The sequence below is a fragment of the Fundulus heteroclitus genome, chromosome 6, assembly GCF_011125445.2.
Source record: "Fundulus heteroclitus isolate FHET01 chromosome 6, MU-UCD_Fhet_4.1, whole genome shotgun sequence".
Taxonomy (NCBI): Eukaryota; Metazoa; Chordata; class Actinopteri; order Cyprinodontiformes; family Fundulidae; genus Fundulus; species Fundulus heteroclitus.
This window is the reverse complement of record NC_046366.1, coordinates 20,803,638-20,947,816: the sequence shown is the minus strand read 5'-3', so window position 1 is coordinate 20,947,816 and position 144,179 is coordinate 20,803,638. Positions and strand designations below refer to the sequence as shown.

Genomic DNA, 144,179 nt, shown 5'->3' with positions numbered 1-144,179 from the left:
TGTCCTGGTGGCACAAATGCAGCTGATAACATCACGAGTGCTGCAGAAAAACTAACCAAAAACAAATATTATAACCTCACAACCTCTAAAAACCTTTTTTTTTCATGTTCTATTTTCTATCTACATTTTAATCCTAATTGCTTTTATTCTGTTTTATTTTTGCTATATTTTAATCATGTAAAGCACTTTGCATTGTCTTTGTACTGAATTGTGCTATATAAATAAATTTGCCTTGCCTTGCCTAAAATGCATAGTGTATATTTTTAAATACCGGTACTCAAAAAAGTTACATAATCTGAGAATAATTTGAGACTGCATTGTGTTCATCAATATCTGGGTTATTTGGCTCAAGAGCACCGAAAAAGATGTATTCTGTATGTAAAATCTATGAAATCTATGAAAGACAATCTTTTTCATATCTTCAACAAAAGCAGGTAAAAATATGATCCTCCTCTTCAGCATGTTAATCTGGCCCATGGTTCAGATTAGGGAAAGGTTGATCATTTTGTCCAAAGCTAGTTTGATTGCCATAGAGAGGCCAGCATGTTCAGCTGCTGTCAGATGATGAAAAACATGGCATATTCTGAAGGTTTTGTCATCCTGGTACACCCATAATGTTGTTAAACTCAGATAATGTAGTGACATTTCTTTAGATCGTCTTGTATTTGTTGAGGCCCTAATAGTCGCTTTCCACCAAACCTTCTGAAGCATATCTATTTTACAATATAGTTTTTGTTTTGTTCAGAATAATTTCATGTCTATCAATGTAGTTTTATTTTCAGCACACCATAACTGGGCTCTTAAATGCAGCTTTTTTTTTCTTTTTTCTTTTTTTTACAAAGAAAGGTTTAAGAAATGTAGCGTGCATTTAATGTGATACCCGTAAATAAAATTCTGGGTTGCCTTCAGAAGTCATCTAATAAATGAACAAAGTTCCTCAGTGTTTAATTTAATCTAAGTATACATCTAGGTGTTCTGTGAAGGCCTCTGAGGATTGTTAGAGAACATTAGTAAGCAGACTCATGAAAACCAGGGGACATCGCAGATAGGTCAGGGATGAAGGTGTGGAGAGGTTTAAAGAAGAATCAGGTTTTTAAACAATATTCCAAGTTGTTCAATACATCAACTGAAAACAGAAAGAGTATAAGCAACGGTTGCAAACCTACCTACCGAGACAGGGCCATCCACCAAAAGTGAATAAATCAGAGAAGCAGTAAAGAGACGTGTAATATCGCAGGAGGAGCTGTAGAGTTCAAAGCCCGTTCCCATGTTATAACGGCCTAGTCAAAGTCCAGACCTAAACTCAATTTAGATGATTTGGAAAGACTTGAAAACTGTTGCTCACAGACTCGCTCCTTCCAGTCGGACAGTTTGAACTGTTTTCCCAAAAAACAAAAAGCCACACATGTCCGTGTCCAGGAGTGCTAAGACGCATACTTCAAAAGACTTGCATCTGTAACTGCAGCTAAAGATGGTTCTTAAAAGTATTGGCTCAAGGGCTCCTGGATACACATGCACACCACACTTTGGAGATTTTTATAGGAAAAAAAACGGACTGCTTCTGCTCAATAAAGTAAAGCCAAGGGTTACAGCATGGGGAAAAAAAAGGTTCTACGGGTCTGAAATCTTCTGCAAAGCACTGTATTAATTACAGAATTAGTCAAGTTATCTGTTTACCCCTTTTTAATATGTGATTTTTTAAATATATATATATTTAAAAATGCACCTTTATGAAATGGTAGATTTAAAAAAAAAAATTTTTACAGGATTTTATTTTGAGCATCCTACATTTTGTGGAAATAATTTTAAACCATTTTTGGCTTTAGATCACATAGTTCCACTCACTGTCAGAAGATGAGTTTCTTAATGAGCTAAAGTACATCCGAGCACACGAGCAACCGCACTGCCATCTAGTGATACTACATGTAATTAAACTAAAAACGCAAGAAGAGAGCCTACAGTGATCATCCAGTAAGCATTAATTGGGCCATTAAGAGTCTAATCATTACTTCAAACATAATGTGTACACGTTGAGGTAAGTTGTTACTTAATTTCTAATTACTGTAAATGAGCACATTAGGACTGTTCTGTTTATTTTCTTTCCATTACATGTAAATGAGAGCCGCGGGGCGATGAATAAACTCACAGAGGACCAAACCGTTTTTCTGGCCTGAGGAAAGTTCACAGATCCCTCGTACACTGATTGCTAACTTTAACCTCTGCGTTCACAGCTGCACTGTTTACTTTAGCTTCTGGATGCAGTCAATGGTCTGCAGGAAGCATTGGTCCAGAACGAGGGAATACCTCTGAGGAGAACGATGGAGAAAGGAGTCATTCAAAGCTGGAATGACAAATAGCCGAGGCTGTTTACGCACGCTGTGTTTACATAAGTTTGTGTTTGGTTTGGTGGCTTATTGGGCATTTTGGAATAAATCTACACCTTTCTGCGTAATACAGCTACATAAAACAAGAATAAAATTGTTTGCCGAGGTGTAATTTATTTGAAGGTGATGACACTCCGAAATAACTGAAGTCAACAAGAGCAGACGCATTAAGCTGTGAAATTAGCTTACCTGAAATTACACAGTAACCTCAGTGGGAGACAGTAGGAAGCTTTATATAAAAGCTTGCTAAAATATTTGAAGTACTTCACTTGTTCCTACCCTCCTCGTTAGTATCCACAATTACATATCATGTGCTCACAAACATTTCACTGTAGCCAAGGCAGTGTTGTGGCAGAAGTAGAAAAAAAAAGATTAAGATGAAACATCTTCCAGTGGAACAAGGGAGTAAAACCACAATTTGCTCCATGATTTACATCATGTTATGTAATTTATGTCAAATCCCTTCAGACCTCATTGTGCCTAATCTGCTCATCCACTGCCACCAACTCACTGTCACTTAAAAAGGTTTCCCGCCTTCCATCCAGGAGGTGCTCAACACAAGATGTTTTTTGTTACTCTGAGCATAAAGGCTGTCTTCATCGTGTCCAAACTCTGATATTTTTGTCTTGTGGCTCTTTCTCACCAGGTCCAAATGGGACCTGCCAATCTCCCACAGGGCGCTGGAAGACAGTGCGGTATTTGAATCAGCACACTAAGTCAGCCATGGTTTTAAATTAAGCGTGATGTGGAGAGGGCAGAGACGACGGGTGGGGAGGAAGTTTTTTTTTTTTTTTTTCTGCTAAAACACCTTTAGATACATGAAAATAACTCAGATGTTAGTATGTAGGCAAACGCTACTCCCATCAGCAGCATTCAGACAACCTTTGGACTGAGAGTCTAGTCTGGTTTCTGCAGATTTTCCACGTCTAAACTAATGCACATATTTTTCCAGACACAAATTAGCAGTTTTCACTTCACTTTTGGGTATTTTTTTTAAAGTATGACTACAAAAGTTAAAAGGAAAACAGAAGGTATGAATAAAGAAAAGAAATGACAAATGAATTAAAGGAGGGATGCGGGTAGCAAAGGAGAGAGGGGGAAGGGCGTATAAAGGAAATGAGAAACTAAGGAAAGAGGAAGGGAAAAGTCAAAGAATGGGGGAGGAAAACAGAAAAAGACAGAAAGGGATGAATGAAGGAAGGCAAGGAAGAAAAATGGAAGGGTAGAATAAAAAAATAAAAAAGTAAAATGAGGCAATGGAGTATGGAAACCAATAAGGAACAAGCAACAGGAAATAATGTAGGAGTAATGGATTTATGAAGGAAAAAGGAATCTTGAACAGAGAAGAAAAAGGAAGGAAGGTGACAGGAAGGAGAAATGATGAATAGAAAGAATGAAGGCTGAACTTCAAAAAAAAAAAACATATAAGTAGGATAAGCAAGAGGTAAGAAAAGCAAAAGTATAAAGACATTTAACGTTGCTGGAAACAAAGTTTGAGAAAACACATTTTTCCACATACTGTATTGTCGCCTTCAAAATCCATCCAGACCAAGGAAACCCTTAAACGAAATTCCCAACTTTTTCCTAACTTTGTCAGGATGTTGTGGAACACTCTCTCTGAGATTTCATACTGTACATGAAATCCCTGCTGTGGAAATAGGAACTGCAGTCGGCCCCGTGTAAGCTTTAGTTCCCCATTCACTTTCAACCGCCATTCCCACACATCTGGTTTCAAGTCAGAAATGATTGGTGTGGATATTCACCAGGAATATCAAACATCAGGAGGAACTTAAGAGGGGTAATTGCATCCTTGACTGGAATTCTGCAACTCTATACACAGCCATCCACTACCAAAAATAACTTCAAAAAGGATGAGGTAAATGCAAAAAAAAAGCCTTAAAGATTTAAAGTAAGGATGGTAATAAAAGACATTTGGTGAAAACTTGCTTTGTTTCAACTAATGAAATAAGACATTTGTTGTGTTTGACAAAAATAAAAAGGTTACAAGCAAATAAAACTTTTTTTTTTTCTTCACAAAATAAAAAAGTGACAATCTATATTCACCGAACAACTAGCAGAGATGAAATATGAAAGCAGAGCGGGAACAGATTGTGTGCCAAGCCTGTCCCTAATCAGCAGGAACAACTGTCTGCTGCCATCAGGGCTGAGCAGGAAGCTGCTCCGCAAAAGTTCCTCCGTAGTCCTTAACCTGAAGTTACCAGGCCTGCCGTTACAAATCACTCCCAACTGAAGTGAGAGAAAGATATCCACATTATTTTTTTTCCTGTGTGTGTGTGTGTGGCTAAGGAGGACAACTTGCTTCCTGCAGGCTGTGGTTTGTCACATGTGACAGGAGACGGTAGGGCTCAGCAGCAAGAGAGAGCCAGAGCAGGGAACAGCCAGTTCCCCTGGTTAGTCTCTTGTCGGTGCTGTCACAGAGCCTCCAGGACACACACACACACACACACACACACACACACACACACACACGCATGACTTGTTTCATCATGTCACTATAAACCTGCACGCCGTGATGGAGAGTGCTCTTTCGGGATGCCCTCAAAAGCTGTGTTTCCTCCAGCTGAATAACCAGCCAGGAGACAGCGAACAAGTGCAACACAAACAACCAAAAGATGATGGGCAGAAGCGGACGCTGTCCATGGGAGCCCGGGGTCTGTTGCTGCACATCATTACATTCGTTGCGACAAAAAAAAAAACAGCAACAACAAAAGAAAACGTCAAATTTAAACTCTGGAGAAGCTCAAAAGAGACAAAAAAATAATATTTCTAAGTTAATATTTATTGGCAGATTGTAGAGTTCGTTCAGTTTGTCTGTCCACACGGCCTCAGAGCTCCTGCCCCGCTGCTCCTGCCCAACAGAGTCATGACAGCCATGAGTGAGACAGGTGGGGTTTGCGCTGATGAGTTAAAGGATTAGAGAAGAGCCTTTTCCCAGCAGGGACCCGTGCCGGGTCACACTGGTTCTTACCAAGCTGGATGTCCTTTACTTGGAAACAATTTTTGTCCTTTCTAACTGCTGCTCCAGCATCACGGTCTTGCGGCGCTCCTCGTGGTACTTTGTCTCTGCCTCCAAACACATCTGCTTCATGTCTTTCTCCCTGGAAGAGAAACATTTTGAGTCTTAGAAAAACAGGATTCAATCATTCCTAAAGATGCCCGTTTCGTCTGTTTTTCCCTGGACATCCCAGGCAAGAATAAAATCCTTGATACGATCTGTGGAAATGATCTGAAGCACTTAAATGCAATATATGTAATGCATAGTGATTCTGTATAAGTTCTAATATATTAAACCTGGACTACAGCTTTACTGTTATAGCCTGATAGACGCTCTCTCTAAAGGCAAGGCAAGGCAAATTTATTTATATAGCACAATTCAGTACAAAGACAATGCAAAGTGCTTTACATGATTAAAATATAGCAAAATAAAACAGAATAAAAGCAAGTAGGAATAAAACATAGATAGAAAATAGAACAAAAAAGTGGTGATTCAGTTAACTAGAACAGTTGAAGGCAATTTTAAACAAATGTGTTTTTAATCTTGATTTAAAAGAACTCAGGCTTTCCGCACTTTTACAGTTTTCTGGAAGTTTGTTCCAGATAAGTGGAGCATAGGAACTAAATGCTGCTTCTCCATGTTTGGTTCTGGTTCTAGGTATGCAGAGCAGGCTGGAGTCAGAAGAACTGAGTGGTCTGGATGGTTTATACGCTGATAATAAGTCTGTGATGTATTTAGGTGCTAAGCCATTTAAGGATTTATAGACTAACAGAAGTATTTTAAAGTCTATTCTCTGAGATACAGGGAGCCAGTGTAAGGACTTTAGAGGTTGAACGCACCCCTCAGCCACAATTTGGATTAAAACAAAGAGTCTATATTCACGAAGTAATCACATACAGCAGAACTAAAGCACGTTTTTAATATAATGGTAGCGAATCTATAACCGTGGCTTGTAGCAACACGTCCTGTCAGTGACAAAGGAGAACTGGGGGTATTTAACTGGGAAGCAGATGCAAGCAGAAAAACTATGTAGAGTGTGTATTACTTGATCTGTAGGACGTTAACCAGCTCCAGGAGCCTGTCCTTCTCCACGCTGAGGACTTTATACGCGCTGCTCTGGGGGATCAGAGCGCTCACGTCGGCAGAACACTGCGGACATTTTGAAGGACTTCTAAGAAAATCAGACAAAATGATGAGATCTTTTTTTTTTTAGTTTTGATGACATTAACATTGATTGAATACCATCTAATGTTTAAAGATGATGAGGCAAATCTAAGAAAGGAAAATACTATACTATATCACTTACTTTATTTCCATCCCGCCTCCCACAGGAGCAAGCACTAATTTATGGCCTAATTTAGAGACTGATCTGAAAAACGAGATGAAAAAAATGAGGAATCAGAGAAATCTCCTCCCTTCTTACAGACTGTCCCTCATTAACCTCAGTTAGTTATCAGTCAGCGTTTGTAAAACAACTTAAAACTTGTCCTCTGTACTGCAATACATACTTTATTTTGCAAAGTATCAGAGGATAATTTGCTTAATAAACGAAGAAAAGGATAATATTTGGAATCTAATAATCAGGTATAGTTTTTCTAGAAACATACTCCGTTGGCGTAATTCTATTGATGATGTCTCCCTCTTCTGGCCAAAGTCTTGAATTGCAGCTTTTTATCTTCGGGCTTGATTGTCTGGCCACACTCTCCTCCTTCACCTGCTGTAAAAACACATTTTTTATTGCCGGTAGAGAGATTGCTTTTCACAGCCACTGTTACATCAGTCTCTGTGACTGTCACTTCTCTACCTTGCTGGAAAGTTCCTGCGTTTCCCGCAGTTCCCTTATCACGGCGTCTTTCTCTGCAACCATGAGCTTCAGCTTCTGGATGAGACTGTTGTGCTCTGGGGCCTCGCTGCCCAGCTGCTGTCTCGGGTTATGTCTGTGCTCCTTGCTCTGTGCGCTCTGCTGCCGGCTGAGACGCTTCAGCACCGTCTGCATTTCGCTTTGCTGTTTCTGCCGGAGGTTAACACAACAAGGTTGTGGGAAAGGAAGGGCTCCGGATATTCCTTTCTTTCCCACCGCTCTCTTCTCTAAGGACTTACCAGCAGGGCGTCCACGAGCCCATCATCATGTTTCCCCTTCTCCAACAAGGAGGAGATCTGCACGTTCAGCCTTTTGATTTCCTCAGACTGGGTTCTGCTCCTGGCTTTAGCGGCTTCTAGCTTTTTCTTCACATCCTCGTGTTCTTTCAAGAGAGCTTCATAATCTGCAGAGATCCTCTGTGCATTTGCCCAAAGAAAAGAAAAAAAAAAAAAAGCAGAACATTTGTACCTTGAATTTTTATTCTGTGTTTGTGCAGAGTTATCGCTTAAGCACCTCAAAGGCCTCCCTTTTCTCTTTCTCGATGGTCCGGATGTAGTTGATGTTCCTATTTTGGGGAGGGGTTTTATGATGGACCCCTGTAGCAGGAAACTCCTGCTCCACACTTAGAACGCCTGACTGTCTTTGCTGCCACAGCTGCTGCTCAAGCTCCCGCACCTGTTCGGATTAAATCAGTCATTTATTTGACATGATTAGCAGTTTCAGTAAAAACAAAAAAACAAAAATAGAAAAAAAAACAATAAATGGATATAGACTATCAACCATTTTAAATCTTATTATATCAGCAACTCAATTCAAAAGGAAACTCTCATTTAGATTTCTTATACTCTATCTCTAGTGTTTAATTCTATTAGTGATCATATTTATTTATTTATTTATAAACATTTATTAGAGGATCAGCCCCATGAGATGAAGCATCTCGTTTTCATGGGGGTCCTCAGTAACATATCCAAACAATGTAGAAAGGAAAACAACAAAGTAGATACAATATACAAGATACAAGAAAAAGACCACACCGCACTCGCGCACACACACACACACACACACAAGCTCTCACATTATGTATATCCTTATACATAATGAAAGCTCAAAATTCAGTTTATCAGAAAATAAATAGATAGATATAAATAGATATAAAATAGAAGCAAAGAATATTTTAACACAGACATTGTACTTTACAACCATGTTATGACCTACGCAGTCATGGGGAAGGTTGCTAAACTGACAGCTGCACCGCAGACGGTCACCGACCCCCGCCAACGGCTCACCTTTCACAGGTGAGACGCAAAATGCAATTGCTAAAGAGGCTGACTGTTCACAGAGTGCTAGATCTAAGTATTTTAATGGAAAGTTATGTGGAAGGAAAAACTGTGACAGGAAAAAAAAAAGGTTTCATCCATTCAATTGTGAAGCAAAGCCCATTCAAGACTGTGATGGAGGTGCACAAGGAGTCAGAGCTGCAAGAGTCACTACACAGAGACGTACTCAGGACATGGGGTACAAAATGACGCATTTCTTATTTTAAGTCACACCTGCTCATTGCCAGGGTCACCTGGCAATGTGTAATTTATTTGTAATATCTCGTAGCCTAAGGAGAAAAATGTCTGGACTCAAAGAGTGCAAAGACCTCTTATCAGATAAAAAATAGTGTGTCCTCAGATTTGTAGATATTTGGCTGTTTATATACATGGAAATGAACATAAACTAAATGACCTTTTCAGTGATGTTCTGATTCATTCACAGTACATTCACCTGTACAATCCTGACAGCTCCCCTTTCTTGAAATACGTTTTTCATAAAGAATAATGAACTTTTAAAAAAGCACACACATTAAGTCACCATCTAATGTTTCCAGCTTACCCTTGTTTGGAGAGCAAGAATCTGCTGTGAGCGGCCTCTAAAACTCCCAGGGCCGGTAAGCACTTGCTGAAGGCTGACCTCCTCGCCAACTTCGCTCAGTAAAACCTGCAATAGTTTATTGACTTTAGAATAAATCAACCGGACATTAAACATGCATCATGTCCCGGGCTGTAAAACAAGTTACAAAGAATGCACATCATGCTTCATGTTTTGTGTTTTGGTTTTTTTCAATTTTTTTTTTTTTTAGGAAGGTAAGAGGTGTATGTCTTTAAAAGGCCAACTAAGCAAGGAACCCTGACCATGGAAATGTCTGAAACACTTAAAATCCCTAATTTGCCTTAAGATGTTGGTTTTATTGATGTGCGGTAAGTACATGTTGCCATTTAAGCTACTAGAGAAACCCTCCTCCTATTCTGGCACCATGGCAAACACTTGTAAAAGACCTAAAAATAAATTCCTCATTTATTGCAGTTGCATGATCTCACACTAGACAATTTGCTGCAGTTCTCAACCTGGGGAGCTTTGTATTTTTTCTATTTTACTTATTATCCTTCTTACTGATTAATTACTATGTATTTCTTTTGTTTATATATATATATATATATATATATATATATATATATATATATATATATATATATATATATATATATATATATATATATATATATATATTTTTTTTTTTTTTTTTTTTTTTTTTTTTTTTTTTTTTCAGCGAGAGATTATCCCATTGGATTCAAAATAATCTTTACCATTGATGTCACGACATATGAAGACCGCTGTGCTTGGGCATGATTTACAGTCAATCGTTTTTATCTCAAAAATATAATTTAAAGGTGTTAAAAATAATTCTTATGAACCTCACTTTTCAAACGTATCTTCAAATTGCAGCTTGTATGGTGAGAAAGCCCCATTTTTAGCTAGTGCACACTGGGCCTTCAGTTGAATAGCTCTAAAATCCAATTAAGAAGCATAATTAGAGCTCTGTCAGGTGGTGGTGGTGGTGGGGGAAGGGGGGGGGGGGTCATTGAATTACCTTCTGAGCAACTTTCAGCTCCTGCTTTGCAGACTGAACCTGGTTTCGATATTCTGTCACTTTCAGCTGGGCGGCTGCTAATTTCTCCTGCAGAGACTTGACCACGGGACTTTCCTGTAGCTCGGTGGAAAAATGTATGAGATTTAAAATGAACTGCTATGGTTTAAGGTTTCAAATCGGTGCGTTAGAATACTATTACTCGGTTTCTGTCCACCTCGCGGTCTCCAGACGAGCTTTTATCCTGTATTTTTTGCACGCTTTTCTGTCCAGTTACCGAGTTCTCCAAAGCACCCTGCAGCTATACAAAATGTTGCTTTTTAAGAGTTTCATCCTGTAATAACTGTTCATGCAACAAATCAAATTAAGTAGCGGTTTACCTCTTTCTCGAGCTCTTGGATCCTATTTCTGCTTTGCTTGGATCTAATCTTCTCTTGCTCAATTTCCGCCGTTAGCTCTCTATTCTTCTTGGAAAGCTCAACAATCTTGGTGGCAGCTACAGCTCCCGCCAAGCCCGATGTGCCTAAAGGAGTAGTTCAAAAGATTATTGTGAACCCTTCACTCTCACGTTTAAAGTAAATCCGAATTGTCCGCTTCTACCAGCTAAGGCCAGTCTTTCTTCTTCTCTTTTCTTCTTTAGATGTTTGATCTCAAAGTCTTTTTCACTCAGAAGTTTGAAGAGTCGACCATTTTCATCTCTGAGCTCTCGCAGTTGGTCCAATAGAGTCTGACTTTCCTGCTGTAACAGACTTTGGACAACACACCATGATTATTATTTTAAGGCTATTTATATGGTTTATATTATAACGTATATGCTTTAAGTTAAACAATACAGTGATGGATTAATTTAAATCCGGATGAGGTAAAATTCCCTTACCTATCCTGAGGATTGTCGTCCTGAAAGACTTGCTTGGACAGATCCAAATCATCCTGAGTACCGGTCACGTTGAAATTGACGAGTTCTTTTTTCTTCTTCCTATCCAGTTTTCTTTTTTCCTGCTGTTTTTCCAGCGTTTGGAACTGAAGCTGTAGGTCATGCAAATGTCCACCATTATCCATCGTCAACAATTAGAGATGCTGCGAGGAAATATGGAACTACTAAAGGAAGAACACAAAAATACTGTGTCGAGATTAAAGGCATTTGCATTCAGAAATACATTTCAAATACATGTCACTGAAACACAGCTTTCTGTAATTAAAGTGCTTCTTAAACTGTCTTAATAAGAGACATTGGTTTAAAGGCCAGTATCCTTTTATCCAACCCAACAACAGATGCTGTGAAGAGGGACAGGCAGATGGAAACTAGCCTTGGGATAAAATATGGAATATTACAAATATTGTGCATTTTTTCCCTAATCCACGCTCTCCCTGTTTTAAATAAATAAACCAGAAATCTGATTCTGGGAAGAAAATCACTGCTATTCATTATTAGTGATCATAATACAATACACCATTGACAGAGCTAAATTATTTCAATAAAATACATTTAATTTCTATAATACAGCTTCATATTGCAATAAAACATTGAATAAAAGCTTCCCTCCCCTCTCTTTTGGTGACATTTTCTTTCTTTAGCATGACAAATCCCTAACCACCCTCCATGAGGGTCAGGTCTGTTCTTAAAGAGATTACAAAGTCAAATTTACAAAGCAAATCTCCAAAAGCCATGAAGGTCAAACATTGCAAGCAACGCAATCCTCTCGGAAGAAGTTATAAAGAAATTACCCGTGCCGTGGTTTAAGAGTTTTGCATAAGCCTTAAATAAAATGTTATCACATTCCCTGTTATGCAGATAACTTATCAAAATATAATTCAGGAGCTAATGTTGTGCTAATCCACAACGGGATATGACAGCTTTATGGTAATCAGCTATTCAGAATTGTATCTTTTAAAAATCGAACCAAAATCTTAAAAGTCACAAAAACTGTATAACAGAGGCTATAACCTACCTGGAATTTATACAAGAGTTAACCGAATTATTTGGCTTTAACTGCTTGTTTGATAAATAAACTGCATGTTTGAAAATGAACCCGTAACTAAACTTCCTGAAGGCGACGCTCTTGTCGCTATAACAACGGCAGCGCTGTCGCTTTAAATGCAATCTCGCGGGAACGGTAAGGCGCGTGCTCTTGCTAAAATGCACCACTACAGCGGCCATCTTGCTCAGGGTTTCTGACGTTTATGCTTATTTATTTTTTCTAAGGAAAATGATAAACAACCGTCGCAGAAATGCGATCGGCTGATCTGCAAGACCATTTTTTTTAAAGCTAGCAAACAACTAAAAGGTTGTCTCAAAACAAGAGTTTGCTAACTTAAAAAAACTATTTAATTTTAGAATAAAGCTCATTCGAGAAATGCTGACATTTGTATTTGTTTGGAAAAAAAAAAAACTATTATGCAATACCTATACAAACAATACCTAAAAAAAAACATGTGTCTCTAGTTATGTTGTACCTTTAATATCTATGACTACAAAAAGTTCTACAGTAAATTTGATCTGCTAGTAGTAATTGGCTTTTTACCACCATGATGGTGAAAAATAATCCCTAAAAATATTTTGTCTGTCAAAAGAAACACAACAATTAGGTTAATCAATAAAAATCGAATGACAATTTAATAAAGATCAACTACATCTTTGGAATCGTTTATAGACATCAGGGGATTTTGAAAGTCTGAGAGAAAAGTTTCAATGAGGGACGTTTTCCTTTTCATTGCTGCCACATGAATGCTCAGTAGGAAGGATTACAGCAAACGTCAAGGAAACAAGGACTGTCCACTGTAGCTACATGCTCATCCAGGAGGAGTAAATGCTACATTTACTTGATGCAATCAGCTGGGTTTCCTTAGATAGAATACTTTTGAGCTAATTTTAGTGTCAAACTGAACTTGACTACACTGTTTTATTTGGAATGTGTGTGATTGACCATATACATTATAAAGTTATTTTTAAGGGTCTTAAGCTCCAGCCCTAGTTGCAAGCTGGGTAGTGTAAGACACTGGAATGACCTGGAAATTTAAAAGAACACTTCCCCAGTCCTTTAAAAATCTGTGTATGCATGTGTTTATGCACAGCACGCAAAAATATGAAAAAATGATTGTTGGTGTGTAGAGAAGGCTCTGAATTGTACATGTGAAAGAGTGAAATAAATTTAAATATACAATCCAACTTGTTTCTTTATTAAAATGTATAATATATTAATTTGTACATTTATCAATATGTACCACACATCTCTTTGTTTAAGAGCGTAAAACTGCATTTCAGCATGAAGCACATATTAATTTACATATTTAATAATGTGCCATAACACATGTCTCTCTGTGCTAAATAGCATAAAACAAAGTATTTTAGTATGAAATCCCATATTTATACATTAATATGCCATATGTCTGTAAATTAAAGACCATGTTTTATTATGTGTAACAGTGTCCTGAATCATAACCACATATCAGCTGTTTGTAACAAACCAAACCGTGTGAAAATCTGGTAAAAAATCAGGGAGTTATGATTTATTTTAGTTGGGCAAACAGCTTCCTCAGTACAAATAATTGCACTGGGGTCTCGTGAGAGACCCGTCCAAAATGGTGGCTGGACTGAAAGGTCAATTCAAATAGGCAGTGCCAGTCCATGGGGCTATATAATGTCTATGGTGCTTGACTAGGAATCTGTATTGATAGAATTGACTTTTTTCTAAACTACCTTGAGACGACATGTTTTGTGAACTGATGGCATAAACTATATAAAACGTTGGGCAAGGTATGTATAGAAGAACATTAAAAACAGAATAAACACACAAAAATACATATTACAGTATCCAATAAAGTCCCTGCTCAATTGAATTCAAAACTAATAGTAAACTAATAATGCAAGGTTGTTTCTGGTTAAAACAATGTATTTGACTCAGTCATAGTAAAAAAAAAAGGATCAGGAGGCTGACATGGTGGATTGCATGCAGCCAGGATCAGTTTTGTGTATGTGTGCATATCTGTAGTTTTTTTCTTTATGTTCTGAAATGTATTCTTAGTTAAATATCAAAATTATGCATGAAGTAGTGACGGAAGATCTTAAATGTGCGCAGTCATGGTGACTATCTTCTCCTGGGCGGTATTGTTATGAATACAAGTAGCAACGTGACATCCGTGCTGCAGCTGGTGAAACTTGATACATGATCGGTACATGTTGCTCTCCTTCCTCCACTAAAATCTCACAGGTGCTGTGGAAAGGCACAGTAGCACAACATATGGAGTATGGACAATCTAAAATCATATCGGTACATGAGGAGTTTGTCTCTCAACGTTTATAGCAATTTATAGATTAGATACAAAGAGCAGAGACATTTACTTTTACTGGATTATTAAAGTATAGATAGGGAAGACTAACAATTATTTTAGGTTAACAGGAAAATGACTGAGGCACCAAAACCACAAAAGTAAGTCAACAATAATTCTGCAGCAGTTACTTTCTTTATTAGACAGAATTTTCAGTTCTGCTTTAAGAAACATAGTTGAAAACATTTAATATATTTCCACCTTCTTCAAATACACGGGCTATGATAGTAGATAAAACAAAAGCAGGTTTCGTCAACAAGTTGGAGCAAGTAACCGAATGTCAGAGTGACTATGGACTTCTGAATGAACGCACGCAACGGGGGCGGGGCTACACTTCCCCAAGCCACACCCACAATGCATGACCCTGGTGGTGTTTCCCCAAGTCTCAACTGTGAGTAGAAACAGTGACATGTAAATACTCCAGGTTTCATTTTACTGTGTTGCTTGTGATGAGCAGGGATGAATGACATATAAGGCAGCAATCATCAAGCTGTGTTCGAGCCATTGTTGTTTTGTATTAAATACAGAACAAATAGCACAAACGTCATATAAAGTAGATAGTTATTTAGGAAATACAGCTATATTTTTAAAGTATATTTGTTTCTCATTGCGACAGATTCAGAAGGCTTCCGTTATGGCTAGAATCAAAAGAAAATGACATTCAAGGTACAAACCAGATATTTCTGTTAAACCAACCAAACTCTTCCTAGGTATGGGTTGTCCCCTTTAGGACAGCATGTCGTGGCCATTTATTTTATAGTTTTTATAGCATGTTGTATATTATTATGCAACAAAGACAAACCTCCAAACGTGCATACCTCTTGTGACATCACACGAGGAAACATCAACTGATTGAAATTCCTTTGAACGTATTTGCATTTTTTTAGCTATTTTCTTCAAACAATTTTATCAAAATAACCTATGTTTGTTTTCTAGTACACATATTTTGAAGGAATACAACAAATGCAATAAAAATCCAGACTTCAGCTGCTCTCAGTAAATTAGCATATCATCAGAAATGTGTAATTCAGTTAAAAAAATACAAAATAGCTCACAGACTACTATAGTTCAAGCATTTATTTTTGGTATTTGTTTTATTATGAGAGCTTAGGTAACAAAAAATGCAGTTTGAAAAATTTTACGTAAGGCTACAAAAGAAAAATATTTTTTATTAAAAGTTATTACCCATACTCCCAAGATTGCAACCTGTCTGTTCAGCAAACAAAAGCTGTCATCCACCACAAGGTCCACTTTCAGTCCTCTTCTCAGATTAAGAGTGAAGGCCAAGTTTTCAGTCAGTGGTGACTGGGAAATAGTGGAACAATTTTAACTTCCCAGTAATATTCATATGAGATACACACCACTGGATAGTATATTTTGCATTAGTCACAAGAATAAATGGGATGCAATACTGACTTGGTAGCTTTAACCGATCAAATTTTCAAGAACATGCCCGAACTCACTTTCACTTGTCCACAATGCAAAAATCGCCCACATTCCACATTCCATGTATTGCACTGATACAAATGTATCATGTTTAATAAGATCTGAAATCTAGTTTCATTGATTTTAAAAATGTGTTTTACAGAATTCATCATCTGGGCACCCTTATTGAAGCTGATTTTAGAGGTACTGCCTGTACATTCAACAAAGAAAGCTCCAAGATGTGCAGAGTCATGCTGACAAACACACCCCAGAGGTATTTTACATTGCAACGCTATGCACGCTCCTAAATGATGCAGCCAGTATAGTTTCACAATCCTTACTGGATGTCAGGTAGACAGTTCATCTTAAAATAAAATGCAGTTTCTAACACACAGCGTTTCTCAGAGGCATACTCTACTGTAAGCAAAGTAGTTCTCTGAGTTGTGTCCGTTTCAAAGAATACCAAACATTTTCTTAGTTAGGGAGGATGAATTTATTTAATGAAAAAAGAAGGGTGACAATTCTGAAACATTAACTCCATCCTGTAGCTGCCAGAAGCGCATTTAACAACTGTCTGTGTATGTTATAGTATATAGCTTAAAACTAAGAATAAATAATTTTCATTAAAAGCACACTACAGAGGTGTGTACACACAGATTTAGATATTTCAGGAAATGAAAGTGACTTTCACAAACAGCCTGCTATGTAGTTGCTACATATTAATAATCAGCTATGTAAATACTTTAATTAAGGGTTATTATTAAACAGATTCAACTGCATTCAAAATGAATAGAAGCCAAAAAATATGAGAAAAAATACTGAGAAACTAACAACCTTGGTAGGATACATTACAGAACAGAAATGAAAAACAATTCTGCAAACCACTTGATGTACTGTAAAAATAAATTTATATACATTATATTAAGTTTTTTTCCTATGTCAGTGTGTAGAAATCGGTTAAAGATTGCCTTAGGGATGGAAAAAAAAGGCGGGCAAAATTGCTAATGTTTTTAATTTGGCATTTCAATACAAACAAATCACAAAAATATCTGCTACTGAATTCTATTGAAACAACAGGAAAATATATCAGTATTGTCATCTTCCACACAAGCATCCCCCCAGCTATGTTTGCAGTGGCAAACACAGAGTGAAGCACAGAATATTACACCTAGAAGCTCATTGGTTGGTTTTTAGTCATTGATTAGCTTCTGAAGACACATCTACAAATGATAAAGTATTAAAGACACAGAAATCTGTAAGAGTCCTAGTTCACTTGTGTTGCTCAGAGACGTGGTCGTCTTTGGGGTGCCTAATGTACTGATTGTACATTGAATAAAGGACTCCTAAAAAAGAAAAAGAAAAAAGAAAGAACAATTGAGTTAAACGGAAACTTGTAAGAGTTGTGATGAATGAAATTCTAAATTATATCGCTGTTTGATAAAACAACAACAAACGCAGATATCACCTCTACATGCCCAAGGACATCAAAGGAAATTCACAATAAATCAAACCTACTCGTTATCACAATATGAATGTTTGCAATACAAGCTATTGTGAAACACTGCGTAAGTGCAATATTTAGGAAATATAATAATTAGAGCATTCAAATTCTGCTTTCTAATAATTTATTTGGCCAGTTTACCAGGCTTTCAGTGTCCTTCATCACACCTACATCTGATCTAGACCTTAGAGCATGGAACATGGTAGGAACACTGATGATGGAAAAGTAAAAAAAAAAAAAAAAAAAAGTGGTGTTGAAATAATGGATTAATCACAATAATCATCACAGCAGGTTTCCCCCAGCGTATTAAGCCTGGCGAGTTAGCCGCTAGGCTAAGTGTCGTTTGTTTATTTTAAACGAACGTTTCTTTAAATGCGTCCATTTTCTGGGGGAAACCCTGATGGTCATCAAAATATTCAACAATAATATCACAAGATTGGGTTTTTTTTCCCCTAAAGTCTTAAAACAATTCAGACTGATTAGTTCAACTGAACAGCAAATTTTGTAAAAAAAAAAAAAAAAAAAAAAAAAAAAACAACCAGCAACTTTAGACATCATCTAGGAGCAGTAAGCTAAGCTTATGGACGTTAACATGAACTTGTTGCAAGAGGAGAAAATGGATGACACAACCTGCTTGTCATGTCATTGAATGTTGTTTAGAAGGTCTTCCAGCTCTCCACTTTTGTAATTACTCGTCGATCAATATTGACATATATCGTGTTTTAAATGTTTTTTTTTTTTTTTACTACTTAGATTTTTAGTGCCTACAGTTTAAAGTTATTTCAATGAGATGCCAAAAAAAGACCTGCAGTGACAAGAGTTTTTCAAGCTCTTTGAAGCATTGAGTCCCCATCAAAGCAACCCTGCCCCCCATCACAGCCAATGCCTAGACCCATCCCCCTTACTGGGCACTATCAGGACATCTAGCTGCAAGATGGCTACTACACTTTTCACTGACTTGCAAAAAAGACTAATTTAGATATTTGAAAATATTGTATTTATAATAGATAAATTATATATTTCTCTGAGAATGTCTAATAACTGGACAATCTGAATGGTAGGTGTGCTGGTAGGGCTTCAGAACATCACTATTGTGAATAAATGTCTAGTGTTTTATGCATCTGGTTAGGTTAGCAGTTAGCCGTTCACCCGATCCCCTGAGGAGCGGTAAGCCGGTAAGAGTAGGTAAGCCGGTTTTGCGCATGCGTGCGCAGTTATTCAAAAAGGGACTTGGGAAACATCCAAAGGGAGAAAAAAACAAAATATCCCCGGCCCTAGCTGTAAAAGTACTGCTAATAGCTCATAGAGTAGCTATAGAGCTATGCATGCTTCATGAGGCCTAAAAAAATAAAATAAAAATGCAGCACTTGAACACAGTGGCTGAAAGAACTGTAGAGGTGGAGCCAAGTTTAAGTTTGTGTTCACAAGCAGTCATGGAAAAATTGCGGCACACATTTAAGTCTGTTAAGTCTTAAAAACATACACAAGCTCTGGCGAGGGTCTGCTATGTCACTGTGAGTTTGATCTTTGCATCATTTGTGCCGAGGCGAAGGCTTGAAGAATCCCAGGCTAATGTAATCTCGCCTGTCACCAGTGTAAAAATCAGCCATCAAGGCCAATAAGACCAAACACGTCCTCTTTCTCACAATCATTTTATGTTTTGACATTTGTCATAGACATGTAAAAACGTTCTAATGTAAATGAAAGGAGACTGCTGATGAAAAAAGCGACCACAATAAGAAACAGATTAATCAAGGATACATACCTACTGTGATGGCTCCAACCACAAAGCCTTGTGCAGCTACACGCATGTGGATCAGGTGCACTGACATTTTTGTGTCCCCTCGACTCTTCATTTTATACAGCTGGTGTCCAACAATGGCAACGAATCCAGCCATCCCTGCAAAAATGTAACACAAACACACACACATGCAGCAACATAGATTTATTAACAGTAACAAAATGAAAGCAAATGCTATTAAATTCAAAACTGTAGTGTACATCATGACTTGCATTAATTTGCAGTTAGGCCATCAGGTAAACCAGGTACAAAATACACTCACCTATTGGGACAAAGGGATTTTCCTTCACCTTCCGCACAAACTTTGAGTCATTCCCTTCTTCATAAGACATTGTGACTATAAAGTACACAGAGCAACAGCAATTATATAGCAGGTATAATAACTCATATCTCTGGATATAATTTCAACCGAACACAATCCATAAACCAATAAAATAAGTCATAACCAAAGTTCGAAGTTGCAGCCAAAGTGCGTGTATAATTATATATAAATTATATATATGCACACACATACTCATCATAAAAACCTGCTGGAAGGTGACATGAAGGGCAGATATTATGTCTTCTTTTAAAAGATTACAACATTTTATCCACATATATGTTATCGTAGACAGTTTTTATCGTCGCAGTTCTGCTAAAAAAAAGACTTGTTTTGCCCTTTTGAAGCAGGTTTAATTCCATTTGAAGGCCTAAACAGCCGCGGAAGCATGACGCAATGAACGCAAAACATTGATAGTCAGGCGTTTTAACCAAAAAACATTCCCGTTTTGACGTGCAGTACGTAAAACATCTTACCTGCGTTGCTTTAGGAGAGATTCGTACAAAAAAGAAAAAGTCGAACAAGCTTCGTGAGAACTAGCGACAACAGTTCGCACTGAACGGAAGTACTAACCGGCAAGGCTGTGATATAAATGTCTCTGACGTACGCTGACGTCGCGCTCACCGTGTGGTGAGTTTAAGGTCAGTAAGGAAAAAAAATGGAGAACCGACCATCGCAGTTCGAGTTTGTCACTTTTTGAAAAAGCAAACGCTATTTCTACAAAATGTAAGAAATAATAATTGTTACAATGAAATACTAATAGCGTCCACATGAACACACTTTAAGGTTTTGTTAATTTCCTCGTATCTTGTTTTGATTGTTGTGATTTATAGCCTAAATTAGATTAGGATGATAATATTAATTCATGTCTTACCAGATGCTAAAACAAAACATTTTAGGCTAATCGGTTACAACAGGCTATTGTAGCGGAAAGCCAGAAAGCATGCAGATCCGCTATGAGTTTAGTTTTTACGTGATTTACTAAAGGCAACACCAGTTTACGTGCGAGTTCAGTCAATGGCTCCGCCCCCAGGCAAAACTTTAGTACAGAACAAGAATGCGAGGCACCAGACAGATCCCAGCCGCCCCATTTCGGACATAAAGCTGACTGGCAAAGGCAAAGCAAAAATAACACAGCTCTTTCTCATGACCTGCACCGTTCCCCTCTAACCCTAGTTGTATGTTAAGTGTCCCACCCCTTTTTTTTCTCATTCTCAGGTGGTGTCTTCTTTTAGGATGTTTGTTCACTTGTGTATTTTTGAGGCTTCAAACATGTTCCCCCACGTTGCACGTGCTATTTTAAACCAATCAGCTGTAATATGGTTGCAATAAATATGTTTCGGCAGCATTGTTTTTTTCCTGGACTGCGTTGTGCCCATGTAGTACATGTTGTTCCCAATCTTATTGTTGTCACCTTGAGGTTATGGATTTCTAGCACAGACTCTTATCCAAAATCCCAAACCTTGAATGTTTGACTCTTAAACAACTAAATTGGAAGATACCCTATGCACCCCAAGCCCAGGTCACTTTATTAGATACACCTTGCTACCTTTTCCTCCTCTTTTTGCTAATCGAACTAACTTTGTTCATGGCATGCAGTCAACAAGGTGGCATAGACTCTATTTATACTCTATTGAGATGATAGCGTTGAGAAGTTGGTGCAGTGAGTTGCACATCCATGGTGCAAATTTCCTGCTCCACCCCCGAGCTGCTCTATGGATTGAACACTGTGGGCATAAACAGACAGACACTGTGTGAGACACGGCAGAGTTTTTATGCCGGATGCCATCTGGACATTACTGGGATTTGATCCCTGGTCATCAAAGACTTAGCCCGCTACACCACAGAGGGACTGATGGGATAGATATGGTCAGCAAAAATACTCAGGCATGCTGCATGATGCTAAGTTGGTCATGAAAGGAATGAGGGGTCCCACTCCGTTCTAACACTAGCCTTAGTTTTTGGCTCTCAGCTGACAAGAGATGTCCTCTGGCACTGAGCCGATTGTACGTGTGTTGTGCATTCCGAGATGGTATTCTGCGTACTTTGACTTTAAGAGGTGGTTGTTTACGGTGTTGTTGCTTCTTATCATCTGGGATCAGCCTGCCTATTCTCCTCTGACGTCTCCTCTGACCTCAGCAAGGAATTTTCATCTATACAGCGACCACTCAAGGGAGTTGTTCCTTTTTACAGGTGTATGTTCAAAATCACATTAGACCCATTTTCTGCCCCCTTCTGATTCAAAGTTGGAACTTTAGCAAGCTAAGTTCACCAGTTATCACGTTAAAACCATAAAGTTTCATGTATGATATTCGGATTTTGTATTGTAAATCAACACATTTTGTGTTGTAAATCAACACAAAATACTGCATTACTGTGAGGTGCAAAAATATGTCATTTTAAAGATCTGAAAAAAGGGTGAAAGTTCAACCACTATTACTATGAGACTCCTAAATAAAATCCTGTCAGAGCAATGACCTCCGGAATTCATGTAATTTAATCTCACTAAGTGCGAGTTTTCCGTGAAAGACTCAAAAATACACAAGTGAACAAACATCCTAAAAGAAGACACCACCTGAAAATGGGGGAAAAAAGGGGGAAAAAAGCGGGTGGGACACTTAACATACAACTAGGAAACGGTTTGAATCAAAACATCAAAATGTCTTATAATGTGCAAGAGGCCATATTTGGCAACATTTGAAAACTGAAGCTCACAGACATTTTGACTGAACCCCCCCTCTCTCTCTCTGTCTCTCTCGCCTGCTGTGTGTCATGAAACAAATAGGTAGTCTTGAGATGACCTCAAAAAACAAAGCAAATCTGGAAAACATGCTTCTAGTTTATTGTGTTAAATTAGGTACAAATAGTATTGGTAATACTCAGGTAGGCTGAGTTTCAACTTTTAAATGCAAAACGGAATTGAAATGCATCAAGCATCAATGGCTTGATGCGTTCTGCTGGGTTTCCTTAAGTCGAAAACTTCCTAACCAATCTATCTGTATGATTCAATAAACTTTAATAAAACTGAACATGTAATTAGCATGGGCACATTTAATTGGTCTATCCAATGTTTTTACATTTCAACCTGATGAATAATTTACTTTAGTTACTGCAGATGATTGCTCATATTTAACACAGTCAAACAGAATTAATTGAAACTCCCTTTCGTCTCAATCAAATAAGTTTTTGTAGAGTGTAAAGAATTACTCTTCAAGCTACTTGGTAGTTTTCCTTGAAGGGTTATAATCATGATATGAAAGGTTCTGTATTGTGTTCACCCTTGTTGAGAATGGACATCAAAAAACAGCTCTGAAGCCCTAATGAGCCTGTGGCATTTCCTTTATGTAATTACGGGCTCAGATCTGACTGATCAAGAACCAGACCTATACACAGCAGAATGCAGATTAAAGCAGAGAAGTAACAGAGTCCTTTTAACCTTTACAAAAAACAGTTAAACAGATATTTTTCTTTTCTTTTTTCCTTCTTTATGTAAAACAGTGTTACACCATGTATGTTTTATTTGTGTCACATAATAATAATAATAATAATAATAATAATAATAATAATAATAATAATAATAATAATAGCATTAATGCTTTTTATCAGATGAGATTGAATAGCAAGTATCAAGCTTAAGTTTTCAGTTTCTTGTTAAAAGGGAGAAATGCAGTACCTCAGAGCCTAATCTTGCTCTACAGAAAAGCAATGCAGCCGCACTATGAAAAACGTTGAGATGACATTCCAAAAAAAGGAGTATAGCCCCACTTGGTGGCTAGTTACTGAATGTGCACTAAAGCGAAAGCAGGGTAAGATGACTTGAAAGGTACATTAAAAACAATGCTCTGCAATGGTACTGAGACTGAACATTTTCACACACTGTCTCACTACATCAACAAACTCCAGTGATTTTATTGAAATTGCATTTGATATAACTTAAAAAGTAGTGAATAAATGTGAAATGTAAGGGAAACGACACACGATTTTCAACATTTTTAGCAAATACAAATGTTAGGTGTAGGGACATTAAGGATCCCTTTTTGATAATATCCAGTACTAACGACTGTGATCAGAAAACCTTCAGGGAGAACCGAGTGTCTTTGTAAAATTTATGCAGTTGTTCTCCAGACTTCAGAGGTTTGTTTAAAAATGTCAGTGAGCAGACATCATCAAGACCAAGGAACACACAAGTGAGCCCAGCGATAACCAAACTTCCAGATACAAACAGACTCAATGGTAATGGGCAACCAACTGGATGTTGTCATCATTAATAAGCAGCAGAGTACAGTCGTTGTGATCGATGTGGCCATCCTGAGTGATGGAAACATCAGGAAGAAAGAGCATGAGAAACTGGAGAAACACCAAGGGTTTAGGGGAGAACTAGAAAGAGCCTGGAAGGTAAAGACAACAGCAGTGCCGATGGTCATTGCACTCGGAGCAGTAACCCCCACTGTGGTGAAGTGTCTCCAACAGATACCCGGAAAAACGTCAGACGTCTCAGTCCAGAAGAGCCCGATCTTAGGAACAGATAGGATCCTAAGAAGAACCCATATGATCCCAGGCCTCTGGTAGAGGACCCTAGCTTGAGAAATAGAGAGCCACCCACCCTACTCAAGAGTATGAGGGATGAGTGAGAGAGCAGTTGTTTACAAATAGATATATGTGTATAACAGAGTAGACATAAACCATACATCCCAAGATTTAATCATCCCACAGCACACTGCTGAGTTCATCGTCTGAACTTGCCCAGATTATGGGACAACTGCAAACCTACCAGGACAAGGAAATCCAACTAAAGCCCAGAGACCCATTATACCCTCAGTGGAGTTGCAGGGATTTACATCTCAGGTGGGAGAATCTGTTGACGGAGCTTCTATCACTGGCGCCCTCCACAAATCCCACAATTATGGAAAAAAACAAAGTCATTGTTAAAAATAAGCCGTGAAAACTTTGTAGAAGAAACAGCAAGCAGGCGCTCTGGCCAGATGACACCAACATTTTACTTTTTGGCCAAGTTATAAAACTCAATGTGCGGTGGAAAACTAATGTTGCATATTGTCTTGAAAACACTATGTCACTTGTTGATGATGCCATCATGAAAAACAATTCTGAAAGAGCATCTGCAAGAGCTAGTAAAATATTTTGACATATTAATCTGTTAGAATGGCCAAATCAAAGTCCAGACTTAAATCAAATGGAGAATCTTTAGAAATACTTGAAGAGTCACAAACCAGACTCAATGACGTTAAACACTTTTACAGAGAATGACCAAAAGTTCTCTATATGTGCAAAGCTGTTGGATGGAGGTTTACAAGTACAGAGCAAAGTTTTCTGCATTTTCAAAAAGAATTTAACATTTTACTTCCCTCTCACAATTATGTCTCACTTTCTGTTGGTCTCTGTCACATAAAATCCCAATATAATGCATTGCAGTTTGTGGTTGTAATGTGACAATGTATGCGGCATAAAAGCACAAATACCTAATTATTTATTTATTTTTTTTATTTTTTATTATTATTTTTTAAATATAAATAGGACTTTCTCAGAGAGCCCTTTATACAAAACCTTTGAAGTGAAAGAGACTGTTGTTGTGCCAGAATATCAAAGCCACGATGAGAGAATGAATTAAGTCAGACTGAATTCTGAACATGTACTATGGGGGAGGGACCAGAAGGAATTTCCTACTTCCAGAGAGATGGCCTTCTCCACAGGGTGCGATCAGTGCAAAAACTTTGCCCCCACATCTCCCTTCTGTCTTCTTCACTTCTTCCTGGAGCCCTCGAGCAGAGGGGGCTGTGGCTAACCACCCACCCCTGCATGCCTCCCCAGTCTGCCTACATCCCTCTGCCTGGGACATCTGCAGGAGTGTGGCTACGCCTGACCACGCCTGACCCAGAGTCCGCACCTGGACCAGCAACAATGTGGGGCTCAAGGCCTACAAAGCCCACAAGCTGCACAGAATGGGCCTTCTGTGAAGGTCATCTGCCCTCGCTTCAATGAAGCGAAAAAGGGGGAAATTATCATCCTCTGCTGAGCGGAGGACCCGACTGAATCCGAAGATTCATCGACCAGATCAAAGCTAAGTTGCACTATGACTTCTGCGCAAACCAGCTGCGAAGTACAGAATGCGAAACAGCTTTGTTTATTTTTTTCAGCTGTTGCAGGAAAGCGAACTCGAGACGATGCAGATCGGTCACCTTCCCTCACCAGACAAGCTGAGAAATCAGAGAACGCTACATGGAGGACGCCGGCCCAAGCTGCCTGCCCATACCACGCTTTCAGTTAGCTCATAGCCGCAGAGCTGCATGTCTGCTGCTGGAAAGACCAACTATTTTCCCTGAATCACTGCTTTCTTCCTTGGATAGCCAAAGTGGACCGAACTTGCACGAGACACCGACAGGTCTGGCAGAATTGAGGCAGGGAGATGTTACCTGGTGTTAATTTAAATGTACTGGCCTAATTCTGCTTAGTTTTGAAGGCCCATTATTACCCCCGGTTTAAGATTTGACAATAAATGAGAACTCATTGATCAGAGGTAAACATTGTAATATGCATATTTAATTCATTAGGAATTCCCAACGGAGACAGAAGTTTACATTACCATTTCGTTGTATTCATTACAAGCTGACCTGCTACCTCATGGCGATGCAAAAGATCTCTGTCTAACTTTTTCTAGTCTGAACACATCTTATAAAAGTCTGACTCTCTCCCATCTTGGGAAGAGGGGTGATCTGTCCTTAAAACAAAGATGCTGTTCTACTGTGCCAAGGGTCAAGCCAAATGACCTATCCCCTGCCATAAAACCCAACTGCATGTTTTCTCTCCATGAAAGAGGGAGACAGTCAACAACCCTGCATTGCTTTAGCTCTTCCATATGAATACAACTAAGATATTTATTTTCCTAAACACTGGTTATTGGGAAATGTTTGTGTAATGCGTGTACATGGTGTTTTAAACACAAAGAGCTAACGGTTGTAGCCCATTGCTAGCATTTGGTACCATGTCATTGCCGATGTGATTCAAGTGTGTTTTTATGGTTATAACAAACGTTATGTCCACAGGGGTTTCATACACGGATGGTATATTAATGTTTATGTTAACCGGCTCACTCATTAAGGCTAAAAATGAAGCTGAAGTATTTAAAGTTAGCGCCAAAAGTGCGCTAGCCAAACGGCTATTAGCTTCTGGTAACTTCCCGTTTTGGACATTCAAAAAAGGCTTATTTTAAAGCATAAGGCTTGTTCGTTTCGCTCCACCATTATTCGATAGTGCTATGAGCCTTATTCCCGCATTAATATTGAATAGTAATGTCGATTTAAAGAAGTTTTGTTTAACTTTAGGAGTAACCGATTTTAGCGACTGATCGCTGCAGCGACCCCTAGCTGAATCACATTAATAAAATTGAGCGTTCATGAAGTTTCTAGATTCTTACCAAGAAAATAATTCTTTAAAATGCTTATTCCTCAAATATGTTTTGTGTAACTCGGGATTTGCATTGTGAATGGGTTAAAACACATACCAAATGTTGTTCTGAATTAGTGAAGCTAATTTAAGCTCATTCCATGTTCTTTGAATCAGATCTCTAGTGAACCAGGACTCACTGAATTATTCTGATGATGATCAACCACTTTTGTTTTGTCTTGTTTCTTTTGCATGTAAATAGTTTCTTAGCTTAGTTTCTTTCATCTTAATTTTGCTGAGTAGTTTAATTAAGTTTCATAAGCCTAGTAGAGAGGATTTATTGACTGAAATATAGTGTTAATTCAGATAAACAGCATTCCATAGTATTGTTCTGTTGATGTTCATTCTATTTCTGTTATAAAATTCTTGAACTTGAACAGAAGTTGTCACTCCTTTATTCTGTGTGTGCAGAGTTTGCTGTTAGTAGATCGCTAGTGCTCAAATTCATCCCTTTCAACTATTTCCTGATGTCAGCTTTAGAGCTGATATCCTCCAGACAATACTTAACAGAGAGTTATTAATTAAACATTAAATAACTTTAAACAGTGTATGATTGCACAACACTGTACTTAGTGTAAAAAAAAAACATCTCAATTTATATAAATAGCTTTTTGAAAAATAAATGCACTCTAATGATGAGATAATGAAAGTGAACCTGGAAAAATTATTCGTCTCTAAAAATTAGAGAACAGTAAAAACAAGATATACTGATTATATTGTACCATTATAATGGCACGAGAAAAGGAACTAATTGTATGACCTCCATGGAGGTCACAAACAGCCAATTGCCCCAGCAAAAATCAAAATAATGCTTTTGCTTTCTCCTCTGATCCAAAAGGTGGTGGTATATGTCTGCTGATGAAACACAAAAGCAACCGGGTCCTTGTCCTTAGGGCAGACTTTGCAAATGTCCTTGACTGTTCATGGCATTTTATCTAATTTTCAAAAGATAAACATGAAACTAATGGCCTATTTAGAATGCACATTGTATTTACACAAGTGCCTCATGCAGACATTATTCTAGGGTAAATATTCTGGATGAAAAACAACCCTCACCCAGGTAACCTCCCCACCACATTTCAGAACATTCTGCCTGCCGTTTTGGACTGCATTGCCAACAAACAAAGACTGAATGACACATGTCACTGCTACAGGCTAAGGTGCAATTTTCTTTCTCAAACAATAAAGTTTGCATCACTGTCGCAATTAAGTTCATGGCCATCGTGATAGCATAAAACGCATTTCTCTCATGCACCTGGTGTCAAACAAGACCAGTGTGATTGTTTGACTATGCATAATAAAGTAATATTTAATGATGATAGAGTCCAGAGCAGAGTCCAGAGCAGAATTAAGGTCAGTTTAATCAACAGTTCAAGGTCTGGCTTTGTCAAGGTTTTCCTTGTCATACTGAGCTTACCTTTCCTCCAGAGCATACACAGTGATTACAGTGTGCTAATACAAGAATAAGGACAATTGATCACTGGTTATTTAATATACACATGCTACCCAGGCTGACCATAAATATATATATATATATATATATATATATATATATATATATATAAGTAGCTTTAAACTTTGGTCTGATTTCATTCCTCGTGGCATGATTGCACAACAAGACCATTTATTGTATTATTTTCAAAAAAGTGAAAAAAGATCCTTGTGTCAAAACGTCCTAGATGTACATCTGTGTGCATATATGGAGGAGGGAGCATGTTCTAAACCAAAATTTAATTGCTTAGTTTGCATTTGTTTATCTGCCAGCCGGTGTTTTTTTTTTTTTTTTCCATCAGCCAATGGTGGCTGTGGGGTGAAGCTAACTAAAAATTAATATGCAGATTTTTTAAATAGTTAAACCTAATCAAAATGTTTCCAAAAAGAGGGAAAATGAAGCAAAACGTTGTTGCTTCACCTCCTCTTCTGGATATCACAGACCAACCAACTCGACAAAGAGACAAACACAGGCATCTGGTTACATTCACACGTTCCCACCCGAATGCCCACACATGCAAACGCTCAGTTAGAGGCTTCAGTTAGTCAACCGGATATTTCAGTTATAAACACACCTTTTTTTTGCATTTGACAGCATTTAGAAATGAAATAAACTTACGGGTAATGACAACGTTGTTGTCGCAACCTTGCGTGTTTGTACAGAAGTAGTTTTTTTAATCTGTATGTTCGAAAACCACAACTTGAATTCCTCCACAGGAATCAGTCTTCAGTGAAGTCCCCATAAATAAACTTTAGCCACTCTTCTGTGATTCTCTCCTCCTTCGGGAGTGCGTGGAACCTTCATGCATTTTAGATCATTCTCTGACATATCAGCTCCTCTTTTTAGTAACCAATGTGAAGTTAGTTTGAGGTTAAATAAGGCATATTCACACTCCATGGCCTCTATGGTGACTGCCTCCTGTTTGAGCCGATACAGGGAGTCTGATCTGGGGCTACCGTCTGCTTGCTGCTCAACCTTCCTCTCCAGTGGAGCAGCCCGACATGCTAGCACACCTGGTGCATCAGCTGGAGGGAGGAGGGGAGGCTTTTTGCTTGAAGATGTGCTTTGATTGGAGAATTTGAAGGTTTTACATAGACCAGCTCAGAGACGTTGAAGAAATTTCAAAATATATTTTTAATTTATTACAATAAAATCCAAAAATTATAAATTGGTGCCCAAAACTGAGGTTAACATAACAAACTACAACTCAGGAAGTAACACAAAGAACTCAAGCACAAAACTGACCAAACAAACAAGACACGAGGGGAACTTAAATAGTGGCTCACACAAGGGGGTAATAAACACACAAGAACTTAAACAAATACTGGTCAGCACATTACTAAATCTTTAAATTAAATAAATATTAGAATTCAACTAACTTCCAAAAAGAAGAAACATTTAAAGAAATGGTAAAATTAAACCAAAGACCGAATTTTCCCTTCCCCTGGCAAACAAATGGAACGACCCGCCGAGGAAGTTTGACAGCCATATAAGGACATCAGTTGGAGCGCATCTGTATAATTTCAACAGCAGGTCCAGAGGTAACTGGTAACTCAAAAGAAGAAATTAATTTGTTGCATTTAACAAAGAAATACAAAGAACTGACAAATAAAGTTAACTAAATGTGTACACAGCAAATAGTTAACTAAAGAGTCAGACTAATGAAAACAATTTTAAAGATAAAAATCTAAACTACTTACTAATCAATATGTAAAGTAATATTAAGGAAGAACAGAAAACCATTACCATTCCTGTCTCTGTGTGACAGTAGGGACATCTGTCACAGAGAATATGAATTACGTTGAAAGACAACCTATATTGAATGACAACTAATTTTCTAATCGTTCTGACTATTTTTGAACACAGCAACACAACTGACCGTCCCTGAGGAGGTCCTTTGGTATTCAGTTTTGACATTGTTGTGCTTTCAGCCAAGTGGAATAAAAAATCACACTGTAAATTGTTTTCCAAAAAGAAATATGAGACTTTCACAGGCACCAAGGAACTGCCCCTCACAGCGGGTGGCACCGCAACATAGCTAAGCTCTCCCTCCTTGTTTATCTGTTTCGTACGCTTTTACTCAACAGCATTGGAGGTATGAGCTACCAGTGTCCGAATGGAGTTCAGAGACCCGCCACATATGCAGGCTGATCCATCTAAGGCAGCCTGCCCTTTCGACATCAGAAGTTAAACAGCGGACTACTATGAAATAGGCTGTTTGTAACCTTTCTCAGCCGTTGCAGGAAAGCTAAGTCAAGATGGCACGGAGCGGTCTCCCACGGCTAGGACGAGCTAAGAGAAAAGCTGATCTGAAGTCGCCCGCTTCAACCTGTGCAAGCCCACACAGGAAACCAGCAAATACGGTGACGTAATTGTTTAAATAACCTGGAGAACAGACAAAACTGAACAACTCGAAAAATATGATATGAAGAATATGAAGAATATGAAAGATAAATACCTGGAGAGTACTGGAGAGAATAAATTAAAATGGGGGTTGCGTGCAGTAACAAAAACTGCCACAAGGGTGGAGTAAGGAGCAGTAAAAGGATGAGTTTACAAACCTATCGATTCCATAGCCTTAATTTATCACAAAAAGTTGTTTTAAGATGATTTTAGGTGAGAAAACACACTTCCAAACTTCATGTGTTTGGTCAGTATATCAGGATTTTGAGCCAATTTTAATCTCACCTGGGATACCAGCCCCACTGCTGCTGTCTGTTGTCAGCCAGACCGTCAGTCATTTCCCGCAGACTAGATCATGTTCATTGCGCTGAAAAGTCACTATATAAAGCCTTTTGTAAGTTAATGGGGGATATCTCTGTAATGAATAATGCTGGTGAATCTGATATTCAGCCAAACACAGAGTTACGTTTTAAAAGGTTTATTGAAAGGGATGAATAGTGGCGGGTGAAGCAGGCAAGCAGGACCAAATTTGACAGATGAGTAATGGCTGAAGGTGCAGGCAGGCGGGAGATGCAGGTAGTGACAGACCAGAACAGGCGATGCGGACCCAGGAACCACCAGAATGGGCAGAGCACGCAGCTGGAACTCACAAGGAAACAGGCAAACTTGTGCAGCACTTAGACACAGGCAACTTTATCGGAAGAGTCCAGCTGGCTGAGCACACAGGAACGGGTAGAGGAAGGGCAAAATCACAAAAGACGAGATAAGATGATACGTTCTGGCAGGGATGAGCTGGCTGAGGCAGATACATGTAGACTGATGACAGGTGAGCTGAGTTGACTGTAATTAGTAGCAACAGGTAGAGGTGATCTAGAGAGGAGTGGTGGCTGGAGGGAGACTGAGGTGATTGGATGATGGCTTAGAGGTAAAGACTGATTAAGACAAGTCCAGAAAAGTCCAAAATAAACAAACAACAACCTAAATCATGACAAGCTGAGCATAACAGATGTCAAATGTGAAAATATTGGCTGGATGTTTTCTGCGTTTTGAGGTAAACTGTTTAACCACTGTCTGTGTGTGCGTGTGTGTGTGTGTGTGTATGTGTGTGTGTGTGTGCGTGTGCGTGCGTGTGCGTGCGCGTGTGCGCGGAGCAGGCTCGCTTTTCGTGACAGAGAAAGAGGAGGGGGAAACCTACTTAGCGCATATAGCCTTTAACCTACATATAGATTATTTTGCTGTGATCAAAAGTCTGTGATACTGTACTTAAAAACTGTGCTTTATTTTGATTTACAGATGTAGAATAGAGTGGAGCCAATGGTGACAAATAGGGTTGGGGCGGTGTAAAAGGGGGCTAAGGAGATTTAACGTCATCAGTTGCGCATTTCTCCAGGGTCCGGATGACTGGCAGGCAGTTTGAGTGCCAAACCTTTTTTTGCACCATTATCTTTGCACTATAAACATGGTTGAACATTCTTCTGCACACTTTTTTAAAAACTGATTTTCTCCTGCACTGTTACACTTTTATCACTGCTGCACTCTATATCATAATGTTATTTTATTTCAATTGCAATCTGATTGCATTGTCTTAAGCTGTATGCAATGAAATTTCGTTTTGTATGCACTCTGTGCTTACAAAATGACAATAAAGTATGTCCAAGTCTAAGTGTGTGACAGGATCTCTGAATTTGTCTGTGTGACTGCTGTCTTCTTGCCGCCACCGCTGTACATGAGTGGTGCTGCAGTGTTTCGTCACAACGTCCCATACATCATTGGGCTGTTTTACATAAATGGGCCCTAGCTAATGGAGACAGCCCCAGGCTTTTGTTACCGAGGTCAACAAAACCCTGGGGTTTTAAATCATTGGGCTTATAATGGGAAAGGGGCTCTAGATATCAAGTACACAATATTTAAGTGCTAAAAAAGTGGATTTTGTATTATATGTTTAAATTAATTAAATATTGAGGAAAATACATAAAACAGGAAGTTAAAGCATAGGTAAAATAGCTCTTCTAAATGGATAATGGCCCTAAGCATAAAGATAGATAGTTAGTAGAACCATATATGGTTAATCGTGCCTTTAATGTATTTATCTGACATGATCAAAATATGTATAGTTTGTGAGATTGGGTATTTGTTATTATAGGTGAACTACCTGCATCTATTTTCTTTACTAAATTACTTGATGTCAAATTCATGGCTGTGACTTTTAACATTTTTCAGTGAAACTAAAATCTCTGCTTTCCCAAAACCTATTGATTTCCTCAAGAAGCATTTAATTTTTTTCACACTCCATGTAAAATCTACTTCCATTTTTTCCCGTGTCACATAGATAAAAGTAACACTTCTTTACTTTCAGAAATATGTGAAAATATACTTTTCAGATGACACATGAACTAAGTATGGTACAGCTGAAGCAGGGAATCTGATTTTCCTGGAAGTAAGTAACTCATTGCCAAGTAGGAGGAGCAACAGTCTCCTTATCAGTCTGAACCTGGGCTATATCTGACAATCACTCTGTGGCTTCCAGCTGAATCAGTCATGGGGCTGCCGGTGCTTATCCTCCTCAGCTGTTTGGTTGCTCTGCTCGGAGGGCTGTATGTTCTCGGGGTTTTCCGAAAGCAGCGGCCAGGAGAGCCCCCTCTTGACAAAGGTCTAATTCCTTGGCTGGGCCATGTCCTGGAATTTCGCAGGGACACTTTCAAGTTCCTCGAGAGGATGAGGCAAAAGCATGGGGATGTTTTCACAGTGCAGCTTGGAGGATTTTATTTCACGTTCCTGCAGGACCCGTTCTCCTTCGGGGCTTTTGTCAAGGAGAGTCGAGAGAAGCTGGACTTCAATAGTTTTGCAGAGCAGCTAGTTTACAGGGTCTTTGGTTACAAAGCTGTCGAGAATGATCACCATGTCCTGCACAATGCCAGCAACAAGCACTTGAAGGGGGAGGGACTGGAGGTAATGACACAAGCCATGATGAGTAACTTGCAGAATCTGATGTTGCACAGTGTGGGCTCGGCCACAGATCAGAGCCCCTGGAAGGAAGATGGACTGTTCATGTACAGCTACAACATTGTTTTCAGAGCTGGTTTTTTGGCTTTATTTGGAAATGTGCCGCATAAGTCCGAGGGAGGCGAGGAGAAAGCTAAAGAGAAGGACCGAACGCATTCAGAAACTCTGTTTTATGAATTTCGTAAATACGACCAACTCTTCCCCAACCTGGCATATGGAGTCCTTCCGCCGAAGCAGAAGTGGGAAGCTGACAGACTGCAGTCCTACTTCTGGGATGCTGTGTCTGTGCAGAACATGAAGGCCAAGGACAACATCAGTCGCTGGGTTTGGGACATGCAACAGGCCAAAGAAGAGGTGGGCATGGATGAGTCAATGATCAACAAGTACATGTTTGTGCTTCTCTGGGCCTCTCAGGGAAACACTGGGCCCTCTTCGTTCTGGCTTCTCCTCTTCCTCCTGAAACACCCCGAGGCCATGAAAGCAGTGAGGGAAGAAGTTGACAAAGTTTTAAAGGAGACAGGGCAGACAGTCACACGTGGTGGCCCCTTGGTAGACCTAACTCGTGAAATGCTCATGAAAACTCCTGTCCTGGACAGCGCCGTGGAGGAGACCCTCCGGCTCACAGCTGCACCCCTCCTCACCAGGGCTGTGCTCCAGGATATGACTCTCAAGATGGCCGATGGACGTCAATACTTCATCCGCAAAGGTGACAGGATGTCGATATTCCCCTATAGTGCGGTTCACCTTGACCCAGAGATCCATCCTGACCCGCACGCATTCAAATACGATCGATTTCTGAACCCAGATGGAAGCAGGAAAACTGAGTTCTACAAAGGCGGGAAGAAAGTAAAGTATTATAACATGCCATGGGGTGCAGGTGTCTCCATGTGTCCTGGGAGATTCTTTGCCACCAATGAGCTGAAACAGTTTGTGTTCCTCATGCTAGTGTATTTTGAGTTTGAGCTGAAGAATCCCAATGAGGAGATCCCTGAAATTGACTTCAGACGTTGGGGCTTCGGATCGATGCAGCCCATCAGAGATGTTCAGTTTAGATACAGACTCAGATTTTAAAGAGCTCTTATAAAGCATGTAATTATTCTGGGAATTCTGATTTGACTATTGCATGAATTAACAACCCTAGGCTAATGGTATTGGTACTCTGAAAAAGGTTGCATGAGATTGTAATGAAAACACAACATCTTTTGCTGTAATATCAAATCCATAAATGTATTCAAACAATAGCTTAATTTCCTGTTTTGTTCATTTCTGTGCATTTCAATTTTTTTTAAAAGTATAACTACATCTATTTCCCTAGAAACAGAACAGCAAAACAGAACATTTTCTTCCATAAACTAAATTCCTTTAGTCTATTTTCTATCTAAATGCAGTATTGCAGTGATAATGGTAAAGTCTTTTGTTTTTGTTTTTTTTTGTTTTTCAACATGTTGCTCTACGCTGCCACTTCTAAAATGCCACATTGTGAAATGTAAGGATTGAGCAACTTAAGCAGTATACAACAGTTTTAATGTAATTTCATCATTTACCATTATTGAAAAGGAAAATCTGTTTTAGGATTTTTTTTAATTCAGTATTATATTTCTTTCACATGATCTACTGGACTGAAAATGTGATTTTCCTACTCCTGAAATGAGATGTATTAAAGGAAACATTTCACGCTTTTATGTTCTTCATTTTCCCATTAAAATCATTCATTTGTGGTCTATATACAGTAAAATTGCAATGCTTTGGTCTGAATTCCATGTTATTGTAGCTCCACCAGCTCCTTTTTTTTACCCCTGTCCTGATGTGCGTGTCAGAGTTGCATGTATTGCGTGGTTGCATACAAATGAGGCTCTTAACACCCTGCCCCCCTCTGGGTCAAAGATTATTCCACTCCTCCCCGTTCGGCCATTTTTGTAGTATGTTGGTGCAGGGGTTCCCAGCCTTTTCCATGACATGGCCTCCTAAACAGCATTAGCTTCTGGCCGGGGACCCACTTTTAAAACCCACAAACAATGATGCTTAAAGTATATAAAGAGAAATCTACTTTTTAATTTTTTTTTGCTTTTATTCACTATTCCATATTTATTTTAATTGTTTAGCATCAGAATGTTAACCAATATGTTTTCAACTCTGTATTATATTCCCACTGAACAATAAACTTTTCAACATTCTGTTGATGATTAGAACAGAACAAAAGAAATCAAACCTCTCTCAAATGTATATGTAGTGGGAGGGCGGGGCTTACTGTATGCCAGTGCCAAGAGTAAATGTGATCTATGTTTTGTTTTGAGTATCTTTAAAGTTAAAAAGCCAGACCCACAAAAGTAGGTTATTGCAAAAGGGAGAATGTATTTCAGGGCCCTGTTTCCAATGTGGGATAGTGTGTTCTTTCACAGTTAGACAGGGGTAGAGCCTCAAAGTTTTATTTTAAATCTCTAGATGTTCTCATCTCAATATGATATATGAATACAAGTTTATTTCATAACAACAATTTAAAAATAAATTAATTGTATTTTACAATGATAAAAAAATATATTCTATTTTTTACATTTGCATTATTTTATTATTTTAGCTCAATCAATTGTCTGTGGTCCCTCTAGCGCTCTCCTGGCAGCCCCCACTTTGAAAAACACTGTGCTGGCGGGTGGTGTAATGAATTATGTGGGTTAATACAACCAACAACCAAACATTTTCACTTATCCACTTGTAACTTCAGCATCCATGAGCTTGGACAATAAAATCCCTTTGAGAAACAAAAATGGCGGATGCGCAAACTTAGTCAGCTGGAAGTCCGTGACTTTGTTTAGCAGCTCCGCAGCAAATACTCTGACGTAATTGTTAAAAAAATGTAATAGGCAATAGAGAAACTTTTTTGTGAGTGTCCTGTCTGGCAATGTGGTAATAAGAATTGTTGTCATAATGGCAAAAAGAGCTCAATAGAATATACTTTCACATATGGAGCCTTACTGCTTTCGCCATAGTGCTCCGCTTGATTAATATATGCAAAAAGCTTTATTAGATTTTATACTGGGACTATTTCATGTTCAATGAACACAGAAACGGAAAGGTAAAAGAGGAAAAAAAGTAGAAAAACAGACGATACAAAAAGCTGAAAGGGAGAAAAGGTGTAAGAGAAATAGGAGAGGAAAGGTGAGATAGCAATATAACATCCTCTGAGTCTGCTTCTACACCTGCAAAGAGAGATATAAAAAGAACAGCAAAACCAACCGATAAAGTATTACAGGTACAAACAATCAACGCCTTGATACCATCACTGAAGTATATACAGTATTATTTTATACGAAATGTATAAATTGACAGCTAAAGATAATAATAAGGATTTTCTGTATACAAGGGAATTTGTAAGTACCTGAATCCAAGCACCTGTAGGTGTTTTTGAGAATGTGCTTGTGTATGTAAGGTTTATCCATAAGGAAAATGCTCAATAGTGGATGTGAGGAGCCAAAGACCCGCACCCCAGAGCACCGAGGCAGACACCGGGGAAACCAGAACCCCAGACACCTGAAAGGAACCATCCGAGCATAGGTGTCCAAGAAGGGCCAACACATGCCTCCCCCATCTGAGGGAAGAGGAGAGACGGGCACCAGGAAACCCCCTGACAGCCACCACACCAAAGACCTTGGGAGCCATGGGGATGAGCCCGTGGGCTCTACCGGCAGCTAGGTATGCCTGAGCGGATCTAGCCATGGGCCCATAGACCAGAGGCCCAGGGGTGCCCCGCCCCCCGGCAGAGCCCCTGACAGATCCACAGGGGCCTGGACCCCGCAAAGCAACCACCGGGAGCAAACTGGTGCCCGCCTGAGCACCCAGCCCCAAATACAAAGGACCACCAATGCACCAGCGGACCAAGGTGTCAGCCATTGGAGGAGAGCAGGATGAGAGGTTGGGCTCAACACTTAGTGGACACCTGAGATGTCCCAGGAGAGGGGGCAGTTCAAACCCAACCTGACAAAAAGACAAACATAAAACCACTTACACAGTCATATTCACAAGTTCCCACCCTAGTGGCCCCATACGCGAACACACCTACAAAAAAAGGGGGACACTGTACACACACTCGCACTCACCACACATGTCCTATACTCCCAGGTCCAGGCACCGGCACCCCAGAAGGGAATCCAGCCCCCGGACCTGTGAAGTGAACCCCAACTTTAAGATGGGAGTGGGGCGAGAGTGGGGAACCACCACAACCTAACCTACCTGGTCCATAGAGAAAACCTAATGGTTAAAATCAAAAAGACCCTAAAAAATATAGATATCGGCGCAGTGCCAGGAGAGACTAAATTTGAACTTTTCTGCATTCCCACAGACTCCAAGTACACAACAAAATATATTTATGAGCTAAAGCAGTGAATTTTACATGATGTAACATAAGATAAGATAGTCTTTTTTGATCTCACAATGGAGAAATTCACTCGTCACATCAGCTCAAGAAGTTGCAGAGTGGGGAAGGTGCATTCAGTTATATACAGTGAATCTTCATATATACAATATGTCCCCTTTAATGCCTTACATCCAAGTACGACGCAAAGTTTTGGATATTGGTAGGAAAGCATGCTGTCACCATATTCTAGAGTTGTGGAGATGTGTTCCCTTTAGGGACAAACCATGCCCCTCTCTCTTTGGTGATCTATCAGATGAGTCTACTTTAACACAACAGAAGAAGATTTCTTGGACAATTTCATGCTCTCAGTTTTGTTGGAACAGTTTGGGGAAATAAGTTACCTGACTGGCACAGAGTCCAGACTTCAAACAGAGAAGACCTGTGATGTGGATCAGAGCAGAGACTCCGGGGAAGGCCGTCTCAGCCAACATCAGTGTTTGACCTCACAAATGCACTTTTGGAAGAGCTGTCAAATAGCCCTTTGAACGCACTTCTAAACCTTGTGTGAATCCTTCAAAGACTGGGTTAAAATCACATTAAACCCTGTTGATAAAGAATTGGATGACATTCAAGTTCATATGTGTGTGAAAGCAAGCCAGTGGATACTTTTAGCAATATAGTGTTGATGGCATCATGATCAAAACAAAATTAATCAAAAAAACTAAAGCAGCATCAACATACAAATCAGGAAGTTGAATCCTGAGCACAAGGAGTACACCAAATTGACAATTCCCCAAAGAATACATAGTTAGTTAGAAGAACCAGATGTGGTCTATCTTACCCTTTTTTTAGTTATCTGCTAAGCTGTCAAATACAGGACATGAAAAAAAATATTTACAGTCTAGGGGTTGGCGTATTTCCTAATATGGGTAAACTACCAGAAACTATTTTCTTGAATTTATTATTTGAAGTCAAATTCATTAATGTGACTTTAAACACTTTTTAGTGAAAGGCAAATATGTGCTTTCCTAAAACGTATCAAATTTCTCAAGGGACATTTCGTTCTTTTCACACTCTCTCTATAGAAATAGAGAATCCCCTTCAATTATTCCTGTGTCGCATAGTTTAAATGAACACTTCTTTATTTTCAGAAATGCATGAAAGTGAACTTTCATTCCAACAAAATATTTTCCACTTAGATTGGTGCTCTGCTTCTGTGAAGAACACTGCTTTTACTGGAAGTCTGTTTTCATGAATGGGAGGAGCAACAGTCGTTTACCAAGCTGAACGTAGCTAAATTTTCGCAATCACTCTGTGGCTTCCAACTGAATCAGTCATGGGGCTGCTGGTGCTTATCCTCCTCAGCTGTTTGGTTGCTCTGCTCGGAGGGCTGTACGTTCTCGGGGTTTTCCGAAAGCAGCGGCCAGGAGAGCCCCCTCTTGACAAAGGTCTAATTCCTTGGCTGGGCCATGTCCTGGAATTTCGCAGGGACACTTTCAAGTTCCTTGAGAGGATGAGGCAAAAGCATGGGGATGTTTTCACAGTGCAGCTTGGAGGATTTTATTTCACTTTCCTGCAGGACCCGTTCTCCTTCGGGGCCTTTGTCAAAGAGAGCCGAGAGAAGCTGGACTTCAATAGTTTTGCCAGGCAGCTTGTTAATAGGGTTTTTGGTTACAAAGCTATCCAGAATGATCATCATATCCTGCACAATGCCAGCAACAAGCACTTGAAGGGGGAAGGACTGGAGGTAATGACACAAGCCATGATGAGTAACTTGCAGAATCTGATGTTGCACAGTGTGGGCTCGGCCACAGATCAGAGCCCCTGGAAGGAAGATGGTCTGTTCATGTACAGCTACAACATTGTTTTCAGAGCTGGTTTTTTGGCTTTATTTGGAAATGTGCCACACACGTCTGAGGGAGGTGAGGAGAAAGCTAAAGAGAAGGACCGAACGCATTCAGAAACTCTTTTTTATGAATTTCGTAAATACGACCAACTCTTCCCCAACCTGGCATATGGAGTCCTTCCGCCGAAGCAGAAGTGGGAAGCTGACAGACTGCAGTCCTACTTCTGGGATGCTGTGTCTGTGCAGAACATGAAGGCCAAGGACAACATCAGTCGCTGGGTTTGGGACATGCAGCAGGCCAAAGAAGAGGTGGGCATGGATGAGTCAATGATCAACAAGTACATGTTTGTGCTTCTCTGGGCCTCTCAGGGAAACACTGGGCCCTCTTCGTTCTGGCTTCTCCTCTTCCTCCTGAAACACCCCGAGGCCATGAAAGCAGTGAGGGAAGAAGTTGACAAAGTTTTAAAGGAGACAGGGCAGACAGTCACACGTGGTGGCCCCTTGGTAGACCTAAGTCGTGAAATGCTCATGAAAACTCCTGTCCTGGACAGCGCCGTGGAGGAGACCCTCCGGCTCACAGCTGCACCCCTCCTCACCAGGGCTGTGCTCCAGGATATGACTCTCAAGATGGCCGATGGACGTCAATACTTCATCCGCAAAGGTGACAGGATGTCGATATTCCCCTATAGTGCGGTTCACATTGACCCAGAGATCCATCCTGACCCGCATGCATTCAAATACGATCGCTTTCTGAACCCAGATGGAAGCAGGAAAACTGAGTTCTACAAAGGCGGGAAGAAAGTAAAGTATTATAACATGCCATGGGGTGCAGGTGTCTCCATGTGTCCTGGGCGATTCTTTGCCACCAATGAGCTGAAACAGTTTGTGTTCCTCATGCTAGTGTATTTTGAGTTTGAGCTGAAGAATCCCAATGAGGAGATCCCTGAAATTGACTTCAGACGTTGGGGCTTCGGATCGATGCAGCCCATCAGAGATGTTCAGTTTAGATACAGACTCAGATTTTAAAGAGCTCTCATAAAACACGTAAGATAATTGTACTATCAGCATTATATTGCATCATCATATGGTCCGTTCATTCTTGCAATAGATCCTGCTACTACAAAATACTTGCACTATTAAAATTATGTAAAACATAACTTTTCCATACATATAACAGATTGGGTTTCTCACTACATTCCTTACAACGAAACTTTGCTCAGATAAACATTTTGAATGTGCAGTTGAATGACAAAAAGGTCTGTCTAAGTCTAATTCTACTTACTCTCTTTCTTAGCATAACTCTTTCTATTTCCCTAGAGACAATGGCAAACTGAGCATTTTGTTCTATCAACTAAATTTATTTGGCCTACTTTATATTTAAATGCACTCAACTTTAACTCAAATCTTTTGTTTGTCTTTTTACTGCTGGGGGTATAAATCTCCTGTGTTTTGGTTCCTTTAGCAGGAAATGAGTTGTAAAACAAATAAATAATTCTGGTGACCTAAATAATGTTTTTTTTCCTTCCTTTCATAAAAAAAACAACAACAGAAAAAAACATGGCTCAGCTCATAAAATACAAGTATGAAAACTGAAAAAAACAACAACACTAAAGTCTTTTTTGTTAATGGTTACAACAACAACACAGTATATGAGTAATTGTATTACAAAAAGTGTACTTTCTTATTTGAAGCTCAATTCAAACTTCATCAAGCATAAATATCATATTGACCAGATACAGTCATTGTTTACTGTACCTGCTTGGTGACTTAGTTTGGATTGGTTTAACAATTTTAATGTGAATTTATCCAACCTAAAGTCAATTGTTAAACTTTACAAAAGAGAAAAAAGAAAAGAAAAAAAAGTGTAGGTCCTCTGGGCGGGTTCTTCTTAGTTGAGGCATTCCCTCTCTTCTACAGAGACTTCTTCAGTCTGAAGAGTTACTGATAAACTCAGCCTTTTAAGCAGTACCTTTGCACAGTGGCTCAGCCCAGCAAAAACTCTAAAGCAGAATAATGTCTTGCACATGTGTGCCTCACAGTGTCTGTGTTTTCCCACAGGACCGTGATTTTCCAAAGACAGTGAAGTCTTCCTATCTAGTTTATTATATAATCAAAGGAGCTTCGCAAATACTCATACAGAAGCAGTCTAACAACTGTTTTTTTGGTCTGTGCCAAGACTCCCTGTTACCCAAAGGAGCAGAGCTTGGGATTACCTGTAACTTTATGTAAACTTCAGCAATACACACATACAATAGGCCTACAGTCTAAAAATCAGGTCTGTTGCATAAGAATTGGGCTTTGGTAACCATAAGGTCTATAGGAGACAAGATATTAGACACATAAACAAAATTGTAATGCAATTAAAAAATAACTATATATATCATGGATCTTTTTCTTTATAAATGCAAGATCTGTGTTTATTTTGGCACAAAGCAGAAAAGAAAAAAAAGAGGCAACCTTGTTTACAGGGTAAAAAAACTGCAAGTGCTTCATTGACAACATCTGGAAAAAATTTTAAGCCAGCTGCTCAGGAATGAACGCCAGGAGTGAAGTCACCCTATGCACGTTAGATTCAACCTTACTTATCTTGCTAAGAAACCATAACCAAAAATAAGCATTGATTTTTGAAGGCATTTTAAGAAGAAAAGCCTATTTTCTCTTTAAAGACATGCCAGCAGTTCTTTCCAAATAAGCCAATGCTCGGAATTGTGAGCAGTAACCAAGGCCAAAGTGAAGATATTTGGCCATGAGCCACGGAGTTACACTGGGTGAACAGAGCGAGAGAGAGAACAAGAGAGAGAGAGAGAGAGAGAGAGAGAGAGAGAGAGAGAGACAGACAGACAGACAGAGAGAGAGACAAAGAGAGAGTCACAGGATAATAATTTACAACATAATGAGATCTTTTGTCTCGTCCCTGGTGGGAGTAAAAATAAATGAAAAAAAATTTAACCGCAGTAAAATTATTTTTATATGTTTCGATTCACACAGGCTCTCAAGGGAGCAAGCTTCAAACCTTTGCCCAGTATGAGCCTCCGTTCATTGACTGCCACTGGCAAAGGAAAGCACTCCCTTGCCCGGGGGTTAGATCTTTTGTATCAGCCATGGCGGGAGCAAGGAAAACACGTGAATAGCTTAAAATATTTTAAAACCAGCAATTTTATATTTTTTTTAGAATTTTTTTTCAGTTTGATAACGGTCAAGCTGACGCTGGAGGAATGGATACACTGGCCGGAGGAGGCTAAAGAACCTTTTATAGTGACCACAAGAACTTGAGGTGCCTTAGAATAGCCAAGAGACTGAATCTTCGTCAGGCCAAGTGGGCCCTATTCCTCAGTCGCCTTAACTTCATCCTGTCCTGTAGACCTGGGACCAAGAACGTTAAAACTGACCCATGTCAAGGATGAATGAACCTGCTGTTGGCTCTCAGGCCTCTTGTGCTAATGGTTTCATCTTACCCGAGAGTACTTGCCTGGCTGTTACCATGTTGAAGAGTGAAGTCAGAAACGGCCACCAGAGTCATCCGTACCGGGACTCATGCCCCAAGGATCGCCTGTTAGTTCCTGGCTCCTAAGGTTCTGGAGGTCTGCCGCAAGTCTCGCCTGTAACCTCATCCTGGTCAAAAGCAGACTTTGGAGGTCATCTCATCTCTATTCTGGTGGGGTTCTCTGACCAGGAGATGTCAAAAGATGTGTCTATCTGTCTGGAACATCTCCGAGCTGTCACAACCTCCACCTATTGGGCTTCTATGATCATTACCTATAGGCTCCAAAGGAGCGAACTCGTTGGCTGTCTATCTTCAACTCCCTCGTTAAATGAGAATTCATCCTACATTCCATGTGTCCTGGTCCTCGGTGAAACCCTTTGTTCAGTCCCACTCCAGACCTCAACTTGAATTAAAAATCTGTGCTGGGAGCTTTAATGAGTGATTAAAAAAAAAGTAAAAAACAAAACAACTGGACTTTAATGAGCGATATATTAACAAAACTCTATAAAGTCTGTTGAAATAACTGATTGTTGTAAGGGACTTTCCAAACTTTATCCACCACATTGTGAGAGATTCGTGATCATACAATACACAGTTACTTTGTGTCAGAGATGGTAAAATAGAATATCGAATCATATTATGTACAGTGAGGGAAATAATTATTGCTTGATCAGTAAGATTAGCCCCTTACACAGAAGTGAACAGTCCGTGTATTTATGGTAAAATGATTTAGAAAAACAAAATAGAAACAAATAATCCAGAAAACATGAAATAAAGTCATAGATTTGTTTTGTATTTGTAGAATTTCATGGAGTGAAACAAATTTTTGATCCCTCAAGCAAAAACGATTGTTGGCAAGCACATATGTCGGATGCTTCTGGTAATCACTGTGGGATCAAATATTTATTTTATTTGAATTAAAATTTAATATACAACCCTTATTTGTTTCCATTTTTTAATTTCTGGTAACATGTTCTCAGTTATTGTAACTACACTATGCATACACATAGGTTAAAAAGTACAAGTCAAATTACCCAACTGTATAAGGAAGATCTATATCTGTACATGTTGCACAATTAGGGTGTTGCACATTGAATCATTTACTCAACTAGTGCGCTTAGGGTGACATTATATACCTAATAGTGGGTTGGAGGTAAATGGGTAGTAGAAGGTGCTGAGAGAGCACATAGCAAGCACCTTGATCTGTCTGTTACAGTGAGGTTTTTGAAAATGTTAATTTTATGATTGGGAAAGGTATCTCTATTTTAAAATGTAAATATTAAGTCAATGTTCTAAAATCATGAACAGTATGCACCAAATCAGTTATTTAAACCCCGGCCCCTTCCAATCATATAAATGAGTTCAATGAAAACAATCTCCATTTAAATGTGTTTTAAACGTGTGTTTTAAACATGACTGGACTTCACCCAGCTCAGATCAGTCCAAAGTATCTCCAGGAACTAAACTGCCAACTGTAGATATTACAGAGAAGACTGATACAAATATCTTAGTAGAAACAAAATGGAGAGTAAATCACATTTTCAAAAATGTATTTAACAAATTTCAATAGATTTGGATTTGAAATTGTTACAGTAGGGCAAATTCAAGAAATATGAGACACTTTTTTGAGGTTTTAAAGTTTAATATGCATGTTTAAAACTTGTAGCTCAACTGTTTTGCTACAACCTAGAAGGAAATGTAACACAGCGTTTCGCCTATCCTGGTCAATGTCGGTAGTTGGGAGTTGGCCCCAAATAAACCGGTTCAAATATCAATATATCACATTAAATATGTAATAATGACAATTCATTTTACATGGTTGACACCTCAATAATCCTCCTTTAGGGTAAAGAAAAGACAGTATGCCCAGGCTGTACTAAGCGGTTTGTCAGTCACAGTCATGTATCCGGATGAGCTGCAGAACAATGGGTCTTTTGGTGGCTCACTGGTCTTCTGAGAGGTCTGCCTGTACTTGGTGGAGAGGGGGTTTTGATGAAAAATAACCCATTGTCACTCTCATCCTGCAACTGAGCCAGTGCACTGGAATGAGTTGGATGTCAGCAAGGATACTCTACCATAAAGCATAAAAAGACGTCCCTTTTTTGCCACATGGACAGGTAGGTGTGGCCTTTTGTTGTTCCCACCGCACCGCCCACACTCTGTAAAGATGCAGAATACTTCACTTGCTGTAATGATTTAATCCAAAAGTCTGATTTGTTTAAATTTGTTTTTACCAGCATTTGTTTTTAACTGCATACACAAGTCGTTGAAATAAGTTTAAATGACAGAAAGCTATTGCCATCTTATAAGCCAAAGTTTGATGTTACCTGAGGGCTTTTCCACTCAAAATGTACTTCTCAGAACCTCGTGTTTTTTTCTCTAGTCCCTGGCTATTCACATCTCCTTCATAGAATCAAATGGGACGTTTGCAAAATTATATTCTGTCTCTAAGAGGGTTCTTCTGCAGGATTGTTGGTGCTTCGGCAAACATTGATCTTGGGAAACAAATCACTGTAACAACAAAATCTGTAATGAAATTAGAAAAATGTAACATTTGATCGCTGCAGTATTGTTTTCATCTGTTTCTGGAACAAATGTTAAATTAACAGCGTCTATCCCGATTTCCGTGTATGTGCAGGGTCGAGAAAAAAAGTGGGATTTATGAGACTAACTAGGGCGTACTATTCAGGATAAAACTATAATACCCTTCACAATTTATGTAGCGTCACTCCACACCTTGAGTAAACATGCAACTTCTCTCTTTCTTACCAAAGAGCTTAACAATACTCAATCTAAAAACTCAATTATTTTTAATAGGTATCTTGGAACATCATTTGCAATTTTTTTATTGGATTAACAGACTCAAAATGTCCTTCAGGGTTGGCTGATTGTAATGTATATAAAAAGAAAGAACCGCAAAACAATGCGAGACTCAAAAGAGTAACTAGGCTTAAGTGCCTTGTTTATTAAACAATATATAATAGTGCTGTAGTGTAATTTAAAGAAAACAGAAAATATGAACTGCAGAAAAAGATAAAACTGGGATATGAAAAATCGTGAGAATATTCCAACGTTATGAAATGTTTAGCTCCCTCTCATTACAAAATTCCTCCTACATTGCGGACTCCATTCAAAAAGCACTTCCTTTTTACAAGGCTTGTTTTCTGGGCAAGCTTTCCCTTTTTCCCTTTTTCCCTGGCAATCTGATAGGGCCTGGTTCCAGTCATTGAAACAACATGGGTAAAAAAAAACTTAAAACTGACAGAAAGCCACCCTGGTTCCAGTAAAAAGATGACTTCAGTTCATGTTTGTGGATTTGTGTCAGACGGTTAAATGTGGAAACAATTTATCACACATAATACATGACCCATGATGCTGGTAAAATCGTAAAACAGTTTCACAATAATTGACTAATCACCCTAAAATAACAAATCACAATATGTGTCAAACCACGAAATTCCAATAGGTGTAACAAGTAGGGCTAATTCAAGCTCTTTTTTTAAAAAACACTCCCCTGCCAACAACTCATTTTGACTTATTCTAAAAGGCTTTTTGGAGGGACCTGAAGAAAACCAGTTAAACTGAGCTAAAGTCACAACCTGAGGAAGGCAATTCTTACAACACGGGTCACTATCTGCCCTAAGATAAGAAGTTCAAGTATCAGGATCAGAGATGTATTGATAGATTAGGGCCGTAATATGGGTCCTACTTTGGTCTGCTGTGAGACTGTCTACGATTAAATTGTGACCTCATATCACGATGGAATTAAAGAGATCCTAAATACAACTTGCTGAAATTAGCCCCCTTCTTATTGTGGCTGGGCTCGATCTTAGAGGTATGCTGATAAGGTCCATCATCAAAAGCAATTAGTTCAGGGGGTTTGGACATCTAAAAAGACTTCCTCTGAGGAACAAACCTTCAAAGTTTTACTTGGCATGTTCGCCTGGGGGAAAACTTTGTAGCAGACTCAGAATTAGATGTATTCACCATATCTCCTTTCTGATCATGAACCACCCAGAATGAAGCAGGAAGTGATTTTTCATAGTTTATTATCATAGTGGGCGACCTTAAACTGAAAGGTCCAGCAGGGCAACGAGCCTGAGCCTACCACCAAGTCCACCTCTGATAAAAAAACAAAATGAGGCACTTGATGGCAGGTGTTTCTCAAAGTTATTAGTTTTGAGGGTCAATTACTTTTTCACATGGGTGTTTATTTACCTAATAAATCATTTGAAAACTTTATTTGTGTTATCTTTGTTTTATATTAAAACAATACACAAGTTGTGTTGTAATCGAATGGTTTTGAATTTATCTGGAATTTATGTTTTTGAGCGTCGGTCCTGTTTTCTGTCTAGTTTCCGGAAACGACTTTCGTTGTAAATGGATGCAGTATAAATGATTGGATTGAGCTTGATCATGACAAACTGTAAATTATTTACTGTACATCCAGTCGACCCTTATTCCATTGCCCAAACGAAATGAACTGAATGTTTAAAAATGCCTCAACCTTGAACTCCAACTGTTTACTGATATTTACTTTGATGCACACGGCAACGAGGCCGTTATCATTTCGCCTTGTCAGTGACAGAGTCTGGAGGGGTCATTCACCTGTTTACAACAGGGCTTTTGAAACTCAAACATTTCAAAATGAATGGAAAAAGAGCCCGGGAACAACAAACACATGACTGTCATCTAGTGGACAAACGTTTAAGATTAAACTAATACAAGGACTCCACTTTTTAGATTTGCCAGTTTTTTTGTGTTTGTTTTGGGAAGTATGGGGAATGATTGCTGCTGACAAAGGGAATTTTGGAGCAGCACTTTAAGCTATACAATCATTCAGGTGGAGCAGCAAAACAGCAGCGAAAGGCATCCGTGAGAAATGAGGATGTTCAGTAACGCATCACTGTTGTTCCTGTAGCTTTTTCTTTGTAATGGAATGATTGTTCAGAGGGAATCCTGTAAAAAACTTGTTGTGACGTGACCAAAGGCTTGTTATTTTCTTTGTTTAGATGCATGTATATTGGACGGGAAACCTCAATAGCCAAAACTGTAATTATTTACTTTAAGCTAAGGTCTGCGATTTTCCCAGAATTTTCCCAGAATGCCTTTTTGAATAACTGCGCATGCTCATGTGCATCGTACCTCACTCTTCTGCTCTTCAGGGGTGAAAAAAAATCTCCCAAATCCACTCTGGCCTTATTTCTTTCTACTGAGGCCTTCCTCTTCTTCTCATAAACATGAACACTGCTCTTCGGTGATTGGTTAGATTTTCTTACAGGCCTGCAGCTCCCACAGAGATTTATTTTTTTAACCTCCTTTTTGTGAATACATAATGTATTGACTACTTTCAGGATGAAAGGATGATTTTACCCAGTATAGTATCCTGTTTCTGAACAGCATTACCAACTATAGCTTGAAGGACCGTCACTGTTAGCGAAAATGAATGAATACTTGCTCATTGCAGAAACAGATACTTTTTAGCAGTACAGCAATTTGCAAAAGTATTAAGCAGCTTAAACTGAAAGTGAACCTTGTCACACATAAACATATTTGTTGTGCATTTGCAATGGGCCCTACTGACTCAGTACCTTGTAAAAAACAAAAAAACGATGGAGGAATATTTCCCCTTTCTTCTTTGGAAAATACCTCAAGTTCAGTCAAATTGGATGAAGAATGATTCCGAACACCCATTTTAAAGTGTTGCCACATATTCCTGCCTGGATTTAGCTTTTTACTGTCTCAAGGTTAGATTTTCAAAACCTAAATTTCCAAATGTTTTCTACATGTGACTAAATGGCCATCCTAGTCCTAAAAAAGAAGGTAACAGCACTTTGCTGCAAAAAAGTAAGTTAACAGAGATATTCTGAATTTGTTGGGTAAAACATTGTCATCTGGTGGCTAGAGATGTCTATTAGGAAACAAAAGACATATATATATATATAAAAAGTGCAACAGAACTCCGTGGGTTGAAGTCATTTACATTATTACCTCACAGCATGTTCTCTCCTATGCATGACTGGATTTTTCTCCAAGTTATTCTGGTTTGTTTCCACTGTCCAAAAACCTGCATGTTGAGATTATTGGAGGTTTTAAAGTGGTTACTCTGCATGTCAAACATTAAGTGGCGGGCTAAAAATAGGCAGCGGTCAGCATTAACCTGAATAATAATCTTTTATTGTATGGCAATCACAAAGCAGGAGATTACCTTCTCTTATCATCTTATTTATAAACATCAAATGCATTAACTAATGCGCAACACAGCATTTAGTGTATGCTGAGTTTTGATCTGAGTTTTTTTTTTTTTTTGCACCAGAGTGCACCAAATAAAGAAGCTGTGTTGCTGCAATCGGAGGGAATCCTGCAGCGTTGCCAGCAGTGTTATCAGTGTCTGGAGTTCACTGAGTGATAGAGGAAGGCAACAGCACTGAGGAGGAGCTACAATAATGCACCGCTGATGGTTTGAATGACCCTGACTGGGTCTGCCGTGCCTTTGGCCTTGCCTCAACTCCATCACTGGCATGGTCAGTTAAGACAAGACGATGTCAAAGACTAAAGCGCTGCAATTCTGCAAACAAAGCGTTGATGTTTTGCACACTCAGATCACATTTTAGAAGGTGGACTGTGACGCCTTGAAGGAAAACCTCAGCAGCATGTATACAAATTACATGAAACTGCTAAATTAATGCATTAAAAAAAGTATCTATAAACAACAAAATTGTGCATTATAACAAGTCATTTCTAAGTAATATGATTTAGTCTTCATTTTGTTAATGATTTCTCCTAAGATGCCATTAGATTTTCTCCTGCCTTCTGACCACTCTGTAGTCTCCACTCACAGCGAGCTGCCTCATTGAAATGTGGGAGGCCCAGGCTGAGGAAAGTTGTTGACATCCTCCTCAAGGCTTTTCATCTTAGTTGCTTCAGCGTTGTCCAGCCTTAGCTAAACTGGCACGGGACGCACTCGGCCTCAGGGTAGGAGAGGCTCGGCTGAGAAACTGGGAGGGAAAAAAAAAATAAATAAAAGTGAACAAATGCGATGGGACTGCCACCACTCACAGGCTGCCTGTGGGATACTCCCTCACAGCCTGGTGAGGGTGCTTTAATGATAGCATTGGGAGAGGATGAGAGAGGAGGAGTCCAAGCACTAAGTTGATTTTTTTTTCTTCCTTTCTTTCTTTTTGCTTTGGTGTCTTATGTCACTCTTTACTGTGAGGGGTAGAGGAACGGAGGGTGAAGGGGGGGGGCAACCAAATCACAGGCTGGAGCTTGATTTGTTACATAAACATGGACCTCCACAGCCCCCAGTCTGCTCACATCAAATTTGTTCTGTAAATACATGTGGATGAAACTCTTGGGATGACATTGGTGGTGGCCAAGGAGAGTTGTCGAGATGTTCACTCTGCAGTGCTGCATCCCTTCACCTCGCAGCTCACAGAAACCTCTCAGGGCAAGGCTGTATGGAAATACAGCCATTACAAAAAGAATTGCATGCTCTGTCTCATAACATTTAGCTATGTCATCTACCCAAAAACAATGAAAAATAAAATCTGTGTACATTTAATGTTAAAAGGAAATATATTGTAATGTATTATTAAAAGCAACACTAACCTTATGAATATTAACCATCATTTTTGGCTATCACGTGACGACAGTCCTTGTAACAGGAGCAATGTCAAATGATGTCTTGCAGGGGAACACTGTTATATTTTCCTGGCTACAGGCTGGCCAATCAATATTTATCAGCACCAACAACAGTTTCCCAAAGCTAAAGCAGCCTGACTCGTCCGAGGACAAAGGGACATATCTATTTTTTTTTTAAGTTAAACATTTGCTGGGGCGGTGTGATGCGCTATGACATATGTGTAAAATATTTTTGTACTATTACCAGACATATATGAATTTCTTTCAGGAAAACAAACTTTTTTTTTTTTCTTATTACCAAATTTCAGAGTGTTCTCAAGCCCCACTTTATTATAACATGTGGCTACAGAACAGATTTTCACAGGCACTCAAAGTATTAAACAATTTTGACCCTAAAAAACAACAATGAATGAATGTTAAAGAATACACCCAGAAATATGCATAGTTTGTTGGAAAAAATACAACATGTTATATTTTAGATAAATCACCAATGCCACATCTCTGCTTGCTTTAGTAAAGCCACCCAATAACCTAAGAAAAGGTAGTTTATCTTAAATGAAGCACAATAATAAGCCCTGAGAGGCAGCTGTTCACATTGACATACATGCATGTTCTCCCAGTTCTCCATTGTATAAAAGACACTGGAGAACAACACAGATACTAAATGTTGTGTGACATCATACCAGATTCCATCTATAAAGATGCCTGTAGTTCTTCACATCACTATTTTTTTTAGTTATTTCTATGAAAAATAATGAATTCTTTTACTCAAATCATCATTGCACAAAAGCGCCCTTACTACCTCATTATTTATCTGTGACTCATGAAGGACAACTAGTTCATACAAACTTTTAAATGTTCATTCTTTTTAATCTTTTGAACGCTATAATGAAGAAAAAAAAGAAAGAAAAAGAAAGCTGTAACCCTTGCTCACTGTTTGGTTGTCTTTACTATGTGTACTCTTAACCGGAGTGGCCAACAAGAAATTTCGCCACACTACCACACGGTTACAATAAAGAATCTTTGAATCTTATTGCTCATTTATAGCAGTCTCAAAGTTTCATAATAATAACAACACTTAAAGCTATAGTTGTTAATACTGTTCAGAAACACTTTTTGTTGTACTGGGTGAAATGGTCCTTCCATCTTGACAGTAGTGAATACATTATGTATTCACAAAAAGGAGGTTCAAAAATTAGATTTCTTTGAGAGCTACATGTCTGTAAAACGTCTGACCAATCTTGTCATTCGGTCCAAATGGCAGGGATTTGAACAGAGTTTTGGTCCAGCTCTCACCTTCCTCTGTCCCTCAAGTTCTGGAGGTACCACCTTATCTATTGGTTGTCCTATATGCCAATCATTCTGATGTGCTCATGATATACCTGTGTAGGTGCACGTTCCTGGTTAGTTTCCGTTTGCTGGCTGCACATGTGCACTTCAAGGCAAGGCAAGGCAAATATATTTATATAGCACAATTCAGTACAGGGACAATGCAAAGTGCTTTACATGATTAAAATATAGCAAATTAAAACAGAATAAAAGCAAGTAGGAATAAAATGTAGATAAAAATTAGAACAAAGAAGTGGTGATTCAGGTAACTAGAACAGTTGAAGGCAATCCTAAACAAATGTGTTTTTAATCTTGATTTCAAGGAACTCAGGCTTTCTGCACCTTTACAGATAAGTGGAGCATAGGAACTAAATGCTGCTTCTCCACGTTTAGTTCTGGTTCTAGGTATGCAGAGTAGGCTGGAGCCAGAAGACCTTAGTGGTCTGGATGGTTGATACACCGATAACAAGTCTGTTATGTATTTAGGTGCTAAGCCATTCAGGGATTTATAGACTAACAGAAGTATTTTAAAGTCTATTCTCTGAGATACAGAGAGCCAGTGTAAGGACTTTAGAACTGGGGTTAAGTGCTCTACTTTCTTAGTCTTAGTGAGGACGAAGGCAGCAGCGTTCTAGATCAACTGCAGCTGTCAGATCCACTTTTTAGGCAGACCTGTGAAAACACCGTTGCAGTAATCTATTCGACTAAAAATAAACGCATGGATTAGTTTTTCCAGATCCTGCTGAGACATTAGTCCTTTAATCCTGGAAATGTTCCTCAGGTGATAGAAAGCCGACCTTGTAATTGTCTTTAGATGCTTTTGGAGGTTCAGGTCTGAGTCCATCACTACACCCAGATTTCGGGCCTGATTAGTGGTTTTTAGCTGAAGCAGCTGAAGCTGTGTGCTAACTTTTGATCTCTCCTCTATTGGTCCAAATGTTATTACTTGTGTTTTGTTTTTATTTTCAAGCGTTTATGTATCCGGTTAGCTTTAGTTAGCTTTGTGTTAGCTGTTCATTGTACCCCGCTGCTCTCAATGTATAGTGTGAAATTAGCAGAGAGTCGAAACAAGCAAACCTCGTATAAGTAAATGAGAAGAAGAGGAAGTCCTCCATAGAAAGAAATAAGACCTGAGTGAATTTGGGAGATTTTTTCATGCAATCCCCCTGAAGAGCGGAAGAGCAGGTGAGACGGTCTTGTGCATGCACGGCTGTTCAAAAAGGGACTTGGGGAAACTTCCAGAAAAATTGCTGAAAACCTTAAATGGATGACATATAGTAAACCTAAAGGAAATACATATAAAAAGTCTACACACCATTGTTAAAATGTCAGAATTTTGCAACATGAAAAATAAGCTCAAGCCTAATCTTTAACTTTTCCGCCTTCAGCATGACACATAACCTGCTCAATTCAGTTGCAAAATCAAACAAATGTGTTAAAAAGAAAAAGCACAAAATCTGCAATGGCTTGTTTAATGTGCTGTCTTGATTTCAGCATTTAGTCTTTTATGGTAGGAATCCATCCAAACTTGGCAATATGCAGCTTCTCTGCCTCGCCAAACTTCTCCAAATCTGTCTGACAGTGAGAACATCCCTCGTTCCGATCCTCTTCAGGAGAGCTTTACAGATTTCCCATCAGATTTAATTCAGAATTCTGGCAAATCTTTGCCAGAAGCTTATTTTTCTTTTGATAAAGTGACCCTTGTTGCTTTGCATGCATGCTTGGTCTTACTATAATAAGGAAAAAGAAAATCCCTCTTTATATGCTGCTTTCTCAGAAAAAATTGACTAGTACTTGGAACTGTTTGTGATTTCCTCCACCTTTCCTAAAACTCAGTTCTACGTGAATAAAAGTGAACCCAGAGTGTGATGCTGCCACCTCTCTTATTCACTGTATGCTGTTCCCTTGGTGATGTGCAGTGACTTATTTGTGCTTAACTTATCTTTTAGAAATTGTGGCTTAGACTTTGGTTTTATCAGACTAGGACATATCCTGTGGGAGATTTTAGCCAGGCCTGGATGTTTTCTTTTCACATTTCTTATTTAGACAAAAGACAGCATCGACTCTTTATATCAAGTCATGGAAACTTTGCTTGAGGGGCAGGCATGAAGCATAAATTCTTGAAAAGTGGTTTCTGTATCCTGCAGGTGTTTAAAGACAGCTTTAACCTCTTTGATGTGCTATCAATATCAGTGTGCTTAAAAAAGTGGAACAGGCCTGATCCTTTTAAGGCTCATATATCCATGTCTACTGTATTAAGATGTTCTTTTGACATTTTATTTTATGTGGTAACAAAGCAAAAATAACCAGCACATGGTTCCAGTCAGATTCTGTACTTGTCCATCACTGCATGCTGTGAAATGACTTAAATTGTGACGAAACGTGATTTATCTTGGCATGTCGATGTGCTAACTGAGATTCACAAATGCGAAGAGCAAGTTTTATAGCTGTCAAGGATTATAAACTCAAAATTGTCTAGAAAAACATAAATCTCCACTTCCTAAATATCCTCACAAAGCCATTTTCATCTTTTGTATCATTGGGATTAAAAAAAAAAAAAAAACACGTGCTTGTTGTTGGTCCCTCGGGGTTATCACATGTCAAAACTCCAAAGGCTGTGGTCACTCCAGCATTATTCCCTTTCTCCATTTCTTGCTGCATCTCTTCTCTCAGACGAAGAGGCTAGCCTTGGGGGTGAGGCCCCTGGTCAAAGGGTTCTGCAGGCCCAGATGAATAGCTCTAGGGACTCTATTTAGTTCAAAATCCACTCAAACAGAAGAAGATTTCAATGCAAAGACTTATAGTAATAATATTCGCTGTCAAATGCAGCTTCCTCTCTGTATTTGTAGTCTATAGACATGCAGTGCCTTGTAAAAATATTCACACCAGTTAAACTTTTTCACATTAGAAATAGACACTTCAATACATTTTACTTGTATTTTATGTGATACATCTAAACAAGGCATATAACTGTAAAGTGGAAGCAAAATTATACATGGTTTTAACTTTATTAAGCAGGAATGGTAACTACAATCGACCTCAGTGGAATTTAATCACAGTATAAACGCCACTGTTCTTCGAAGGCTTCTGCGGCAAGGCATATAAATCCTGGAAGAAGCTAAGATCATCGTGGTAACTCTGGAGGAGTTGAAGGAGTTGCAGACATCAACATCCAAGCTGTTGATGCCAATTAGCTTATTTGCTGCATGCAGTCAAGTTCTGAGTTATTCTAATGACCAATTCTATTTTCATTCAGGATGTGTTCAAACAGATACTCATCTTAAAGTTGCAGAACTCTGGCCTATGAGGGACTGGTGTTTAAGATTCCTGCTTCAGGGACTTCAAAAGACTTTATGGTGGAGTGGAGGTTAACGTTGCAGGAAGATATCGGCCCTAAACATTCAACCAGTTACAAAGTAATGGATCGAATGAGCGCACATGTCTGTGCAGCAATGACCCAGGCCATGTCCCGACCCGTATCCAATTAAGAATTTGTGGTAAAACTTAAAAGTCATTAACAGAAACTCTCTCTCCAATTCGACTGAGCTTAAGCTATTTTGCAAAGAAGAATAGAAACGTTTCAGTCTTAAGATGTGTGAAGCTGATAGAGACAGACCCCAAATAATAGGTGGTTCTGCAAAATACTGGCCAAAGGGTGCAGAAATATGTTCCTTTAATCATTAACTTTCACAACCCTATGGTGGTCCTCTTCATATTGACTTATAAAATAACATCCCAATAACACTAAAGGAAAGTAGGTGGTGTAATGTGACAAAATATGAAAGGGCTCAAGGGCCACGACTACATACTTCTACAAGGCACCGTAACACATTTTGTAACTGTTTGAGTTACAGTCTTATTGATGGAAAGTAGATGCAAAGCAGAATTGTTGAGCATTATTCTTTTGCTTTATAACCACATAAATATCAGAGTAAAAAGCTCACCAAGAGGCCACGTGAAAGCAACATTGTAAAACAATCACGGTGACAATGACCAGGCTTGTGTCATTAATGCAAACCAGACACGAAGCCATCTATCTGTCCTGTGTTCAAAAATAATTTCACTTTCCAAAATCTGACAGTGAGTTTTGGCTCAAAGAATAAAGTCATGGGGGAATTACCTTCCAGTTTTAATTTCCCATCAATCATTCCCCCCTCTTCTGCCCTTTGGTGTGCTGTTACTGACTAAAATAAAAACTCACTCTGTGTGTGTCTGAGCGCTTAAGTTGGAAAAGCACCCATGTGAAAAAAACTATATATATATCTATATATATATATTATTTTAGGGAATTGTGCTGCAGCAAAGCAAGGTGACAGATAAAAGTGTAAACCCAAAGTTGGAAAGGACGTGTTGCGGGAATGCAGAGCACCATTCTCTTTCTGTTATCTGGCTATCTGCGGGGATGAAAGATCCAAATATTATGACACTTGACATGACTGAGCGTACCTGCTGGTTACATTTTAGCTGATCTGCGCCGAGGCAAGGTGGCTTATGTCTTGGTGACACTTCTGTCCTCAAAGTCCCCGTCTTTGTCTCCCTAAAGTTGTTTCTTCATAACCGTCACCCAGTGTAAACTCTTATGTAATCGACAGATAACGAAGAGGTTGCAAACGTGCATCTGTGGCAGCTGATCGTGCACGCTTTGTGACTAAAGCATATATAAATTGACGCTAACATATCTAAGGAACCGTTTGTGAGGTCTTAAAAGTACATATCCCTTTTCTCAGAGAGCTATTGTCGTTTATAAATCTTTGGAGGACGATAACGTTAAACTAAGACACAGAAAAGAAAAGAAAAAAACAGAAGCACAGAGAGGATAAAGTAAGAGGAAAAAAGAGAGAGACCGAGAGAGAGAGAGAGAGAGAGAGAGAGAGAGAGAGAGAGAGAGAGAGAGAAACTCATCATCTGTTACAAATGTTGCTCATGAATGTTAAGGGGGGGTTGGACTGTGTTGCAAATAACACGTTTCCTTAGCTGGGTGTTCATTTCAATCTGCAGTACAATATCCTCAAGTCTGAACCCTTGGATGAGGGTCACTTGCCAGAGGAGGATTTCTTTTTTTTTTTTTTTCTTTTTTTTGCATCTCTGTTTTTTTTTTTTTTTTACTTCCTTCTTGGGCAGAAGGTTGGTGTAATAGAAACCAGACACAAGCCAGCATGTGAGGCATCCATCCACTGCGGCGAGACCTCACTTCTTCACAGAGTAGGATAACAGGATTAGAAAGACTTTCTAGTTCAGTAAATTAGATCTCTTGTTTAATTTTTTAGTAAATCTGGATGCTAGTGAGACAAAAAAAAAGCAAATGCATTAAGATGGAAGGTGGCTCAGGCTGTGCAGAAATAAATAGGAAGGGAAAAGGAGGACTCCAGAATGGAAAATCCATGTGCAACTTTTACAGGTGAGTTATTTTAGTTACATTGTGTTTCCTTGTAGAATTACCGTTAACAGATTGTCAACGCTTCTATATTGACACGTGTATTTCTTCTACTATTATACCAAATGATTGCATAGGATCTATGAAATATGCAGAGAAGTTTAAACACACCTTTAAGTGTTTCATTTAAATTCTGATACACAATGAGGGTTTTAAGGATGTAAAATATATCTGGATTAATTACGCAACTTCTAAACCATGTATGGAAGATGTCTCCTCTTCTAGAAGGTCCAGATTTACAAATCTAAATTCTCGTGGCTGTTATTTCTGATTCAAATATGATCATTCAGGTCACAGATCATAATATGGGCATATACAACTTTGTTCAACTTTAAAAAGCATTACTATTATTATAATGTCAGATTTCTTATTTTTACATTTAACTATTTTTATGGAAGTTTTTGCCTCAACCTTTTAATTGAATTTTGTATATTTTAAGTAATTCTAAAATTTTCAATACATTTAATTTACTGTGATACTTTAAATAGAAATACATTTAAAAAATAACGTTAAAAACATTTCAACAAGTCTACTAAAAGATGCAATAGCTAAAACAGGCTTTTATTTCATTCTTACATTTTATTTAAAGCTGACATTTACATGAGTTCCTATGGGCATGTATTTTGTGTTTTCTTTCCATGGATTTTTTTACTTGTTAGCTTCACACTTATAGATTCTTGCTAAACCGTGTGAACTGTATTAACTGTTTCTATGTATAAAGTTTTATCTAGCAGAGCACAGAAACAGAACACAATAAAAGACCTCACTGTAAATACAAAGTAACTGGTCAAAATGCATTTGTCCGGTGATAGTTAGTGGTTAGGTGTAAAAAATCACCCTAAAACAAAATATAGGATTATAGTATAAAAATACCTACATTTAGACAAAAAAAAAAAAAAATACCAAGCAGCATTACAGATAATCAATTTGATTAATAAATTAATAAAAAAATATATATTGATATGTTGATATTGACTGTAAAGTGGGCAGTAATGTTATTCATTAATTTATTTTACTTATATTTTCTCTCTTACTATAATGTTGATTATAAATTATGAACTTTTGCTAAAATGCAGGAATAAATAAAATTTTGATCAACAGAAAAAATAAAAGATCTATATTTGGATACATTGATAAAGCAGTGGAGAGCTGGCCGGTAAACAGTAAAATTACTTTGCTGTTGTTTGTACTTCTTCAACCATTTCTTTGAGGCTGGTTGATGGTATGACAAAAACTCTGAGGTAAATCAAAATGTAAGTATTTTGGCAAAGCCGTGCTGCCGTAGTGCCATTCTGGGGCAGAAAACAGCTGGCTCCATCTACACGTACCCCTCTCCTGCACTGGGAGTGCTGGAAGAGGAGGGGAGGTCTTGTGGTGGAGCAACAAGCCTCCACTGTTCATTCACATGGCTGGGTAGATGGCACATCCCGCAACAGGCAGTACAGTAACAGTGTCAGTCATGAGATCAACGTGGACTCTGTAGTTCAAAAGAAGAGAGTTGCTGAGTGAATGAAAGCGCTAAGCTGTCTCCTCTTCACAGCTCTGATTGCCTCACAGCGTCTGCGTGGCTGTAGGGAGAGTATGACCCTGTGTGATCTTATGTCATCCTTTTTCTCTCTCAAGTGCATAACTAGCAGCACGTCGTGCCAAAGCATAACGACCGAATCACACTTTGATTCAAGAATGGTTTCCACATGGTTACCATTTTATTATCTGTGTTTTGTACATTTGTAAGGGTGTGGTGTTCTTGACTGTGATTCATTCATGACAACGACTTCTAAGTGGTGTGCTTGATTTTAATTTCCTTTTAATCTCTTCTATGCTATTTTGTGTAATTGCCTTCAACTTTATTAAGCATTCGCTTGAAAACAGTCTTCTACAGTACAAAATTCCACCGTTGTGAAAACTAAAATAAGCCATATGTTTGAGATTTTGTTTGGGATGCGATTCAAATAAGAGCAACAACAAAAAAACAACAGAAAGTGTTTTAATTCATGGTTATCTTTGTTTTAATTAAACCAAATATTTTAATGTGTTGCAGATAAAGAATGACTGTGAATAAAATCCTTCTTTTCTATCAGAAGTCTGCACTCCATTAGGGCTGAAAGAGCTTGAAATGATGTATTAATTGATGCAAATCAACTAGTATCATGTAAAAATCAAACGTGAATGCTTGCTGGTTTAGCCTTCTTTGATGCAAAAGTAAATATCTTTGCTTTCTAAGGTGAATATGTTGACATCGTAAACCAGGTATCTGCCGCCTCCAGCTCTGGAGCCGTACTTGGTTCTTCAGGTCCTTCAAAGTGGCTCTTAATAACTTTGGTCGAAAAGCTTTAGAATTTCCACTACTCAAAATGTCTGCAAAAATACAATAAAAGGCAATTTTATATTTTCTCCCTTTCAATGCTGTAATATCTCCAAAGGTGATGCTAAGCACTCTGTAGGCCTAGGGGAGCATTCATTGGGAGCAGGCCTTTGTAACAACCAAACATGTGTTTAATTATTTTTTGATAAACTTAAAGAAATGCAACCACAGGGAAATTTTATACATATTTTAATATTCAGTTTATGAAATTATCATTTATATTTTGTCATTTAAGTGCCCAGCAGGTTTTTGACTGCAACCGTGACTTTCAAGAATAAAATAAAGGGCCCTGGGTCTTGTTTGCTCCATTGCCAGTTTGAAACCCCATTTTATACAATGTAATTTCTGCCATTCTCACTCTTACTTTGTTTCTATTAACACAACTTTTCATATTCACACACTTAAACCATTGGATATCGGTTTATTTTGCACTGTAGACAAGTAATTTCATAAATTATGAAGAAAAATTACCACATGGCTCCTAGAAACTCACTTTTAATTTAGTTAAAATGTGAAATATAATAAATTTTTTGTAATATGCTCTTTAATCATTTATTTTTGGTTCTTTTTTTCTGTCCTTTTTCTGACATTTTATTCTTTTAAGATCTGAACGATTTTGACACAGATCAAACAAAAATAGCTCTGGCAGACATCAATACATGACCTTGCCATCTGGATTAGTGGTTCATTTGGTGGCAAGAGCCGAACATCGAATCTTAAAATAGCATCAGTAACTGACGTTGGATCAAATCAGCCCAATCTCTAATTTGTTGTATTCTGTAAAGCTATGATGGAGGTTTTTCAAAATTCTTTACATTTCTTTAGTTGAAGAAAGAATAGTCAACATTGACAATGAAAACAATTTTCTCCTTTGAGAAAAAAAAAACTGTGATTTAGCAGAAATCCTGACTTCAAAATGTAGGTTAAATTTATAATTCTATCTTTTGTTTTACAGATTGTAGTTAAAAGCCTGTCGGAGCAACATGAGCTGGAGCTTTCTCACACGCCTTCTGGAAGAGATCCACAACCACTCCACATTTGTGGGGAAAGTTTGGCTCACTGTGCTCATCATCTTTCGCATCGTACTCACGGCCGTCGGAGGTGAGTCCATCTACTCCGACGAGCAGACCAAATTCACCTGCAACACCAAGCAGCCGGGCTGCGACAACGTGTGCTACGACGCCTTCGCCCCCCTCTCGCATGTTCGTTTCTGGGTCTTCCAGATAATCATGATCTCCACTCCCTCCATCATGTACATGGGCTACGCCATCCACAAGATAGCCCGATCTTCAGAGGATGAGCACAGAAAGCAGCAAAGAGGCCGCAAGAGGCCGCCTCCTCACACACGATGGAGAGAAAGTCAACCTCTTGAGGGGGTGCTGGAGGAGGAGGAAGATGATGATGCCGAGCCCATGATCTATGAGGATGCACTGGAGGTCCAGGAGGCCAAGGCACATCCTGTGAGCAGCGCTAGCAAGGACCCGCCAAAACACGATGGCCGCAGAAAAATCCTGCAACAAGGCCTGATGAGAATCTATGTTCTCCAGCTCATGTCGCGGGCTATTTTTGAAATTGCTTTCCTAGCCGGACAGTATCTCCTGTATGGATTTCGAGTTAGTCCGTCCTACGTGTGCAACAGGGTACCCTGCCCACACAGAGTGGACTGTTTTATCTCCAGACCCACTGAGAAAACGATCTTCCTCCTCATTATGTACGTGGTGAGCTGTCTCTGTCTCGTGCTAAATGTGTGCGAGATGCTTCACTTGGGGATCGGCACATTTCGGGACACGCTCCACATGAAGAGGAACCGCGGCCGACGTCCCGCGTCCTATGGCTATCCGTTTTCACGCAACATCACAGCCTCACCCCCCGGGTACAACCTTGTGATGAAAACAGACAAACCCAGCAGGATCCCCAACAGCCTCATCCCCCACGAGCAGAACATGGCCAACGTGGCCCAGGAGCAGCAGTGCACCAGCCCCGACGAGAACATCCCCTCCGACCTCGCAAGTCTGCACCGGCACCTAAGGGTGGCGCAGGAGCAGCTAGACATGGCCTTTCAAACCTATCAGACCAAAAACACACAGCAGACCTCCAGAACAAGCAGCCCTGTGTCTGGGGGCACCGTGGCGGAACAAAATCGAGTCAATATGGTCCAAGAGAAGCAAGGAGCGAGGCCAAGATCGGCCACAGACAAGGCGGCGACCATCGTGAAAAATGTAAAGACCTCAGTATGGATATAGAACTTCATCTATTCTAGGGAACTGACATCCAAACTAAAGCATCCTGAACTCCAGAGCAGTAAAGGATGAGGAGATGTAACTACGGACAGCAACAACTTAGATCTGAAGCACACTAATTAGAGACGTAGTAACCTTAAAGGTCTAGTATTTGGAAATAATAAATAAGAACACAAAGATTTAACTCAATATCATGAAACTTTTCCATAGTAGTAGATGTTGGTTATAGTTAACAACACATGCCTGCTTAGCTTAGCATCTTTAATTCCAGCTAAATTTCTTTACAAGCTTTTGATCAAATTTGTCATCACTGAAAGGGATTCAATTGGAGAAACTGAGCTTTGAAATTTGGCGACTGTAGTGAAAAGCAGAAAGTAAATCACGTGAATTGCACTATGAATCTTTTTTTTTTTACATAGACTAGATAGAAAGATGCATGTTTTACTTTTGGATAGATATTTTTGAACATAGAAGCAATTTAAATAGAACTATTTTAGTTATGACAAGATAAGCAGTGAAAACCTTTCTAGGAATCGTTTGCAAAGAGTGATTTTTTTTTTTTTTTTTAGGCACTGTGCGCAAAGCCCTAATCTGTGTGTCATTGTTTCAAAAAAGCTTTCCCCTGTCATATAAAAGCAGTGAATAAATACAAATTGCAACAATTCTTGATACTAAACAGTAATATCCTGTGAGAAGAGACCATCCATTATTTACAGCTGGGAACATTAAACATGAACAGGTACAGGCTATAGTGGAAATCTCATTGTTAGCCATTTAATAAACTCTTATTCTATACTCAAGTCGATTGAGATTTTCATTTTATCCCTGTTGCTAAAATTAATGAGCAATAGGGAATCCTGCCTTCACCCCTTTCAAATTTCAAAGTGCCTCAAGCTCTTAAAGACTTTTTAGTATTCTCTTCATGATTAAACAAATTAATTTGAATTCTCAGGACTTCCTGTTCAGTGGCAAATCTCTGTTTCAATGACTCATTGCCCAAATAGGGGCATGTCTCTTGGAACATAAGTTTTATGATCAAGGCTTAGAAACGAGAAAGAGATGTCCTGTCAGAAAATTTGTTTCTCAGTTCCAACACCCTAGAAAGCTTTAAAAAAAATTATTTATTTGAAAATAATTACATTAAATGTAATTAATCGCAAATAATTTAAACAACCACTGTATACAATGCTAAACAGTTTTCCATAATTGGAAAAGTGTAGTACCAGTGTCAATGCAAAGGATAGGTAGGAACAGAAATAACAGAAATAACTAATGGCAGCATTTTCCAATAACGTTACTTTAATTTACTCACGTAAGGAAAACAATATTCCCACATTCCAAATACCGAAAGGTTTATATTTGTGTATAGTCAGTGGGACTTCAGTGTTTTTTGTCCATTCTTCAGAGAAAGACATAGTATAAAAGTACACAGATTTTTCTTTTTTTGACAAGATAAATAAAGGAGCTGAAGTATTGGCTGTGCAGAATGATTTCTTTTCTCTTTGGTTTTAAGTATCTGCTTTCCACAAATGATGCATGTTGGCATCACATTTGCTCACACATGTGCAAGCCTTAAGGATGGTGCACGTCAACCAGCAGGCAGTGCTGAGACTGAAAAATGTGCCGCTACGCAGAGAAAGAAAATAACTCTAAAAGCAAGCTTTAATAGGCTTTATAACCATTTGTTAGAGCAAACAAGTAGGACCACAGGAAACTGTCTACTTGTAAAAAAAAAAGGTAGTCATATGTAATATTGTTAAAGCATAATCTGTTACAGTGCCGTGTAAAAGTATTCACACCCCTTGGTCCTTTTCACATTTGGTCACAACATACAACCACAAGCTTTAGTGTATCTTATCAGGATTTGACATTGTTTACAAATGTAAAGTGTTTACCTGCAAAGTGGAAGGACAGCAATACAAATATATATATTTTTTTACAAACACAATCTGAAAGGTGTGGCATGCATTTGCATTCAGTCCCTCTGACTCAATATTTTGTAAAAGCAATCCCCCCTTTACAACTGATTAAGTTTTGTGCTATCTTTACCAATTTTAGACATCTACAGACTGAACATTTTACCAAAATAGCTCAGGCCCAAACAGACCGGACAGAGAGTGTCTGTGAACGTCACATATCAAGTCTTAGTTATTACCTTGCCACAGATTCACGATGGGATTCAGGTTTAGACTTTGACAGGACTAATTGAACTCATGAAATGCTTTTGCTTCAACACATAGCTCAAGCTCGGTTCGGCTGGTCAGGCTTTAAAGTCTGTAGACTTTAAAGTCCAAGAGTGAATTGTCAAATTTTCTGCAACATCTTTCTTTGAGGCTCTCTTCCATTAAAAAAAAAACTGTTTTGTTGAATGAACAAGTTGTCCAGTTGGTAAATTGTTCCACCTGAGCTGTAGTCTGTGCAGCTCCTCTACAGTTACCATGGACCTCATGACTGCTTATCTGATTAAGGCTATCCTTGCCCGGCCTGTCAGTTCAATTGCTACTGCCGTTTTCAAATGATGGATTGAGCATTGGCTTTTGAGATGTTCAAATGTTGGAATATTGTTTTAGAATAACTCTGCTTTGAACTTCTCCACAGCTTTCGTCCGGACCTGTTTGTGGCGTTCCTTGGTCTTCATGACGCAGTTTGTTCACCACTGTTCTCTAACAAACCACTGAGGCTCTCACAGAACAGCTGGATTTATATTGAAATCAAATTACAAAAGAATGAACTCTATTTACTAACTAGGTGTCTTCTGATGGCAAATAGGCTAAATTAGGCTGAATATAAATGCACACCAGTCTTTAGATTATTTGTATAAAAATGTTCAGAACCATGTATCCTTTTATTCCACACTTCACAGTGATGCACTTATTTTTTAACATAAAATGAAATAATTGGGCGACTGGCTCAGGCACGCCTGTGTGGGGATGCTTGTGCGCGTGCTGGTGTGTCGGTTTGCTGCTTCTCCGAGTGTATTCTTGCAGCACAGCGTTGCATAGTGCTATTTGTCGAGCTAATTACGGCTAGCGTTAGCAGATGTTGTTTGGGAGGTTTATAGCTGTGCTGATTAATTTTCAAGAGCTTTACTGACATTTATAAGTTGCTCTCAAACATCTGTGTTGTACTGTGTCATGTCGCACTGACCGTTACGCTCATAAAAAATAAGCCTAATGGTCTAATATCGGCGTAACTTTGACGACTTTCAACGTAATGGTCCATTATGCTGAAATGCGCTGGCGAGGATGTTGGGTGAGACTGAGGAAGGGAGAATATTGCTGCGTTCCATTTACCTCGGATGTCAGAACTAGGAGCTGGAAATGGCATAACACCCGAGTTAGCAGTGTTCAAGTTAACCTAACCTAATCCTAACCCTTAAGTCAGAAAAGTCGAGATTCCAATATGGCAATGGTCAGGAAAGCTGCTGTTTTGTTCATAGTACCTCTTACAAACAGCGTTTAAAACTATTAACATGCAAACATGCAAACACCACTTTTAATTGAATCGGTTCAAAGTTGCCGCTGCTACATGTGATATTGATTTTAGACACACTTTTACAACTGTGTATTGCAAAATAAACATGTTAATCACAGCTTATTGCTGTTGATGCGAGGAGCTGTCATATTGGATCTGATAATGAACCTTGAAATATTTCTCTGACTTTCCAAGTGGGAAGTCCGACTTTAGAGTTCCAGTTGATTCTTCCGACTCGGAAGTCAGCATTTCCAAGATTCACAGAAACACTAAATCCAAGGAAATGACAAACACTTACCTAACAGAGAGAAGCTAAAATACACAGGGGATGGACAGCAGGCATATACTAAACAATTAAGCACACAGGAGTAACTAAAAAGGCAAGAATATAGAACATAATGAATAACAGGCAATAGATAAAAGCAAACACAAATAAGAACCAAAACCTAACACCCAATGCTCATGACACTGATGGGTGAAATGTGTGAAAACGCTCAAGGGGTATGAATATTATTTAGCCAATGTATATGCAAGGCTGTCAAACTAATGTAGCAGAACAGAAAACACACTTTACTCTAAAATGTGATCCACAAGCCAATGTATATTATTATTGTGTGCAGAATACAAAACATAGTTTTAGGATCTCTGCATGCAGTTTTCCTTTTGCTTACATTAAATCAACAACCTAGCAAATACAAATCTGTTAAGTTAAGCTCTTGTCGAGCTGGACGATAAATCAATTTCATCAATTAATTTCAATTTATTCAAATGTAATTTATTTATTAAGATTTAATTTTTGGAAAATCTGGATTTTATTTAGCGAATGCACTCATTGGGCTCCCATGAAGAGAATAGCATGCAATGCTGAGTATGTTTAGGAAGATATATTGTTAAAATATTGTAAAGAGGAAACTTTGTTTTACTATAAGAGGAGACACTTTAATTTGATCATTTAGTTAGTTTGAAGTTACACAAGTGAAGTGAGGCCTGTTCTTAGCTAATTGTGTAACAGCAAACACTTTGTTATATTTTTATTGTTAACAACGGCAGGGACGCCATCTTGTTTTATAAGCATGTCTTACAGCTTTTATTTAGTTGCACTTTGAATTCAGGTTGACTCTCAGAGGAAATACTTGAAATAAAAGCAAGTTTTTAAAATTATTTATTTTTGAGAAATGAAAAGGAGAGAGACAAATATCTGCTGTAATTAAATACATATTTATCCATAATTGTTTAAAAGACACGACCGGATACCAAGAGTCTGCTTAGCCTTTTGTTGGTACTGATTGTAGTCTACATGTGACGAACTCCTGTATTCTCCATATGTCTGGACTGAGCATGGTTTCATGACAAAGGCTTTTCTTCCAAACAAAACATCAAGGCTGGATGGAAGTCTCCTGAAACCTTATTAAAGAATGTGCTATGGTCTGATGAAAAACAGTTTAATCTGTTGGCCATATTCATTTATATAGGTTTGGGACGAAAACAACACAACACATCACCTAAAGAACACTACATGCCAAGTGAAAAATGCTAGTTTCAGCATGATGGTCTGGTATTACCTTTATTCAGATGGGACCAAACCTTTCCTCAAGGTGGATGAAATCATGAAAGGTTCATCAATCATCATCAATATTAATGAGCTTTGACACAACGTTTTTAAAGGGCAAATATCGCCCAACCAACATATGGGATGCTTACAGACTAAAACAAAAGAAGCCTAGAGATCTGAACTGAATTAAAAGGTGGCTCAACGAAGTATGGCAGGTAAAATAAGCAATAAATCCCTTAAGATTGTCTGAAATTCACACCAGATGTGCAATGTGTAAACTCAGAAATAATTCACACATAAAAAGAAATCAAACTAATTTAGTCTGTAAATGAATACTATGTTTAATGAAGAGGAATGACACAGGAAGTCATTAATGAACATGTGAAGAAAATAACGGCACAGAAAAAAAGAAGTGTTTAGAAAGCCTTCCTTCTGGTATGCAGTATCCGGTGGTTTAACATTGACTGATGAACTATAAAATGTTTTCTCATTATCAAAGAATTGCAAAGCGTGATACAATTGGTAAAAGCAACAAATCATTCACAAGAAGTATTTCTGTTGCGAAACATGGTGATGGCATTACTTACAGCTCCCTTTCTAAACTTTTTAATGTTCCAGTGAAGATTGTCGGAGCCATAAACCGGAAGTGGAAAGGAAGGATCCATAATCTGGAAGTGGGAAGGAAGTGTCCACATCATTTCACCATAAACCAACCATGGCCAGGTGCCCCTTGCAAGATTTCTGACAGAGGAGTCAAAAGAATAATCAAAAGAATTGTCCAAGAGCCAAGGAGCTCTCACGAAGAGCTTCAGATAGTAGTAATATATTCAACTAGAATGGCCTCTATACACACTAACTGGGCAAAACAAACATTGCCAAAGAAAAAGATTGATGAAGTTTGTTTAAAGTGTGCAGTGGAAGATTTGGAACAGCCAGTAAAATGGTCAGATGAGCATAAAGCTTAACATTTTTGGTACCACTGCACACACCATGTTTGAGGGAAGATTGGTTTGTCACGTCACCCTAAAACCATCATGCCCAAAGTGAAGTTTACAGGTGGGGAAATTATGATGTGGGATATCTTACAGATTACTGTCAGGTATTATACGACTGACTCAAGTACGGATGGAGAAATGTACCAGGACATTCTTTCTGTAGTGAGAATCTGAAGATTAAAATAGTGTGGATCATTAAGTAAGACAATAATCCCAAAGATTCAGCAAAGGAAACTCTTCATTTGTGTGTTCAGTACTAATCCGCATCTTCCGACCTTTTACACATAACTTCATCTGTGGACTAATTTCCATAAACTGCTTTATACGTGTGGATCGTTGGGGTTGTTATCAACATCTGGTGGGAATTTCATGTCAGTAGAAATTTTTTGAAATATATTCACAAGAAAAATTTTTGATTTGTGCAATACTTATTTTACCCACTGGGTATACAGTATATATATATTTGTACTGTCCCTGCAAATTATGGCTTTCACTAAACAGAGGTGGACAAATATCGTCCAATTCATAGTACTTGCACAGAATATATATATATATAATTATTTTGGATATATTTATTTATTCAGCCCTTTTATATTTAACCTACTAATAGATTTGTTTGTTTTTTGTTAAATTGTATATTCTATATGTCACAATAAAAGTGAAAAAGATTCATTGTGGTTTCATTTTTGTGTCAGTGTAGAGCTTTTACAAACACTGTATTTTTGTAAGAAATGTGACTTAAAGTTACAACATTAAATGTTTACCATCCTCATTCTCTTACATATCTGTCTAAAGGGCTGTTCGCCAGCGGTTGTTTGATGACTGGTGTATTACAGTTTACCTCCATTGGTTTGACTCATTTCTTGAAACAGAAATTACATTCTCAAAATAACATGGACACAGCTCCAAACCACATCGCAATTGTTCACAATAGACTAGCATTTCTCATTCATTCCATCAAATTGCAAATGTCTTTTTTCATGTCTCAAGTGTCTCAGAGCATCTTTGCAAATGAGTAAGTATACGTAGCCAACAGATAGCACAGCTAGCCTACATTTAGCAATTTTCCAATTGCTGAAGTTTACAATACCAAGATCTAGTAGATCTTGGTATTCTAAACTGATTAGTTCATTCTCAATCTAATACTCTCTCCCAAATATGTCAGCAGGAGTTTGTTGTATAAGTCATCACATTCACAATAGTCTGCTGAAATTTCAAAATTAGTCAAGGACATAATACCATGAATACCTTATATGTCTCATGAACATTAGATTATTCATGAAAGTAATTGACAGTCAGGTGAAACCAAAACTTTACAAACCAATGGGGAGCTTCATACACCTAAGTATACCAATCAAATGGTATGTGCAGTTAGAAAGGAATTCAGCTTTGACACATAGGTAAACTGTTTTGGGGGAGATTTGGGCTTTTGCAGGTGAACCATGGTGTTGTGCTGCACAATCCAGAGCTTTTGGCAAAAGCACAAAGAGTGTTGAGAACATCTGGTCTGTCTCAAGAAATGAGCCAAAAGCAATTTAGAAGGATCTTTGAAAATTTTGTAGCTCTGGACTATTTATATAGGAAAGGAATTTAGTTTTGAAGCATGCGTGAACACTTTTGGGGGCGATGCTTTCACAAGTGCTTTTTAGGGGTTTGGTGGCCTAGTGGTTATCGCAGTGCGCTTTGAGAAAGTTGCAAGTACTGAGTTCCATCCCCACAGCCCGCGCTCTGGGTTCCTGAGCAAGACCCTTAATCCCAGGTTGCTCCCCGGGCGCCGCATAGTGGTAGCCCACTGCCCCCAAGGGGATGGGTTAATATTCAGAAGTGAATTTCTCCATTGTGAGATCAATGATGTTCAATTAAGTAAGCTGTGGTGTTGATGACTGTTTTGCCAAATGATCTTAGAGTTTTAAGAATGTAATTTCTGTTTTAAGAAATGAACCAAATCAATGAAGAAACATAGCACCCTTTCCTTACCCAGAAACTTAATTCTTTGCTCATGTTGCACAATATACAGTTCCCCTGGAATTCGTCCTTCGAGATCATCGGCAGCGTCTTTTTTTTTACCCGTTTGCAGCAGAATCTAGGGAAAATAAGTCAATGATGTGAATATAATTATCAAAACCACCTTCAAAAATTTTTTATTTTTAAATATAATTTAAGTCACAGGTAAAATAGTTATAGAAGTTATAAGCATTACATCATAACGGTTGCAGATTGTAAGGTTTTGAGCAAGGTATGTGTATAGGCTCCAGCTGGTGTGTTTTTTCCCCTCCATTTGTGAGAGGATAATTTTAAATTACTGTGGAGAAAGGTAAATGTTATGGTGGCTTAGTTGACATTGCTATCTAAAGCAAAGTTTTTTTAAATGAGAAAATTAATTTCAACATCTTTATTATTAAGGAATGAAGTACAAAACAATATAAGAACACACATTTTACAACAGCGGCTAAAACAGAACCTGCTTGATAAGGGAAAAATGGTGAGACCAAACGATATATCTGGCCACATCTTCCAAGGCGTTCATACAGGGGAAAACTGCTCCACTGGCGTAAATGCTGTCAGATAGGCATAACATTATCCCACAAAGTGGGAATTTGGCACATCACTGAAACCATATAAAAAGTTATCAGACTAAAAGCTATAATAACCAATCAGGATAAATAGGAATCACAAAAAGGCTGAACAGCTTGTAGAGGGGAAAAAGTAGGGTAAGGTGGTTATCAGAAAGACTTAACCTCTTTTTACTGAATGAGGTCTGCAGCATAATCTAGTGACATTCGTGACACCATCAATGTAAACACTACTTGATCATAAAAAGGAGCAAATTTGGTATGAAGAACATCATGAAGGACTCCAACCATCCTGCATGGAGACTGTTGCAGCCTCCCCCTCAGTCAGGAAGCTGAGATGCACGGGAGTCGTGCTGAAACTGCCTTCATCATGTGCCGACTTCATGGCCTGCTGCTGTTGAAAGATCACTTTTCTTTCCAGCATGTGGCAACCAAGCCACTGTAAAAAATAAGCATACTTAGAACAGTGGAAACTAAGAAAAATAAAACACACTATGAAACCATGTTTCCCAAGAGATCTTTGCCAATAAGCATGAATATATAAATTATTTAATAAGAACCCTGTAGGGGGAAAAACAAGCTCGGTAAATGACAAAATCAACTTCATAATAATGTCAATGATTTATCAGTAGAAATATATATTAAAAAAACAAAACAAAAAAAACAGCACAAACGAAGCACTAAAATGTAGACCAATCTGGTTTGTTTTTTTTGGATCGAGCTCAGCACCAGCAAAGAAATAAAAACGTAGCGCTTTATTTTGCAGCGGCGGCTATGATGACGTCATTGGTTGAAATTAAAATTAATTATATCTCCGAAACCAAAGTAGCACAGACGCTAATTTTAACAACACAAACCTGCACAAACGAAGCACTAAAAAATTAGAACAGTTTGGTTGGATTCGGAGCAAGATTGGGCCATGACATTAACAAATACTCTTTAATATTTAAAAACTCAAAGCAGCTCATTTTAACGGCACAAACGAAGCACTGACCATTCCGTCTATTTAACCGAGTTTTTTTACGTGGGTGGGGTGTCAGTTTTACGCAGCACTGAAATTATCAGTTCCGAGAGCGCGCGCGCAAAACACCGGAGGAGCTCCCGTAGTGCGCGAGCCCTGTCCTGTCTCTTGTGCTGCACTGTTTTCGAGCAATGCATTTCGGGACACCAACATGGCGCCCTCCTTGTTTTTGTAAGATGTTATGTTCTCGATTGATGCAGATTCATTCCGTTATTATCACGAGATTAAAATAAGCTTTGCTCTCCTGTGTCCTCGTATAAGATGGCGGGTTTGTGTTTTGCCCGGGCAGCGTTCACCGGGCTCGCTGTTAAAGCCGGAAAACACAAGGGTTTGTCCGCGGCGCTTCTCCTGCGAGCCGCAGCACCGGCGAAGATCCTGGTCAAGCGGTACAGCCAGGACTCGGGTAACAATGGCCGCGGGCAGTTTGTGTGTTACCACCTTCCGCACCGGACCCTGCTGAAGCTCCAAGGACCGGACACAAGCCCGTTTCTCCAGGGGATTATAACCAACGACGTGAAGCTGCTGGAGGAGCCCGGCTGCGCTGCTGTGTATTCACACATGCTGAATGTGCAAGGACGAACCTTGTATGACATCCTGCTGTACAGGTGAGAAAGCACTGCGCTTCCAATATTTACAGAGTTGACGTTTGCTCTGTTATGACTCGTAAAATGGCTAGTCTAGTCTGCCTAGTCATTTATGGAAAGGTCTTGCAAAAGTACACACTCCCCCTGGGCTTTTCGACATTGCAAGAACTATTTAATGTGATGGACGAACACAAAATAGTTTCTAGTTGGAAAGTACAAGGGAAGGGAAGCATGGGTTTTTAAAAATGTTTTCCTGCTACATGTTGAAGGACGTGCTTGCTTATATATTTGGCCCTGCTGGTTCAGCATTTTGTAAAGCCACCTTTTGCAACCATTACAGCTGCAGGTCTTCTGGGTTATGTCTCTGCCAGCTTTGCACAGGTAGGAGCTGAACTGTTCTGCTTTTGCAATAATTGCTTTTGCAATAATTGCTCAAGCTCAGCCAGACTGGAGGAAGAGCGTGCAGGCATCTATTTTTAAGGGGATCATTTCAACACTTGAATATGCTTTGCTATTCCCACAGCAGTTTTGCCTGTTTTATTTGTGAAAACCTTTCAAACTACGGTATGTCAGCACTTTTCTTCCTCTACTATACACATGCTGTACTTTGCTTAAAGCAGAGGTGTCCAAAGTGCGGCACGGGGGCCATTTGTGGCCCCTGGACCGATATTTGAATATCAATAAATTGCAATTGAATAATGAGTTGGCCCATCAGCATGGGTTGTTGATGCAGAAGAGGGATTTTTATGTTTTATCAGGGGAAAAATTTCATACAGACAAGTTAAAATATTCTTTCAATTAAAATGTTAGGTACAACGCAAAGTATTTGTCTTTTAACAGCCACACCTTTTATATTTGTCTTTAATTTCATATCAAAATAGGACCTCAACCATCCAGTGACATCTAAATAAATGCAGACTTTAGTGCACTAAATTCTGATTTTAACTCAATTTTTACTTTTCGCTGAATACAGCAATCGTTTTGAAAGAAAGCCTGACCCAAATCCAGCTCTTCGCTGACAATAGACAAAGAACATATTCAATTTTATTTTTTCAATCAAGCCCAACAGAATTTGCAAACTGGACGAGCATCTTTTAATAAGACAACTGCGCCAACCCCATTGTAAGTTTCGGACCGACAATGTGTTACACATAAAAAAATCAGACTTATTTATTTAATTCAAATGTCTTTTTTTTTTTTTTTTTTTTTTTTTTTGGTGGGGGGCCTCCAGTAGTTTTGCCTGACAATTTTGGTCTATGTGACAAAAAGTTGGACAACTCTGGCGTAAAGGGATATGAATACTTTGACACTTCTGCAGCTTTTGGAACTTACTCAAACTTTGTTTACAATCAGCAATTTTAGTATATAAGTCATTTTGCATCTTTTTTTTTTTTTTAGTCACAGTCATATGAGCCAATCTATAGCTGACATGAGATAAGACACAAGGCACGCCTTGCACAAGTTATCAGTTCGACACAGAAACACGAGGCTTGGTTTTGGCCTAAAAAACTCTAAAAACAGAAACTGAGCACCAAAGGGGCATTTTAAACAGGCACACATGGAGCATGCACACACCACTCAATCTGTGTGGCCTGGTTGGCTTGTTGACTAAAGCTTCCACTAATTCCTGTCATGCAGACAGCTTTGCCAGCCAGGCAAGCGTCCAGTGGTCTAAGAATAATCAAAATAGGGTTTGACTTTTTATTGCTCTTCATTTAAAACAAAATGTTTCCATAAATACAACTATTTACGTTGTGGATATATACATTCAAGGGAAAAGAAAGTTAAGTAGACCCTTGATGCTTTCAAAGAACGTCAGATGCTGTTAGTCAAATGCACACATGGATCAGGATCAAGTGTGGAAACCTCTAAACATGCAGGGTTGTTAGCAGTTTGCTGGTCTGGAACATAAAGGTGTGTGGTCACATAATGGCAAAAAGGCATCAGCTACAACCTTAGAGTAGCAATTCCTGCAGCATCCTGCAGTGAGAAACATTATTTACAGTAACATTCAAGACAGCCAATTCATCCCAAGGTCAGATAGGTTTAACCATTGTTCGGAGAGATTTCCTAGAGAGAGAAAAAACATCTCAGACTTTTCAGGCTTTCTGAGACGCGGAGCAGCGAGGGGCTAAAATGGCTCGCGCTGCTGCGGGAGTCAGCGGCTGAGCGGCTCACGTGATGAAACAAGTTGGTTGCGTTACTAGACTTTGTTTTTACCGGTTCCTTGCAAGTTTTACGAATCACTGTGGTTTATTTCTGTCAGACCTGCGAACAAGTAAAACCCTGTTTTGGGACCGTTTCCTCTGCCGCTCCTTGCTGCGACATATTCACGTGCTGTGTTATGGTTTGAGAGGGCGGAGCTTAATGACGACGTGCCTGGGTCCACGATTACGATTGGTCGGGAGGAAGTAGTGACTGTAGCATCAACTAATATGATAGGCTGAAAGGAAGGAAGGAAGGAAAACTCTCTATCGAACTTCTATCGACCCTATTTTTTCCTATCGCGCCACACGTCTATCAATCGATATATATTGTTATTGAATTATTGTACAGCCCTAAATGAGATAGTTAACAAATTGTTTAAAATGTTTACCAGATCTTCAAAAAGAATATAGCAGCACATCTTACTTTTCCAAACCTGCTTTTGAATGAATAAGAAGACTCAGACTTGTGGGGCAATATCTTTTAGATAAGTGAAACCAAAGTGACAATGTTTGGCCACAATCCACATAGTGCAATGTTTGGTGAAAACCAGAAAATGTATCAGAACAAATACCTCTCAGAAATGTTAGGGCAAAGCTGATGATTGAGGAATTCCAATGATTTTAGGCATTTTGCAGCATCCAGATGACATTGGCTGCTTGCAGAGCAAGAATTATTCTGTCTACCAAAGTATTAATTATTATTATTATTTTATTGTTATTCTACTGTTAAACATTTGGCTATCTGTCTTAACAGCTAAGGCTTGTCTTAAAATGGGTCATCGACAAGACGGGGGTCCCAAACACAGCTGCAAATCTTCAACAGAACGGCTGAACAAGAAAATAATCAATGTGTTTCAATGGCCCAGTCAAAGTCCAGCCTAGATTAAAATGGGCTGGTGTGTCTCTAAATAGCTGTAAAAATTAGAGCCTAGAAATGGTGGCTGTGGTTTCAGACCTGGACTTCAGCCAGGCGCGGTTAAGTCGCAAAGACTTTGTGCCTGACTTGGTCTCAGACTCTCAAATCTTGACGTAAGAATGGCAGAACAGTTTAGACTGGACCAGAACTGGTTTGTAGAAGGTACAGTTTTCTAATGTTGTTAAAAGTTTGAAAGAGAGTGTGGGGAAAAAGAAAACTTCCCAAACCACAAAGAAGGGGACAATATAAACACAGATTGTTTCAAATTTCATTGCTAAGATAAAATACAAAACGCTTCCCAGTTTGATTCATTCAAAAATTTAACATTTACATTTGTTGATCCCTTGGTGACATTTTTGGCGATAGTTGTTTAAATGCATTTATGCTAAGTAATGCCTTCAAGTGGCTCCACAGCATATTGAACACTGGGGTGGACTTAGTTTTTCCTCATAGCTGTGTTGAATTCTGCAACTTTATTAATTTTTTTTCTTGTTATAAACTTTTTGAAATGAAATTGCGTAACTTTAAAGATTTGCAGTTCCTCACCGGGTCCATCGGGGCACATTGCGGTGTTCATTCTATACAAAGCCTGCACAAACCATGCGTGTCCAAATATAGCTCTCTACCCAGACAGAACAACTATAAACACCAACTCTGCACTTTATGGTGACTTAACGTTTCACAAGGCACTTAACTTGCTCTGTTTCCCCGCAGTCTGAAAGAAGCAGAAGGAGGACATGGTGTTTTCCTCGAGTGTGACAGCACGGTGGAAAATTCAATCCTAAAACACTTGAAGGTGTACAAGATCCGGAGAAAAGTGACCATCAGCCCGTGTCCGGAGCTGTCTGTGTGGGCGGTACTCTCACAGCAAAGCAGGCCGGATCAAGAGGCCAGTAAACCCGAGCTATCGGCCCCTGAAAAAGCTCTGGTGTGGGAGGCTGATCCCAGAACTGTACAAATGGGGTGGAGACTGGTGTTGGAGAGTCAGGCTGACCCCTTGGAAATTCTTCCGTCTTGTCAGAAAGGAGACACAGAGGACTACCACAGACATCGCTACTCAATAGGTATGACTGACGAGCTACTGTTTATATCGGATAACGATAAACTGTTGGAGGAGTCGTATGAGCCCTTGAAACACTTTGACAACTTGTCTTTTTTCCTCTCTCTCTCTCTGCTGCCACGCAGGACTTCCCGAGGGAGTAAACGATCTTCCCCCCGGAGTAGCTCTCCCACTGGAGTCTAACCTCGTCTACATGCAGGGTATCAGCTTCAGCAAGGGCTGCTACATCGGTCAGGAGCTCACAGCCAGGACTCATCACACCGGGGTGATTCGGAAACGCCTCATGCCAGTACGCTTCTCGTCTCCCGTCCAACATCTCGGGGACGGAGCCGCGCTCGCGACACAGTCGGGCAAGCCAGCCGGTAAACACCGATGGGGCGTCGGGGAGCTGGGTCTGGGCCTTATCCGCACTGCCCATGCCAAAGAAGTGTTGACAATGAAATCTTCCGACGACGCCACAGTGACACTGGAGGCCTCCGTGCCAGACTGGTGGCCTAAAGACGTGAAAATGAACTGAAGAGGAGGACGCGTTGTTGCTCCTTGAAATGTGACGTGGATTAGATCTGACAGATTTATGACCGATGAAACCCTCAAGTGGAGTTTGTTACACTGCCATAGCTTTAAAATTTTTTGTCTGAACCAAAGCAGGCTTATTTATCTCATTTTTTATCTTGTATAGGAAATTGTTTATCTAAAAAAAAAAAATGGTGCCGCATTGGTGCCAATAAAATAATAAATAAAAGCAACACACTTTTAATTTATTCTTTATCATCTTTCAGTGCAAAAACAAACAAACATTCAGACAGACATAAGCAGGATTTTAGACAGCAGTGAACCCCGCTGCTTTATCACAAGAGTTTTCACAACACTGAGTGCTGAGGACGTTATTCCTGATAGAGGAGGTGCTGCCCCCTGGTGGACTGTATAGTGTCTCGGATCTGCTGCAGCATGGTTTCAGGCTGCAAAGACGACGTTGAATGATCGAGCCGCTTAAAGTCCTCGTTGCACAGTAGGCACTCGATAATGTGCGCCACTCTCTGGAGGTCAAAGGCGGCGTGGTAAGGTCCGAGCGTGGCGAGGGTCTCCGAGAGATGTCGCGAGTAATCGGAGGGATCGCCCGAAGAGCAGGCGTTCAGAAAGGCCATTCGGTTCTCAGCGACGATTTTCAGAAAGGAGGCAAATTCGGTGTAATCAATGCCGGAGCAGGCTTTCATAATGACCTGAAAGAAAATGCGTCCGTCACCACGTTTTAATGGATTCCTTGCATATACCGAACTGAACAATCGCATGCAGACAGTACCTGGCAATGCTGATGCCATGAGTCCATTGTGTCTCTCCACTCCTCTATCTCTTTCTGAACAGAAGACAGCTCATTCTGTAGGAACTGCCACATGATGTCAACGTTGCAGCCATTAAGCCAATTATGATTAATGGAGATGGTGTCCTCCTGGATAAGACACGGATCAAAAACAAGTAACTAAAATGTAGATTTGATAGCATCCTTTATCCACAGGTTCATCTCAATAATTTAGGATATCATAGTTGAGTAATTCAACTGCCCATGCCAAAGAAGCGCTGACAATGAAATTATGTAGTTCAACTGTTTATTGATGATAACTTTGATTATAGCTTGCAGGTAATGAAGGTCTTAAGTTATTTTCTCAGAAAACCTAATTACTAGTTGGGCCACTCCAAAAACGTTAACATGGCTGCCAGCCTGCCGCAACATGGTGATAAAATTACGGATTACTTTTAAATCTGCTAAGGATATGAATCATTTTGGGCTAAACTTTAAGTAAAGCAGAACATTGCACTTTATCTTCTACAGCCAGTGAGGAAGTGGGGAGCCATGTTGTCTGCTGGTGTCGGTTCACTGTGTTTCATTAATCTAAGAGTCAGCACAGCCATCTACTAGGATATCTTAGAGCGCCTAATGCTTCCCTCTCCTGACAGGTTTTCCATGCAGTAGATGCTAATTTTATAGTCCACCTGGACAGGGCACCTGCCCAAAGTAAAAGGATGGGATTTAATGACCATGATACAACTGCTTGATTGGCCAGCAGACTGGCCTGGCCTAAACAACACAAATAAATAAGTATTGTTAAGAGGAAGAGAAGGATGAAACACAGCAGACCAATCGACACAGGCGAGCTGAAGGCTGCTATTAAAGCAACCTGGCAGAGCCACAGGCTGATCACCTCCACGGAGTGCTGCACCAATGCAGCTACTCATGCAAAAGGAGCCCTGGATTAAGTGAATACACATAGGCGTACTGTTGAGTAGGCAGACAGTAATGTAATTCTTACTTCGTATTTATATATATATATATTTTTTTTTAGCAACATCATGGCTTTTTTTTTATAAGCTGTAAGCCACAATGATCAAAGATAACAGAAGTCATCACTTAATACTTCTGTCATGAATCTGAGTTTCACTTTTGATTTAAATGACTAAAAAAACATTTTGAAGATATTCTAAGGTATTGAGATACATCTATATAAAACACACACACACATATATATATATATATATATATATATATATATATATATATATATATATATATATATATATATATATATATATATATATTTCTCACCAGATTATAAACTTGATGGTGCCAGCCGCTTGGCACAAAAATGATTTCACCGGCCTCTTGAATAATTTCCAGAGGCTGGCAGGCTTCATCGAACTGCGGGAAGAGGCCGCTGTCTTTGAGTTCAGCTGAAGTAACGTCGTAAGGGAGGTTTCCGTGGGTGTCTCGCAGAAAGTCCTCCTGACCCGGAGGATACAGCAGCCACTTCTTCCTGCCGCAGATGTTGGCGGACCAGCTGTACGAGCGGAACACATCGGCATGGAACGGGGTCCTGGAGACAACAAATCACAACGGGGGTGTTTTTAAGTAGGGGGAAATAAGGTAACCCCTATGCTATGATGTGATCACACATTAACATTTTTATACCATGAGCCTTTGGGTCCCATATAGACAAACCGGTAGTCATCCACCTCGAGAGTGTCCCAGTACTCATTAAGCCAATCAGAAGAAAAGAAGATGGGTGTGGTGTAAACATTATGGTCTGGAATATCCCTGTTGAAGAATATGAACGTGAAATGTGTTACTTGGTATAATTAGTAAGGAAACTTTGGAATAAGTTTGTGTCAGTATGAGGTTGGAACACTACGACTACAAAAATAACAGCTTTACTTTCATATTTACACAAAAATATAACACAATTGCTTTTATTTTTAACAGAAGCAAAAACTCTTTTCTTATTATTTAGATACACCAAGAAGAGAGGCCTGCTACATTAAGCAGTAGTATGTTGTCAAAGTGCTTATACCAAATATACGTTGTAATACGTATATTTGGTATATGACATGAATTATGCTTGCATAATTCATGTCGTAATTTCAGGACTTAAGTATGATATGTCATTCGAAAATTATAAGCTTAAAGATTTTTCTTTTTTTGCTTGAAGGCATAATATTTGCCCCCATTTTGAAAAGTGAAAATATATTCTCCACTCATGAAGGCTACCTTTTTAGCTGAATAAAAATTTCACAAGCAAATAAATAACTTTTATTACAGCTTTAAAAAAAAATAAAAATCAAGCAATCATTAAAAATTGGTTGCAGAATGTTACATTATATTTGAAAAAACAAAACAAAAAAAACCCAAGACATTTTCTTAATTTTGGATCACAACTTTTCACAGGATTAAGAATCTGTCGCTCTGAAATTGCTTTTATTTTAAATACTCATTTAAAAACATAATATCACACACATGCAAAAGGAAAATGTGGGGTCTCTTCCAATAATGTTAAACTAAATCGAGTAATCTGGACCTTTTTGTATATAAACATTCACACACATGCATGCACAACACAGTTTTAATCTTCTTATTGATTTTTATACCTTGACATATGCCAGTCTTTAAGATAGAGGCATCCTTTGGGCGACGAGTGTCCATTCTGGATGTACTCCTTCCAGTAATGTATAAATTCTTTAAATGGCATTACTTGTTTAGGGTTGGCATTGTATTCCTTTGCATTGCAGTTTGCAACTGGGACAGGAGTCTCGTCTGTAGCACACACACACACAAAAAGGACAACAGAGTACAATTATTGTAAAATAATATGCTGTTGCAGCTGTGGTTGAATCAGTCAGATCCTTATTCACCAAACTCCTGCAGCAGCTTCTGAAAATTAGGCTTGCCCTCCTCTGTCACCCACTGTTTTCTGCACTTCCAGTCCTCTGTGAACCTTCTGGAAAACATGCACGGGTGATTAGGCAGCAGGTACTTTCTGAAGAACTTGGAGTAGCTCAGCTCCTTGTCGATGTAGTCGACGAAATGCGAGGACCAAAGCTGCTCGTACGACTGCCTCGGCATTTTGACAAGGCTGCTGCAGTTGTGGTACGCGTCTCTGTCCATTGTGGTAAACAAGACCTCGGCTAGCTGGCTACCAGGTCCGGCCGCCACACCGAAAAGCGAGCGAAGAGGTTAGAACGCGTCCGCTATCTGTTTTAGTCACAATCTAAATACATTTTAAGAGGCTTTGTGTCCTTTTTTTTTTCACCCCAAAAAAACAAGTCGCCATAATTATGACTGCAATTATCCAACGACGCAAACATAACGCCGACACCGTTTCTGCTTACGTCAATAACTTTGACATTCCGTTTCTTTAACGCTAAGGCTGAGGTCACTCGGAATAACGCATTAAAAACAGCGCCGCAGTCATTGCCCGTTATTGTCCCCCTTAACCCCGGGAGCCGTGACAGTTTACGGTTGTGTGCGGCTCACAGAGGAGCACAAGCCGCATGTGCGTCCATTATTTTCACGTCAACGACACCGCCATGTTGTGAGTGGAACGCTCAGTTCTACTGGTTGATGGATATGGTAGGGCAAAGTAACACAAAATGGGCTTGGCAAAGACGATTATATGTCATACGGACTGCCATACAGGGGGGAAACCTATGTGCGTAACAGCGATTTCTTATTTTGTATTTGATGGGAAGTCAGTAAGTAAATTACATCATCCAAAATGATTTATTTATAGCGCTTTGGAAAGGTATTGACACCCTTACAGATTTCTTATTTTTTCTGTTTTTGCTTTTATTTATTTATTCATATTTACCAAACATAAGATAAGATAAGCTTAATTGATCTCACAATGGAGAATTTCACTTGTCCCATCAGCTCAATAGTCAAAAGTCAGAAGAAGGTGCCAAAGTAGGTAAGTAGAATCAGTTAGATACAGTTATACAGCTATATACAATTATATACACGTCTATGTATAAATAGGTTATTGCACATATGTTATTATACATGTTTTATTATACACAACACTCTATAGCAAGATAGCCATGATATATCGTTACTGATAAGTGTGTTTTGAGGAGTGTGTTGTTTTTGCTGGACACCTTTCATCAACATTCTAACAAGCAGGGTAAAACAGCTATTAAAAAATAAAAAATAAAAATCATGCCCACAACCTAAGTCATATTATTTGGCATAGGAACATTGTTTAACCAAATGTTGTTTAGTTGTTAAAACTACGCTGATTCATCTATAATGTTTTAATAGGCCAAGTTTTACGCCACTCGCAATATGGCGGAGGCGTTCACGCATGAAGCAGCGGCGTCTGGAACGTGCCCGGACACGGGTGTGACATCACTTCCGTAATAAACACGTTACTAGGAAGAAATGCACAGGCTACTGTTTACGCCGTATATGCTGCGGGAAAAAGACATTTGACCAAGAGGAAGCGGGGTAATCTAATTACAGCTACATTTTTTTTTGTTGTTGTTGTAGATAAAAACCCAGATCAGTCTGTTTGAACGCCTCACCTGAGCTCATTGCTTTGCCTGAATTACCTTAAGGAAAGTATGTTCCCAACCAGAACATACGCAGATCACTCAGCCCATCAGTCATGATTATAGATGTAAATTAACCAAGCATGTATGACAGCACTGAAACTCGTCTGCCGTTTGCCTAGGTGAACCTGCTCATCTGCCATCAAGATGAGCCGGGATGCTCCCATCCACAGCTGGCCTGGCTCCTATTACATCAACAGCCAGAAGAGGTGGGAGAGCGGAACACTGTCCCTCACCAGGACCACGGTGCGCTTCATCTCAAGCCACAGCAAGGGCTGCGTCGCCAGCTTCCGCTTGTCCAGGATCGTGGAGATAAAGATGGAGACATCTAGTTTCATCTTCAGCACCCTGACAGTGCTGGAGGAGGGAAACGTCAAGCACTGGTTCGGTTCCCTCAAGCCCCACCGGGCGGCGGTCTTTAACGTGCTGGAGCACTTCTGGAGAGAGCGTCTTCTTTCACCCACATCAGAAGCCCGGGGGGCCGAGAGTCAGCCTTCCAAGGGGAGGGAGCTGATCAGCCTGGTGGCAGGAGCCCAGAGAAGGCTGGAGGACACCGGCATGGTCCTCAGCCACCAGGGAGAGCAGTTTGACAACATGATGCAGGGATTGGAGAATATCGACTCAGATCTGGGTGTTGCTGATAAGTAATTATTCTGAATTCTCCCTACTGGGTTTTAAAACGGTGTGATGGAGCACATTGAAAAGGGCTCTCTACCCGTGTGACTGTTGCACATTTTAAAAGGTTTCAGCCACAAACATAAATCTATTATGAAAGATGTTTTTATGTGTTAGGCCAACATGAAGTGGTGCATCAACGTGAAGTAATTTGTGACGAAATCTGAGAGGGGTTGCATGCGCATGGATTTACCCCATCCCTGAACCGATGGGTCGAGTCTTGCCACCGATTCGCAATTGGTGTTAGACGGAAAGAAAGATTGCACATACAGTAACATTACATAGATCAGATGGAGGGTTAGCCTGAGCTGCTGCGACTGAGCGCGCCGCCACTGATGGCCGACCTGACCAGCATGTCTTTAGTGGGAGGGGAAACCGCAGCGCCCGGAGGAAACCTACGCAGACACGGGGAGAACATGCAAACTCCACCCAGAAAGACCCCCTGCCACTGCCCCACCGTGTCACAGTGGCTGTATATCCAACACACGGAGCAGTTGACTGTTTAGGTTTGGTGCCCTGCTGTAAGGTGAGCCTCCAACCAAGCTCATGTCTCTGGGAGCCTGTAACATGCTTTTCACCAGGATGGTCATGCAGGATTTCCTATTACTTTTTGCAGCAACTGCTTTCGTGTTGCGCACAATTTTAAGATAAGATAAGATAGGCTTTATTGATCTCACATTGGAGAAATTCACATGTAAACATCGGCTCAGTAATCAGAAGAAGGTGCCAAAAGTAGGACAAAGTGCATAATTTATTTACAGTGTGTCCTCGTTTATACAGTGGATCAAAAAGAAGTAGATAAGAAAATAAGAATTAAAAATACAAAATAAAAAATAAGGAAGATGTCTTATGTACATTCACGGTGACTTATATACATGTGTATTGACATATATTCAGGTGTAATAGCAGCAGAATTTAGACTCTTTACATTTTAAAATGTAAAGAGTAAATTACTTCTTAAACACCTCGGCAAATTGATCTCTGACCTGTCTGGTGCGTTTTATTTAGGAGTAAAATAAAAATGGGGTTAAATTTACCGTATTATTTATATTTGGAAGCAAAATGGGGAAAAAAACAAACATGTATGATTTTACTTTAACTCCACATCCAGGCATTACTTTTTGTTGATCACTTTTATCGAGCCTCAATAAAAGACATTTATGTTTGTGGCTGTGACGTGACAAAATGTAAAAAGGGGAAAAAAAAAAAAAAATTTCAAGTGCTTTCAGTGCTTCTGCAATGCTGTTTACGCCATCCGTGTCTCTGCAGACTCCTTTCAGAACTCGAGTCTCCCTCCTGGTGGCCCTTCGGTAAACTCCCCTGGAAGAGTCAGCAGGAGGCCAAAGCCGAGGACGCCTCCAAGGCGGCGGCCGCTCTGTCGGCCGGCAAAGACTCCAGCAGAAGCAAGGTGATCGCAAGCATCCCGGCAGTGTTGTCCAAGGGCGGCGACTCGGACTTGAAGCCTGGCTGTTTGCTGGTGCTGGTGTCCTCGCTGGAGGCGCGGGACACCGGCTGCCACCTCATCCACCGATTCGAGCGGAGCGAGATCGACGAAATCAGGGTGCACAGCCCCTACGAGATCGCGGTCAGACAGCGGTTCATAGGGAAGCCAGATGTGTGTTACAGGTTCCTGTCCGCCAAGATGCCAGAGGCCTTGTGTGTGTTAGAGATGCAGTACAGAAAGAAGATGGAGCTGACGAGTGAATACGCAGCCTTCAGGGCGACTCCGCTTGCGTCCCCTTCTGACAGAGAAGGTAAAGCTACTACTGTTTTTGATTCGTACTTCACGCATTTGACCACTGAGTGGCAGTAATGTTCCACGTTCTCATGCCTCCAGCAAGTGGAGCCACAGGCGAAAACATTTCATCATGGTCATTGGTGTTTCTTTGTGACAGGAATATATTTTGATGAGTCAATTCGCCCTGATTGCCTCAGTTTTTGCTGTCTGGCTTTCTTTATAAAAAGCGTATTGTATGCACTCTGCACTTTTTTCTCCACCTCCACCCAACGGAAGCGGGTTTGACGCAGGGGTGCCAAGACACCGAGCTCCCAGTGGAGGTCCCGGCAGGAGAGCTGTCCCAGCTGCAGGTGCAAGTTCTCCAGCCATCTGTCAGTCAGGCTGAGGCCCAGGAACTCAAGCAGGTGAGAAAGCTGGATTTCCATTGCCTACATTAAAAAAAAAAAACGCAACAGCCCTACCGAGGCCTTAATAAGCAGTTTCATGTTTGCATAAACAAGGCAGGTGGCAGAAATGAAAAAGCCCACACGTAGTCTGCATAGTGTCTCAAAACAATGTTTGCTGTTATTGTAAATAATCTTCCAGTTACAGCGACGTGTATTTTTATGTTTCCATTCCAAGCCACAATTTGCTGCTGTGATTTTTTAAAATTTTTTTTTTATTCATCCCTCGTGTTTAAAATGTTATTTGGTGAGCCCACAAACCAAAAGTCCATCCTGGGTTTAAGAGAGGAAAAGAAGTATGGTCAGTTATTCGGTCAGCGCCTTTTCCACTCAGTACCTCACAGTTGCTGAGAGCTGTCGCAGACATGGTCTGGTGGTGGCGAGGACCTAAACAGTGACGCAGATCCAGGCGCGTTGAGGTTGCCGAGAGCTTGAAATTACACGTGAAACGTACAGCAACCCAGATTTGCTTCTTTCACCAGTTTAGCCGAGTGCAATGCAAAAATAAACGAACGACGGTAAGCACCAACCTGCGGTACACACTCGCCGGCCCCCTGTTCAGTCGTTTGATAACAAGTGTCATATCAGCCAGTTATGCGATAGTAATTCAATGCATTTAGGCGTCTAGGCATGGCAACGTTCAAAGTAAGCATCAGAATGAGGACAAAAAAAGGATTGAATTAGTTTTTGACATGCCGTTGATGTTGGAGCCATGCGGGCTCTTCTGGGTATAAACTGCTTATCTACTGGGTTATCATGCACTTCTCTCTCAGGTTTATGGAAAATGGTCCAAAAAAAAAAAAAAAAACAGCCAATATTCAATGAGGGCCAGCAAAACGCCACAATGTCAGAGGAGAATGGGCAGGCCGGTTCGAGACGATGGAAAGGCTACGTGAGTTGAAATGAGCACTTGTTACAGCTAAACTGAACAGAACACCCCCCCTGAACACACAGCAGACGGGCTGCAGCAGCAGGAGACCACACTAGGTGCCACTCCTGTCAGCTAAGAAAAGCAAACACAGGCAAAGTCCATGCAGACTCACCAGACCTGGACAATAGAGTTGCCTGATCCGATGACTCCTGATTTTAGCTGCAACCTTGAGATATGGGAGTCAGATTTCGATTTAAACATGAAAGCACGGGCGCCGCCCTGCCTTGTATGTGGCAGTTCAGGCTGACCATGGTGGTATAATGTAGAAAGATTTTTCTTGGCACCAACAGAACATCTTTTAAACTCCACAGGCTGCTTTACAGTGCTGCTGCTGACCGTTTCCATTCCTTTATGATTGACGGCTGCGTCCAGCGGGATGATGTGCCTTGTCACATCCGTTTTGAGGCTCAGATCACCTCAAAACTGCTTTCTTGGACAACTCAATGAGTTTTAATCTACTCAGATGACCTCCATGGCCACCAGACCTCAATCCTGTTGTGGAATGGGGACATTTTACTGACGGATGATGACAAGTCTGCGGCGACTGGGTGATGCTGTCATATGCATGTGAATGGAAAATCTCAGAGGAATGCTTCTGACACCTTGTTGATTCTGTGCCAGGAAGAGGTAAGGCGGGTCTGAAGGCAAAAGGGAGCTCAGCACCGTACCAGCAAGGTGTACCTAATATAGTGGCCTCTCAGTTCCAGACCCGACTACTTAATCAGTCCAAGATCGTATGATAGATTGTCTGATACCAGAGCAGACAGGAAGCTGAAGTCCCCAAAGCCCCCCTGACCGCCCCCTTCGTCACGCTATTAGGTTTGACAAGTTCCGAGGAGTCCCTGATGGCGCTACGATATGTTTTGAACACACTTCATGAATATGACCCTATCTCTGTGATTCACTGTTATGAGCCTTCACTATAAATTTTTTTAGATATTACACAGCGCCTCGCCGCTGCTTTTGGTGTAATAACTACGTCTTAAATAAATGTTTAAAAGCTGTACCAGCTCTGGGCCGGTCGTAAATCTCGGCTCGTCCATTGTGCTTTTAAATGTTTTATTGTCCTCTGCTGATAATGGCTCACAGTTGAAAGGCTGCCAGTTATAGGACTCTGTGCAGTGCTAGTGCACACGCCCTGCTCTCAACATAATTCAAGATGAAGTCTAGTCTCAGGCAGTGTATACGTATTCATGGTTTGGAGCCCTGGCTTATGTGCAGTTATCCGTGTTGCTATTTTTCTGCGTTTTAATACTTACCCAGGCTACAACAAAACATCCAGACAGCATCAAATTGTAGTTTAACAAAAAACAAAAAGGCTGTGGAAAAAGAGTTGGATGGAAAGATTTTAGGCATGGTAGGTATGAACAGATTTATATTGTTTTTGTAGTGGAAGATTTTTAGCAAACGATTTTCAGGATAGTGTTTTTAACTTTGTTTAGATGCACACTCAAAAAATACCACCTAGACACTTGTAGCTTTGTTTTATTGCCATACCGTTTATGTTCTAGTATTCTTTACTGTGGTGCATTTTAGGTTACGTCTGTGTTTTAAAAAGAAGTCAAATTTAGTAAGGTGTTTTTTTTTTCTTTCTTTTAGTTTTACATAATGGCATCACAAAGTGAACAATGTAATCCTCCCATCGCACTAATACTGATCTATCTTGTGAGAATATATGGCTTTAACAGATGAGCTCTAAAACCACCAGCATACACAGTTTGATCACTGTGAATGCTGGTTCACTTTTCAGTCCATTATCTATAAACAGAATATGGCACAACTGCAAATGTACCAAGACATGGCCGTCCGCCTGAACTCACAGGCTGGACCAGGGTAGCGTTTATCAGAGAAGCAGCCAAGGGCCTATGGTGGCTCTGGAGGAGCTGCAGCGATCCACAACTCAGGAGAACTATTAATCTTGCACTCCACAAATTTCATCTTCATGTCAGTTTAAACCAAAAATCCTGCCTTTAAATGAGACTAATACTTGCCACAAGCCATGTAGGGGTATCCGCAAAGGTGTGGAAGAAGGTGCTGTGGTTTGACGAGACCAAATGACACCTTTTAACCTACAAGCAAACTACTGTGTTTGGTGGAAAAAGAGGTCAACACATTAGTCTGGGCACACCATTCCGGCCATGAAGAACGGTGGCGGCAGCATCATGCTGTGGGGATGCTTTTCTCCAGCAGAACAAGGAGGCGAGTCAGATTTGTAGGGGAGATAGCTGGAGCTAATCCTCTGCAGGAGACTGCAAATGACTGGAGGCTGTGGTGGAGGTTCACCTTTAAGTCGGATAATGACCCTAAATATGCAACCAGAGCTCCAGTGCGATAAACAGTGGATCTAAAGCTGAAAGGAAAACACAACGTCCATCCATCCATCCATTTTCTGATCCACTTTATCCCTCATGGGGTCGCAGGGGTTGCTGGTGCCTATCTCCAGCATTCACTGGGCGAGAGGCGGGGTACACCCTGGAGAGGTCGGAAAACACAATGTGAAGCAGCAAAAAAAAAACATAAAGGTGAAATTATATATAAATATGGATTTATTTGTAAAGAGAGCCTGCTTGGATTAACTCCAGGCTGGAAGAAGGTGAATGTTGTCCCCTCTTAAATTGGCATACGTTGCGATTGGTTTAAACGTTGCTACTGCAAGAAACTATTGGGACGGCATCGCTTTCTCTGCTTTCCCTTTTCTCAGCTTTTCTCAGTGCAGCAGCTTACATCACTCTATTCCCTTTTTAAAAAAAAAAATATCCATCATAGGCTAAGACAGGACTAAAAACATAAAGTTGTCTGATGTGATGTATTTTAGGTGAACGTCCTGCCTGCATCTTATCCCTTACCGCTCCTGCGCCTTATCTGCAAAAAAAGACAGTAATCCAGCAGTCCTGTTGCGTCATCATAAATCAGTACAAAAAAATGAAATATGAAGCTGAACCATGTCTAAAAGGTAAAAATTTTATTTAAGAAGTCAATATATCTGTGATGAACCGTAATAGCTTAGAGAAGCTAAAAATCCACTGTAAGGTCCTGTCAGTGAAGAAGAGTACTTACTGCTTTTTCTTTACTGCGTAGCTAAAACTTACAGTTCTCAAATTACCTCACTAACACCAGAGACTCTTTGAATTTTCGCTCATATATTATTCTGCTAGCTTTACCTTAAATCTTCGATTTTAGAGGTTTCATCATGACCTAATTTCTCTCACCATTGTATAAGCAAGGGCTAAAAATATTTAGTCTTTTTTTCTTTTTTTTTCACCGTCTATGAATTAACTGCAGAGTATCATGCTGTCATGTCATCCCAGTTTAGTGTGTGAAGTCACAGACCCGAGTGAGTGAATGCGCGCGTTTCTTGCAGCGTATTGACACTATCTGCCTTCTAATCCGCTGCCTGTGGCTGTTTTCATGCCCATGTGAAATGTCCACAGTGAGCAGCTGGTGAGACCTGACATAATGTCAGCCGCCGCGCTAGCACGGGTTTGTATGAATGCGTATAAAATAATACAAGTTTAGACACGAGGGTGGTGGAGCTTGGAGTGTTTATTAGGTTTTGCTTGGCACGGTGCGGCGTATTTAAACTGTCCCATTAATCATCACAAACACGGTTCCTAGACCGTGAACATGTAGTCACAATATTCCCTAAACCCGCGGAAAGTGGAAGGTAAACAATATTGTTTAGCGACGCTCCCCTGAGAGAAGATAACACTTCTCCCTTGCTGTGTTCTCAGGTTTTAGTTGCTGAATAATAGATTTTAGACCCTCAGCATGAGCACGCTGTGTTGCATCACAGAGCCGCGGATATTAAACGTCAGGGCGTTATCCGTAAGATCGAAACACAAAGCGACAGAGGGCTCTAAATTAAAGCTGATGCCCCAATATCTGTGTGATTTATTCAGAGACATTTTACCACACAGACCAAAAATGTTATGCCTCTACAAAAGTATTCAAACCCCTTTCTTCAAAATTTGTCACGTAATGAACACAAATTTAAATTTACTGGGATTTTATGTAAGAACACAGAGAGGTGTATAACGTGAAGCGGAAGGACAATGGTGCAAGAGTTTACAAAAAAAAATGTGACATGTGCTTGTATTACTCACCCTAATTGCCTTTTATTCACAAGGAAAAGCGGCAAGTCTGTTGGGGTTTATTTCTACCAACTTTGCATATCTAGTTTGTGCCCGTTCCGCGTCTGAAAATAGCTCAAGCTCCGCCAGATTGACCGGAGAGCGTCTGTAAACTGCACTTTTCCAGTATTGCCAAAAATAAAATCTCAGATTTAGCTGGGGGCCATTGGAACACACAAATATGCTGAGATCCAAACCACTAAGCTCTATCTCTGGTGAAAGGTTTAGGGTTGTTGTCCTTCTAGACGTTGAAGATCTGCTCAAATCCTTTACAGCCTCTAACAGCTTGTCTTCAAGTGTATTTCGCTCCATCCGTCTTCCCATCAACTCTGATCAGCTTCCTTGTCCCTGCTGAAGAAAAGCACCGCCGCCGCGTGATGCTGACACCACCGCGTTTCACACTTGGTGTGTTCACAGCAAACTGCAGAGGACAATTTTATCTGGCTTTCTCTCATCTGTTCAACAATCTTGTCATTCTTCCACTGAGGTCAGACCGGCGGAGAGCAGGACATATAGTTGTCCTGTTAGCAGGTTATTCCACATGATCTGTGGATCTCTGCAGCTCCTCCAGAGGTTCCATGAGCCTTCCACCTTTTTCTTTGAATACTGCTCTCGTTGCCCAGCCTCAGTCAGTTTGCCGTTGTGTTGTTAGACATTCAAAGCTTGGGAACATCCAACAACCAACTTTATTTGTCATCTTTCTGGTGTGTTCCTTGGTCTTCGTGATGCTATTTGTCCTCTAGTACTCTCTAACAAACCTCTGAGTTCTTGATAGATCCACTATGTTTATATTGAGAATAGATTACTCACAGATAAACTCTATTACTTATCAAGGGAAATGAGAATTTCATTTTATGTAGGAGTATCAAAATTGCTTTATGCTGGTCTGATAGAATATACGGACAATTATGCTTTTGGCAAAATGTAAAACAGCTCCAGGCATACTGATATTTATATTGAAACTGCTCTACAGTGTGGTAATTTTGGAATAGTTATCCTTTATGTTGTTCAGGAGGCCGACATGTGGCGTAAACATTAACACGACTGAGTGCGTGGTGTCATGTGTGTAAGCAGATGCTGATGCAGCTGAAGAACCTCGCGCTGGAGGCGGAGACGGAGCTGGAACGGCAGGACGAGGTCCTGGACGTCCTGACGAGCTCAACGGACCGAGCCACCATGCACATCGGAAAGCACACGTGTCGCATGAAAAGACTGCTGTAGTCTCGACAGTTGAGGAAAAAAACAAAACAATAACAGCAACAAAAAAAAACGCACGTCACTCCATGCTCCATTCTGTGCCTCAGGGGGCCTTCTGCTAGAAGAAACCATTAATGTTTCTGGCACATGATCATGATGGCTCCTAGGATTCAGTGGTACGTGATGACGTAACTGCAGGGGTCTCAAACGTCTAGAGGAGGTACAGAAATGGTCCCACAGGTCTAGTTTAAACGTTACAGACTTTTCAAATAAATTAAGACACACATGGCTTCAAAAGTTTGCAGTAACTCTGTAAAAGGAATTGCCTGTTTTAAGCTTTAAATTACAAAACATTTTTAAATGTATTTCCTTTATAAAAATAAGATTCTTTATGTCAAGCCATTGGTTAACATATGAAATATGTTCCGAGGGCCTCTTAACCTCTGATTCTGTCTCGGGAAGCATACAGTTGGCTTGTTTTATTCCAGTAATGCATCTGTCCTAAATAATGCACAGTAATGTTTAAATTTTTGTGTTTCTCAGGTTATATGTGTCGCATATCCTTTTAGAAATTAGGTCTGATGGCCCTTACCCAATGCATGTTTCCGTATAACTTTTTTGTATACAGAAAAAAGGGAAAATGTTATTAGAAAACTCAATACGTAGCTAAACACTAAGAATAAAACGCTGAAGCTCGTACGAAAAGCAAAATTACATCTTCACTTTATTTAAATTAGAGTACGTATACAAACATACAAACTAATACTTAATCTACATTATCGACACCTACTGCAACTCTCTTCTGCTTTGAACATTTTTGAAGTGGGCCTGAAGTTTTACGAATGTGGACCTACCCTTTTGTTTTTTTTGAATGATCCTCGGGTCCTTTTTTATTTTATTTTAGTGCTAATGACTGATTTACAATATATGGGAGAGGTCCAGGTCATATGTGTATGTCCGAAAGTAAAGATTTGAACTAGATATGACTTGTGACTGAACTGAGCATGTCACAAATTGTTACTGTACGTGTAGTACTGTACTTCAACCGATCAGGATCTGTTTCTGCTTTTAATTATTTCTGTGTAACTGGATGTAGGTAAATAATTAGCTTCAAATATTGGTGAAATTCACCTTTTTCCTACTATTGTATGCGTTGATTGAATCTGTGTAGCATAATATGTGCAATAAAACTGAAATAATCTTAGCAAATATGTATGTAAGTTCATTTGTGAAACTTATAATTATTGGAAGCAAATTGAAATGTGTTTGATAAAATAATTGGCTTACTCTAAGTAATGGCCCATTGCATTTGCCAGTGGGTCATTAAAATCTGCTTAAAATCTGCTATTCATACATTATGTATTTGGTGACACACATATTGCTGGAATATATTATCCTGAAATTGCTTTTAAATACATTTTAGTGTGGGTGTGTTCTTGAGATCAGCAAAAAGTTCAAAGATTGCTGTAGCTTGCTGTCAACCAACAAAAAAACAACTTTCTAATTGGAATATGAGTAATGGCTGCGTGGCAGCTGGTTAGCGGCACAGAAAACGGATGAGAACACTTATTTCCCCAAACAGCCTTAATACCGGAAGACCAGATGGGTTTTGCGAAAGTAAACAGGTTAAGACCACAAAGTTCTTTTCACCCACCAAATGATGTCGCTTAAATGGAAAACCCTTTTCACCAAAATGATATAAAATCACTGGAAAAGTCAGGGAGTCACCAGCCAGACCGTCAATGTGAACATGGCAGTTGTTTAGAAGGAGATTCTTTTTTTTTTTTTTTTTTTAGGCAAAAGGCGGCTTTGTTTTTACGTTGTATGTTTTTTTGCCCTATACAAAACAGCTGCTGATGTTTGCAGTAGCATTAATTAAAGCAACAAGTGCTCTTTCTGAACTTTCCTCTGGCATGTTTACCTACAATAAGTAGTTACGACTTTTCTCAGTGGATGAGCAAAATGGCGAGGGCATTTCAAGGTGGTGTCTGATTGCATAGCAGTTTTTTTTAAATTCCCCCCTCCATTCATCACATACATTGTTTCTGACTTTTTTTTTAGGGCCAAATGATACACAATTACAGGAAAACCAACTGTAAAAGTTTAAAAAGTGTTTTTTTTTTTTTTTTTTTGGAATTACCAGCAGCATTACTGTAATGCAGTTAGACTCACAAACACAAGCTGATTACATGGGGGCGTTCACTTACTCAACCACTGCACAGCTCTTCAAAATAAGGTGCTCCATTCTGGTGGCACATCTGTTGGGAAACGCACAAGTGTGCATCAGAGTTGGGGTGCTTGTCAGAATCGAAGCAGAAATTACAATGTCTACCTGAGTGCGGCCAGGGATTTTGTTAGTCTTTTTTATTTTTATTTTTTCCTTAGTCTTTTTTTAAACTGGTTTTTGTCACAATGTCAGTCACCACTGTGGTGAATAACACTCAGGTCTTGCAAAAGTGCTTTTAAAATACTTGGCAGGGTGCTGGTTTGTGAGGTCTCCAAGCAACTTCTTAGAATTTTTTTTTTTACTAGCTTCTTTTTTTATATCATTGGGCAAACTGCCACGCCAATTTTCACTTTCAAAGAAGTCTTTGCTGTCACTCCGTTGGTCTTGGGTGGCCATTGTCTTGTGCACCAATGCCCGATTTCAGAAGTCTGTACCTAACAATGTTACTTACTCCTCTGCAAGATTTGACTCCCTTGGTCTTGTCTTATACATTTCTGGTTTTCAGACATAAACATGAATATTACTGTTGTGAGCCACACATATGAACACAACTGAGAAGAATAAGTTGTTAAAAATGATATATTCCTCCACTTATTATTGCCAATATCCTAATGCCAAAGTGGCTTAAAGCTTACCTTTGTGTCAAAATGCTTTATATGTATAAATCCCAGTATGAAGTATGTATATCTGGCGTGTAAACATGTATTTTCCATGAGCGTGGTGGTCTTAAAAACTAACCCAGATGGTCGGTCCTCTCACTATTACTACCAGCTGCAGCAATACTACCAGTATATTTTCACACTTGTTAGCGAAAAGTCCTATTTTCGCACTGGAGAGGAAATGAGCATAAACATGGCTTTAACAGCGCTGGAAGATGTTTACACCAGCCCTGGAACAGATTTTGTCAACAAGTTAGCATGCTAGTTCCTAAACCTTCGGTGGAAGTTCACATCATAACCGAGGTTCGGTTTGAGTAATTTGTGGTCATTTGCTTCTCGCTGGTTTTCCACAATGCTGCTGTTGTGCTGAAAAAAAACTATTAAAGAGTTTTTCTTTTTATTATGTTTTTACCACATCCTAACGTAAGACAATGTTTTTATTTCAAGTATGATCAACATTTTGTGCCTGACTTATAAATAGAGCCGTATTTAACAGACGGCTAACGGCCTCATTCTGCTGCCTGGTCCCAGTTAGCATAGACGTATTGCTTCTATTAAACATGGCCTGCCATGAAAAATTTGATCCCGACAACATTTAGCACAACACAGAGCTCTTACCCTTGTGTGACACTATAAATCTCCTTTGCCCCGATGAGGATGATTTAATTGCGGCTCGTTTATTTTGCTGATCGCACCGATAAACAGTGAAATGTTTGGAAGTTCTGAACTTCAGAAGCACGACACATGGTTTCTTGAAATCCAAGCCCTTGGAAAAAAAAAAAAAAAAAAAGGGTTAGGGAAACAGACTACACGCTGGCGTGGTTTTGAAGCAGCACTAGCAATACGAGGAAGTGGCGGCGGTCTCGTCTGACCACAGATACATGAGATCCGGCTTTGCCTTCTAAACGGATGGTATGGAGACACAAGGGATTTTGTTGGCCTTGACTTCCAAGCCTGTTTACGTGATAGCCCTGTGGTGAGAGCTTTCATTCAACGAAGCATGTCTTTACCGATGGCACATCACTCAGCCCTTACAGGGAAGGAAAAAAACAACAGCTTGAGACTGTGGGCAATGAGGGCAAGAGGGTTGCACTGCACTCCAAATGATGAAGTCATATTTCTCCTCAATGAGTTTTTTTTTTTCTGTGTTTATGAACATTTCTGCTCTTTGCTCATTTTCCATTTGGCGTTGGACAATCGCTTCAGTTTTATATATAGATAATGAAATCTAATATGACACATCTGAAAGTGTGAGCTGTGTGTTAATGAAGGCAGACCTCGTGAATTATTATAAAAATCTTTCTGTTTTTTGGGGTCTGTTTGGCTTCATCTAAGTATAACATCCTGATTCTTGACTCACATCCTGGACAGACTCTCACTATTGCAGGTGTTGCTGCGTTTTCGTTTGCTGTGGGAGTTTCTGGTTTCAGGAAACAAGGTCCTGTGCTTAACATTAGAACTGGGAGAATACATTCCTGGAAAGAAGGTGCCTGAGCCCAACCAGGGGGTTGATATGCACTCTCAAGCAGAAAGCGATACGGCTCTTGACATCAACACTTTTCTGTATTCCTCTGACTATTGGTATGGGAAAATTATCCCTTCATTTTTAGGCAAAGCTCTATATAATAAAGACAGATAAGCATGTGGGTTCATATTTAATCTTGATCTGAGTTAAAATCCATTACTGCAAATATACTGTTTGGATTTAATTATATCTTTGCTTTCTATCATCTCATGAATATCCTCAGCGTAGCCGTTATGGTACTTTCCCAGATGCTGAGCTGCGTGCTGAAATCATGGGCTGTTGCTCATTGTTATGTTTTTGTTGGTCTTTCAGTGGCTTGATTCTAGGTTTTCTGGCCTTTCCCATTTCTGTGCAACACGGATAACATCAACAGGGCCAAACCAAACTTGGCTGCAGTTTTGTACAGCAGTGTCAGTCTCAAACATTCTCCAGGTGAAATTCCACATACCAGCTCACCTGATCTCTGCTTAGTGACTTATATGTGGCCTTGTTGATTTTACAACTGTTGCTCAGGATGATATGTCCAGCCACAGTTATTGTTCCACATATAGTGTTATAGACCAAATCTTTAGTGTTTAGAGTTTGTTTAAACCTAAGATCCAAGATATTTCAGACAACTGTCATGTTTTGGTTTGTTTTTGTCATACATCACTGACATCTAATATGGGGTCCTTGCAACTTTTTTTAACATATTTTTTTTCCCCTTAATGGTATTTTTTTCTTAATATTATCACTTATGTATGCTTGTATGCCCATATTACATTGTAATTATTTTAATTGTTAGATTTCTATATTTAAATTGTTATTATTTGTTCATAGGCAGGAGGAGAAATCTGGAGAAATTATATCATAGGGCAGTAGCTTGAAGACCTAGGCAGGCTTTTTAAAGTGTTCTGTGGCCCGTTTTCCTGAAACTCATCACAGTGGTGGCTAAACATCTTTGAATGGAAAACTGGGACTTTTTACCTCCAAATCCAATCAACACTGGTACTCTAATGGACACAGGTCTATTCAGCCTACATGACGTTGCAAGCAATGCAGCGCTTATGGAAGTCTTCCTTTTCTCTGTCTTGCTTGCTTGTGTGGGTAAAATTGTACAACCGTATCAAAATAAATGACTACACACTGTCTGTCACACCACCCAAGCTTCGTTGGACAATCTGTAGTCAGTTTATCCACAAAGAAGTGGTTTCAGATTGATGCTACACATGCGGTGGACGATCATACTAAACTCAAACTTTATTCTTCATTTGGCTCAGACAAGGAGCAAAATAGTTGTCAACGCTGGAGCTAAACATGCCGAAGGAAGATATTCAAAGAGCGATTCTATATCTACTGCAATCTGTGGACATTTTGTGAACATGGCTCTGCAAGCTACCCAGTTGTTGACCAAGTAAAGCCTCTTACATACTCTGACCATTCATACTTCAATAGAAAGTACTGAATTATGCCAGAAAGTCCCTCCCACTGTAGTATACACACCTGCACAAAGATTGTGGAAATTTGACAGACAACCTAACACCACCACAATGTAAGAGAGGGCGGTTTATGAATTGATGACGGGAGATGAGGATGAGAACAAAAAGTTTAAAGCAGAAGAGGAAGATTCCCTGTTGTTATTTGTGATTGCTGAAGAAGTGGGAAAAACAAGTGTACGCAGGTGGCATGTTCGACTGCCTCATAGTCCCAGAGGTGAAGAAGGCGAAGAGCGTCTTAGATTGACAGATGCATGAGATGAACGTCCAAATACATTTTTCATACTTCAGGATGTTGGATAGTTGTTTGACTTTGTTTTGTTTGGATCACACGATACATCCAGCAGGCACCCACACATACACTATGTCGGTCTCTTCCCAGGAGAGACGAGCGGTGACACTTCGAATAAAAAAAAAAAGAAAAGTAAAATAACATTTCCGCTTCTCCCACTTAACCACACCGATCCAAATCCTGACCAATCACACAACAGTTGTCAGGCACATTACGAGAAAAGAGTTCTGCCCAGGTGATGTATCGTGAACAATCAGCAGGAGTTCCCAAAGCAGGGCTGCACTGTGGGAGCGAGAACTCATTTCCGGCATCTGGAACTGCTACAATAGTGGTGCAGGAGCTAGGACTTCCTCCTGTAACCACTGGGTTGCCTGTTCAAACCCCCGCTCTGTCCATCTCAGTCATTGTTTCCTTGAGCAAGACACTTCATCTGCTTGGCCTGCAGCTGGTGGTCAGAGGGCCCAGTGATGCTGATTGTATGGCTGCCCCGCTTTTGTCAGGAAGAAGACCTCAATTTCTTAACAACAAATATTGATTACATTATGCTTTTGTGGTGGTCACTCTATTGTGCTTGGAATATTGTATGTGTTTGTGGCTCATAAACATATTGTGTCTTCACTTTATCCATTTCATGTGAATAAGACAGCATATGTGGCTTCTTTAGATGAAAATTAATAGGTAGCTGTCTACAGACGACATGCAAAGACATAAGCACAACAACATGTTTTGCTTAATTTAGAAAATATTTTCTATAAATGGATCTTTCTTTTTTGTTGAAGTAGATAGAGCCCCAACCAGTGTTGAACTACAGCTTTATTGAGTCTGAGTCCTTATTTTTTATGATGACAAGATTGTACATTTATCAAATGCCCACCTAAGTGCACCTCCCCCCATACAGGTTGTCAGTGCACTGGCCAGTTCACACAGCGTCGGTACGTTTACAAGCCGCCCCCCCAGAAACCCTTAGCGAGTGTGTTTTTAGTGGCTCTTACTGCAAATGGAAACACTTAACTCCCACAATAAATTACCCTCCAGACTGTTGCTGCACCACAGAGCCCCACCTTTTGGAGCTATGGATTTATATTTCATTAGAATGTCCTTAGATCTGCTATGTTGTAATGACTTTGGTTGAAATTAACTGATAAAAGGGCAGGGGGGGAAAAAAGGGAGTCAAGTGAAGGTTGATGCACCAGCCTGCAGCCTGCATGGCTGGATTTCTGATTAAAGTTAAGTATGTGTCCCCCCAGTCACCTCATTGACAGCTGACACCGGGGTCATTTTAGGATAAAAATACACTTTCTTGGTTACTTATTTTCTGTGGTAAGTAAACAGTCATTAGTATGGCAGGCCATTGATCTCAAGGACAACACTGGCATTCAGCGTAAAATACTGTTTATGCTGTAGCAGGGTAATTAAAAGGGAGATTTGTAAAGCCTGTGCTGTTTAATAGCGGCTCCATAACAAACATTGTAATAACAGCACAGCTCTTTGGGGGTCAGGGTCAGACGCCACTTAAACATCCAGGAAAGCGGGTTTAGGAACCTCATCTAGGAACCTTGCTAGCTGGGAGCCTGTTAAATAATCCTAATTATCATTCCAGCAAACCTATGTATTGGACCACTGAGTGATGTAATCACAGCTGACCAAACAGGTTGTTGTTGAAATATTGCCCCGCTGTTATAGGTACCATGTGACGGTGTTGTGTGTTCACCAAGGGCTGCCGCAAGCATAACAAACACAGCTGAATCTAGGGTTTACGTTTCAGCAGGATGGAGGCGCATGCGGCGTCTGGGTGGGACAAAGGAAACGTAGCCGCGGACAGCACCCTGCGTTGGCCCTTTGCCGCTACGGTCACGAACCTTGTCACTAAGCTCTGAGAGGTTCATGTAAACATCCGCCCATTCATGCACACAAACATTTATGAATACCTCTAAAACCTTTTCATATTTTGTCACATTACAGCCACAAACTTCAATGTGTTTTGTTAGAATAAAAATAAAGTATGCATTTATCTTGCAATAATCTGTTGCCCCGAAATAATCTGAGGTGCAGCCAAGTACCCGTAAATCACCTAATTAGTTACTGTGTAATCTCAGTATACATCCAATTATACTGTGAAAGCCAAGAGGTTTATTTGGGGAAAAAAAAAAAAACGACTGGAGAAATAGCTAACAAGCATGGTAAGTCTGGAGGAGCTGCAGAGATCAGCAATGTATTCTCTAACATTTACCCACCATAGAACAATGGTAAAAGGAAAAAAAACATTGTTTAAATAAAGGAATAGAGAGATTTTTTTTTTTTTTTGCCACAAGGCCAGTGGAGACAGTAAATATGACGAAGGCGCTTTGGTCGTGTGAGGCCAAAATGCAACTTTTTGGCCTACGTGCAAAACGCTATGAGTGGTGGGAAATTAACACTGCAACCAAAACATGCCAAACCCTTGATGAGACATTATGGTGGTGGTGGCATCATGTGGTGGGCATGCTTTTCTTCAGCAGGGGCAGGGAAGCTCGATGGAACTAAAATGTGGAGCAGAGCCTGGTAGAAGCATGTTATGTAAGCCTGTGGGGTGAAGGTTCACGTTAGAGTAGGACAGTGACCTTTAAGATACAGAAGAATGGATTAGATTAAAGCAGAACCGTTTGTTAGAATGGTCCAATCAAAGTGCAGACCTAAAGCTGATTGAGAACCTCTGGCACAAGTTGAACACGTATGTTTTCAGATACTCGCCTTCTAATCTGACTAAGCCCTGAACTATTTTGCCATGAAGAATCAGGAAACCTTTCAGATTCACCAGCGCAAAGCGGATAAAGCTGGTAAGGACATATCCCAAAGCGCAACTGCAATTGCTGTAATAGGAGGTTTCAAAAAGCCTTTGACTTAGGTTAGCGCAACGCAAACGCGACATACTTTTCAAATTTGTAGATGCGAAGAATATTCAAAAGCAATTATCCAATACTTTGTGTTGGACCATCCCAAAAAAATTATAAAATGCATTTAATTTTGTAGCTGTAACACAATAACAAGTGAAAGAGTTCAAAGAGTACTTCGGCAAGGCCCTCGACATGTTTTGAAAGATGTCTGGAAAAAGTGGTTAAGAAGTTAAGCCAAGACAATAGACTGCATCTGTAATACGGGTGTGGACCATGAGCTTCAGGCTGAAATCATTTTCTTTTAATAACTTCCAAAGTGAAACTGGCAGCCCAAAATCATGTGCCGTGACTTTTGAAGTCAGCGCAACCACAAATCGAGAGAATAATTGTGATCATTTTTGGTTTGGGAGTGGGTTTAAAGGAGAAACAAACTAAACATTCTGTTGTGATTTTGTATCGGAAATCTATCCTCCTCTTTCTGAGCAACCAAAAAAACATATGTTTTTCTTAGTTTTACTTAGGAAGATAGCACCAAAAGAAAAACATGCTTATATGTACCCAGTGTCACATTCATGAGCCCATTTGTGTCTCTTTTTTTTTTTTATCCTTTCAGCTCTTTTTTCCGCTTTCTCTTTTAGTAAATGCGTTCCCATAACTGCACTGGATTTCTGGACAACACCTATTTTGTGGAGACTCCTTCTGCAATCCCAAATGGTTTGTTCTCGTAACCTCAGTTGAGCAGCCAGCAACTATGTAATTGGAGAAGACTGAGTACACACAGCAAAACCATAGCCTGGTGAGCTCTTGAGAAGCTGAAACAAAGATTACCAGATGTTTACCCCGCCTGCCCATATGTGAATGGGATCCTGAACTTACCCACTGGCTGCAAGATGCAGACGCAGAGAGCTCCTCTGACCTAACTACAACCGGTACGGAGAAGCTTTGACGCAGATTAAGCATGAAACCAGTGCAAAACAATGACGTGTTGCGTTCTTTTCCCGTCACATTTAAAAGGAAATCTAGTGTTCCTCAGGATATCACTCAGGAATCCCCTTCGACTGATGGAAACCATGGAGCTGTCCAAAACAGGGCGCCGTAATTCAGCTGTCTGGTTCCAATTAAAGGATATTAAATATCAAAGACAATCACTCCCATTTTTAAGAGCAATTTTTATGTGTTCCTGGTTTATTTTGATTGGAAATTTGTGGGTGGAGCACATGCTAATAGATATGGAAAACTTGCACCTGTGGTAGAGCAATGTTTTGAGTGTCAGAAACACTGACTGTTTGCATACTTTTCTTCTGAGAGGGAGCCTGGCTTTATCCAAGGAATAATTCCAGACTGGGCCTGACCTGTGGGATTGTCTGGGATAGAAGTCTGCACAGTATTTGTAAGATTGTAAGCTTCGACCCGCTGTCTGTAATTTACGTCATCCATCATTGTTATCGACTAGCCTAGTTGATTATTTATCAAGCAGCAGATTCCTTGTTAAAAGTATTACCAATGCATGGTATTGTAACATTTTTCCATAGAGGAAATATTAAATTCATGTCAGACATCAAACTTCAAAAATGCAGGTTTACACAACAGTCAACTGTATGTTTTTTTTTTTTCCAGGAACATAGACTAAATCTATTCAAAAGTTTGAAATATGTCAAATGCCATTGTCTGATGATCAATATTGGTTGTTATCCTAGGTCCTTCACTATTGTGTAGAATTAGCTCACCTGTTCCTGTTCATTAGCTAAAAATAATATTATCTTTTCTTTGACACTGTCTCATAGATGTTATTTTGTTCAGTTCCCTTTCAAACATTCTACTTATTCAAAGCCAGTTCACGTTAAAGAAAGACAAGAAGCATAAATACAAAATTTAAAATACTGGCACTTTAGAATGGCCACTAAAAAAAGTGGATACCAGGGCATTTAATGCCATGCTTCAGGACTTTGTGTTTGTGGTTTTACTATTGGCTGCTGGGTACAGTGACTATTAAATAATTTCATAGGAACTCTCCTGAACTCAGCTGAATTCAGCTGATTCCAGCAGGTACTTTTCTAGGTACAACATTGAGAGCATTTGTTGTTTTTGCTTCAATTAGCTGGATTTTGTTTCTTGTCAAATCAGGTTTATTTTTACAGCACATTTCAGCAAGGAATTGGTGCAGCGTCTGCTGTGAAGCGGGCGCTGTACCGATCCGTTGTGGTGAAGAGAGAGCTGAGCCAAAAGGCGAAGCTCTCGATTTACCGGTCGATCTACGTTCCTACCCTCATCTATGGTCACGAGCTTTGGGTCGTGACCGAAAGAACGAGATCCCGGATACAAGCGGCTGAAATGAGTTTTCTCCGTAGTGTGTCTGGGCTCTCCCTTAGAGATAGGGTGAGGAGCTCAGTCATCCGGGGAGGACTCAGAGTAGAGCCGCTGCTCCTCCACGTCGAGAGGAGCCAGTTGAGGTGGCTCGGGCATCTGGTCAGGATGCCTCCTGGACGCCTCCCTGGAGAGGTGTTCCGGGCACGTCCCACCGGGAGGAGACCCAGGGGAAGACCCAGGACACGCTGGAGGGACTATGTCTCCCGGCTGGCCTGGGAACGCCTTGGGATTCCTCCTGAGGAGCTGGCCCAAGTGGCTGGGGAGAGGGACGTCTGGGCCTCCCTACTGAAGCTGCTACCCCCGCGACCCGACCCCGGATAAGCGGAAGACAACGGACGGACGGATTTCAGCAAGGCGGTTCAAAGTGCTTTACATCATGAAAACATAAAAACATCATAAACACATCGAAACAGTCACTGGTTGCGAGACCAGTAATAAACAATAAATTGTATCAGGTGAAAACAATACACATCAAATATGTTGATCAACGGTCCTGTTATTATGGGCCGAAAGCAACTCTAAACAGGAGGGTTTTCAATGTTGATTTAAAGGAACTCAGTGTTTTGGCTGATTTGCAGTTTTTTGGAAATTTGTTTCAGAGTTGTGGAGCATAGAAGCTGAATGCTGCTTACTATGAGCGGTCTCCTGCTGGTAGATACCGCTTATTGGAATTGCATAACTCCATTTCCAATTAGTGGATCCGTTTAGGTGAGAAATGTTAGGAACTCCCCCCACCCCCACCCCCCAAAAAAACAACAACAACCAAAAACAGACAACAAAACGACACACAAACAAAAAAAAATTCTCAGGCAGTCAGTAAAATAAAAACCAAAAATTCTAGGCAGCAACCCTGTTTCCAACCATAAATACAAAGGTGCAAAAAAGGGCAAATGACCAGCGTTGAAAGTTATCCAAACTAAATTTTATTTGCTCGTTGTTGTGTACAGTGACAAGGCCAACCGGCATTAGAAATAAAAGTATTACACCATATCCATATATACTGTATGTGGTTGAGTGCCATGTAGTAATAACAAAAAGCGTAGCAGTGTTGGTATAAAACCAAACTGCGTAAAGTAGTTATAAATCAGCAATCATTAGAATGTCTTTAGATCCAATCAGCAGGAGCTAAGAAATGAAGGATGGTTTGGTGATACAGGTCTGAACCAAGCTCCAATCATCACGAGGGGAACTGATGGAAAACCAAATTCTCCTTCTTAAGGGAGGACCTCTTATATAACTACACTGTGTTATGTGATTATCAAAGAGATCCTTTCAATAGGAATTACTTCAAAACAACACATTGTCAAAGTCAGTTCCTTAAGTAAATTGTGAGTTTTAGGAGCCACAGATATTTACTAACTTTTATTAAAGTGTGATAATGAATCATAGATTGCCTGAAATATATTCATTATACAGTCAATGTGGTAAATCTATATCCATTCTGAACCAGTACAGTTTTCAGTATATTGTTGCACAGTTTAAAGCCTGAACATAAAACAGTATATGTAAGTACGCATGCCATTTATAATGCTGTTATAGGGTTAGTCTTTGAGACCACAAAGGTTGGGGACTAAATAATTAAAAAGCAACAGTTAAAGGTTGAATGTGGGTTTGATGACATTGCAATGATTTTCTTTTTTTAATTTTAAGTTTTATGAAGTTTGGTTGGCGTACTCCCGTTCTTGGCCATGCAAGATTGCACCTTTAACACGTAACGATATTGATTGATTCAAACACTGTTGAAATGTGTTAATACTATATACCAAGCACTGTGTACAGTAGCAACTAGGGTTGCAAAATTCCAGGAATTTTCAAAATTGGACATTTTCCATGGAAATGAATGGGAATTTATGGGAATAAATTGGGGATTTACACAATCCAAAGCTGTCCTGTGAACAGGGACTTTGGAAAGGCGACGGGATCTGGCAGTCATGCCAGCACATCTCTGCATCCACCTGGTGGAAGGGTTTGTGTGGATCTGAGGCCCTTTCACCAGTAGCTTCCATTATCCTCCAAACTCCACCAACTTCGGCTGCATCTGAACGTAACTGGTCTCTATTTGGAAACACACACACCAAAGTCTGCAACACGCTCACAAATATTAGAGTACTGAAACTGGTGGCAATCCGTGCTGACCTCAAACTATTTGCGCCTGACACTGAACTGTCCTCTAAGGCTGGAGGAACAGTCTGAGGATTGTGAGGAGGTGATGATTGCGGATGATGAAGCCGTTGAGACACTTGCATAGAAGCTAGTATTGAAGAGTTTGGGAGAATTTTTTTATTATTATTTTACACCTTCAACTGTACAGTTTTATTTGACTTTTTGGTTTTGGGAATTAATATTTTACTTAAATGTTTTATTGTTTAAAGACAAATCTGTTCTGTAAATGTTCAATAAAGTTGTTTAAATCTGTTGGATTATATATATATATATATATATATATATATATATATATATATATATATATATATATATATATATATATATATATACACTCACCGGCCACTTTATTAGGTACCCCATGCTAGTAACGGGTTGGACCCCCTTTTGCCTTCAGAACTGCCTCAATTCTTCGTGGCATAGATTCAACAAGGTGCTGGAAGCATTCTTCAGGGAGTTTGGTCCATATTGACATGATGGCACCACACAGTTGCCGCAGATTTGTCAGCTGCACATCCATGATGCGAATCTCCCGTTCCACCACATCCCAAAGATGCTCTATTGGATTGAGATCTGGTGACTGTGGAGGCCATTTGAGTACAGCGAACTCATTGTCATGTTCAAGAAACCAGTCTGAGATGATTCCAGCTTTATGACATGGCGCATTATCCTGCTGAAAGTAGCCATCATGGGTCGGGTACATTGTGGTCATAAAGGGATGGACATGGTCAGCAACAAATCTCAGGTAGGCTGTGGCGTTGCAACGATGCTCAATTGGTACCAAGGGGCCCAAAGAGTGCCAAGAAAATATTCCCCACACCATGACACCACCACTACCAGCCTGAACCATCGATACAAGGCAGGATGGATCCATGCTTTCATGTTGTAGACGCCAAATTCTGACCCTACCATCCGACTGTCGCAACAGAAATCGAGACTCATCAGACCAGGCAACGTTTTTCCAATCTTCTATTGTCCAATTTCGATGAGCTTGTGCAAATTGTAGCCTCAGTTTCCTGTTCTTAGCTGAAAGGAGTGGCACCCAATGTGGTCTTCTGCTGCTGTAGCCCATCTGCCTCAAAGTTCGACGTACTGTGCGTTCAGAGATGCTCTTCTGCCCACCTTGGTTGTAACGGGTGGTTATTTGAGTCACTGTTGCCCTTCTATCAGCTCGAACCAGTCTGGCCATTCTCCTCTGACCTCTGGCATCAACAAGGCATTTCCGCCCACAGAACTGCCGCTCACTGGATGTTTTTTCTTTTTCGGACCATTCTCTGTAAACCCTAGAGATGGTTGTGCGTGAAAATCCCAGCAGATTAGCAGTTTCTGAAATACTCAGACCAGCCCTTCTGGCACCAACAATCATGCCACGTTCAAAGTCACTCAAATCACCTTTCTTCCCCATACTGATGCTCGGTTTGAACTGCAGGAGATTCTCTTGACCATGTCTACATGCCTAAATGCACTGAGTTGCCGCCATGTGATTGGCTGCTTACAAATTAAGTGTTAACGAGCAGTTGGACAGGTGTACCTAATAAAGTGGCCGGTGAGTGTGTATATATATATATATATATATATATATATATATATATATATATATATATATATACATGGTTTCCAAATTAGGAAATTCCCCAAATTTCCAAACTTAACTTCCCATGGAAAGTTTCCAGTAATTTATCGGAACCCCTAGTAGTAACTACATATACAGCTGATCTAATGAAAAAAAAAATATATATACATGTTTTTTTTTACAGCATCTTTCTTTGTGAGGCAGTGATTTTAAGAAACATTAAACTTTCCAACTCCAAGTTGGAAATCAGATTATGATGGTTATTGGATTGAATTATTTTGTTGTGGAACCCAGAAGCATAAATATCCCAGTTCTGTTGGAATATATTATACATTATCTTCTTTTTGCTGGTAAAAAAAATGCATAGATAGCAAATGTTAACTTAAAAAAATCTTTATTTATATTTGTGTTCATTATCTGCACCTATTAAAATGAAATCCACTTTAATTAGCACATGAATGGCACCAGGCCACTGCCTATCTTATTATGTTTGGGTTGTTTCCCTGTGAGTATCCATGCATGTGTCGGGTGGATCTTACATTCTTTCCATTCTGGCGAGTGAGAAGTGGAATCACCATGTCTATATATAAACACAACAAAATGGGCTAAATCTCCACCCTCCCCTGTGGTTTTCAGGATTTACAGGAGATCCGTATTACGTGTAGTCTTCTTTCATTAGTGGTAAGCTTTGATCTCAAAATTAGAGAGTAAGTGATTGAATATTTCTTGTATATGAAAACAGGAAGACACATAATGAGATATTCCCTTTTGATGAAAAAATAGTTGGCTGTGTTGTGACAAAGGAATGCATGAGTACCCTGGAATTACCTGCTTTTTAGCAATAATTGGATAAAGAATATCTTCACCAAGCAATTATAATCTACTCATGGATTTCCTATATGCTTGTAGATTTATTACCTTGTCAATTTTCCTCTTTAAGTTCTAAACTTTAAAGTAGCATTACACATTTAGTTCTTCTTAAACAACTATGAGAGTACACTGACCTGTACTTTGTAGTGTTGCTTTTCTTACATGCTTTGGTCAACTTTTAATACTTTTGTGGGATTACTAGGATTGATAATGTTGAGCAAGAAAAACAAACCCTATGCAGGTCTATACTACACAACTTGTGTCATTATTATATGTATGATATCAGCTTTGAATCGTTTGTTACTGGTCCTAAGAATGAGAGAGAAAAAATGTTCTTGATATAAAAAAGCCTGAAAACACAGAGTCCAGAGAAAACAATAGCAGGTGAAGCAGGAAGCTCTGGAATAGAGTGTTTGCAAATATGTTGAGCTATTTTTTTTTTATTAGAATTATAAACAGAGCTGACAGATGATGATATCTGGAAGAAAAAATATTTTAGATGTGGTACCCGGAGACAAGATGTAAAGCACAGTTTAATCGGGGTTGCAGGTATGTGTTAAGATGTAGTCTCTCTGGCCAGAGTAATGGTTGCATAAAAAAACTGCAAAAAAAAACCCAAACAAAAAAAACAGGAACACAGTTTTAGCATGCCACCGGAGTCTCATGCTGATACTTACCCAGCCTTTTCAAATGAGTAGTAAGAACTCAGTGTCATACTTCCTAGGCTTATAAATTTGTTTTATTTGTGGACATCTGCTGTATCGGTACAGCTCTTTCCGGTGGCTGGATTTATAGTTTCTTCAGCAAATAACTCACTCCATTTGATGGTAGTTTGGTGGAAAACACAAACTTTCAAATCCCTGAACACTCTTCAAACTTTTTCTTTTATGTCAAGATCAGAGACACACCCGGATGCTCTAAATAACATTGAAATTACACATTTAACTGTAATTGTTTTTTGTTGGCAATTAGGTTTCTGGAGCATGTAAAGTTGCCAGCTGACTTAGCATTTGCAGCACAATTTTAGCATATCAAGGTCAGAGATGCTATTCTCGATTAATTTAACTGATAAAAACAAATGTGGCAGACCTCAGTTTAAATTATGTTAGTGCTGTGTGGATTATAAAAGGGATATTTGGGGATTTTTTTTGGAATGAGGTTCTGTGAAAAGGATATAAGTAGGTAAGACCTTATTTGTTGATAGATGTCCAACCCAGACTTCTACCATTTTAAACAAATCCCATTCTCAAAAATATTATAGCATTTTATTCTATCATTGTTTCCTGAACCTTTAAAACGTTCTTTCGTTTGCTCTTGGTGGTTATTTTCACAGAAACCAAAGGTTGTTTAGAAAGGAAAATAGGAGGTTGGAGGCAGAAAAGTATAGATCATGTCAGTGCAAATAAAAATCAATGCCACAACATTCACTTAATCCAGCATAAACATATTGCTTTTTTAATCTAGTTAATTTTTACATCAGACTGACATTTTGTTTGTAAATATTATTAAAGCCTCTTAGTGAATAATCGTCAAATGAAAATGTGAGAACAGTTAGCAGGTTTCTTAAGCAGCCATTTTAAGGCTGAGAGTAATTAAAGGGGGTAGAAATCTTCTTTAGCTAGACTATCTTTAGTTTAAAGTAGACCAGCTAATCCGGATTAATGCCAATTTTATGATCTACTGGAGGTCACTTTAACCTTTTAAGGGAACCTCGTGTTAAAAGTCCTGAACTATCCTTTTAATTTGATTTAAGATGCCTGCCAAGAGCCATAGGTTGATACAGGAACAAAGATAAAATAAGAAAAAAGTTTCCTGTGTTTATTAAATTGTACATGCATTGACTTGCTGTAACCTTTGTGTTTGTATACAAAGAAACACTGACTGTGAAACAAGGATTCAACTTAATCTACACATTTTCCTCTATAAAACTTATTAACATTAGTGATCATATTTATGATTATTAAATTGATGTCTCATGTTATTGTAGTTTAGATGTTAAAGTTAAAAATAAGCGCGTTTATCAATTTAGAGAAATGTTACCACGTGTTACCTTACCGACGGTTCCCAAGCTCTCTTCTAGATCAAACTGCGACGTGATTTGATTACATTTAGCTGTTAAAGTAATTTGTTGTTTGCAGTTTTACAATTAATTATTTAAAGGAGATAGCTACGGGTTTAACTCCTCCCGGCCAGTATGTGGTGCACTCACACTCACCCACTCTCACTTAGACCTTCAGTTCTCAGCCCATTGTCAGGATGTATTAACATGGTTAGCATTAGCAAACATTTAACTTACCTGTCCAGAGGGAAAGCAGCAACATCCGTGTGACTTCTGAGCCCCTTTACTTCCTTGAGTTGGCACCAACGCTGAAAAGCTTGACCGATGTTCACCCTTGTTTTGCTTCTTTGTCGGTCCACTTGAATATGCGAAATGTAACGCCATGAAGAAACCAGTTCTGAGCGCTATTACGGAGCTACTACAATCTGGCAACAACTGAGCTCTACCTCACATGACTTCAACCTACTATTCCTATTGGTGCAGATTCCTTTCGTGTTGACAATGGCACCATAACCAGAAGTAAATATTTGTATATTTTGGACCCGTCAAAATTTATAAAACAATATTTATGTGCCATATATTTATTTTTCAGTAAAATTAAAAGTTTTATTTTGCACCACTCCTGATGTTCAATGGATGTACTGTTTTTGAAAAATGTATTGTTTTGATGAAAACGTTGTAGTTAGTGATTTTGAGACAGAAACCGGCACGACTATCCGGTTTTGTTGAACCCAAATAATAATCCATTGCTTGTTGTCTCCCAATTTGATATGTCCTAAACTGAACTGAGTTCAAATGCATGGGTCCAATTTATGAAACCAATGTCAGATTTTATTTATTGGTTTACAGTATGCATTCGACTTCAAATGATTCTCATCCATAACAGGCTAATTTTATTTTTCTCAGATAGATGTTTCTAAGAGGCTGTTGGAGAAGACAAGCAGAATTTGTGGTTTTTAGCTCAGTTGTTGAATAACTAAAGATGAGAGTGCAGACTCATGACAAACCTTATGCTGAGATGGGAATGAAATCGGTCAAGTGGGAATTATGTTACGTTTTGTCCATCCATCCATCCATCCATCCATCCATCCATCCATCCATCCATCCTCTTTTATTTATCCAAGATTGGATCAGAAGGGTAACAGGTTCAAGAGAGACCTAGGAACCCAGAAACTATATCTCCCTAGCAACACTCTCCACAAGGAGACCCAAATGTGTTTCCCAGCCCAAAATGATATGCAGTCTCTCTAGTGTGCTACTGGGGTCTATTCCGAGTTGGACGTGCCCAGAAAACATCCAAATGGGAGCAGCAAAAAAAGTACCCCGATCAGTTGGCCAAACCACCTCAAAGGACTCCGTTCGAAGTGAAGGAGCAGCGTCTCTACTCCAAAATGTCTCCAGATGATGGAGCTTTTTACTCTAATTCTAAGACTGAACTCAGCCACCCTTATGGAGTGAGCTAGTTTCAGCCACTTCACGTTTTGTTTTTATCATGATTTGTATTTCTTGACCATAAATGAGGGTCTGAACGTAGATTGTCTGGCAGGTCAAGAACTTTGCTTTTTTTCCTTTGCTCACCATGAGCAACCAGAGCCCTGGCTGTGCTGCCGTAGATAAGGCCCAAATTCATCTGTCCACCTCCTTTTCCATCCACTTTGTGTGACCTTCAAATAAGGCATTCCATAAGAAAATGTATCACATGACAGCTAAACCATTTCGGACCCAACATTTTTTTCTTTCTTCTCTCCCATGTCTATAAGCCGTATTAACCTCGTTGCATGATTGTTTTAGTTTTATAGGTCCACTGTGCAGTATTATTACGCTTGTTTCCAGGTGTCATTTGAAGTTATTTCATATAAAAATTCATTCACTGCGAAATTGTTATGGTTTTTATATGTGCACACCTGCAGTTGATATGTTCCCCTTCAGGTCAGTGGGGAGGCAATAACCACCATCAGTTTAATGAATTCTTAGGACACATCCTGCATTTTTATGGTCCACTGAAAATGTTCTGAGAGCCTGTTAGCCCTCTGACGCAGTAAATGATCACATAACAATGTCACCATGACCATTTGTGTTATTTCCTTCATATGTCAGTTTGCCTCCTTAGAACTAGTGAAAACCCAAAGTCCTTTTTTTCTTCTCTTGCACGCCGTTTAAAGTAACTGTGACCGTGAGATTTTACGCTTTGAGTAGATTTTCCTTCCTTGGATACAACCCAGCTTTTTTCCCTGCTGATGATCCAGGGATTCACTCCAACATGTGCTTTTTTTAAAAAAAGCAAAGAATACTGCCCTTCCTCCAGTGATTATTTTTTAATGATGAAGTACCTTCTTACCAAGCAAACTGTAGCTACATCTGGGATAATTTCTCCACAGTTATGAAGATAAGACTTGCAAACTACACTCAGAGCTGGGGTCCTCTCGTGATGAAGGCTTTTAATTTTTGCTGCTTATTTAAAGCTGTATGAAACTAGGTGGGGTTTTTTCAGGCCCACCCGCAAAGTGAGTGCAAATGTTTCCTCTTCATGAATTAAAATGGACATGGTCTGTCTGAGAACGTTCAATAGAAACATACTATATTTAAAACTACCCAGTGGATAAGGTTTTACAATATACGCACTTCATGTGGAGTATATTCACTAAAACAGGCCCTCTCAACTTCAAGTAACCCAAATTTTCACTCTCCTTTTACTCTTGATAAATTCCTCTCAGTGAACTTCTCCCTTATAGATGTGACAAAAACTTAACAGTGAGTAAGAAAAAAACAGCGAAGCACCTTGGATGTACGAGTTGAAATGACATCACCACTAACTCACCAAGCCTCCTGGTTATGGATGACTATCAACATAACTTCCACTGTGCAAATATTCTTACTTGGTGTGTGTCTGCTTTGACATATCTACATTCTTCATCGTACTGAAAGAAAAAAAAAATACGAAAAAACAACGGTTTTTAAAATATTTGTCTTGTAATGAGATTCTCTGCAGGGACTTGGGGGGGGGGGGGGGGGGGGGGGGTTACAGAACATACTCACAGACGAGTCATGACATGCCTCACCCCACCAAACAGTATCAACAAAAATGTGCCTGATGTTAATGACACCATGTCTCAAACATTAGAAGTGCAGACATCCGTGAGAAAATATCAGGCAATGATTAAGCATTTCCTCTGAGATATGGAAATTATCAAAATAGGTTTTAAGATATACCAGAAGTCACTGAAAGATTTTACAGTGATAGTTAAGGGGCAAACAAGATCCTATTTTTGAGCTATAAAGCTATAGTTATTAAAATTATGAAACATAAAAAAGGATAATTAGTCTTTTCACTAGATATGTAATTTTAAAGGGATTTTAAAGTACTTGTTGACAAATAAAATAGGATTTGTATCCCTGCTAGTCTTATGGCGCTCCTTCTTAAAACAGGAAGGACCGCCATATATGGATGATGGAATATCTTCCGGACCAAAGTGTCCTATGAACCATTTTAACAAGAACATGTCAAATAGTTGCACTGTCCCTTATTGGCAAGCTAGGAAAAAAAAGACATATTTGACCCTTCTGCGACATCGATCCTCTGTGCAGGAAACATGGATGAACTCTGGGAAAGTAAACTGGCAAAGTGGACGGATTTGTTCCATATCCATTCACTTTCTCCACCACTGCATGGCTGAGTCTATAACAATTGCCACTCAAGCGCTGTCAGTGGCGCAATATTTGTGGCAGACTGTGATGCGGCGGACCCTAAAATGTTGTCTTGTCATGTACACAGCACGCTCAAAAAAACTAGTTTTCAGAAATCTCCGCTTTGGAGGGGATGACACAAAGCCGAGTGAAATAAGTATTATCTTTATTGTCATTACAACATACATTCCAATTAAATTTGTTCTCTGCATTCAAACCATCCCTTTGGGGAGCAGTGGGCTGCCACTGTGCGGCACCCGGAGGGTTAAGGGTCTTGCTCAGGGAGCCAGAGTGGGCAGTCTGTGGGAGTTAAACTCAGAACCACCAGGACAAAAGCGCAATGCTTTAACCATTAGGCCACCACTCCCGGTGCGAAAGATGACATAACACAGCTCATGCCACGAAAGAGGACAGGTAGACAGAGAGTAAACAGCCAGACCAGTGGGGAAAATGCAACTGTTGTTTGTGAGCATAAAGTTTGTCAAGTAAGAAAACATCAGCTGATATCCACAGCTTATGTAAAATCAATAACCATTCTCATCAAACCATCCTCCATTTAAGCTTTTTGCTTCTGTGCATCATAGAGGATATCTTGTCTATTGCTGAACAGATAAAGATTAGGTTTCGCCACAATAATTGGCCGTCTGAAACTTGTTTCCCCCGTGTCGAGCAATATAGGAGAGGGTGTTTAGCTAAAGGTGCAGTCATTAGTCCTCCAGTCCATCCACCATATGAATAGCATTAGCTTGAAGTGACTTTTTACTGCACAACTATACATATTGCTGGAAGATTTCTGCTTCTAGACAGGCTTGTAGGGTTTGAGTGGTGTGACAAACAAATATGCTGAATAATGTTTTGACAGCTACGTCACAGTGATGTTGAAACCAGCAGATACATACAGTATATATTAGAATATCGGCAAAAAAATAACTGACTTTTTTTAAAAAAAAATCAAAGTTGTCGCAAACATTCATTCACCACTGAGGTGAACTACAGAATGCTTTTCAAATCCCACTTTAGGATCCCAGTTTGTCGGGTCTCCCAACCATTGTTCTCAGGCAACACTCCCTGACTTCCTCATCTTTCCCCACACAAATCTTCATCCTTTTAACTGAAAATCTGGAGACTTTGCAAAAAATTTTGCTTTGGGTTGACATTATATGATTCATTTTCTCCTGGGTTTGATGTTCCGAATGTGACTGTGTCACTTTTTGGCAGCATTCATTGCTCACATAGCTCGTGCTAACTTTTTTTTTTTTTTTTACAATGCTTTCTTACTTATTTCCATTTTTATAATTTTTGCATATGTAAAAGTATATCTAACATATCTAACAGGTTTTAACTCAATTAAAAAGGAAAATCATCATAAATGCCCTTTGTGGAGAGAAGAATGATGAAATTTTCCTCACTAAATCACAAATTTACACTTATCTGTTTTTTTAATATGCAACTGGCAATGTCACACACAATCCGTGATTGTCTAGTTGATGAAAAAATATCTGTTAATGGGAGAACATATATTCCACTGTGGAAGACCCGCAGGAGGATGTGCTGGAACAATTGAGCCAAAGCGCCTGGCTGAGATTCCACAGAGCTGTGTGTGGATAATTGGTGGAGCAGCAGAGGAATGACCTTAAGTTTAGATTCAGGCAGTTAGGAGACCTTGGAGACTGCCTTGATCCCCAGGCTGTCCCTCACATGGTCCAGCACGGGTTTGTGCACGTTTGCCACTGGAGAAAAACACATAAAGCACCATCACAGCACAAGCTTACAAGTGTTGCAATATTAAATGTGTTCTTTTTCTCAATGGCTTCCCCGCTGAATACATGCGGACATTAACACAAGTCTATGAGGCCCTCAGAGATAAACATCATGCAGTGCCGTACTATACTTGTTTTTGTTTCCACCCAACAAAGAGCTCGGTGCCAGAGCCGGTCTTATCCCCCCAAAAAACCCTGGACATACTATTCCAGAGTGATTCTAAGTGCAGGGAGCCCGTCATTGATCAGTAGTGGAACAGATTCCAGATCCAGCCAGCTGGGGCTGTTAGCTGGGGAAGCCACATTCTCTCGACTGCAATGAGGTAATACTTTAGACATCTGCAGGAGGTTCTAATTATGCCAGAACAGCTTGGTGTCTGGCTGCTTTTTTGGCTAGGTGAGCAGCCAACACAAGCCCTCGTGCTCTTTGTGCATATGGCATACAGGCCAAGGGGATGCCCTCTCTCAGCTAGGGTTATACTTTAAGACTATTATGTAATGTTGCTGTCTTTGTATTTTGAAAACCAAGACGGACAGCTTACATCTCTTTCTCAGCATTACAAAACCAATGTTATATCCCCAAACTTCAATGCACAGTAGTTCATAGTTGTGAAATGAAAATGAATGGATGCATGGTTTTCAATCTTTTTTATGTCATTGCATTCACAGAAGTTATTTAATCATTACAGAAGTTTGTAGTTTAATCTTATTGTACATACAGCTGTTCTGTAAATGACATGGTTGTTTGAGAAATGATGTGAACAGACAGCTTCATTAAAGGACAACGCAGAGAGGTCAGAGGTAGAGAAGTTGAGAGGTTTAAAGCAGAGTTTGGTTATAAAATAGAATCCCAGGCTTATAACATCTTCAATATCACTGTTCAAGCCATCGTCCTTAACTGGAAAAAGTAAGGTGGGTGTGGTCAGATGTCATAAGATATGAACATTTTGCCTACATGCAATGTGCAGCTGAAAACTAACACTGCACATCACCTTGAATATGCCATGAAACCACTGTGTAACATCTTGGTGTTCATCATCATGAAAGTGAAGCTAGTCAGAGCTGATGGATGGAAGATGGTTAGACTTAAATACGGGGAAATTGCATGTGTGGGGGGGGGGTTTAACTTCGAGAGGTTAGAAGACTTGAGATTGGGGCGGAGGTCCGGCAAGGCAATGACCCCAAACATACAGACACCGCTTCAATGGGATGTTTAGATCAAAGCCTATTCTACCCAAATGAGAATCTGTGGCTTGACTTGAAAAAAGTATGTTTACAGAAGTGCTTCATCCAATCTGACAGAGCTTTAACCATTCTACAAATGTTGGGAAAACTGGTCATTATTCACATGTGCAAAGAGGGCAGAGAAATGTACCCCGGAGGACTTGCAGCTGTAAGCCACTCGGGAGGCTAAATGCAACTGCACAACACACTTGTCAGATTTTTATGTGCAAGTCACATAAAATCCCAATAAAATACATTTTAGTTTGGGGTTTTAAAAGGCGGCGTATACGATTTCATGCTTCTATCTGAACCTCTTAGTCGTGCTCATTGTATTTTCTTGTGAACAATATTATCTAATAAACTCCAGCCTCTTCCACACTGTTTACATCTGACTGTGCCAAAACACAAGGTGGTGCTACTGTATCCTCCTGCTCCGTTGTTAGGCTGCGGCATGTTTGCACAACAGCCATAGATCTAACAAGGTATGAGCCATGTTTTTAAGATTGTGACCGCTATATAATCTTAGCGTTCATTTTCAGATCCTCCATCTGAGGACTGAGAAAAAGTGTCATGTAAGGGAAACAGAGTGACTGTTATATTGTACAGCTGTATGATTTTGTTCATGAACTCATGGTGCAAATATGGACCTTTTCTCATAATTAAATAGGCATTTCCTTCCATGTGACAAAATGAGAGGCCTATCAACAACATCCCGGGCTCAAAATAAGAGGGTAACGAGAGTAAAACAGCACGTTGCAATGAAACCCTTTTATTTGGGTAAACTGTAAACTCCAAGTTAACAGAGATCAACACAAAAACATTGGTTACCATAGTAGCATGCCTCTTTAAGAAGGCATACCTGATATTTAAGTTTGCAAAGGGTTTACCCTGTGTTGTATCGCATTGCAACGAGACACAGCGTAGAAGCCAGCTATTTAGCTGAGTAGTTATTGTGTAGATCACTGACCAAACGGGATTAAAAAGCTGGACCTTTTGGGATCTGCTGTGGTATTTGAAAACAGGTTTTTCTGTGTTTGTTACAAGATAGCACGACTTTGGATTTGGCTTATTCCGCCGCATCTCATAGATGCTTCATCAAATAGGAATATTTTGGTGATTGGGTATTATCACTTTTGCTGATCATAAGCAGTGGCTGTAGTGCAGCAGGTCCCATTATAGTGCTTACACCTTTCAATGAGTTTAGCAATATAAAAAATAAGCAGGATATTTCAGTGCTGTTTGACTGCATAAGACAATGTCCTTTGCATACTTACACCAATAGCAATTTTAATTTATAAGTTAAATCTCAAGGTGTATAAAAGAAGAACAAATTAACATGACCATATGAAAGCTGATGTCCCTGCTTCTTTCTCTCTGGGGTCAATAACTCCTTTTCCCAAAACATTATGTTTCTATTAATATTGATGTTGCAGAGCCATTTGAGCAATGTGTCAATTTGCATACAATAAAAAGCTGAATTAAATCAATACATTTTAACCAGGCATAACTCCCAGGCTGTTGCTGTTTTTTGTTGACTGTATTATTGACATCTGCTGTACCTTTATCCATTTTACATGAATTTGATTTAGGTCAAAATGTCCTCTACATGCATTTGCAAACGATACTGGTCAGTGCAATAGGTTGAGAATCATCCAACACTGTTGCTTTGGGCCTCTTGGGGCCAGACATTATATTGTAAATTTTCAAAAATTTTAGAACATAATGTTTAATTAAATTATTTTATAACCCTCAGATCAAGGTGTTTTGTTGGGTTTAACATTTGCCAGAGTCCCATCTGGAACCTCTCCTTGCATTTTTTGAAGGCTGGGCCTTATCAAAACTCCTTGCATATGATTGGATAAGCCACTTGTCTGTCATCTTTATCGACGTGCTATTTCAACCACTCACACCGAAGCTAACCCGTGACGCTGATGAGAGCGACGCAGAAAAAAAACAACTTTTTTTTTATGTGTTTGCGGCTCTAGTGGCACGTGTTTTATTGACAGTGAGCTGACAGGGAGAGGGGGAAAGACAGGCGGCAAAGCGCCGCGGGTCGGAGTCGATCCCGGGCCGACCGTGTCGAGGACTAAAGGCCTCCTAATATGGTTCACGCTAACCGCTCCACCGCGGGCACACCCCAGAAAACAAAACTTGCCAAATCCGGTCGGGAGAACATCGTTTCCACCAACAAAAGCCTTCAGAGCTGTTCTCTGATGTTCTTTTAATGAAACAATATTAGGTAGATTGGACAACACGGAAGAAATAGCAGCATCAATGTTAACGCTTGCTTCCTCGGTGCGAGCCGCCATTGTTGTCTGAATCAAAACAGTCTCATGTCACCGTCGCTTCTCCACTACGTCACATCTATGAAACTCCAGCCCTGCGTCCTGATTGGCTAGACAATAAAATTGGTTAGAGAAATCACTCTCTATGGGAGATGTCCCAGATGGATGTGAGTGAAGCTAGGCGGAGCGATATCAATCTGGCTAGAGTCAGGTTAGTTTACTGTGCCCTCTTTACTACAAACCCAGCCACATGCACCCTTACAAGAATAATAAAAGGCAAAATGACTCTTTCAGTAAGCTGTTGTGGATTTTCAGTAGCTGTAATACAATTTCTTTTGTTTAAATTCTAGCCATGGCAGTACGGCCAACAATACTCACATCTCCCCATTGCTGGTGCTACAGGGGATGAGAGAAAACATTGTGCAGCTCCTCATACAGAAATAGAGTGGTGACAGTTTAATGGTCTCGGAGCTCAGACCACCACACCCTTGCCACTCTGCAGTATATAAAAGACCCCAGTACCACTCCAGCATGTGACGTCAGGTGCTCAAATCTGCTCTACAGAAGTTGTTGTGAATCAGCAGGGGGTAAATTCTCGAAAAGTGATGATATTGCTGTGCGTGACTACAAGTGGAACATTTTTCAGCTTTAGATCACCGTCAAGAGTACAAATGTTGACATTTGCTTCTCATTTATTTATGTTAATCAATAACAACTGGATTGTTTCTCATTTTTAGATGATTAGCTAGTTGATGCCCAAATGATGAAAAGCTGGAAGGGCAAATGCTATTTTTTTATTGTTTTGGGAATTCATTCTTTGTTGAAAGAAAAGCTAGATCAATTGCAACAAATTCTCAACGCTTGCCTTTGTCCTCTGTCTCTGCTTAATATTCATTAATTTTCCCCTTCGAGGCTTCACCCCCTCCCCCCCCCCCTTAAAGATAACCACATTTCCCCACACTTAATGAGCCATCTGTATGAAGAATAACAACTTACAGACTTTCTGTCTCTCTAAGCCCATATCCTACAACAAGGGGACATGATTTAGACAACTGCTGAAAGTTAGCTAGGGCCACAGGAGCCTCCCGGGCTTGACTGACAGTGTTTTCCTGTAAGACACTCCAGATGGGATCCCACACTTTGAGCTGTTCTAACAACCAGCTGTACTGCCAAAACCATAAGTGAAAACCTCTGATGTGACAAAGGAGGAAGGAGGCATCATTAATAAACATAATGAGGCAGATGGGTGCTCTAATGGGTGGCTGGAGTACACACTGCGGAGTCAGTCAGAGGTTACGGCATTGGGTTTCTTTATCGGGAGAGGCTCGGATGTAGAAACCGGATGCTTTGGTGTTTATGACACCGAACGAGGAAAATAAACACGCCGGCCAACTTTCTCAGAGATCAGCGAGTGAATACGCGTTTCATCACCTTCAACGCCACGTGAAGAGTTTCCCACCTGCAACATGACAAGCGGTGAAAACAAATTAAAAGAGAACACCATCACTTAACTCTGCATTCCTGCAGCAACGCTGAACTGACAACTGAAACTGAGGCAGGAGAAACAGAGACGTTGTCTTTGTTTTTGCACACATTCCTCTCCTTGTCAACACCTTCCACCTTCGAGATTCGCAGAGGAATTTGATTCTGTTTAGTCGTCTGTGCTGATGTGTCCTGTGATCACAGGCAGAAAAAAGAAATCCATTTTGCCTTTTCCCAAGCTATATATACACTTAAACCTTTGAAAATGAGCTCAAATCTGAAGTCAGAAGTTATCTACGCTACTTGATTTGACTGGAGAGTTCTGATGACATGTTTACCATTAATTGCTATCTGAACTCTTTTACCCAATCCTAGTTGTTTGTAGTTTCTTGTTTTATTGCCATTGTGGTGCTCTATAGTTTCTGTTCTGTACATCATTTGCAAAGCTAAATGGTGTGCAGATGTAGCTGAACAGTTCTGTATAAATACTAATCAGTTTAATGTGAGGATGTTAACAGATGTTCTTTACAGACCAGTGGTCAGAAAGGTTTTCAGCAATTTTGCTCCTGTCCCTAATAGACAGAATGCAAGACCCTTTGAAAAAGAGTGTATATATTTCTAACTGAATGATCAATTAGTTACATACCTACTATGTAATATTTGCGTGTTTATGGTGAAATTTAAGAAACATGATTTAATTGCTGCTTTTTGGGTTATAAAATCAAGAAAATAAATGCAAGAAGTTGTGAGAATAAGAGAAGAGCAACGTTTTCTCTAACTGAGTGTTCCATGTTTATGATAAATAATGAAAACACCATTAATTGTCTGCAGCCTGACACCAAAAAAATAAATAAAAAGGGGGAAAAACTGTGTTTCAGCTGCAGGTTGCCAACCATTGTTTTAGAAGCATGGCAGCAAGAGAACACAGCTGAGGTTGGTTTACACAAGACTGTAAAACAAGTAATAGATTGTCTTTGCACCATTGCTGTTAAAAAAATAAATAATAATAATCCATCCATCCATCCATCCATCCATCCATCCATCCAACCATCCACTATCTACTAATACGTCTATCCCTTGTGGGGTTGCGAGGGGTGCTGGCGTCTATCTCCAGCTGTCAATGGGAGAGAGAATAATAATAATAATAATACTAATAATAATAATAATAATACTACTACTAATAATAATAATAAAAATAATAATAATAATGCGACAGACCTGTCCAGGGTGTACCCCGCCTCTCGCCCATTGACAGCTGGAGATAGACACCAGAACCCCTCGCGAACCCAACAGGGATAAAGCATGTAGGAAAATGGATGGATGGAAGTATACTAATACTAATAATAAAACCATAGTTGAGGATCTTTTGTATTATTTCTAAATTTTATAACTTTTAGAATGTTTAAAACCTTGGCTGTTTGCTTGGGATTTTTTTCAGTTGATAATTTTCAGCATGAAACTAATAATATTACCATCTAATGTAGAACAGATTACTGGATCGATGTGTGCTTCTGTGCTTTTCGTGTCTATGCGCTGTCCTCTCTAACCCCCAGTCGGTCAAGGCAGATGACCGTTCATACTGAGCCCGGTTCTGCTGGAGGTTTTCCTTCCCGTTAATGGGGAGTTTTTCTTTCCACTGTCGCCTCATGCTTGCTCAGTATAAGGGATTGCTGCAAAGCCATGTACAATGCAGACGACTCTCCCTGTGGCTCTACGCTTCTTCAGGAGGAGTGAATGCTGCTTGTCAGACTTTGATGCAATCAACTGGTTCCCTTATATAGGAATTTTTTTTTACCAATCTGTATAATCTGACCCAGTCTGTATAATCTGATTGAATTTGACTTTGTAAAGTGCCTTGAGATGACATGCTTCATGAATTGGCGGTATATAAATAAAATTGAATTGAATTGAATTAAATTTGTTTTGGGTTAAAATATTCAGAAAAAGTGTTGTTAAATGCCCCTGATTAATGAAAATATTCAGAGCCTTACAAGAGCTCCATACCCTTTATGGTTGTAATGTGATGATTCTTTCCTGTTCTATTTGGTGATCCACACAAATAGTAAATAAATGTGAGGTGGAAAGAGATTGATTACATTGTTTTTGCAAGGAAACGCTGCAAAAAATATTTTGAAAAATATGTTACGCATGAGTTTTCATATGCCTTTACTCTAATATCTCTATTTAAAATCCAGAGCAACCAGTAGTCTTTAGAAGTCACATAATTAGTAACCAGAATTAATCTGTGTGTTGTTCTTATCTATGAAAAAACAGAGCTGTTCTGTGACGGCCTCATTGGTCTTTTAATGAGCAACACTGAACAAACAACACAATGAAGACCAAGGAATACGGTAAACAAGTCAAGGATACAGTTGTGAACTTGTAAGCATCGTTGTTCAATCAATCAACCAAACATGAATGATTGGCAAGGAAACCAGTACAACTCTGGAGGAGCTGCAGAGATCCACAGCTCTGATGGTCGAATCTGTCAACAGCAACACTGTCAATGGAAGACTGGCTAGAACAACAATGACTTGTAGAAAGACAACCATAAGAAATATGGGAAAAGCTATTCAGTAGATATAGCCAATATAGAAGAAGGTGCACTGGTCAGATAAGACTAAAACTGAAAAAAAAAAAAATGCGTGGTAGAACGCTGACACTCTACATTGTCTCAAACATACATTTAGAGTTTGTGATTAATCATGATAGAGATATGGTAAACATCTGGAGGAAGACGGTGTGGTCAGAAGGAGCTTAAATTGCACATTCTGGCATACATGCAAGAGGACACGTGCAGCAGAAAATGAACACTATACATCACTATACAGGCTGGTGTCCTGCAACTTTTTGTTGTGTCTCTGCTTCAACTCAGCTGACTCACTAATTAGCTCATTAGCAGAGCTCTGCAGAACTAGACTGCTAGTGATGCAGCCATTTGATTCAGGTGTGTAGGGCAAGAGACACCTCATCTAAAAGTTGCAAGACACCAACCCATGAGCATTTGAGTTTGAGGCCACTGCTCTAATGCATAAGTCTTTGGTTGAATCAAAATGTGACAAAAGCAGGAACTATGACTATTTTTGCAAGCATTGTATCTTATCACATTGCAGAAAACCTAATGGATCCCAACAACATAGTTGACAATATCATATTGGGTAATCTAAAGAGAGTAAGTGCATTGCCTGATTGACAAATGCCGCATTTCTCTCCAGAAAAACCTGAGTGGACACAAATCCTGACAAGCATGTGCTTGATGTATCTGTATATGTGAGTGGAGTATTAGCTCAGCTGAACCATAGCTTTCCACTCACATATACAGATACGTCAAAAAGTGGTTGAAAAAAGTTGGGTTTTGTCACTAATTTCGCAAACACACGAAAATCCATCTTTTTGTCCTAACCAAAATCGTTTCGGGCCAATCACGTTGCAGTATTGTGGTTTAAGGCGGGACATGCCGGTGCGACGCACGCATACCGCGAAGATCAGCAAGAAATGCCATGATTAGCTTACCTTCTTGTGTTTTTTTCATGGTGTCTGCTCCTTACGTTTTAATTTGATCCCATGATTGGCTAAAACTAACCTTTGGTAGGCAGGCACTAGGTGTCACTTCGCCCAATCAGCTGGCCAGTTTAATGTTGAGCTATTGATTTGACAATAATATTAATATTAATATTATTACTGGCTTTAATAACCTTATTGTTTTTATTGTATGTAGTGTGAAAGTATGTGCTATAAAGTGCAGGTTCTGGATCGGGACTCAATATTTGCAAATTCCTACATGACTAAAATCAGTATATGCAAATAATAATAAAACTAACAATAATAACAACAACAACAACAATAATAATAATAATCTTGGTTGTGAGATCTCTAACTGACATAATTATATAAAAAGTTTAGTGCATTGAATTTTGAGCTGTATTCATGTTTGAAAACTTCCACCTAGTGAATTCAGTTTTATCCGTAAGGCCAAGAGATAGAGCCCCTTGAGAAGGGAAGCAGCGTGTTGATACGCCCTGTGGTAGTGGAAAAAAGAGCCTGTGTGAACTGTCAGCACCAAATGGACACAGAAGCAGCTAATCTGCTCCCAGGCCAGCTCTCACTTGCCTGCGCCACTTGCACTTTTGCTGACTGACTTCCTACATGTGCATAGTGAATGAAAAAGACAGTCTGGGTTGTGCCCGCAGGTGGAAATCCTGAGAGGACATAGACATGCATCAGGAGACAATTACCAAACATGAGACACAACAAAATTCTGGGAAACACATCCCAGTGAGCGACTCCTACTAGGAGGAGGCATTCTTTTTTTTGTGCCTTTTTTTTCTGAAAGCAGACATATGTGTGGGCTGTTCACTGATTCAAGACACAATGACATGTGAACACAACGGTATTAGCTCATTCTGTGAACTGGGGGAGGTGTTGACATGCAGCATATGCTTTAATTAAATCTGCCGTTTTCCAGACAATGTATTATGGATCATTTAATCAGCCCCTCCTTGCTGAATGAGAAGGGCAAATAAAGGCTTGTTTGCTCAGTGACTAAAGATCTGGAGATGGAGAAGAGATGGATACTTACAAAGGAGACCAAACCCCATGATATCATACCCCTGAAAGTAAATCTTATCCCCGAACCATAGTTCACAATTCATTTGTGTTGAACAGGGTCTATCTTGTCATTAAGAGCGTTTAAATCCTTTGATTGCTGTTGAGTGAGAACTGAGAGTTTGCTTGCATGAAAAGAGAGGTTGTCACGACATCGAAAACCATAATAGCGCCGTGTTAATGTATGACTTTTTAGGATAACCGGTGCAACAGGCCTTTTCTCCACCTGCGTTTATTCTGCTGGAATGAGAAGATTTCTTTATCTAAACAGGTGCTGCCCGGACACCATGCCAGACGACTTGGAGCTGACAGAGTGACCCTGTGGTTGAACTGCCTTCACGGCAGCCCCTGAAGACAGATCAAAGTCGAAATCATGCCCCACCAACGGAGATAAATACGCACTTCCTCCCATCCCTTTCACTCTGGTTTTTCCCACACTCCAGCAAACTGTTGCGCTGAAGCAAGGCCAGCTAAGGGGAAATGACAGACCACATCAAGAGGCTCGCTGCTGCTTTGGCATGGGGTCTAGCACTGGCCTTCAGGACACCGGCAGATGCTTTGGTTTTCTCCAGTGGAATGCAAGTTATTATTGCACTTCCAAAAATATACATTACAGGTTTTTTTTCTTTTTTTTGCCTAAACAGCGAAAGACTATGCTCAAATAAATTCTGTAAAACTGCTATCAAAGCAATACACATTTTTCATTTACAAGATTCTAAAAAACATGTGAGCAAATATTAAGTCTGTAAGGGGCAACTCTCACGTTTTATGGGGCACGTTTAACTCAGGTCGAAGGTTTGTGAGTGGCAAGTCCAACTCAGGTCTCAAACACAAAAGAGGCAAGTCCAAGTCAAGTCTCAAGCTTTGTAATATCACCCCAAGTCAAGCCATAAATGTTGATACTTATTAATACACACACATATATATATATATATATATATATATACACACATATATATATCTATATATAGATATAGATAATATATAATATATATATATATATAATATATAAACTGTTGCATATATATATATATACTGTGTGTATATATATAATACTGTGTATATATAATATATATATTATAATATATACTGTGTATATATAGTATAACTGTGTATAATAATAATATACTGTTTATATAGTATATATATCCTGGTGTATGATATATCTATATATGTGTATATTATTCTGAATACTGTGTAATATATATAATATATACTGATGTTAATATATATATATAATGTGTATATATATATATATATACTGTGTGTGTATATATATATATATACTGTGTGTGTATATATATATATATACTGTGTGTGTATATATATATATATATATATATATATATATATATATATATATATATATATATATATATATATATATATATCTAGCTGTTGTGTATATATATATATACTGTGTGTGTATATATATATATATACTGTGTGTGTATATATATATATACTGTGTGTGTATATATATATATATATATATATATATATATATATATATATATATATATATATATATAACCATGTCCTCAGACTCAGAGGAGCTGACTCTCATCCCGGCCGCTTCACACTTCAGCAGTGAACCATTCAGTGAACTGGAGGTCATGGCTCGAAGAAGCTAACATAGTCACATCATATGCAGATAGCAAAGATGCTTTTTAACACCTCAGGTGCCCCAAACCAGACACCCTCCTCTCCATGACTATGCCCTCAGATCCTGTCCAGCCATGGTGGAGTACAACATGCAGGAGCTCCGAAAAGGGGTGAAAAAGGAGAAGGATTCTAGGGGCCCATGACTGACAGGGGCCTACAGAGGCCCCTAATACAATTATAATACTGGCAAAATAATATGACAGTCAGTTACAAACTTACAATCACACATATATTTGATTTACAATGTATTAGTAACATTACATTTATTTGTTATAGAAGCATTTCTCAATGCCCACCACCCCTTTCTAAGTACGTAAAGTGGTTCAGCCCACCTCCTGTGTCGCCTCCTTCAGCCTCCGACCCCGACTACTAATTTTCTCAGACAGCGCAAGTGGAGGTAGAGGTGGCAAGATGCCGCATATATCTGGCAGCCAAAATAGAAAAGAGAGAAAGCTCAGGGAAGAAACAGATGCATAGAGTCGACAGTGCTTCACTCAATTCTTTGCCAGGCAAGGTGGGTCTGTTAAGTGCTTTATTTAATATGTTCTGGAGCATTAGTTGTCTGTTCCTAACTTTGCCCATAGTTAATAAGCTAGCTCACTTTCCTCCCCATATTAGCTCATATCTCTGAAGAAAACTGGATTTATACATTTCACTGTTGTTTTAATTAAGGCAGGCAAACGTTTAGCAATGTGCTCAGTTCACAAAAGTATGAATCTTCCAGACACGTCAAGTCCAGCAGCACACATCTCTCAGTCTCCCCACCCCTCGGCTCCACGTGCCCAAGCCCTAGTAACGTCTGAGGAAGGACGTGAGCAGCTGTTTGTTGAATTATTTGATTATGATGGGGAAAAAACTTTAAAAGAATCAAAAAAATCGCTCTGAAATAAAAAAAAAGCCAAGTAAATAAAAAACTATGCTTGTGATTCCCGATTTTGAAAATGAAGACACTTAAACAGTGTATATGCTTCCATTTTGCCCCCTTTTGTCTCCTCTTGAACTCCTGAATGCAATTTATAGGCTGTAGCTGCATAGCATCTTAGGAGAAGTGTGCATTGTTTTGTGAATATTTTTGCACACTGCCAGTAAGCTCAAACTGATTGAAAACTACTTACGGTCCACTATGTCTCAGGAGAGGTTTTGCCGTCTTGCCATGCTGTCTATTGAGAGTCAGCAGGCCAGAAAGCTGGACTTCAGTGACCTGATCAGTGACTTTGCTGGTGAGAAGGCTTGACGCTGGGCTCTTATTGAAAAAGACAGAGCAAGGGTCAGTGAATGTTAACAGCGTTGCGAGAGGAAGTTCTGCTATTTTGCATTTATATGTAAGCCAACTTTACTTAAATATCTGCAGATAATTTTATGTATTATCATTATTATTATTTAACCTATTCATTTTTATTGTTTGCTTGTTGCATGCTGTTCAACAGACAATAATGTTAAAATTACAATAAACCATAAAAGGCAATTGGCTATTTTGTTATTGATGATATTTGCTGAGGATTTATTTATTTATGCACAGATTATAGTAGCGTTTCATTTTAATATGAGATGTTAATTTGTATTTAAGTTTTGCATTTTCTGGTAATTAATCTTAAGATTATTTTATTTTCAAGTACATAAAGAAATAGATGACTTTTTGATATTGAGTATCAGTCTTGCAGTAAATAATTGAATCCAAATAAATTTCTTGGTGTTTATGGTACTTCCCCTACCATGTAATTGTCAGGTTTTCCTTTCACAAATATGGGAATGATAACCAAAAATATATTTAAAATGCATAGTTTTATATAAAACATTATCAACATTTTCCAACAGCCTTGTAGCCGGCTATTAGGGGGCCCATTGAGATTTATTTTCATGGAGCCCAAAATCCCTGGCAACACATCTGCCAACATGCACTGGGAGCAGGCCTGACTTTATGCCGAGATGTACTACCACAGCACCTCCCAGATATCTCGGGAAACACGGCCGTAAGCCTTCTCCAGAGACACAACACACACGTAGACCAGAGAAAATGACTCCCATGATCCCCTCAGCAATTCCGCAGGGCGAAGCTTAAAATCAATTTCCTTTAGCATGGTTTACACTTACGGAAATGTAAGTTTTTTAAAGTTTTTGTAAAACAAATGGTTTTAAAACAGTTTGGTTGTAAAAAAAGAGTATAGAATGCATTTGAAAAAAAGAGTAAAAACATAGAAAAACACTACAAACCTATAGGTTACATTACCAGAACAACCCATCCTTTTTATAGACACTTATCTACTAAAATGAACTACATTTATCAACTTAGAGTCTTTAAAGAGTGAGTCAAGCCTGAAGTCTTTGTTTTTATATGTTACATGAATCTCAAACATAAGTCTGGGACTCTGGTCCCCATTTTTGCTCTCCGCCAGTTCTTTCAAACAGTTTGATGTGTAGTCATTGTTCACCCAAGTATGCAAAGATACCTTTTGCACAGTTATTTGCAAAATCCAACAGATTAGCTACACTGCAGCCTTTACAGCCTTGTATCCCCAAACCAAAATAAAGTATTTTTCTACTGTTTTCACCCAATATGTAAGTAGTTTTCACAAAATTAACCATTCACTTTCTTTAATACATTTTTAATGAACAATTTTGATAAGATTTAATAAAAAATGGAAATGCTACTTTGTTACAGAAGAGTGGTTTCTTGAACATGTGCCTAATGCTGGCTGTAACACCTGAACATAAATCATTTATCACCAGCCATAATATTTTCCCCCAAGCATAAAGTTAACCAGTGACTGGTATAAGCCACAAAATCACAATCAATGCAAAAACATGCATTACAGGGTAACTTGTGACAGTAAATTACCCTGAGGTCGATAGGTATTCATGGACTGGCAACATGTACAGATTGAGCCTCTCACCTGTTGAATGCAGGGGTGGGGTCAAGCCCTTCTAAAAACCCTTAAGAAAATTAAGGAAGTATTGAAAATCATTTTTCATGATTTTCTTGCCCTATATTCATGCCAAACCACTGAAATGGCACTGTTCAGTTAGAAATATTAAACTGCTAATTCAACCCTACTTTCAAAAACATCTATTAACCACGTCTCCAGAGTAGCTGACTGATGGACATCATCCCACTAAGTGACAAATTACAGAGAAGCACTCTCTTAAATGAATCAGTGATGAATGGAGATTAATTTTACAGTCTATTTGGCTGCTGGTTGTTGCTGAGCACTGCAGTGTAACGCAGTAAAATGTGTTGATATAACATGTTAATTAGCCACATGATCTCATCTCAGCTTTTTATTGCAAAAGCCCTTGGTGAAAATTTGAAATAAGTTCCAAACAAATGCCTTTTTATTTTTTATTTTTTTATTTTTTAGCGATTCCAGTATCTGTCACCTCGATTTAGTGTTGAGGAGATATATTTTCTTTCCCTGGCAATACAAAACGGTAGTCAAGAAACAGGTTGGTTTGGGGTTTGGCTTTAATTCTTACCTGTTTCCTCAATCTATGTTCCCAACAAAAAGCCCTCTCATTTTGAAGAGTACACTAAGTAAATCAACTCTGCCTTCAGCCAGAGTTTCACTAAAATGATCCTTCTGAGACATGCACTTGTGATGGCAAAACATGACGGCTGCAAGGAAAATCCTCTCCTAAAGCAATGAATTATGTTTAGGAATTCCCTTTACAGCTGCTTATATTTTCACAGGGGGGGATACGCAAGGCCACCCAAAATAAAATTGTGTCATGTTACTAAAAGAGAAAAGGCCAGGTCCTCGTAACAGCGCCTGCACTGCTTTTCCAGTTTTCTTCTGTGTTTTATGCTTCTCCACAGGAAATACACCCATGCACACACAAGTTTCTCCACCTGTTTGGAAACGTCTTTTGAATCGCTCCTGGTCACTGTAACGGATCATAAGCAATGCCCTTAATGAGCAAATAAAGTCTGGCAATGCCTCGCACCCAAAACTGGAGAGAGTGAATCACTCTGCAAATTCATCCTCAGCAACACCTAATATTGTTTGTTATTCATGTAGAAATGTCAGAAAAGAACCTGTGGGAGAAAGGGAAAACTTCAACTCAATGTCCCACAGCTGGGTCCAGCTTTATTAAACCTAATTGAGCTTTTTATACTGAAATGTGCAGTTACACGCTGTCGACAGCTAGGGAATGTTCTTGGTGCTGATAATACTGTTAATGTTGGCAATGTTCTAAGGAAACTTGTCTAGCATTAATGGACATATTTCACAACAGTTATCTTCAGCTACACACAATTCAAAACATGGTTTATGGTTTTCAACAGACAGCAACTTGCTTTAAAGTAAAATTAACCGTATCTGGTAGCTGTGACAGTGGAGTTCATGTGTGAAAGACGTTTCGGCAGAAAAAAAAGGGCAATGTGTGAACGGAATATGTGAAACTAGACTTTTTTTTAAAAAACATAGCTCCTTTCAAGTTAATTTAAAGGTGTAGTTAAAACAAGACATGGGCTGGTTACCAGTATCAAACTACACCAAGGTTTTAAAAAACTTTTAAGGAGTTTTTAGTGTTGTTATAAATTTCCATCATATTGTTTTTACTGTTTAAATTAGTTTTATGAGATGCCAGAAAAAGTCCAGGAACATAAACTAACGAAGCGTTCCCCTCCCTCTGTTGTCTCTGGGCATTGCAGATCATTTGGCTCAAAGAAATCTGCAATACATTCCCCTTTGTTACAAAAGCAAAGAATTCTCAAAAGGGGTCTGGTCACGGAAAAAACAGAGCACCACCCATCACGCTTATTAGGGTAACTCTGGGGTCACCTTAATAATTTTCTTTTCCATGTAAAGTGGCTTTGAGACCTTCCCTGGGAAGGCTTCACTTGGATGTTGGAAAGTAGGCTGAGGCTGATTGTTGAATCTTGAATTCAGGGGGAATAGTGGTGCTTCCACCCTTGGCGTAGAACAGTGGACCAAACTTTTGCCCTTGCAGAGTTACTCTGGGGTCAAGGGCGTTTGGTTGTTCAATGCACGTGTGTTTTGTATACCTGGAGAAGGCTTATGACAGTGTCTGTCAAGGAATATCTTGGAAGGTGGTGCTCAGGCATGAGGAGCCAGGCATGCCTATGTGGTCCGTGTTCGCCCCATGCAAGACCTTTGTCTGCATTCTTGGATCAAAGTCCGACTTGTTCACAGGGGCGACTGGACCTCGCCAAGGCTGCTACGTTTCACGGATCTTGTTTGTGGTGTTCAAGGAATTGAGCACATAATGTTGTGGAAAAGAGGATGTCTGGGTAGAGAACTTCAGGATCTCATCTTGGCAATTTGCTGATGATGTGCTTCATTTAGCATCTTCGTGCCATAAACTTCAGCATGCAATGCAGCATTGTGAAGCAGTGTGTAATGCACCCAGGGCAAGAGCCATTTCCTCTAAGCCTGAGATCAATGGCTCTAACCAGGAAAAGGTGGACTGTTCCTTTTGGATTTGGAGTCAGTCTCTGCCTCAAGCAGCAGCGTTCACTTGTTCACAATTGATGGTCAGACTGGTCTGTCCACGTTCCAACCCTAGGAAGATAGTTTAACTAACTAACCAGCTAATATGGTCATTTTTACATTTGTGATTCTTTACCTCAATGCAAAATGAGATTTGCTTTATTTTGAAATTCAAAAGGCATGAGACTAAAGTGAACAGGTGATCTATTATTATTATTATTATTATTATTATTATTATTATTATTATTATACTTTGTTATATCAGCAAATATTGTATCATCATCCAAGCAAATCAATATTACATCATATTGTGATAAACTTTGTGATGTGCACCCCAATTTTTAACATCTTTTTAAAAAAATGAATTTGTATGTTATAAAAACAAGTTAAAACCATTGGTGTTTTACAGCTGACAGTAAAATCTGGCACCCGATTTTAGGAACCATCGGCAAGAAGCTGCTTACTCTTTTGGAGTCTGAAACTATGTTGAGTAATCCCTCAACCTCTTCCATACATTAGTAACGTCAATTTATTCACTCATTTACTTCTCTTATTGTCATGATTTGAGGTTGTTGCATATGGACCGAGCCAGACCCATCAATGATGAAACTGTGTAAATCTGGTAGGGCACGAGGAAACAAACAGGAAACAGGGAGATAGCAACAGTAGAATCCAATGCAGACGACACAGAAACCTACATGGAAACAAGGTGAGCATCATAATGCAAAGCAGCTGGGCGAAGAATCCAAGCGCGCAAGGTAGACAGACTGGAAACTCAGAGAATCTGAATGCAAACGCAAATGAGAACAAAAACGCAAAACAGCTGTGGATCATGACACTACAATTTAACTTTCAAAATCAAATGCAATTTGTTATGATGGACCTGTTTAGTCTAAACGTCTAAAGATGTTGTCTTTCTGTCACAGTTAGCGTTTACAACTGACAGTCATTTTACAGAAACCCCTTTTGCAGAGTTTAATGTAAAAACTACATGTCTATTGAAGCCAAATAGAGTTTGGTCCAAAACAAGCTGAATCCAGGGGTTTGATAATATCCAATGTTAACATCGGACTTGGACTGAGCATTACATTTTTGAGTAACATATGTGATATGCCCTACAGCCTAACAAAAATGTGAATATGTTTAGAAGTTAAAAAAAAAACAGTCTGAACTATAATACAGTCAAAGATGTTTTCTTCATGGAATCTAATTGATTGCATTCACAAGAGAGCCTTGTAGTCTTACCTGCTTTCTTTTCTACATTTCATTGCATTGCAAAAAACAGAAAGTAGTGCATAACTGTCGACTGGAACAAAAACAATTCACGGTTTGCAGAAGTTATTGCAAATTAAACTCTTTAAACTGTGGTGTGGTTTTGCATTCATCCCCTTTACTCTGATATCCCTAAATGAACTCTAGTGAAATCACTTTCAGAAATCTGATTTGTCAGGATGCCTGCTGTCTGTATTCTGCCACACGTCTGCTGCCTGCTGCCATCAAACATTATTCACCACACCTGCGAGCCGGCCTCTCTGCTTCCCTGCAATCAGTCAGCTTATCTCACACACCTGTTTCCTACCCTTTATAAGCCAGCTGCAGACTGCCAGAGATCACCAGAACACTTTAGTTGGTAGATATCAGTTGTGCCATTCATGTCTGATTACCACGTTTTGACCTTGTTCACATTTTTTTCTGGATTTCCCTGCCTTGCCTTTGTTGGACATCTACTAAGTTTCTGATTTCAGGACCTTGACCTGGATTGTGTCAAGGTGTTTGTGTTGACGACTACAAACCTTGCCTATCCCCTGGATCTGCCTATCTCTGCACATGCGCAACTGCACATAACCCAAACATGTGTCCTGGACTTCTATCAAGCCTCAGCACTCTTGCCTGTCACCTCTGCTGTGAGCAGCCAGCCCTCAGTATTGGCAGGTTCCTGCTTGCTCCTGCAGAGGAGTTATGTTATCCAGGTTTTCATTAATAAACCTTTTAAAAACACAACACCGTGTCTGGCTCGAAGTTCAGGTCTTCTGTCTGCCTCGTAAAATGATTAGTAAATTGAGTCCACCTGTGTGTGTCTTAATCTCAGTGTGAATCCTGCTGTTCTGGGTGACATGAGAGGCTTGTTAGAGAACATTCAGCATCATAAAAACAAAGGAACACACGTAACAGGGGATAAAATTATGGAGAACGTTAAAACTTGATAAGGTTATAAAACAACGTATGAGGTTTTAATCATCTCACAAAGCATCTGTTCACTCTATCTTCTGAAAATAAGAATAGTTTGTGCAACTTTAAACAAACCACATGGTCATTAATCTAAGCTGACATGTTTAGTTTAAAAAAAGCAAGTGGCCTTTGGTAATGCTGGAGAAGCTGCAGAGACCCTCAGCTTAGCTGGGAGAAGACATCCAAATCTGCCTTTTTCAGAAGAGTGTCAAGAAGCTGAACTGTTGGAATAAAGCCATAAGAAGTGCTATTAAAAGTGTGCCAGAGGGCATATCAGGAGAACCCAGCAGACACATGGAAGATGTTCCTCTGCTTAGATGAGACCAAACTGGAACTTTTTGGCCAATGAAAACTATATATTTGATGGGAAACCTAACACTGTACATTACTGTGAAACATGAGTGTGGCAGCATCATGCCATTAAATAAATGGGCCAAATTTAATTCTCTACATGTGCAAAGCTGGTAGAGACACCCTAGAAGACTTGCAACCATAATTAAAGCAAAAGGTGACAGAGAGCAATACAAACGCACAGCACACTTAGGAATTTTCTTTTCAAAAGAAAACCAGGTATTATTTTCATTTCTCTGTGTTGGTCTATCCTATAAAATCTCAACAAAATATGACAAGGTTTGTTGTTGCAATCTTCAAGTGATACAAATCCTTCGTATACCATGGTTGAAATGAATGTAACCAGAAACTGGAGTGTGAAACATATTGAACTGCAGCAAAAATATGAGTAAAGACAAGTATTAATTGCTGTGGGAAACGCCTGAGTTTTTTTTTTTTTTAGCAAAGGCGTGTGCAGTTATCCTATGATGCTCAGGCTCAGCACAGGATCATAGCTTCACAGACAGTGGAAAAAGGAAGGATCAGATCCTTACTATTCTTCATCACTCCCTCTAATTGCAATCCAGTGACCCAATGGATCTTATGTTGTGTCACTGTTTGATATCAAAGAATATCAAGAAACCCAGAGAGGAGTCCTTCTACTATAACAATCAAAGACAAGAAATTTACAGAGGGAGGAAGAAAAAAAAACAAGTGCTGAGGCTTTTTAGTAATCTGTTTGTTTATTCTGTTTTAGTTTATTTGTGGCTCATTTAAAGCTTTTTGGCACAAAGATATTCTGCCTGGCAACACCTTCCTCTCTACCACACACCTTCCCTCTTGCCATCCCTAATTACCACACTGTTTGAGCCCTCGCCTGTCCAAAAGCCACTGCAGGTTTGATGTTTTTGGCTTGGCTCCTCATTGACATGCCTGGGAAGGGCAAGGAAAGGAAATGGGTGGACCGGCCGCTCTCTGTTCCCCCGAAGTAGGCCTGGGAGAAGCCAGCACAGTGTTTTTGACTCTGCTGAGCTTGTAAGGCAACAGAGCCCATCTGGTTCTAATAAATCCTCCGTGGAGCTTAGCAACTGGAATTGCTTGACCTTTAAGACGACACCATCACCAATATAGTAAAATTAGAAGGCGAGGAGATAAGATATTTGAGATATCAAAATTATTATCCTCTTTTTAAGAGAATGAATAAAAAAAGCAGAAATTACAGAACCTTACAATATTTGGTGTTTGATCGTGCTTATAATGGTCACCATACTGGTTTTACAAGGGATTCCTGCCAAAAGTGAGTGCATAACCATTTGTTGAGATGTGACTCTTTGTCAAGCTCAGACTTGGATGTCATGGCCAGAACTACTCTCCTTTTCTCCCAATGATTCAAAGTGCGTAATGCCGATCACCAGTTTGTAATTCTATGACACCATCCTGACAAAGGACGTTTTAGCCTTCAGTGCAAAGATTTAAAATACTTACTTGCTAAGAAACCAAGTGTGTCTTTCAACTGTCGTTATATGCCCTTTGGTTGAAATTTTGTAAAACAATAAAAGCAATATTTTCAGTTCAGCTGGAAGTGACCATGCCCTCTTTTATTGGTTTCACATTTCTTCTGTTGCACTAAAACACTAACTCTATTTTGCATGAGTAAACGGTAATATGGGCACACCGAGACAGCACGCTACACCATGCAAAGCCTGCCAGCTCATTAGGTCATGCACTGCTATGTTGGTAATGTCTGCCTCCAGATCCCAGGCACATATTTATGACCCGCTGGCTGCAGAAGCCCTGCTGACTTGCGCACATGAGGTCAAAGCCATCACAGTGACCTCATCAGCAGACAAGCAGAACATCTGTCCTCCTCTTTTGACACCTTCGGTGGCGAGGGTTTCCTCAGACCTCCCTGCTCCTCCCTGCGCTTACTGACTTCTGACTGCAAATACTTTTAATTCAATACTGGCATCAAAGGAGACAGAATTTCCTGCAATCGAAGGGGAAGACAGAAGAATTTAGCACTGTGCTCCAAGACACTACACAGAGGTGCTATCATCAGTAATAACTTTACACTGACAAAAAAAATAAAATAAACAAATGGTTGGAAATGGGTGGTGGTGGTAGGTTGGGGTGGGGGGTTTACTTTTCATGCATGATATTAGAAAATACAAAGTTTTTAAAAAGCACACAGAAGAAAGAAACAACTAATTCTGCTCAGTGTAAACTTGGATTGATAACATCAGAGCTGAGGATCAACTGGTGTTACTAAACATTACGGCAAAAAAAGAAAATAAAAAAAAGCTTTTTGACAAAGTCCGAACACATATTTTGAAGTATTTGAGTTGCATTCAAGATGCAAGGAATTTACCCTCACATGTGCTTAACTGTGTTTCTCCATTGACCCCCAAGTTATGATGGACACTGCCGTCGATAGGGAAGCAGGAGCAACATGACGTGGACAACGATTGTCTTCACAATTTTAAGTGGCGCAGATTATTTAAAATTTAGTTTGCATTTTCTCACCTGATTCACTTCTGTGCATTTTTGCAACTTCTAAAATGAGTATATGCCCTAATCTACTTGTATGGGTGTAAATGTACTCTACGGCCACTTTCTTGCTGTTCGCCTGTACAATTGGTTGTTAGCACAAGTAGCAAATCAGCCAATCATGTGGGACCAGATCTAAAATTCTTAGGCTTCTAGATGTGGTGAAGACAGCCTACCAAGTTTAAACCTAGCATCAGAATGAGAAAAAAAAAAGGGATTTAAGTGACCTGTGTGCTCATTCTCTGACATCAACAGATGTCAGAGAATGAGCAGACGTGGCTCAAGAGGATAGATAGCCAACAAGGTATTTAGAATAGCCTCCGACAAAGCATCTCAACATGAGGTAAAACCTCTGAGGAAAATTTAACACCTTGTTGAATTTAAGCCACAAATAATTAAGCTGCTTATGAGGTCAGTGGGGGTCCAACTTGGTAGCAAAGTATACCTAAGAAAGTGGCTAATGAGCATAGTTATGTGATTTCCCAGTACTGGGGCTTCTCTCTTTCCGACTGCTGGATAAAGTTATTTATTTATTTCTTGTGGCCCTCTGGGGCACTGTAGTTGCATGCATAGCGGGGTTTACTGGTATGATTGAATTAACAAGTCTGCTTACCTAGGGATTTTTAGAGAAAGAAGCCAGTGATGGATCAGAGCTGCAAAAAACAACATTAGGGCTTGAAAATTATCTCATTAGAATGCATTGTCAAAAGTATTTGGTTTTTATAACAACTCAGCTCATTTGACAATGAAAATATGTCCATTTGACTCTGTCTTAGTTTAAACAAATCACTTCCAGGTGTTTTGTTGTTGCCAAATTTACTGAAATCTAAATAGCTATCTCACCTAAAATGTCTTGCTGCATCTGTACGGAATTCAATTAACATCTGTGAATGAGGCGTTTGACTGAAAGGGAAACAAACAAAACAAATTTATTTAAAATTTATTTATTAGTTGCCTTGCGGGATTTTAATTTTATAATGACAGGTTGCTCTACAGGCAGGGTTGCCATCACCAATTTTAGGCCCCATGGCAAAAAAAATCTAAATCACCTCGAAAGCTGAGGTATATATTACTTATTTTTTCAAAATATTATTTCATATATTTGTTTATGCATTTGCCCAGTATGATTCAAAAAGTGAACAATCTTGGTTACAGGTTAATTTTCTAATACAGAGGAGTTATTATCACCACACAGAGAAGACATACTTTAAGTATGTTAAAACAGTAAGTCTTCTTTAAGTAATCAGGAAAGCATTAAAATCTTTTGCGACCAGGCCAATTGCTTTTTGGTTTTTTTTGCAAATCAAGATATGGTCACCCTAGATTCGCACCTGGTGAAGAATGATGCAAAATCAATGTTGACATCTACCTTGAACCTCACTGGGTATGTTAACAGGAGCAGTCTTATTCCACATATTCAGGTTTTCTAGTGTGAAAAAGCTGTCGTAGAATAGGAGCATGTGAGTCTAATGTATTTATTCATTATTAATTACATTAGCAACAATAATGATCCAATATCCCACAGGTATTATCCTGTAACTAAAATGAGTAATAATAGGATTTAGGTGGGGCTTTGGGGCAGGAGACCACACATGGGGTATGCTTGTATTGTACACGCTTAATCAGATTAAAACTTTGAATGTGATTATGAAAAAGACTGACACATACTTCACAGGAATGCTGACAAGAACCGGGTTTGCTCGTACGGTCGCTTTTGATAAGACAGGACTTTTTGTTTGACTAAAACGCTCCTATCAGACATTTTTTGGAGGATTTAAACTCCAGTTGGCCAAGAGAAACCCAGTGAGCTGCTCGTATAAAGCTGCACATTTGGAACTTGATAAAAGATGCAAACATTTGGTTAAAAAAACGAAAGAAAAAACAATGGGTGAGATGAATTTTCTTTATATCATTCACTTTTTAAAATAACATTAATGTTATCTTTAAAGAGAGAAAAAAAAACATTTCCAGATTAACTGTAATTTGATTAATATTTACAATTTTTTGTGCCAATAGATGCTAAAGTTCAAGTCTGATGTTTCCAATATAGAATTAAGCAGATATCAGAAATGATTATAATCTTTTTATATAAAAAGGCTTGTTATGAATAACTATTAAAAATCACCAGGGACAATTATTAAAGTACTTAGTGATTTTTAAACACGTTAACAAATCGGGGCACCAGCAAATTATTAGGAATTAATAGCCAAATCTTTCTCAGTTTCTGCCAGTTATTGTTTTATGAATACCAGTCCGGTGAGTTGTGGTATTATAGAACAATAGATGAAGAGTTCTCAAACAGCAAGCACTGCAAACATACTGTGTATAAAATAAACACAAACAACTTCTCTCATAATGCAAGATCTTATTGATAAAATACTTACATTTCCAGTTAAAATACTTAATTGAACAAATGCTTTAACTGTGATAATAATATTCAACTAAACTACCACGCAAAAGGGAAAACAATAAGAAGAAAAAGATCAACTAAAGGATAATATTGATGAAGGGAACAAACAGCATTAAAACTGAAGTACAAATAATTAAATGACATAGAAAAAAGTAAAAAAACTAAACAAAAACAACAACAACTGGACTTCAGTCCCGTGCCTGAAGACGTTTCGCTCTTCATCCGTAGGGTGTTTTTGTTTTGATGAAGAGCGAAACGTATTCAGTTCTGGAACTGAAGTCATGCTGTTTTGTTTGTTTTGTACCTTTTTTTGTATTTGTCATGCCCTGAATGATTGAGAATCTTCCCCAACATAATGCGAGTCTATCACAGTTCAGTGTGAAAAATGTTTAAGAACCACAGTTTCTTGTGAGGAATTGCAATGAGGCCAAATTATCTCTAAACACAGCAATTAGTATAAGTTCAAACAACCAGTCCAGGAAAAACATTATTGTAATAAATTTACTTTTCAAAAATAATCTGCTGTACTAGAAATAAATGACATGTTGATCAATTGATTCTCTCTGTTGTGTTAACCAGGTGTCACAATAATGGATTGAATGGAGGTATGGACCACAAAGATAGTGGCGAAGAAATTTGTATGGACTAACAAGATCGCAGGTGGACTGATAGTGAGGTGTGGGATCAGCAGGCTCAGCTAACAACAGTGGTTACAACGCTATTTAGCCGTCCCACGTGTACCGTCCGTCTGTCCGTCCGTCCGTCTTCTTCCGCTTATCCGGGGTCGGGTCGCGGGGGTAGCAGCTTAGTAGGGAGGCCCAGACGTCCCTCTCCCCAGCCACTTGGGCCAGCTCCTCAGGAGGAATCCCAAGGCGTTCCCAGGCCAGCCGGGAGACATAGTCCCTCCAGCGTGTCCTGGGTCTTCCCCTGGGCCTCCTCCCGGTGGGACGTGCCCGGAACACCTCACCAGGGAGGCGTCCAGGAGGCATCCTGACCAGATGCCCGAGCCACCTCAACTGGCTCCTCTCGACGTGGAGGAGCAGCGGCTCTACTCTGAGTCCTCCCCGGATGACTGAGCTCCTCACCCTATCTCTAAGGGAGAGCCCAGACACACTACGGAGAAAACTCATTTCAGCCGCTTGTATCCGGGATCTCGTTCTTTCGGTCACGACCCAAAGCTCGTGACCATAGATGAGGGTAGGAACGTAGATCGACCGGTAAATCGAGAGCTTCGCCTTTTGGCTCAGCTCTCTCTTCACCACAACGGATCGGTACAGCGCCCGCTTCACAGCAGACGCTGCACCAATCCGCCTGTCGATCTCCCGCTCCATCCTCCCCTCATTCGTGAACAAGACCCCAAGATACTTGAACTCCTCCACTAGGGGCAGGACATCCTCCCCAACCCGGAGAAGGCACTCTACCCTTTTCCGGTTCAAGACCATGGTCTCGGATTTGGAGGCACTGATTTTCATCCCGGCCGCTTCGCACTCGGCTGCGAACCGCTCCAGTGAGAGCTGTAGATCACGCCCTGATGAAGCCAATAGGACCACGTCATCCGCGAATAGCAGAGACGCAATCCTAAGGCCACCAAAACGGATCCCCTCAACACCTTGGCTGCGCCTAGAAATTCTGTCCATAAAAGTTATGAACAGAATCGGTGACAAAGGGCAACCTTGGCGGAGTCCAACTCTCACCGGAAACGAGTCCGACTTACTGCCGGCAATGCGGACCAGACTCTGACACCGGTCGTACAGAGACCTGACAGCCCTTATTAAAGGGTCCGGTACTCCATACTCCCGGAGTACCCCCCACAGGATCCCCCGGGGGACACGGTCGAATTCCTTCTCCAGATCCACAAAGCACATGTAGACTGGTTGGGGAAACTCCCATGCCCCCTCAAGAATCCTGCTGAGGGTATAGAGCTGGTCCAGTGTTCCACGGCCAGGACGAAAACCACACTGCTCTTCCTGAATCCGAGATTCGACTATCCGACGGACCCTCCTTTCCAGAACCCCTGAATAGACCTTACCAGGGAGGCTTAAGAGTGTGATTCCCCTGTAGTTGGAACACACCCTCCGGTCCCCCTTTTTAAATAGGGGGACCACCACCCCAGTCTGCCAATCCAGAGGAACTGCCCCCGATGTCCACGCAATGTTGCAGAGCCGCGTTAACCAACACAGCCCCACAACATCCAGAGCCTTAAGGTACTCAGGGCGAATCTCATCCACCCCTGGGGCCTTGCCACCGAGGAGCTTTTTAACAACCTCGGCAACCTCAGCCCCAGAGATGGGAGAACCCGACCCAGAGTCCTCAGGCTCTGCTTCCTCAACGGAAGACGTGTTGGTGGGATTAAGGAGGTCTTCGAAGTATTCCGCCCACCGACGCACGACGTCCCGAGTCGAGGTCAGCAGCACACCACCCCCACTGTAAACAGTGTTGGTACTGCACTGCTTCCCCCTCCTGAGACGCCGGATAGTGGACCAGAATCGCTTCGAAGCCGTACGGAAGTCTTTCTCCATGGCCTCTCCGAACTCTTCCCACGCCCGAGTTTTTGCCTCGGCGACCAGCCGAGCCGCCTGCCGCTTCGACTGCCGGTACACATCAGCTGCTTCCGGAGTCCCACAGGCCAAAAAAGCCCGGTAGGACTCCTTCTTCAGCTTGACGGCTTCCCTCACCGCTGGTGTCCACCAGCGGGTTCGAGGGTTGCCGCCGCGACATGCACCAATAACCTTGCGGCCACAGCTCCAACTAGCCGCCTCAACAATAGAGGCGTGGAACATGGTCCATTCAGACTCAATGTCCCCCGCCTCCCTCGTGTTCCCTCGCCCGGACGCGGGTCACCGGGGCCCCACTCTGGAGCCAGGCCTGGAGGTGGGGCACGTTGGCGAGCGTCTGGTGGCCGGGCTTTTGCCCATGGAGCCCGGCCGGGCTCAGCCCGAAGAGGCAACATGGGTCCCCCTTCCAATGGGCTCACCACCTGTCGGAGGGGCCAAAGGGGTCGGGTGCATTGTGCAACGGGTAGCAGTAGAGGGCGGGGACCTTGGCGTTCCGATCCTCGGCTGCAGAAGCTGGCTCTTGGGACGTGGAATGTCACCTCTCTGGTGGGGAAGGAGCCTGAGCTTGTGCGCGAGGTTGAGAGGTTCCGACTAGATATAGTCGGACTCACCTCGACGCACCGCTCTGGCTCCGGAACCAGTCTCCTTGTGAGGGGCTGGACATTCTTCTTCCCACGTGTACCACTAATCCAAATACTAATTTGTGTATTAGAGGTGGCGATGTGCTACGGCTGATCGCAACACAAACAGAACAAGCTATGTTGTAAACACAGCAGAACTAACGGTAGCTTTATTTGCCGGGTTAAACCACCTCCACCTTGCCCATTTCTAACAACTACGTAGTCATATAATTAAGTGGGTTAGTGAGTGGAGAGGAAGGCAAAACACAGGCAAACGGACAAACAATACTGATAATGTAGCACTGGTAGCTTTAAGTGAACGACTTACAGACTCCTCCAGTCCAAAAAGGTTAAAATACAACAAACCAAATCACAATGAAATAATAATTCAAATTGTTTTATCCTAAATACTTAACTATCTCTGCCCAGACACAATTTCTTTATGTGACCTGTATTCTAGAGAACAGTGGAGCTCTCGGTCTAGTGGCTGGGGTGAGTTTTTGCTCGGACTGGCGCCTGTGTTCAGCGTGTAGAGCTGCGGTTCCGTCTTCTCTGATTGTGCGTTCACACCAAACGCGATTTGAGCGTCAGCAAAGTGTGGAGAGACTGTCCTGACGCAGGCTGGGAGGACCTACCCTGTTCTTTTTGTCAAACGCGGGGAAATGTTTAGCAAATGTTTTGCTAACTTAACCCAAGACCCCAACTTCCTCGCTAAACCTGCTCCAGGTGATGTCCTTTATGTCTCTGTAGCGATAGTTTGACTGATCATAAATAATAGGAGGGGCACAAACAGAGATGATGAGGTTGTCCTCAGACTTCCAAGCTTTATCACGGTCCTTCTATCCTGTTACGGCCCCTGGTCCGTTGGAAAATCCGCCACTACGTCACACAAAGGCATCTTTATGATTGGTCGATTTGCCACGTCCAGCTGCAAAAGTTCAGATTTTCCAACTCTAGCATCTGACGCTTTGGCTGCTCAGATGCTTAAAAGCTCAAAACACGTGGCTCCCGGCAGTTGAAACGCGCTGAAGAACCTCTCAACGCGTCCACTGTACCCTTTGCACGTATAACCAGATGCGCTGACGCTCAAAACACGTTTGGTGTGAACACACTGTAGAGCAGTGGAGGGGGAAAAAGCTTTGTCCATGTGATCAAAGACATACCCCTCATTTCTTGCATAATCTGTTTTCAGATTTATTTATTTTTTCAAGTTTAAAACATATTTTCTGGTTTGCCAGCTGCTCCTCTATACATTTTTTTTTATTTTCTTTGTCTTACAGGCAGCTATTTTTT

The 144,179-nt window shown here is 39.8% G+C and overlaps 8 protein-coding genes across 17 annotated transcripts; 5 read left to right on the top strand and 3 right to left on the bottom strand.

The window, feature by feature from the left end:
* Positions 1-3,820: 3,820 nt before the first annotated feature.
* Positions 3,821-12,206, bottom strand: ccdc13 (coiled-coil domain containing 13). Of its 6 annotated transcripts, XM_036138314.1 has the most exons (15): positions 12,122-12,206; positions 11,050-11,270; positions 10,773-10,921; positions 10,553-10,695; positions 10,375-10,473; positions 10,176-10,289; positions 9,140-9,244; positions 7,775-7,936; positions 7,501-7,677; positions 7,205-7,411; positions 7,008-7,117; positions 6,707-6,769; positions 6,446-6,571; positions 5,374-5,503; positions 3,822-5,253 (listed from the first exon to the last, which is right to left on the bottom strand). In XM_036138314.1, the coding sequence occupies exons 2-14, from the start codon at positions 11,229-11,231 to the stop codon at positions 5,389-5,391; spliced, it is 1,752 nt and encodes a 583-aa protein (XP_035994207.1). In that variant the 5' UTR covers positions 11,232-11,270; positions 12,122-12,206; the 3' UTR covers positions 3,822-5,253; positions 5,374-5,388. The 6 variants fall into 6 exon arrangements, with proteins under 6 accessions (XP_035994209.1, XP_012731947.2, XP_035994207.1 ...); XM_036138316.1 differs by having other exon boundaries at positions 3,821-5,503; positions 10,375-10,467; XM_012876493.3 differs by having other exon boundaries at positions 3,821-5,503; positions 10,390-10,467.
* Positions 12,207-16,392: 4,186 nt separating this feature from the next.
* On the bottom strand, positions 16,393-20,153 carry higd1a (HIG1 hypoxia inducible domain family, member 1A). Its single transcript, XM_036138312.1, has 4 exons — positions 20,021-20,153; positions 19,488-19,562; positions 19,190-19,324; positions 16,393-17,266 (listed from the first exon to the last, which is right to left on the bottom strand). The coding sequence occupies exons 2-4, from the start codon at positions 19,555-19,557 to the stop codon at positions 17,193-17,195; spliced, it is 279 nt and encodes a 92-aa protein (XP_035994205.1). The 5' UTR covers positions 19,558-19,562; positions 20,021-20,153; the 3' UTR covers positions 16,393-17,192.
* A 13,276-nt stretch (positions 20,154-33,429) lies between these two features.
* On the top strand, positions 33,430-35,577 carry LOC118563445 (5-beta-cholestane-3-alpha,7-alpha-diol 12-alpha-hydroxylase-like). Its single transcript, XM_036138311.1, has one exon. It carries the CDS (start codon positions 33,436-33,438, stop codon positions 34,969-34,971), a length of 1,536 nt encoding a protein of 511 aa, XP_035994204.1. The 5' UTR covers positions 33,430-33,435; the 3' UTR covers positions 34,972-35,577.
* Positions 35,578-39,559: 3,982 nt separating this feature from the next.
* On the top strand, positions 39,560-41,601 carry LOC105934854 (7-alpha-hydroxycholest-4-en-3-one 12-alpha-hydroxylase). The gene has a single exon (XM_036138310.1). The coding sequence runs from the start codon at positions 39,585-39,587 to the stop codon at positions 41,118-41,120; it is 1,536 nt and encodes a 511-aa protein (XP_035994203.1). The 5' UTR covers positions 39,560-39,584; the 3' UTR covers positions 41,121-41,601.
* A 3,474-nt stretch (positions 41,602-45,075) lies between these two features.
* On the top strand, positions 45,076-68,320 carry cx47.1 (connexin 47.1). Of its 3 annotated transcripts, XM_036138309.1 has the most exons (3): positions 57,497-57,949; positions 61,306-62,569; positions 68,235-68,320. In XM_036138309.1, exons 2-3 carry the CDS (start codon positions 61,334-61,336, stop codon positions 68,235-68,237), a joined length of 1,239 nt encoding a protein of 412 aa, XP_035994202.1. In that variant the 5' UTR covers positions 57,497-57,949; positions 61,306-61,333; the 3' UTR covers positions 68,238-68,320. The 3 variants fall into 3 exon arrangements, with proteins under 3 accessions (XP_035994201.1, XP_035994202.1, XP_035994200.1); XM_036138308.1 differs by lacking the exons at positions 57,497-57,949; positions 68,235-68,320 and adding an exon at positions 45,076-45,695 and having other exon boundaries at positions 61,306-63,379; XM_036138307.1 differs by lacking the exon at positions 68,235-68,320 and having other exon boundaries at positions 61,306-63,379.
* Positions 68,321-72,309: 3,989 nt separating this feature from the next.
* Positions 72,310-77,722, top strand: iba57 (iron-sulfur cluster assembly factor IBA57). Its single transcript, XM_012876481.3, has 3 exons — positions 72,310-72,810; positions 76,627-76,976; positions 77,098-77,722. The coding sequence occupies exons 1-3, from the start codon at positions 72,467-72,469 to the stop codon at positions 77,487-77,489; spliced, it is 1,086 nt and encodes a 361-aa protein (XP_012731935.2). The 5' UTR covers positions 72,310-72,466; the 3' UTR covers positions 77,490-77,722.
* Position 77,723: 1 nt separating this feature from the next.
* jmjd4 (jumonji domain containing 4) lies at positions 77,724-81,432 on the bottom strand. Its single transcript, XM_012876413.3, has 6 exons — positions 81,152-81,432; positions 80,888-81,053; positions 79,935-80,060; positions 79,572-79,839; positions 78,273-78,419; positions 77,724-78,192 (listed from the first exon to the last, which is right to left on the bottom strand). The coding sequence occupies exons 1-6, from the start codon at positions 81,402-81,404 to the stop codon at positions 77,857-77,859; spliced, it is 1,296 nt and encodes a 431-aa protein (XP_012731867.2). The 5' UTR covers positions 81,405-81,432; the 3' UTR covers positions 77,724-77,856.
* Positions 81,357-93,164, top strand: snap47 (synaptosome associated protein 47). 3 transcript variants are annotated; one of them, XM_036138305.1, is made up of 5 exons: positions 81,357-81,472; positions 82,969-83,490; positions 84,791-85,275; positions 85,536-85,663; positions 91,838-93,164. In XM_036138305.1, the coding sequence occupies exons 2-5, from the start codon at positions 82,994-82,996 to the stop codon at positions 91,982-91,984; spliced, it is 1,257 nt and encodes a 418-aa protein (XP_035994198.1). In that variant the 5' UTR covers positions 81,357-81,472; positions 82,969-82,993; the 3' UTR covers positions 91,985-93,164. The 3 variants fall into 3 exon arrangements, with proteins under 3 accessions (XP_035994198.1, XP_035994199.1, XP_012731892.2); XM_036138306.1 differs by lacking the exon at positions 81,357-81,472 and adding an exon at positions 82,182-82,206; XM_012876438.3 differs by lacking the exon at positions 81,357-81,472 and adding an exon at positions 82,631-82,742.
* Positions 93,165-144,179: the final 51,015 nt, after the last annotated feature.

Excerpts from the sequence above, each read along its gene's own strand:
- LOC105934854 (XM_036138310.1), top strand. The coding sequence starts at position 39,585 with ATGGGGCTGCTGGTGCTTATCCTCCTCAGCTGTTTGGTTGCTCTGCTC.
- iba57 (XM_012876481.3), top strand. The coding sequence starts at position 72,467 with ATGGCGGGTTTGTGTTTTGCCCGGGCAGCGTTCACCGGGCTCGCTGTT. Across the intron at positions 72,811-76,626 it reads TATGACATCCTGCTGTACAG|TCTGAAAGAAGCAGAAGGAG; the intron begins GTGAGAAAGCAC and ends GTTTCCCCGCAG. Across the intron at positions 76,977-77,097 it reads CAGACATCGCTACTCAATAG|GACTTCCCGAGGGAGTAAAC; the intron begins GTATGACTGACG and ends GCTGCCACGCAG.
- cx47.1 (XM_036138308.1), top strand. The coding sequence starts at position 61,334 with ATGAGCTGGAGCTTTCTCACACGCCTTCTGGAAGAGATCCACAACCAC.
- higd1a (XM_036138312.1), bottom strand. The coding sequence starts at position 19,557 with ATGTCTTATGAAGAAGGGAATGACTCAAAGTTTGTGCGGAAGGTGAAG. Across the intron at positions 19,325-19,487 it reads AAATCCCTTTGTCCCAATAG|GGATGGCTGGATTCGTTGCC; the intron begins GTGAGTGTATTT and ends ACATTTTTGCAG. Across the intron at positions 17,267-19,189 it reads GGTTGGAGCCATCACAGTAG|GAGTCCTTTATTCAATGTAC; the intron begins GTATGTATCCTT and ends TTTCTTTTTTAG.
- ccdc13 (XM_036138313.1), bottom strand. The coding sequence starts at position 11,231 with ATGGATAATGGTGGACATTTGCATGACCTACAGCTTCAGTTCCAAACG. Across the intron at positions 10,922-11,049 it reads GACGACAATCCTCAGGATAG|TCTGTTACAGCAGGAAAGTC; the intron begins GTAAGGGAATTT and ends TGTTGTCCAAAG. Across the intron at positions 10,474-10,552 it reads TCCAAGAGCTCGAGAAAGAG|CTGCAGGGTGCTTTGGAGAA; the intron begins GTAAACCGCTAC and ends CATTTTGTATAG.
- LOC118563445 (XM_036138311.1), top strand. The coding sequence starts at position 33,436 with ATGGGGCTGCCGGTGCTTATCCTCCTCAGCTGTTTGGTTGCTCTGCTC.
- jmjd4 (XM_012876413.3), bottom strand. The coding sequence starts at position 81,404 with ATGGACAGAGACGCGTACCACAACTGCAGCAGCCTTGTCAAAATGCCG. Across the intron at positions 78,420-79,571 it reads ACCATCAAGTTTATAATCTG|GAGGACACCATCTCCATTAA; the intron begins GTGAGAAATATA and ends TGTCTTATCCAG. Across the intron at positions 78,193-78,272 it reads CATGGCATCAGCATTGCCAG|GTCATTATGAAAGCCTGCTC; the intron begins GTACTGTCTGCA and ends ATTTTCTTTCAG.
- snap47 (XM_036138305.1), top strand. The coding sequence starts at position 82,994 with ATGAGCCGGGATGCTCCCATCCACAGCTGGCCTGGCTCCTATTACATC. Across the intron at positions 83,491-84,790 it reads GATCTGGGTGTTGCTGATAA|ACTCCTTTCAGAACTCGAGT; the intron begins GTAATTATTCTG and ends GTGTCTCTGCAG. Across the intron at positions 85,276-85,535 it reads GTCCCCTTCTGACAGAGAAG|CGGGTTTGACGCAGGGGTGC; the intron begins GTAAAGCTACTA and ends ACCCAACGGAAG.